The sequence below is a fragment of the Tachysurus vachellii genome, chromosome 6 (assembly GCF_030014155.1).
Source record: "Tachysurus vachellii isolate PV-2020 chromosome 6, HZAU_Pvac_v1, whole genome shotgun sequence".
NCBI classification, from domain to species: Eukaryota; Metazoa; Chordata; class Actinopteri; order Siluriformes; family Bagridae; genus Tachysurus; species Tachysurus vachellii.
Window position 1 is genome coordinate 8,344,406 of NC_083465.1, and position 144,179 is coordinate 8,488,584.

Genomic DNA, 144,179 nt, shown 5'->3' on the forward strand with positions numbered 1-144,179 from the left:
TAAATTGGGTATATAATTGAGTGAAGTATAATTGAGTATAATTGAGTGACTAATTGTCACATAGTTGTTGATACACTTAATTATAAATATTTAATTGTGGCATACTTGTACATGGGCTCTGTAGAGCAGTGTTACTCATTGCGCGGCTCGCCAAGCTTTAATATGCGGCTCGCAAAGCAGTAAATAATACGATGATATGATCATGTGGTTAAAATTTATTTTTCATTTATATAACATTAAAAACAATCAGGGAAGCATAGAAAAACGAATGTGCTCTATTACAAATAATAATATATATTTATATATATTATTTGACTCGTCACTGACTCACTGCGTTCTGCGCAATAGCCAGTTTTTGGCAGCCTGCCAGAAGCTAGTTTGTGTTTCATGCTAGTTAACAACTTGTGTTTACTGTACACACGGACTAAAAACTGGATCGATTTCTTATCAAACAATCCCGCGCACAAAATGAACAGCAACAAAGCAATGTGACAGTGACAAAAGAGGTAACTGATGGGGAGCATGCATCATCCGCAACTCGAGTAATTATTGTATTGCAATATTGTACATTGTATTTAAGCAGATAAGCTATTTAAGACTGAATAACTTGGCATACTTTGCGGTGAAAGTGGCTCTCCTATTGACTTTGTCCTATCAGTGTGGCTCACATGAAAATAATAGTGAAGACCACTGCTGTAGAGTATTTCTGAAATTACAGATCTCTTGGGATTTTCACACAACATTCTCTAGAGTATAATATACAAAACACACCCTGTGTATGGAGGGTCTGCAGGTCATTTGAGGTCAATGGCTGCATTTGAGGTCAATGGCTACAAGAGAAAAATACCACATGAGGTTCTACTTTTATAAGCAAAACAATCTAAGACCATCAAGAGCACAGACTCACCTAAACTGGACAGCTAAAGACTGGAAAAACACCAGGTCATTTTTTTATCTGTAATCTTCAACTTCTAATCTTCTTAAATCTTTTAATCTAGCGGTTATAAAACTCCTATTTCAAAAACCGAACTATAAGCCAATATTAAACCTACCCTTTATATCCAAGTTCCTAGAAGAGGTTGTAGCACAGCAGTTATGCTTGTACCTACATAGGAAGAACATCCATTAATGTATAAGTCAGGATTTAGGCCTCATCATTGCACAGAGACAGCACTGGTTATACTGGTTATACCTAATACTGCCCTTTGATCAGGTTGATGTCTCCCTGCTGGTGTTGCTTGATCTTGATCATACTATTCTAATTGATAGGCTAGAATATGTTGTTTGTTTAAGGGAATAGTCCTCCCTTGGCACAGGTCTTATTTGACTGAATGTTATCTGTTTGCAGAATCTACCTCTTGGGACAATTATTTGTAAACATGGTCCTATTTGACTGAATGTTATCCGTTTGCAGAATCTACCTCTTGGGACAATTATTTGTAAACATGGTATAAGCTTCCACTTTTATGCTGATGACATACAGTTATATATTTCAGCAAAGCCAGATAAGAGGCACCATCTTAATAAGATTAAATGTATAAAGGTGTATAGTGTAAAGAACAGTAGATGCTTACTAACTTCCTCCAGCTTAAATCCAATAAGATAAAAGTGCTTTGTACTTAGCACCTCATGCAGCTAGAAGAAAGATTCCTAATTACACAGTAACTATATACAGTCTTTCTGTTTCATGTGCAGCATGTAATGACCTTGATGTTTTTACTGACTCCAGTTCTACATTTGAAGCTCATGTAGGTGTGAATATATGAACCAGGGGCGTAGCCATCATTTAAAAAGTGGGGGGGACGAAATGTCTAGTGTTATCTGTTTTTTTTAGTTAACCCTTGTGTAAATGACAGGTTTTATTTTTAATCATGTTTTTTTTAATCATGCTTTATATGCGTTATGATTATATATGATTATAAAACAGAAAGAAAGAAAGAAATAGAACAGCTTGCCACTGGGACAGTACCCTTAAAAGGACATCTTTGTACCTTATTTAACCCCAAAAATGTATAGTTGTACATTATGGTACACATTGGTACTCTAAGGTAGTAATGTGTACCCTTTTGAGTATAAAGTACAAAGATGTCCTTATAATGGTACTAAGAGTATATTGTTTACATATTCAAATTGTATTTTGTGTATGCACAGTACATGGCACACAGTAATGGATACTTGCACATTCAAATAATACTTCGTTTTGTTCTCTTCTACAGTCCATATTTCAGGAATAAAACAATAATTCAAAACAAACTATTGAAAGAAAATTTATATTGAACTCAACTGACAAACATGTCAAGACCTGATATCAATTATACAATTAGATGAAAAACATTTAGTGTCACTTCTTTTAAGCTTCCTGGCTAGTTTGTTTAAAAATAGTAGCTTTTTACACAGTGTTACAGCTAACATTTATTTCAATATATAAAGCTACTTAAAACTGCCAAAAGTGTCTCTGCGACGTTCCTTCCCATCTATGAACAGCTGAGCAATCATTTCCCTATTTATATAGTCAATTTTGTCACTGTGAATGTGACGCACAGCAACACTGTTTAGACGGGACTGTGTCATTGTGCTTTGGAGCCAGGTTTTTAATCTTCGAAGACTGCTGAAGCTTCTTTCAGCCTCTGCTGAAGAAACAGGAAAAACAAGGAGCAACCTCACAAGTGTTTCCACTTGGTCAAAGAGTTGGCAGACTTCTGGTAATATATTCTGAAGAATACACTGCTTGACATTTTTATAAAAAAGGAGTGAAGCGTTTTTTGCCGCTTTAGCTCATCGTAACCGAATGCTGGACCGCGGGTGCGACTCGAGCTACAGTACTGGGGGCGCGTGATGATGACGTGACAAGTGAGTGACTGATTGCCGTGAACATCATGTACAGACTATTTTAAACTTTCTTGTCTCTTTGAATTTTAAATCACTCTGCATTTATATACATTGCTCCATTAAAACCTCAACACAACTCTCCACTAAAAAAGTGAGGGGGACGAATTTACTTTTTATCCCCCGCGTAATCTACGCCCCTGATATGAACACCACTTCTATTTTATCCACCCTGCAATGAGTCCCAGTCAAATTTGCATTGATTATACAGTATTGTTCAAAATAATAGCAGTACAATGTGACTAACCAGAATAATCCAGGTTTTTAGTATATTTTTTATTGCTACATGGCAAACAAGTTACCAGAAGGTGCAGTAGATTCTCAGAAAACAAACAAGACCCAGCATTCATGATATGCACGTCTGTGTGAAGCTAATCTATTTTCAAGAATCCCCGCAAAGTCCCTCTGTTAAAAAAAGGCATGTGCAGAAGAGGTTCCAATTTGCCAAAGAACACATCAACTGGCCTAAAGAGAAATGGAGGAACATTTTGCGGACTGATGAGAGTAAAATTGTTCTTTTTGGGTCCAAAGGCCACAGACAGTTTGTGAGATGACCCCAAACTCTGAATTCAAGCCACAGTACGCAGTGAAGACAGTGAAGCATGGTGGTGCAAGCATCATGATATGGGCATGTTTCTCCTACTATGGTGTTGGGCCTATTTATCGCATACCAGGGATCATGGATCAGTTTGCATATGTCAAAATACTTGAAGAGGCCATATTGCCTTATGCTGAAGAGGACATGGCCTTGAAATGGTTGTTTCAAAAAGACAATGACCCCAAACACACTATTAAACGAGCAAAGTCTTGGTTCCAAACCAACAAAATTAATGTTATGGAGTGGCCAGCCCAATCCTTAATCCAATCGAGAACTGAAGCAAATCGAGTTTCTGAAGCAAAACCAAGAAATGTAAATGAATTGTGGAATGTTGTTAAAGAATCATGGAGTGGAATAACAGCTGAGAGGTGCCACAAGTTGGTTGACGCCACGCCACACAGATGTGAAGCAGTTTTAAAAACCATGGTCATACAACTAAATATTAGTTTAGTGATTCACAGGATTGCTACATCCTAGAAACAAAAACGTTTGTACAAAATAGTTTTGAGTTTGTACAGTCAACGGCAGACACAGACGCTATTTTTTTTAACATACCCCTTTCAACTAATTGCCCAATTGCACAACCTTAAGAGCAAGCATATCATGAATGCTGGGTTTTGTTTGTTTTCTGAGAATCTACTGCACCTACTGGTAACTTGTTTTCCACTTAGCAATAAAAAATATACTAAAAACCTTGATTATTCTGGTTAGTCACATTGTACTGCTATTATTTTGAACAATACTGTATAAAGCAATAAATGGACTTACACCGGGGTACACCGGGGTCACCATGCCTGCTTCAATGAAAAGGAACAGACTATTTGGTGGTACTTCAAGCAGTAATTGCTACAGGTGGGGGCACACTTTTCTTTTGTCATCCAATTTCAGGATTCACACATGGTCTCACTGTTTATGTCGAGGCTGAAAACACATTTGTTTAGTTAAGAGATTCATAATTTTTTTTTCTTAGTAAAGGAGCAGATCTGGAGGGTTCATAAACACAGTGTGTGTTTAGAAGTTTGGATGGTGTCATGCCCAATCTCTCTCACATTCACTTAGTTTTGCTGACTGTGGAGTGGCTGGATGCTTTATGTCTCAGGAAGCCCTCATGTTTGTGTCACCTTCTGGCTCTCACCACTTGGAGACTATGGTGCCAGGTTTAAACTGCAGTTATGGAGGTCAGTTTTGCACTTGGGTCTCAATCATTGTACATTTTATGACTTCAGCAGGTAGGAACTGGTGTTAAATCCATATTCATTGAAATGAATTTAAAAACGATGCTCATTTCTAAGTTACAAAAACCCACTTTACTATATACAGCTGTGGAAAGGACATTATTTATAATCACACTTTGGGATGTGTTCCCTTTGGAGTCTGGTTCTTCCTCATATCATCTTAGTGAATTTTTTCCTTGCATTTACATTTATAATTACCACATTTGTATGTATTTTCAAACGGCGGTTGAAGACCTACTTATTCAGGAAACACTTCAAATAGCACTTCTTTCCCTATCTTTGACACTTTTTCATTGTAACTTTGTACAATGTTTTAAACTCACGGTACCTTAACTATGTAACCTAGTGAACCAGCATTAATGTATCCAATGTTAGAGATTTAAGCACTTATGTACGTCGCTCTGGATAAGGGTGTCTGCCAAATGCTGTAAATGTACAAAAGTCTCTATCATTGAATACATTAACTCTGGTTCACTAGGTTACAGACTTAAGATACCATGAGCCTAAAACTCTGTTCAAAGTTTTTTTATTTGTTCAATCCTTGCCACCATTGCCCCAGGCTTTGTAATTTATATTCTTAATTTTTATATTTCTTTAAAGCTGACATAATGGCCATTTTTAATGCGCTAAAAATCTATGTATAGATTTTATTGAATTGTCCAGCTGCAGTGAGCCTGTGCCCATGATGCCCTCAGTTTCTTCTTTTTGGCTGACATGAGTGAATCTAGTCTTCTCCTGTTGTAGCCCATTCACTTCAAGGTTAAATTTTTAGTGAATAACGAGGTGTTTCTCTACTCATCACGGTTGTAAAAGGTGATTTTTTTTTATTTACTAAATTCTTCCTGAAACCAATATCGCCTCTGACTTACTCAATACATCTATTTCTATACGTTTCTGTGGATTTCTGCAGATAACTTCCATTGTCTTCCAAGGTCCATTGTTAAAAGCACTAAACAAGTGAAATTATTGAAAATAATTCAATATCGGCTAAAAAGATAAAGGCTCATGTTATAGTGGAGAAATCATTTTATTTTTCTGAGTAGAGGTTGTGATACTGTATCTACCCATCAAGCTTTGTTTATATGCTTTTATGGTCAACTTCAATTCATTTTAGTAGAGAAAAATAAAATTTATAATAAATTGACCACCACAGTGGCCAGCCATACTGAGAAATATAAAGAGACTGCAGATTAAAATAAATACTTAAAGCTTTTTAAAGATAACACACTACTAGCTTTGTGAAATTCCTGCTGACACTTCATTATCCAAAAGCAGTGATTTTAAGTAATTAGGTAATTAGAATGAACATTTACATTTCTGACATTTAGCAGACACCCTTATCAAAAGTGACTTACATTTAATTTATACAACTAAGCAATTGAGGGTTAAGGGTCTTGCTGAGGCTGCAGTGGCAGCTTGGTAGACCTAGGATTCAAACTCATGACCTTCCGACCAGTAGTCGAACACCTTAACCACTACGCTATCACATATCTCATCCATGAACAGTGCCTCATCCATTGCCCCAAACATTGCCCAGTTGCATTGAACCTTGTACTGAACCTGTGTCATGTTTGGTCCAAATACATAATACAATCATAAATTACAGCCATCCAATTAAACCAGTTCCGATACCTTAACCTTAAAATTGATTGCTGTATGGCAGTCATGTTGTTGACAAATGTCAATATGTTTTTCAGAATTATTGAGCTTCTTACACTGATGAATAGTGACAACTGTGAAGATGGGCCAAAAATCCAAGGACTTGTTCACAAAAGTAGGCTTAGCATTTTATATGCAAATGATCACAAATTTAAATTGGAAGGGCTAAAATGTTTTTAGAGTAGGCTATTTTATAAAGTAATTAAGTCATCAATATTTCACTTACATATTAGAACATTAATGTACTAAATCCAATTTTCACCTGGATCAGATGTTTTTTTTTTTGCGTGACCTTACAGAAAGTTATCCTGTATAAAGACCTTCTTCTATTGTGATGCTTTTCCAGGTTTGTAACAACTTCCTTTAGATGATCAATATTTTGAAATGCTTCTCCATTCACGCTGCTCTTAAAGAGGTGTAATGATTGCTTTACTGCATTATGGTCTTATGATTGCCATGGCCAGTCTAAAGTCTTCCACTTTCTTCTCTCCGATGATGTCCTTTTTGTGTTGGCAGTGTGTTTTGGGTCATTGTCTTGCAGCCTGATGAATTTCCTCACAATTATTCTGGATGCATTTCTCAGTAAATTGGCAGACTGACTTTTAAATTCATTCTGTTGCAACGATCACGAGTCACATCATCAGTAAAGATTAGTGAGCCTGTTCCAGAATCAGCCATGCAAGCCCAGACCATGACACTGCCGCTAATGTGCTTAGCTCTTTCTCTACACTTTTACCTTTCCATTGCTTTGGTAGATATTTAATACTGGTTCCAGAACATTTTTGGCTCATCTCTGTCTTTCTTTGAAAATTAAAATTGACCTTCTGATTCTTACTGCTGATAAGATTTTTGCACCTTATGGTATGGCCTCAATACTCCTGCTCTGAAAGTCTTCTTCAAATGTTGGATTGTGATACATTCCCCCTTTCCTGTAGAAGTTGTAACTGATTTCATTGTTGTTTTGAGGATTTTCTTCACAGCTCACACAATGTTTCGATCATAAAGTGCTTTTGATTTTCTTGGCCAATCTGCTCCGTTGTTTGTTAGTGGTTAGTGTTTTTTATTTGTTTTGAGGACATTCTGAATTGTTATATTGGCCATGCTCAGGCCTTTCCTCTTTTCTCAGCTTTAAAATGACTTGCATTACTGGCCATTAATAATACCTGTTAGAACTGTGAGTTCATCTAATAATTAAATTAGCTACAACACTCATTTCATTCACACATCAATCCAATTTACTTTTTTATTTTTAATATTTTTGAAACCCCATTGAAATCATAGAGAACTGTTTTATACCATCACATCAGATTGAATACTTACATTAAATAATTTTTTGTACGATACCATTTCTTTTCTTTATAATGCAAACCCTCAGTTCCCATGTTAAACAAAGGCACAGTGTTGCAAACATTCATAAATGTTAGCAGTTGTGTGAAAGTAATTTAAAATACATTTTTACACTCATTCAGCCTATTGCAGAAGCAGAAGACATTTGGAAGACTCAAGCACCCAATCCACGCAATATAACCCAGGTGAAAACCATGATATACAAAGCTTTCCAAACACCAGACATAAAACCAATGGTGGGGGGTGGGGGTTTGGGGTGGGGTCAGGAAAACGCCCTTGGATTGATTAAAAAAAAAATATTTCTCTATTCCAGGCAAACTAAAGTGTGCACCAAACTTTTATCTTTAGTGAAAAAATGTAAAGTATTTTCTGTTATTAACAAGTGTTTATTTTTGTTTCCCATAGATGTGAAGTGTTAGGTGGCAAAACAGCATTTGCCATGTGACAGAAATTTGCTGTGTGACAGATATTTAAGAACTGTTTTGAAAGAATTGTCCAAGGCTAATCTTATCACTGCTGTGAGAGGAGAGCATTGCGATTTGCTTTCATCTTTTCCAGTCTCTTCACCAAGTGGTTGTTGGTCATCTCCATTTCCTCAATTTTGTCAAGCGCACCACGTAGCTGCAGAATAAGTTAAAAAACAAATACAAGTTTGTGCAGGTCTCCATTTTGCAATAATACATTTGTAATAAATAATTTTAGCAGTGGACCTTTTTCCAACCACCATTTGAAACTTCAATGAAAGTGGCTTACAAAATTCTGATAGTTTTGAGGTTATTTTGATGTAATTGGTAATTTCACTAATACTTATATACCTGTTTTTAATGTAATAGCACTTTCATTTGAAAAATGTATTGAGCAGAAGAAGTTAGGGACTATATTTGTACGGCCCTCTCACACATTCAAAAATATACTGCTGTCTGCCTGGATTGATCAGATCACCGAAATGTATGTCATTAAAAGTTTAGGTTTACAGTAATATAAGCATGATGTGTTGCATCAGTGCATGTGTCCTTGATAAAAGTTGCATTTCAATATTTATTCAAAGAAATAAAATTGTTGTGCCCATCACGACACTCCAAAAACAGCAGCTGTAAAAACATACACTCACTGTCCACTTTATTAGGAACACCGGCACATGCATGTACAGTAGTTATATATCATTAGTGAATCAGGTGGCCCACTGCAAGGGTTTAAAATCATGCAGATACAGGTCAAAAGCTTCACCTTTGACTTTAAATGTGAAAAATTCATGTTTTGAACATGTTAGAAACTAATGATCTCTAGGAAATTTCACACACAACAGTATAACCAGTTTACACAAAATGGTGTTCAAAACAAAAAACATCACAAGAGCCTGTAGGCTGAAGCAATTTGCAAAAGTGAGATAGCAGACCTTTATTAGTTGAACTATCACCCACAGAACTGTCACTCACTCAATGTTTTTTTTGCACCAATCTGGGTAAACTCTATAGACTGCTATGTGTAAAAATCTCCAGAGATCAGCAGTCTCTGACCAGCCCATCTGATTCCAACAACAATGCCACAACTTCATCTTGTTTCTGCATGACTTTTTGTAATATGCTGCTGCCACAGTATTGACCGATTAGATAACTACATGAATGTGGAAATGAAAATGTGTTTCTTATAAAGTGTGCACATTTTCATTCCACATTTACTTGTATCCTTACCTCCCTCTGAAGTTTTCTTTTCTCTGCCTTTAGTTCATCTTCAATTTTCTCAAAGTTATCAGCTGATGCTTTGTATCTTAACACCTGAGCTTCAAGTCTGTTTATCTATAGGGGAAAAGTGCACATTATTAGAACTGAGTGTTCAATTATTTAAAAGCAATTTAACTACCATTAAGATCAGAAGATGACAGTCTGTGTTTACCCCAAAGGTCTCCATATTATACATACATTTTCAACTTAAAATCTGTCTATGCAAATAGAGACAGTTACTCTACAAGTCAAGCAAATTCAAATAGCATGGATCAGGATGTTACTGATTAGATATTCTTTTATCAATACAAGCTCAAACTCAGTGCATCTACAGTTGTATGCTTTCATAAATTGCTCCTGTGTGTACATATGTATGGATGTATGAAGAGGATAAAATGGAATATATACTACTCATATATTATGAAAAACATTAAATGATTCCATTATTAAGTAAAATATAGTATTATTATTATATTATTACCATCATCCTCATTAGAAGTAGTAGTAAAATTGGTCATTTTGAAACTTACATTTTGTTCCATTGTGCCCATTTCTTGTTCCGCCTTTGAAAGTTTGAATTTATATTCACTAATTTGTCGGTTGACATCTCCTACAAAAGAACACATGGATATAAGTTTGAATTAGAAGAAGAAAAAGTTTTTTTCCCCTTTTCAAATATACAAGCACAGTGAAATTATTTTCTTTACTTTTGGATTTCCCCCCTAATTTCAAACATTCAGAGGAAAGTGCTATCTACCATCTTTTGCATGCAAGAGATCTTAGACATCCATGATTGGCTAGTGCTGCTGTAATTGAAAGAAGAGGAGGGAACTGCCACCACTTCTGCCTGATAGCATGGCCAATGCTCTCTTGTATTCCTGGCCAAGTGTGACCCTGGCATCCTCTGGATTCAACCTCAAGATATGCAGGACAACAGGGTAAATGCTTTTCTGTTGTGCCACTTGGGAGTGTGAAATTCTTTTCTTTGTATATAACAGCTTGTTTGGAGCCTAGGATTAGTGTACAGGTTCAGCCATGATACTGAGCCCTCACTACAGAAAGGAGCATTGCTTATGAGCCCAGCCAAACATACAGCTTTGTGCTAACCATGAATATGCAAACATAAATCAAATCCAAAGAGGTTCTTTACATTCTGTTAGCAAACTTTTAATGGTAATCTATATATATTTATTATTGTTCATTTATGCCAAGTCTAAGTCTACAAAGATCAGTGGATGATCAAACAAGATTAGTACAATATAGCAAATATGGTCCCAATAAAACAAAAGTACCCATTCAGCTCTCTTCAAGGTCTTCCCTTAAATGTATTTATCATGTAATTAATATTTAACATTAATAAAATGTATTCTCATTTTCAATACTAGTATGCATTAGAAGTTTAATATGCTTCACTTCTTTGGCACTTCTGGACAAAATAAAGGTATGCACTGTTAGCAAGCTCTGGAAAGCTCTAAAATAAATGCAGTTGTCAGTATACCGTGTGAAAGGGCATAGTGAGTTCAGGATGAAGAATTTCTTTGCTTTTACTCAATAAAAATGATATACCTTTTTAAAATACTTTTAAGATTGACTGATTTAACTTTATAAACATCCAGTGATAACATTTTAGTTATTTTAAAGGAATTTAATTTTTTCATTAAAATGGAAAAATAAAAAACTAAACAAAAAACATTTCAACTGCTCATAAGTGTGAACTTACTCTGCATTTCAATTAAGTTTAAGTCAGTGCCATTTTCTAGACGTTCTCCCTCTGTGTAAACACTTTCCATCTTAGAATGTTTCTGTCTCTCATCCTGTAGCTGTGTTTTTAGTTTCCTTATCTGTGAGAGATGCAAAATGGAGATGATCAACAAATGTTCTCTTCTGGGAAAATGTATTTTTATGCTGATTAACTTAATAATAATGAATCCTTCAAATAAACAATTTAGATATAATACTTATAATAATAATATTCATACTTGGGATAAAAGTTCGTCCTTTTCTTCAGCAAGCTTTCGTAGTCGAGTATCTGTTGTTAGAAAAAAAGGTGTTTACAACTCAAAGGATGTCAAAAACAATAATTTTTTTTTTTTGGCTCAATCTGTTTTCGTACCCAGAGGTCCATCCCCAGCTGACTCTAGAACCTGAGCAGCTTCCTGAGAGACAAGAGAGATGACTGAGGAGGGGGATTCTCGACTGTCATCCCCATTGGCCGTGCCGTCTGGAATGATAACCAGTCCATGTTTCTGTAGGGTGAACGGTAATGAAGTGAGATTTATGGATGTCCAAACACAGAATATATATGCAGAGCTAAAAAATCATCATGATTTAATAATCATCATGAAAAAAAGACACTGGGGTATTTGTATTATCTTAACTACTTAATAATGATATGAAAAACTTTAGATACCATAATAGATGCTATGGTGACTTCTATACCTGTATCTTGCACATCTGCAGTATATATGCAATAACGCAATAACCGTAGATAAGAATAAATAAACAGAAAACCCATTTAACTTCATGCTTAGTTACAGGACTGTGAGGTCGGGGCTTCCTGAGTTCTATATTTTTGCATATTTGTCACACTTAAATGTTTCAGATCTTCCAACAAATTACATTACAGTATTTAATCTAGATAGGTAAAGTTTGTCATAACAAACCTTCATGTTGGCTTAACAAAGCTAGTCGAGACAGACAGACATAGGTAGACAGGTAGACAGATAGATAGATACAAAATCAAGAAATCCAAATCAGGTTTGATAACTACTCCTGTGGACTGATGGGTCAAAAGTGGAACTATTTTTTAAAAGACATGGGTTGTGTTACATCTGATGTAAAAACTCTTTCACAATCGGAGCATCATACTCCATTCCAAAATAAGAACATGGTGGTACAGAAACACCAAATTGTTGCCGATGATTTGCTGCTTCAGACTGTGTGTGGCTTCAGATGCTTCTGAGACAACCATGAATTCTACCAGAAAAATCTGAAGTACATGTGCAATTCAATTATACTGCAAGATACTAATCTCTACTAATCAAGATCAGAGTGTACATCTGGATGCCTCAATGTATCATGCCTAAAGCTTCAGGGCATATACAATGGAAGCCTAAAAGCAGAAAAAAAATCTTCTACATATTTGTGTAGAACACTACAGTATTTGTACCTGAAATTTGTTTAATTTGGGTTTAATTTGACAATTGTTCTGTAGCGAAATTGTTGTTGCCAATGTAGCCACATGTATCTGATGAAGCATTAATGGCACATAACAGCTGGAATGGTATAAGTAAATTAATTCATTTTACAATCATTCATTCTTACATCCGAATTCCGAAAAAGTTGGGACATTTTTTAAAAATTTGAATAAAATTAAAAATACTACAAGATGAGCAAATCACATGAGCCAGTATTTTATTCACAATAGAACATAGATAACATAAATGTTTAAACGACAAAATTTTACACTTTTATCCACTAAATGAGCTCATTTCAAATTTCTTGATGCCTGCTAAGGTCTCAAAAAAGGAAATTTGGAAAAGATTCAGCTGGGAAAACATCTAGCAACTAAGTAAGTTTAATTGATATCAGGTCTGTAACATGAATGGCTATAAAAGGCAAAGTCTCTCAGAAGTAAAGATGGGCAGAAGCTCTCCAATCTGTGAAAGAGTGTGTAAAAGATTGTGGAATACTTTAAAAACAATGTTCCTCAATGTCAAATTGCCAAGGCTATGCAAATCTCATCATCTACAGTGCATAACATCATTAAAAGATTCAGAGAAACTGAAGAAATCTCTGTGCGTAAAGAATGAAGACCTTTATTGGATGCCCATGGTCTTCGGGCTCCCAGGCGACACTGCATGGCTCATCGGCATGATTGTGTCAATGACATTACTAAACAGGCATAGGAATACTTCCAGAAACCACTGTCGGTAAACACAATCTGCCGTGCCATATGTAGATGCCAACTAAAGCTCCGTATGTGAACATGGTCCAGAAACACCGTCATGTCCTGTGGGCCAAGGCCCATTTAAAATAGACTGTTTCAAAGTGGAAAAGTGTTCTATAATGTGTCTATAAAGTCATGGACAGTCTATAGACTGTGACTAGAGTCTGTCTCAAATTACACTACCTTAATTACATTAACTGGATATGATTTAGAAATGCAGAAACCTCTCCTACAATTTGCAATGCTTGTCAGACCAAAAAAAAAGAAATCCTAGGAACTTTACAGACATCTGTGATCAAATAGACATAGATTTGGGTAGGGGTATAAAGTCAGTTCTATGTCATTGCATGTTTCCAGAAACATGGTGGTCTCCCAATCACAGAAAAATCAAATAAGAGGCACAGCAAAGATTCTTATTAGGACAAAGCAATATCCAAAAAAGGCAACGTTTGTCCAAACTGAGTATCTAAACCTGGAAAGGTCAAGGTCAGCAAGGTAACCAAATAATTACTCTGTTTGAGAAGCCTTCTGCAGAGGCTTCATTCTGAAAAATAGCCACTTCAGAAATAATCTATCAATCAGATCTTAGTGGAAGATGGTAAGCCACTACTGAATTAATGGTATATGGCAACTATGTAGCATTGGGGTGCTTCTCAATGGCAGAGAAGAAATGACTACATTCATCCTTCCCTCAATTCTTACCAGTGTAAAACTATACAGTACACAAACCAAACAGACCCTTATTGTGTACAAATAAAACAAATGACAAGTATACATTTTAAATGATGTAAAAGGAAATCTAAAAGAGTTTTGATTTTTATTTTGCATTAGTTTGCAAACTTTAAAAAAAGTTTTTGCTTTGTCATTATGGGTTAATATGTGCAAATTGAATTGAATTTAATTTACACATTAACTACAATTAAACTGAGAAAATTTCATAATGTACAAAACCCATCATTAAGAAATCTTTTGTACTTTGTTGCATTTCTTGATCTTCAGCACTGACATACCTCTACAGATTTGGATTTCCCCTTGAGTTCGGCCAGCTCATCTTTGAGCTCATCCCTCTCATTCCTAATGCAATCAAAGTACTCTTTCTGCCTCTCTAAGGCCTGGTCAACAGCAGGGCAGGAAAGAGAGAAGAACCATGAGCAGAACAAGTAGAGAAGGACAGGTCACATGCATGCATAACGCATGCATAATGGTCAACATGCACAGACTGCATAGTTAACATGCATAGTCAAGTGGGCAGCAAGCATAAAAGTAGCATGAATAAAATGATATGCAAATAAAATGAGAGCTAAGCTCAGGTTAAAGAGAAATATCTAAATGTTTTTAATCCACTCTGTGCATCTGTATTCATATGTGTGCTGATCTGAGATAACCTATTGGATGATGATGATTTCCTCACACATAGAATGTAACACTTTGATCAAAAACTAGAGGAAAACTGATTCTCTAAAATAATTTATCTGACTCCAATCACCACATTGACCCGAATAGCCCAATCTAGCATGATAAAGGGAATAAAGAAAATACCAAATTAGTCAGACTGAATGATGCAGGGTAAAAGCAGAGTTTATTGATGATAAGCAATGATATAGAGAACATCTGTGTTCTACATACACTCTCATTATCTAAAATATGATCTCAGCTACTTTTTGTGATGATCAAAATATGTTTCCTTTTGGACATATATGGACTTTCCAAACAACATTATTTTCCCATTCTTTTTTGGAAAGTCCATATATGTTTCCTTTTGGACATATATGGACTTTCCAAACAACATTATTTTCCCATTCTTTGGGACCACAACCACATTTGTCAGTTAGTATGAGGTGTTTGTGGTTAGGTACTGTGTTTAATTTTCTCTAAACATGACCAAACATCTCCACCTTGGTTTCATAATCCAAAGGTGTTTGCTCCATAGCTTTTCCTAGCCACATATACATAAGCATTTAATGTGCTTACAGAGGCCTCTTCAGGGACCTCTGTAAGACTTTTTTTTACAAGTTGGACTGAAGTTGAGGAGATTGTGACTACGTCCGTGCCTCCACATATGCCCACCACCTGACTATGGATAGGGAGCAAAGGAGTTAGAGATGTTAGGGGAAAATTAGGGTGGCCCATAACAGAGAATAGCTTTGATCTGAAAAAGCCTGCTGGAATAGCTCTGTCTGCTGCAAAGGATCTGGTGCTCCATTTTTAGTGACAGTCAAAATAATTAGGCAAAAATCTATGATAATAATCTCATTCTTTTTGGTCTTGGAGAGTACATACCAAAAGTGGACTAAAAGAAAGACAACCACTAATCTGCAACAGGGTAATGGGTGCCCAATGCTCACACTCATGTGCATGGGGAGCAAAAGCTAGCCAGTATGATCTGATCCCACAAAGGAGCTACTGCAGCACAAATTGCTAAAAATAGTGTCAGAAACATTGTCAAAACACATTGCCTCTTGCTGTGAACAAAACACATTGCCTCTTGCTGTGTTTGGGGCTGTATAGCCACAGACCTATTCGAGTGTCCATGTTGACCCCTGTCCACCCCTGAAAGTGCCTACAATAACAGACTACACATATACACATACACATCTAAAATATTAAGGGAACACTTAATCATCACAGAATAACACCAACTCAATTAAATTTCATGGAGATCACCTGCTTTGGTGTAAATGAAAGTGACTACATGCACTGGAGAGGCCACAGCAAGACAACCACCAATTTTCTGAGGCTATCATAGGCACAAAAACCAACCACAAAGAACAAATGCCAAGGCACCTTCAAAATGTTATACTGCCTGCAACTACATCTAGAATGACAGCTTTGGTGATGGGTCAGGGATGGTCTGGGGAGGAATATCCTTGGATGTTTGCACAGACCGTAGACCTCCAATTAAAGACCTACATGTGCTAGCCAACGGTACCCTTACTGGTGTTGGGTACCAGGAGATCCTGTCAGACCTTATGCTGGTGCAGTTGGCCCAGGGTTCCTCCTGGTGCATGACAATGCCCAATCTCATGTAGACAGGGTGCATAGTCAGTCAGTTTCTGGATGATGATGGCACTGATGCCATTGACTGGTCCACATGCTCCCCATACCCAAATCCAATTTAGAACCTCTGGAATGTTATGTATCGGAGCATTTGAAGCTGCCAAATCGCATCATAGACTGTCCAGGAGTTCACTGATTCCCTGATCCAGGTCTGGGAGAAAATCCTCCAGGACACTATCTGCCATCAAATCAGGAGCCTGCCCAGATGTTGTCAGGAATGCATGCAGGCATATGGGAGGAATACACACTACTGACTTACATTATTAGTTGCCCTGATGAAATTAATGCAAACTGTATCAGCCTGTAATTTCAATGACTGACCACTGTCACATCATTTTGCTCTGAACAAATTACACAATGTATATGAAAATAGGATTTTCTAGTTGAAAATTCTGTTCAAGATCCAAATTGTGATGCAAGTGTTCTCTTCAATGTTTTTGAGCAGTGTATACACACATCCAATTAATTAGGAAAACCTATAAATGTATGCAGTAATCAAATTATTTAGCAGTAGCACAATGCATATAATGCATACATTTACAGGTCAAAAGCTTTAGTTAATATTTAGGTATACAGGTGTTCCAAATAAAGTGGACAAGAGGTGTGTTAGACTGATAATATATACAGTGAATATTAGAAACAACTAAACACTGTCATATTCATGCTCTTATCTAATTAGCCAATCATGTGGCAGCAGAGCAATGCAAAAAAAACATACAGATACAGGTCAAGAGGCTAAGTAATGGTCAATTCAATTCAATTTTATATACAATGGACACAGTTTTATGGACAATTGATATTGTCCCGAAGCAGATTTACAGAAAAATATAAATTCAGGATATAGATTTTAAATGTATGAATTTATGCCAATTTGCAGGGCTAGCAATGTTCAAAGTGAAAGACATAAAAAGTGTGATATCTTATATATGACTTTCACTGTGGTAAGTACATTGATACCAGATGTGCTGGTTTAAGTATTTCAGACACTGCAGATCTGGGAATTTCACACACAACAGTTTATTCTAGGTATTGACAGAATGGCATAAAAACAAAAACATTTAGCAGTTATGTGTTGCAAATAACATCAAACCTTGAAGTGGATGTGCTACAACTGCAGAAGACTACTGGGTTCCTTCCCTGTTAGCCAAGAACAAGAATCTGAGGCTATCATGGGCACAGGCTCATTGAAACTGGACAGTTGAAGAATAGGAAAAAGAAATTGGTCTTTTTCCTATCTTGAGATGTTCAGTTTGAGTCTGTACCCTTAATAGCCTCAATTTGTTGTTTTTGACACAAAGGAGTGGAACCTGATGAAGCATCTTCCACAAAGCTTCATTTGTTGTGCAAAAAAAAAAGTTTATTTTGTTTTCATGCCATTCTGTGTAAATTCATTGGAGACCATTGCTTATGAAAATACTAGTAGATTGGAAGACTTTGAAATACTCTAACCACCACATCAGGTACCAACAACGATGCCAATGTTGAAGTCACATTTTACCCATTCTGATGTTTGATGTGAACCTTAACTGAAGTTCTTGGCCTGATTATAAGCAGCTTTCTGATGTTCCTGTTCTACTGAGCAGTGAGACAAACAAGCAACCAACCAAATACTGTATTGAAGGTCCATTAAAACATGCATAGTCCTAATGTTCATACCGCAATCTTTTTGTTCTTCCAGTTAACAGTTTCCTGTAGGTCAAACACCTCCCTCGTGAGGGTATCTAACTTGAATTGAATGTTCTGGTTTGCCTAGAAAAATAGTGTTCAAATGGACAGCCATGAAATGGAAGGGGTGAAGCAGAGGACAGAAACAAGACTGGAAACACAAAACAGAAAAGGCCTGCATGTGGACCTTGGATCTGTTACTTGTGGTTTTCTAAAAAAAAAAAAAAACTAAAACATTTATACATTTAAATGTATTCAAATAGCATGAATATGAGTTTAATGTAAATCAAAAAGAATCTTACCTCAATAAGTTCATCTCGTTGACGGATTCCCTCTTTTAGCTCCTCTTGTTTATGCAGCAGGACTGAACATGTATGCTTCTGCCTCTCTATCTCCTAAAGATCATGTTTTTTTTTAATTTTACATGAAATACATTGACATATTTATAATTTCTAAACACCATCAAACTACATTTAAGTCAAAAGTTCTACAGTATGGGTAATGAAGATTTTAGGAGTCCACTAGAGGGTAAACTGTTAATATACATTTAATTATTTTGTTACATGATTTCATAACATTATTATTTTAAACACCCCCCTAGTGCTCATGCTAATGAATAATAGAAAAAAAATTATACTTTTGACTTCTCCTCTGTTTCCCGGCTCAGCTCTGACATCTGCTCTTCCATTTCCTCAATGACATCCTTGAGTGTGTCCACCTGGTAGATGAGGTTTGCCTTGTCGTTGTCAAGTTGTGCATTAGATACCATGGCCTTCTTATACTTCTCTTCTACTTCAGACAGAGATTCCTACAGAGAATATAATATTTCCTTCAAAAATACAACTAAAATATCACTATAAAATATCGCTATAATTGTTAATGTAAGGTGAAGTAGTTGTTCAATTATTAGCTTGTTTTAATGGACTTTTCCTTTCATTGTAGCTTTGCAAAAAGGTATTATTTTATCTAATTAATATACTTGGTTTTCTTTGGAGGAGAGATAGTGAGAATATATGAAGGGAGTGAGTATATATGAACAATGGAAATACAGTAAATCTAAAAAGTCTACATAAGGCCATCCTTAAAAATATTTTGGTTTGCAGTAACAGGTTAAAAAAAAAAAAAAAGGGGGTCGGTAGGTAGGTCTCTGTTTTCTTTTCAAGTTTCAATGTAAAAAAAAAAAAGTACAATTTTGGTGATGGTGATTACGTAGGTAAGAATTTAAACAAATTAGCATATCGTGACGTCACTGACTGGGTCTTCATCCCGTGCCTTCGAGCGCATTATTGCAAACCTCATTTTGATGCTCGGCAGTTTTTCCAGAACTTCGTGCCAAGTTAAAGCGATGTCGTGCTGTTTCAGTGAATTTTTTAGATGTATTATGGTGCCCGAACCCGTATGAATTTGAACGGTGACCACGAACATTTTGTTTACTGCAGCCGCAGCCATCATTACCAAGCGCGGACTGTTGACTCTGACAGTGAATGAGAGTATGAGACGAAGCGAACGCACAGGCCATAGTGTGATATCCGTTAACCAATAGTGTAAACATAGATGTGCCGGGTTTTTATTTAAAACAAAGAACGTAGCTTTCGTTTGTATGTGGGCCTAGGCAATTTATATATTTACAATACTTACTAAAATATAATTAATATTATTTTATTGCTTTTGTATTAGTTGTTTGAAGAGTAAAAAAAAGGTCGGTCTTAACGAAAATTTACAACCGGCAAGTCGGTCGGACTTAAAGCAAAAAAATATATAAAAAATTGAGTCGGTCCTAAATTGACAGGGTCGGTCGGGTTACGGCAAACAAGAATATTTTTAAGGATGGCCTAACCCTGTTATAATGGCTGGCTTTTGTAATGTAAAAAATGAAAATGTTAATCATGCCAGAACATTTTCCAGCTTTATTTTGCAAACGCAACCTTTATATTAAAGTGAAAAACAAAAATAATTATTTCAGAGAAAAATAAAAATTTTACAATAACCATGTGTGTGCACACCTCTAAACTAATACTCAGATGAAGCACCCTTACATGTTATTATTTTAGCATTCTTTTTGGTTAAGAGTCAACCAGTTATGCACATCTTGACTTGAATATTTTGCCATTCTTCCTTGCAAAAACTGTGACAACTGTGTCAAATTGGCTGGCTATTAACTAGGCAATGTGATTTCCTGTTCAGTTGGATTTAGATCTGGACTCTAGAATCCTTAATCTTGTTTTGGTGAAGCCATTCCTTTTTTGATGTGTGCTTGAGGTGGTTGATGCTGAAAAATGAAATTCTTATTCACCTTAAGAAACCTTTTGTGCCAAAATAGACTGGTATTTAAGGCTATTCATTATTCCCTCCAGTTAAAGCTCCAGTTTCATCTGAAATAAGCAGCCCAATGCATGATCCTTCCATGCTTCACTGTGGGAATGGTGTTCTTTTGGTGATATGCTGTTTTTGGCCAAAAAATTTGGTCTAATCAGACCCTAACACATTATTCCACATGGTTTTGGGATGCTGGATTATTATTTTTTTCTTTTCAAACTTTCCCTGGGCTTGTTTTTTTTATGGATGGTCTTGAAAAGGATTCTGTCTTGTGACCCTCTCCTACAGCCTAGGCACACAAAGAATTTGTGACATTGTTGATGTAGAGTGCAACCAGTAAAAGAAATTGCACTCTTGGCAGCCTCCCTGATATCTTAGGGGGATGTTATTTTCACTTTTGTCACATTTTTCCCACTTGTTTAATTTTGTATTTACAGTGTTCCATTGTATAATAAATGTCTTAGAATGTTTTGTAACCCTCTGCTTATTGATAATTTTCTGACTCTTTTTTGTCACTGTGCACCAGCTCCCTCACCATAAAAGCCAATCAGCATCTCTACTTTGTGCAAAGCCTGAGGAAAGCCAATCTCCAACCCTATCCATACCATGTTCTATATTGAGAGCATCCTGAGCAGCTGCATCACTGACTGGTTTGAAAAATTGTACTTTGATGCAGATAGTGAGGACAGCTTCAAAGATCGTTAGAGTCTCTTCATTTTTTTTATAGAACTGAGCAATTAAGGTTTAAGGGCCTTGCACAGAGGCCCAACAGTGGCAACTTGGTGGACCTGGGATCTAACTCACAACCTTCCAATTGGTAGCCCAACACCTTAACCACTAGGCTACCACACGCCCCATAGGCAACGGCATTGTGGATGACACCACACACTCTTCACCCTCCTGCTGTCTGGAAAAAGGTACAGAAGCATTCGGGTCCTTACAACCAGACTATGTAACAGTTTCTTTTCTCAAGACTCCTCAATAGCCACAACTAAATTGAACTGAACTGACATACTTACGCACACAGGAATACACACAAGCACACATGCACGCACACTGGGTGTGTAGACTTTTCATATCCACTGTGATTAAAATCTTTTCAATGATTTCACAGTTGTTCAAGGCTAAATTGTTAAAAACTTCAATTTAACTAATTAACTAACTGAATTTAGTTTAGTCATTAACTAATATTACTTACTTCTTAAAATAACTATATTACTGAGATATTTACATTTACATTTTCAGCATTTGGCAGACGCCCTTATCCAGAGTGATATTTAATAAGTTAATATTCTGTTTCTAATACTATAAAAGCATTATTTTGCTCATCTGTTGTGATATTGCACAGGATTAACAACTGTTAACACTAGTCATGAATATGACAAAAGAATGATTAGAAAACATTTTAAGGCTAAATTTTATTTTACATAATGCATAACAAAACCCATGACAAGTCTCCAAACAATTTCTGAGTTAAACCTTGCTACAGCTAGGTATTAGGTATATACTTCATCATATCTTTGTTCATCAGCATTCATTTCTTAAAGCTCTTACCATAACACAATTTAGCTTATAGGCTAGAATTGTTAAAGAAAGATTCAGTCAGAATTAGACAGCCTCACATGATACTCATGCTTCCACACAAAATAATGGCCAAAAGTGAGGTTTGGGTGTGAGTAAAAGCAAACAGCAAAAGAGAAATAGAAAAGAAAGATATGGCATGCACTGGACACAAGCCCCTCTACCTTCAGCTCTTTAAGACCCTGCATATATCGCCCCTCTACATCCTGAATCTGGTCCTTTAGATCATAGATGTCCTGTTGAGGAGGAAGGACTGAAATAAATATTGGTGGAAAGCAAAAATCTGAAGGAAGACTTCGAGACATGACTACTTTCCCATGAGGTAGTGACAGAATATCCAGTCTTTTAATTAAGCTAAAAGATTTTTTAATTGTATCATAAGATCAATGAGGCAGTCACAAAGCTTGTTAATTTTTCTGATTGAGCAAATAGAGCAAAAAACAACACAAAGAGAATAAAAATAGAGCCATTAAACACCTATTCTGATTCACTAAACCTGATAATAGATACTGACATTGTGACACTACATGCTTTAATGTTATTGCCAGTGTAAACACAAATAAAACTTTACTGGCAATAGAAAATATTTTACACATAATTTGTTTAAGGTAATTGCAAAATTTAGAGTCACAATAATCATAATGGAGTTGGTTCAGAGTACTCAGTCTCAGCTTGTCAGTCAGCTTTCCAAACTGTACTGATTATGTATGTATGTAATGGACTGATGAACAGATAAAACTTGTGTTGCTTAATACCAATGGTCAAATAGAAAGCAGCTTGCATGTGATTTCAAAAACACAAAGAATTAACGCATGTAATAATGTTGACAATATAACATGATTTTGCAATAATGTTAAATAAATAAAAGGTTTATTGGGCTTGTAATTATGAGTATAAAAAAGTTCATGTATTTCTGAATAAACTTGTCAGAAAATAAAATTCCAAAGATGAAACAGATTTTTAAAAAAGGTTCATTGTGAAATGATCCATATAAAGAGCACTTACCCTCAGAGTCATGAATAGAGTTATGGCATTGGTGCAAAATGTTTGGATTATACCAGGTTAACTTCCACAATAGTAAAATTCTCACTCACTCTCACTCATTCTCTACTGCTTATCCAAACTACCTCAGGTCACGGGGAGCCTGTGCCTCAGGCGTCATCGGGCATCAAGGCAGGATACACCCTGGACGGAGTGCCAAACCATCGCAGGGCACATAGACACTCTCATTCACTGACGCAATCACACACTACGGACAATTTTCCAGAGATGCCAATCAACCTACCATGCATGTCTTTGGACCGGGGGAGGAAACCGGAGTACCCGGAGGAAACCCCCGAGGCACGGGGAGAACATGCAAACTCCACGCACACAAGGCGGAGGCGGGAATCGAACCCCCAACCCTGGAGGTGTGAGGCAAACACGCTAAGCCGCTAAGCCACCGTGCCCCCAATAGTAAAATTCTAATATAAAATTGTATTACTTAAATAACATTTGTATGATTAACAGGAAGGAAAAAAATTAAAAGACATTTACTGGTATAAAATTGTTGTGAGTTAGAGCTCTGACAGATCCAATCCATAAAGAAGACGGTCTGAGAACAGCGGTTGTAGATTTACCCAAGGATAATCGTGCATAATAGGACCCACTCATGATGGTTGTCCAACTCTTGATCCAATCCCTCCATTCAAATTAAATATAGTCACATTTCACAGTGTGAAGCTATCACAGATCATTACCACATGTCACTGAATGTGTCTTTGTCATAATATAGTCCTCTCCATCTACAGACAGCTACAATGCCACCCCACTCCTCATCTCTAATCATCACCTAATATCAAGTCAAGTCAAGTCCGTCTCTGAATGTTGCTAAAAAGTAAAAGACATGGTTGTTAACTTTAGAAGAGCACAGAGCGACCACTCTCTGCTGAGCATCGTTGGATCCTCTGTAGAGATTGTCAAAAGCACCAAATTTCTTGGTGTTCATCTAGCGGAGAACCTCACCTGGTCACTCAACATCAGCGCCATCAACAAGAAAGCCCAGCAGAGTCTCTACTTCTTACGAAGGCTGAGGAAACATTGTCTCATTTCACGCATTTATTTCTGTGTGGAGCTACACATACTACTTCTAAGATACCAGTGATTCTCATCACTTGGAGGGTGCTAGTTGTTGAAGATGGCCCCACATGACAGTTTAAAGATACATGAGATAGCTGTGAATAGTGAATTTGAATTTGAAGTCTCCATCAGTAAACAATTGATAAGTTCAACAGCATTTTGCAACTGGAATGAATCTCCTGATCACGCAATTACACCTTTTGACCATACAGTGCAATTATTGAAGAGAAATGTTTTTATAAACATACTATCTTTTTCACCCATTTGAGGACGGGTTCGCTTTGGTCTGGTTCCTCTCAAGGATTCATCCTATCACCTTATATCATGGAGTTTTTCCTTGTCAGCATCGCCCCTTGATTACTCATTAGGGCTATCCATTTCTATTAAGAATTTGTATATATATTCTTTGTGAAAACATCCATTGTTAAAAGCACTATACAAATAAAATGAATTTAAAACTGCATTCATTATACAGTGATGCCTCGAGATACGAGTGCTTTGACATACGAATTTTTTGATACGAGCTGTGATTCAACCAAATTTTTGTCTTGATATACGAGCAAATTTTTGAGATACGATCATCTGAACCACCGCCGCCGAAACAAAGATCCCCAACAACCACGTGCCTCAGCCTTCTCGCGTCTCACTCGGTTAAAGCCGCCTTTCCACTGCACATGACAAACGACGGTCGATAAAACGGAAGTCATTAATTTCCTATGGAGAGTCGCAAAGGCGCTGCGTGAGGTGTCGACCATCTGCGGATCCATAAGCGTTGGATCCGTTAAAAAAATTTTACTTGTGCGACTACACACACATCCGATATGCCGACCGGACAGGTTTTTATTAAAACAACCGGCAAATGTTAGTGAGGAAATAGTGACAAAAAAGGCAAAAACAAGTGAAGAGAAAAGCGATGAAGAAAATTAAGCAAAATTAATGTAAAGAAAACAGAAATTGTAGCAATTAAATTCAGTTAAGAGAATTTCAGTTCTGTCAGGACCACTGTGTCAAAAGAGAATTTATTAGATGATATGCATACAGTTAGTGTTGGCGGTATGGTTCTGTTCTGGACAAAAATCCGCGCGGCCGTCCGAGTGCATGCATGGTCAGAGCGGGGAGAGCAGCGACTAGAAAATAGAATAAACCCCCCGTATAACAGAACCACTAATCATGCATAGTATTAGATATGCTCGCTTACCCGTTTTTGGAAAGTAATAAATGAATGAATGGATAAATAAATAATTAAATAATGAGAGAGAGAGGGAGAGAGAGAGAAAAATATGTGGAGATTTATGACGTAAACTGGTACAAGGAACACAGGTATTGGCATGGTGGAGTCAGGGTTGGAGGAGGGAGTTTAGATCGCGGCAGCAGCGAAGCGCTAGAGCGGCTCTATGAATTGTAATAATTGTCGTGTAATATGGATGTCGTAACCGAATTGGTGCGCAGCTGGTGGACAGCTGATTAAAAGCTGATGCACGCTTGACGACATGGCCTGCCAGAACTAACGCGATGCTTGATTTAAGTTCGTTAATTTTAGTGAAGTTTAGTTAAGTTCCATTTAAGTGTAAAGTAGCATTAAGAGTGTACATTAGCGAGTAAGTGAACGAAAGCGAAAGTGTACGTACGAGACAAAATTCCTCCTGTTTAATCCTCCCTCACCACCTCCGTGCGCATCTTCCGTAAAGTAAAACCAGTTTATTTTTTTTTAACATTCTCTTTTATTACTGTATGTTTTTATACAATATTTGTCATTTATGTACATTTTTCATACATTCAAAACACATAAACAAAACAACTGGAGTGGAATTTTGCGAGCTGGAACGGATTAATGGGGTTTCAATTAATTTAAACGGGGAAAATTGTTTTGAGATATGAGCAATTTGAGATACGAGCAAGGTCACGGAACGAATTAAACTCGTATCTCGAGGCATCATGTAAATCCTTCATATAAAAATATGAAAAGAGGGGGGAAAAAAGAGTATAAAAAAAAGAAAAAAGAATAAGGTAAAAAGATCATCTCTGATCATCACCTAATATCCTTCACCTATTCTGCCTAAACTCAGCTATCAAATTTCTTCAACTCAACAAAACTGTTGCTCCATTTCCCTTTTTTCTGTAGCTTCTTGCACCCTATCATCTCTTCAGGGCCTGATGCCTTTTCCTCCCAAACAAACAGGAAGATCAGCAGTTTGAGAAATATACATAAATATGGCAGATGTCTTCAATCCACTGAAAACAGCTGAATTTGCAAAATCTGAAAAGCTTTGGACTCATTATAAAAGCTTTTAATGACGACTCGCGCATTATTCTGGCTGTATTGTTAGACCCATACTTTAAACCCGAGTTGATGGCAAGAGATGAAAAGGCAAGAAATTCAGTCTACACAAAGACACATTCACAAATCAACAGAAATATTACAATACATTGTTTACTGCCTATAAAATAAAAACTAATGATAAAGTGGTACGATTATCATAATTGTACCACTTATATTGTTATTGTAGGGTCAAGGAAAACATTGAGATCCAGTTGTTAGTTCAACAAAAACAACTTCTCTGCAGTATCAATAAAATAGTAACATCCCCTTCTCCTGTCGCTGACACTGAGGCATGAAGAGCAAACAAGTTCAATGTTCCAGTCCTATGCAACTGTGACACATTCATAAAGGGAGAAGTCTTTATTTTTTAATTTAAATAGTATGCATATATAAATAATAATAAATTTTTTTAATAATAATTGAAAACAATATTGGCCACTTGTAATTTTCCAAGCAACACATATTATTGAAATGGTCAATAAGGAATATATAAAGAAAATATGTCATGCCTTACCCTCAGTTCGCTAAAAGAGGCATCTGGTTCAATGACAATACTGGACATTTCCCCACTGCCTCTTCTGGATGAAGTACCACCAAGAGTGGCCAGTGTGGCAGCAGAGAGGCCTGGAGTGGCACATCGAGAAGATGGCTACAACACACAGCATTAATTGCATTTATAAGTATACAGCAGCAACAAACAAATATAATTGCTTATCATTTAGAATTGTTAGCCTGGCCTAAATTTGTTCTCCCTCTTTACAAATAAGTAGAACTCATGCCACTGGCATTTATACTATTCTCCAAACAGAAAGGAAGTTATTAAAGCGAACATCTTCAATACCATTGACATAACTGTGACCTTGAATCCATTTTTTAACTCCAAAATCTAATCAGTTTCTAGAAATCCTACAAAAATTCACGCACTTGTTCTTGACATGTCATGTTAACTAGGATCTCAGACTGATAGAAGGATGGATGGTAAAAAGCATAAATAGACAGGAAATTGTGTTTGAGTTTGTGAACAGGAAAATGCAAGTAACATCTCTATACCTCTGACCTTGCTGTGATCCTGACCAGGTTTGGGGCAATTCCAAAATCTAATCAGTTCTTCTGCTGGTTACAATCATAATTCCATATAGATCCTACACTAAACCACTAAGAAGAGTCTTAGACAGATGCACAGATGGATGGACACAGCTCAAAAATACTAAGACATAGAATGCTATAACCACTTCAGAATTTTAATATTTTGCTGCTTTGCAGCTTGAAATGAAGGACACAATTTTTCAGTGAAAAATATAACAGCAACTAATCAGAAAAATAATAAATTAAAAATATAAAGTTGGATAAAGGACCATCCTCTTTTGTCACTATTTTGTTGAACCACCTTTTGCTTTAATTACAGCCTTTTTTGTTTGTTTCATGTCTACCAACTTCACACATCTAGACTTTTTAATATTTGCCCACTCTCTTCTTTGCAGAACTGGTCGTTCTAAGAAATTTGATGGTGACTATTGGTAAACTGCAGTCTTCAGGTCAGTACACAGATTATCAATGGGATTTTAATCTGGACTCTGACTAGGCCATGCAAGCACATTTAACATTTTCTCCTATGTGGTCAATTTTGCTGTGTGCTTTGGATCATGTTCAAGTTGGAAGGTGAACTCATTTGACAACTCATTTGACCTACAACTTTCTGGCAAAGGGCATTCAAAGGACTGTCCTTAAGAGTTTAACAGTATTTTGCCCCATCCATGTTCCTTCTTTACTGACAAGTGATCCATTATCCAACTTCTAGTGGGGTAAAGTGGGATTCTTGTGTAAGACAGGAAGGCAATGTTCACTAGGACTAACATTGCCTAGTCCTGGCGAACAAATAACAGAACTAACTGTTCACTATGAGCTTGACTTTATATTGCTCACAAAATCAGTTATCCTATAAATAGAACAGATACACTCATTGAGGTCTTTCCCCCATTTACTCAACTATACAGAGCTTTAAAGAAAAAATAATTACAGCATGTCAGAATGTTACATAAAAGACGATCACACTACTCACATTTAATCAACAAACACAAAAGCAACATACTTTTTCTTTATAACTCATCATCTGAATAATCCAGCAGAATGCAGAAATCAATGTGTTGATTAATGAACACAGTAATATAACGAGTTCATGTCTTACTTTGAAAACAAAGACAGACCTATTTTACAAGGCCTCAGAAGACAGAATAAACATTCAATTTACAGTCTCTCCTTTTGTACCTCCCCAGTTTTGCTTTCATTTTGTGCTGTTATTATGCAAACTCTGCTCATTAAAAGACAATGTTACTCAATTAGCCCGAAACGGCCTTGTACAAGAAGATCTAACTCTTTATCTTGAATGATGATGTTGATATTGTGAACTACTTTCTTCTGGTGGCTTTCTGAAAGCTATCATTACATCTCAAATTCAAAAAGCAGATTTAGATCAAGCTGTTTTGAGTAACAAGCTCAAGAAAAAGTTATCTGCTTTCTAAACAGTGCCCACCTCTGACTCTATAGGTGCACAAAGGGAATTTGTCATTTTTTGGATGAAAAAAAAAAATAATTTAACTTGTTATGGCAGATTCAAACAGGTGTAGTTATTGACTTTTGTTTGTGCCTCAAAAATACCCAAGAAACAAAATGGTTGTAGTTTTCAGTAGTTTTATGGATAATCCCAACCAGGCTGGATGGCTCCATGTGTGGTTTAGCATTATTGCATACAAGGTCGTGGAACTACTGGATGTCCAGATGAACTGCTGGTGCACCAAAAACAATATTTATGTGGGCTGACCTTTTAGAGCAGATGCTATCCATCCAACACTGGAAGGTGCTGAGCTCATTATAACATCCAATCCAAGTCCAGGGAGCATCCAATCGAGGCAACACATTATGAGTTACAGCTGTCTGAGTACATTAGGCTCTAGCTCATAGGAAAAGACTGATTGGTTGCTAAAGCCATACATTTCACAAAAGTTAATGCTTTCACTAATTACTGAAGTTCAGCCTCTCTGATTGAGAGGACACCAATTTTATGAATATATGGCAAGAATTCTATATTTTTATGTTTCACATATTATGCAACTTTGCAAAAAGTGTAAATGGATGAGGCAAAATCACGTTTGAGCCTTTGTCGTTTGGGAGAACCCAAGGAATCTAGCAAAAACTGAAGGTTATTCTGTTTGTTATAGGAGCCAAAATAAAAAATGCTGTGCTTTAGCACCATCTTGCGGAAGATAAAGCTATGCATGATCACCTGAATAGTGGGAGGGAGAATTACCTGCTGACCAAATATCATGTGCTTATGACTTACAGCGTGGAATGTACAATATGTTGAAAATAAGAACAAGAGCAAGTAAAAGAACAAGAATAAACAAAAAACAGAAAAGTTGAATAAGCAGAAAAGGAAAAAAATGTTCCCATAAACTATTGGTACTTGGCCACCTAATAATAACCAGCGAATATATAATGCTGAGCACAAATGTAGGTGGTAGTTTAAAAAATAAGGTGTATTTTACCATATAATTAACTGTTACATTAAAATAGCAAATTCACATTATTAAGGGCAAAACTGAATCTTAATCACATTAGTCTTAACATTATAGTTGGAACAACTGCGTAACTTATACCAGACAGGTTCCATGAGGATCCACTGTGAAGAATGCAAATAAAATGCAGCTTTTGTCCTATTCCTGAATACTAGACACAGGGTCCTTGATGACTATCACATAATTAGTATTAAATGTTTATTATAATTACAGTCACCTCGACCAAACAGCATAACTGTTCACATACTCACCCGACTGAAGGGATCCGAGTACTGCTTGTCACATTTTTCTTCCAACTAGAAGAAAAAAAGTCATCAGAATGTTTCTAATTTAATTTTTTTTAAAATGCTGGTCACTCCTACCTGCAAAAGTGGATCAGGTTTTGTTTACAGATTGTGTAAAAACCACATTAATGTTCCAAAATGTATAGCACACAAAAATACTGTTTAAACCCAACCAAAAAGCAACAAAGAAAAGCTTTACAGATTCTAATAGAGACGGACTCCCTAAACAGCTCATCCCACATGCTATACCTAACAATTCTCAAGAACAAATTATGGAATAACTGTCTAGGCAGTTGGCATGTTATATATTAACTTAATATGTTTATGTGCATTTAAATATCCAAACAAAGAGAATTGTGGTATCCAAACTGTAAATTTTGTGTCACATATTTAAAAAAAAAGAAAGAAAAAAAATGTTTTAGCCCTGAGAGACACTCTTAATGAGACAAACGTTGATGAGTACATGCAGCAGGTCACTGTGCCATAACTTACAATGTCCAGATCTGGGATGCTCAGATCATCTAGGTCAGAAATAATACTACCTCTCCGGTTTGAACGGCTGAAATAGTCAGCAGCAGTCTCACTCATGTCAGAAAGTTCAGATGACTACAAAGTAAAAAATTTACATGAGCTACTCAAATAAAAACAGACATAGTAAGTTTGTTTGGAGTTTAACAAAATGGGACAAGGCTCATAGTCAGCTCACCACACTATCCCTCCTTCCATGTTTGATGTGATCCTGAGATGTAGTGCTGGCAGAATCATCATCAGACGAGGACTTTGAAGATTGAAAAAAAAAAATGAATATAGTACCTTTTGTGATAAGTTAAAACAACCAAAACAAAACAAAACAAAACAAAACATACCGCCATGGGTCACAAACAAAGCTAAAAATGCTTTAACAAATGCAGTCCATTTGAATTGTTCCCAGGTTTGGGTTTAGTGTGTTCAAACACATATTTCTAAACAAACCTTAAGCTTTAATATAACAGCACTGTGTAAAAGCACGGTGTAGAAGCATTCTTAAGCTCCACAAAAGCACATATTCCAAAACTAAAAACAATGAATACTATGACAAAAACACATAAGTCCTTAGTTTCTCTTCAAAAATACTTCCATCATAGCCAATTGATTTAGGTCATGCAAATAATTTTAAGTGTTATGTGTTAATATCAACAAAGTTATGTGAGGACCCCAGATTTTTAGGGAAACCCTGCACTCTTTAGATATGCTGGCTGAGCTAAAGCTGCTTGTCATTTAATGACAAATAAAAAAGCCTATCTACTGCCATGTTAGAGACAGGTACATGCTGCAAAGTGCTTACCACTGGACTACTGCGAGTAGAACTAGCACCAGAAGAGCACCAGCTGCATTCAGACGTCTGTAAATACAAGTATCCCATTCAGACTCCAAATTTGGGCCTTGTTTTAGACGGTTGGGGTATTGTTTTGGGACAGTAACGGATCTACAACAATCATTCATTCATGTAGAAAACTGGCATAAAAATATAAATGTCTTAAATACATAAATTCACAGTTTCTGCTAGAAATTTGTCTCAGTCACAGACAATTATGCAGCTTACCAGACAATTAAGACAATTAATTTTCATTTTTTCATATGTTACTTTCAGACATATTACTACAGCATGAAAAAATAAAAAATAAATTGGCCAAGACTAGAATGACACAATCAAATAGGTCTTTTGCCTATTTTCATTACATATGCTTAAAGAAAATACGCAACAGGCCTGAAAATGTTACAAAAAATAAGAACAAGAAAACTTGAAAAAGGCTACTTTATGACATGGCTGATAGTAACATTTCTCTCTCTCTCTCTTTCTATATATAGACTAGGCAAGAGAAAATTTAAATTTTGGTTTTGGAATAGTGTATATTAGTGGATGACAGGAATTTTTAATCTGTAATAAAATAATGCAATAAAATACCACCCAGAGAATATTTCCCTCAAACAAACCCCCATTTTATTTAGCTAATGTGCACACTTTGCTAGATGTTTCATTTCCTCAGATTAAAAAAATAGATATTAAATATATCTGGGAACCATTTAGCAAACATGAAAGCTATGTATATTTCTGTTTTGTTGCTGTGATTTGACAGAAAAAAGTGATTCCCAGCAGCAGTTTTATGAATAAAATGCTAAAAGAAGGCAGTGATACAACCTCCACTGCTAGCATGTCCTGCTAGCATGTCTCCACTGCTAGCATGTCATAGCTATATTAAATTAAACAAACATGCATTATGAAATAGCAAAGTGTAAATGTTTACTAGTCAAACACTAATATTTACCAGGAACACTCCATGCAACATAAATGTTCTTTATCATTTCACTAGCCAATATTTCACACTGCATTAAAATTGGAATTTGCAACACTTACAGCTCTGGAACCATATGGCCTATAGAGACTAGCATCACTTATTGAGGCCTAAAGACAAAAATAGAGGTCCACTATTCAACAAAAGCATTTTAATAAATTACATGTCTCCTTTATTTAACAGCACATTACCAATTAGATATAATTATACATGCAAAAGCATTTAAGGATAGACTGACCGCGCTGTGGCTGCGCGCAAGTCCTATAGAGGTACTGCTGGAAACCTGCAGGGGGTGGGGGAGTAGTTGTGTATATTAGAGTACAACATAATCCTGTACAAAATGCTTAGGCATTTTTTTACACTATTTTAGCTTATGACTTTATGGCATTATTTGGTCTGTAAAATTGTTTTAGATTTCCAAACATTACTTTCCAACAATAAAATGAAATTGCAGGAAAAAAAAAAAAAAAAAAGACATGAAGAAATAGTTCAATGTCCAGACATTTATGGCACTTGTCAGATGCCCTTATATAAACCATCTTACAGAAGTGCTAATACTTCCAGGTACTTGTTCTGAATGTCATTAACCTAACAAAAATATCAGTCTAAAAACTGTTGAGGTGGTAATATAGTAAGAAAAACAGAAAAAACAAGAATTTGATTTTTTGTGTGCTAATTTTACTATCAGTCCATAAAGAAGGCCTTTTATTCTATGTTGAAAACATTGACAGGGATTACTTACAAAATCAGAAGCAAAATGAGACAATAGCAGATTATCCAAGATAGATGCTTAAAGAAAATTATCAGCCAATTCCTGATGCATTTCAAAAGACAAAGAGCCATCATGCCAAAATGACTTTAGTTTCGGTCTTTATAAAAAAAATTAATGTAGAAAACATTTAATTAAATTTTTGCTTTAAAAATTAAATGTGTATGACTTTACATGTGCATAAGACTTTTGCACAGTTCTACACATACATGCACATGACTGCCTATACACACCTATACTTCGACCTATACTTTTGTAACTTGACCAAAACATAGGGTTAGGGTTAGCATAGAGACAGTGTGTGGACAACAGATAGAAGGAAAGACAAACCCAGGGCTGATGGGTAGCAGCAGTAGAAGAGAGAGGTGGAGGCAGTTTGGAACTTCCTAGACTTCTATATTTTGTTTGGTCATAATACAATCCTGTCTATAGTGAGGACATACATCAAAAAGCATCATTAGGCACTAGGAAAAAAGAGCAAACATAATTCCTCATCATTAATTTCAGATTCCTTGAATATTACAAAATCCTCTTTACAACTTTACAATTATCTTATCTTATATTATCTTATAACCATGTTGACCTTTATTAAATCTAGACATTAAATTTATCATGGACCATTGAAATGAAAACACAAACTATTTGTTTAAATAATCTTTCCTGTCTTTTTCTGCTTACTATGAATTCAGGGTAAGATGCCTATAACCAACCAATAAATGAATGCAACTAGAAAGAAAAGCATGCATTGGTCACATGAATTATTTTATCCGACACATTTTGCAAAAGGTATATATGTCTAAAATAGTTTTACTTATAGAAATTTGTATGTAGTCAGAAGCACTGACCAGAAGGTCAGGTTTTTTCCTGGAGGAAGCAGACTTCCTATGAAGGTCATTATACACTGAGCTCTAAAAAGAAGAGAGCACACGGTTAACTTATGCTAAGTGTTAGGTGAGTCTATGCCATTCAGAAATATAGAAACCATCAGTAGTTTAAATGTAAAGAATGGTCATAATAATGGTCATTGAAGTGATCAGGTCAGCTAAAACTGATATTTATATTCTTATCACATTATGCAATAGACAAATGTAGCATTTTAATACACATTGGACCAACTTATAAATATGTGTATACAACTATACCTGTTGGCACTATACTATATGGTGACATACAAACTAATAGGGTTTGAGTATAACTGAAGTGTAATTAAAATGTGATATGCAATCAATCTTTTAAAACTTTTAAACGCCTCATCAAAAAATCTTTTTTTATACAAAAAAAAACTAATTTGGAACTACTTCAAACTAGTGACATGTGAAACACAGACATGTGGCTGGCAACGTGTGGCTGGCGGTAAGCTAATTTTCGTTGAAACCCGTCAATCAATTTTGAATCCATGCTGTAGCGGTTACTTTAGTGTAGAGTTATGCAACATTCGGGTCCAGTCGGGTTAAAAAAAAATGCCAACGGGTCGGGTCGGACTCGAGTCTAATTTTTCCGTATTTGTCTCGGGTCGGGTCTTTCTTTAAAAAATAAATAGATAATTATGCACGTCGGGTTCGGGTAAAAAGTGATTCGGGTCACTTCGGGTCGGGTACATTTTTTTAGACCTGAGAAGACCTCTACTTCAAACTTTATAATGAAGTGAAATTCAGTTAGGATACAAAGGAATAAATGTCAATGCTGACAGAAAAAAATATTTCTGAGGAGGAAAAATATTCTTAACCTCTTAGAGATTTTGACTATAAACTAGACTTAAAAACTATACTACATGAATTATACATACAGTGGAGTGAGAGCTCTTCAAAGAGGAACTTCTGCCATCAGACTGCAAAGACATCAGTATATTATAATCCACATAAAAAGTTTAATTCATATAAATCACCCATGCCATTGTGCAGTTAAACATGACAGAACATTCAGAGGGTTAGTCAAACCAGAACACTATTGAGTACCAACTAATGTGATATCCAGGAAACACTGTGAGTGATGAACCATTAGTATTGTTGTACTAAATTGCTCTTTCAGAAATGACTTGTGTTTTAAATTAGAAATAAATTCCTAATAATATGCTTTTCTAATACTTATAAAGTCTTTACTTCTATATTCATGCTAATATGGTAGGTTTCAATAGTTATAGTATCCAAGAACATAAAACGTTTCTTTTTTTGAAACATTACTTGTAGGGTTCTACATATTCTACATGCTTATTCCTCCAGGAGGATAAACTGTGAAATCCTTTTCTAACTATGCATCCACAATATAAATGACAAACGAGGAGTCAGCTAGAATTCAGGAAAGGGACATGTTGTCCTCAAAATAGTTTTATAAAGTGCTCATAAAGCTGACTGAAGCATTCATGATTAATGAATATCAGATATTCATGAATATCTGTTAGCTGCTACGAGAACTATGATTTTGTTCTCAGACTAAGAACGTTAGAAATAAACACATATATATATGTCCCCCACACCCATTCTCAAAGGTTAAACAAATTCAATTAAACACCAATAGCAGGAACAAAACAAATTCACAGAGACGCACCACCAAGCTTTTTTTCCTAGAGCTGGCCGTGAGGCTGGAGTAATGCAAGTTGCCTTGCAGCAATGAGGCAGAAGACTTTAAAATAAAGAAGAAATTCAACATATAAGTAAGTCTATTTCATTCTTTAAACAAAGGGTACTGTTTTTCTTTGTCGTTTTGTACTCAATATTAACAGATATTCACTGAGCTCATCTCCTACAGAGATGCTTGTGCATTTCTTTTGTTTAAACTGAGAATATTAAGATGTTATAAAAGTTAATTCTGTCAGGGTATGTTTGGTTTAGCTAACAATAGTAATGCATTAATTTCAGACCAGTTAACTATAACCTGGCTGCAACTAAGAATTTCAGCTGATAAGGGTGAAAATGGCTCTTTCAGTTAACAGAAGTCAGAAAACAAAGACAAAAACTTCAACCCAAAAGATTAAATAGGCCTAAAATGGAGTCTCAAATGTAACCCTTTACAGATAATGTTAAAGTTCATTAAAACAAAACAAAAGAAACACCCAAGAAAAAATTGCTCAACCCTGAGCATCATTTACAGCGAAATCTGTGGCCATGTGATCATTAAACAAACGGCCTTTAAAAGGAATTTTTAGGCTACCATTAAGAGACAGTTGATAATTTATCGTGATATCTGATGGAAAACTGCAATAAGGAGAAAGAAATTATATTGCACACAAATAGTAGATGAATATTAATATACACTATAAAAAGTTGGGAGTTTAAGAGTTTGAAGATTACCCAAAATGCTTCAGATGCATTAAACAACAAACTATAAGATAAACACACTATTACAAACCCTGTAACTTCCACTGCTGTGGACTGACATGGCATCATCTTTGAGGCCCTTCTGAGCAAAAATTAAAAAAAAATAATAAAAAAGAGGAGGGATTCAGGTGGGGGTTAGAAAACAAAGTCAAATAACAGAGAGAAAACAAAGGAACACAGTCGATAACCGAGGGGAAAACAATGGAAATGGAAATGATTATAGAAAAAGAAAGAAAACAGGGTATACAAACTCTGCGACTCTGGCTTTTGGATTGATTGCTGTGGCGGGCCTTTTCTGTGTCAGCCTGAAGTGGGGGTAGAGAACAGATCAGACCAAAGCAAAGGAGTGGGAGAAATAGACTTAAAAAGAGAAAGGGACTTAAATAAGGAACAAAACTTATTATAAATCTCTTAATATCAAAATATCACATGCTGTAACAGAAACAAATACCCACACAATTATGTTAAATATTTTCCATTGTTGTCATGTAAAATATAAAATACGAATGAATGCATATGTATGAATATATTAATTTAAGACAAAAATAACTCAATCTTTCACAAAAACAGTTACAATGGATATATAATGTATTCAGACCCCTGTTAAAATGATTTCCCCAGACGCCCTTGCAAAAATGTTCAAGATTTCTCAAACTGTAAAGATATTCCTGGTCATAGACCTCCTTATATCACCGTGGTGCCCCATTTTCGCTAGACGTGATGATTTATCTTTTACAATGCATGTAATATTTTGGAAGCAAGTGAAATGTCATGCATGCTTTGCAAGCTCTTTACGTCCTATGAGTTCAGCAGGTAAAACCAAGATGTGAAGAAAATGTTACAGAAAAAGCTGGTCTAAAATAATTTTGTTGACTTGCTGTATGATGATTATTAAAAATAAGTTTAGACTTTGGAACATGAGATTGAGTGTGACTGATTCATTGAGATCACAGCAGCATCCCCAATTATGTGCAGAGTGTGTTTCTTTTTTCCCCATAAATGTTTCTGAATGTTGTTCACTTCATTTTTATACATTGTGTGTGGAACATTTCTGACATTATTAATCTTGGTTTCATTTTTCATCGACAAAAAACAACCATTTTAACAGAGGAGTACAGACGTTTTATGTCTACTATAAACTGAGAAATAGGGACACACCTTTTATAATCAACCAGTACAATCAAATGATTTTAACCTCCTGAACCAGATCAAATCTAATCATGAGGTAAACAAAGATTCAGCACCATTCAATTACCACTGAAACCATAACATTAATCAGTCACGGGATCCTGCCTTTTTAACAACAGGAGGCACAAATAAATAAAATTAAATTTGCAAATTAAAAAAGAAAATTACAAATATGTTTTTATGGCAAAAACACATTGGCTAACCAAACATAGCACATCCTCACTCCAACAAATCCCTTTTTATTTTACAATCAAGGCAAGAACAGTACCATATTGTACCGAAGTCATATATAATAAAGACTCTTCAGTATGGCCAATTCAATGAGGAATGATGAAAGGTGAATAATACTAATCATGTAACAGTATCACTAACAACATGCAACGGGAAAAAAAAAGCGATGATCATGAATCCGTGATTAAACACAGCAAAGTGATTTTGCAGTATATTGAGTGTGTATGCATTTATTGTACAACGATGGCAGTGACTTTGTTGCCCTCATATCCTGCATGATAAAAACACAGCACAATCAGTGTGATCTAATTCATCCTAATTTAGCTAATGACAAACAAACAAATCATTCTAAAAGCCTCAAATCTTTTTTAAATACTAGTTTGAAGTGGTCTAATGAATCCTTACTGAATCCCTGAATAAATCAGTGAATTATCAGACCATTGATCTATAATAGTAGTTCATCTGAATTAAGATATTATAAATGAAGTAAGTACTGGGTTGTGTACTGAGAGTCACAAGTCACATATGTGCCCATAAAATAAAGCCATTTTGCTTGTTTCTTTTAGATGTTGTTACAGTAGTAACCTGCTGTGATTCTTTCTGATTGACTTTGTTAATATATATGAGTTGGGTGTAATATGACTTTAATTTAGGCTTGTGGTTGGTCTTCACAGTGTGTGCGTTATCCAACCGGGTTGAGTAGACAGTGGGTGAAGTCCACCTAGTTGTGGATTTGAGTGCAATGCAACACTAGAAACGTTTCAAACTCTACAAATGTAAGCACCAATCTACAAACCTGCAGGAAGTGATCCACAAATGAATGCCTAGCAGAGTTGTGTTTGTGACATAAAAACATATTTGGAACTTTTTTATTTTGTGAAACTCCTTTCATTCTAAGTATTTGTGACTTTATTTCTTTTTTATGAATCTGTTACTAAGATGAAAGTTTCTGTTACAGCCTGATGCACACTATAATCAGCAAACTACATGCAACTATACATACATGCTGTCAAAGTACACTCAAGCTCTTCATTCCATTATTGGCAGTGGATTTGCCTAATCTTATATATACCATGTTAGAGACTCTCATAACGTATCCACTTGGTGAACAAACCCATGCATTCCAAGACTAATACCATCATACCATCCACTGCTGGATTTGTCCCCACTTTTTACTAGAAGATGATTGGTGGGAAGTGAACTATAGCAGAAAAACACAAGATATGACTTGTGATTTTATAAAGTTGAAAAAAGAAATTAATGTTTTTTCAGCATTTATTACACAAAATATGTACTGTAACATACTTTTTGGAAAGATCAATCAATGGCTTTAAAAAAAAAAAGTTTTTTTTATGATACAAGACAAATATGAAAAACACTGATGTTAAAAATATTGTAATCTTACACATTTTAAAGAGGACAGGTAAAGAAAAAATACATTATCCCATAGAAATCATACAAACATCTGGAAATGGCAGACCTATGTGGATATTTCACCATCATTTGCGGAAAATGGTTGAACCTCTGAGTATATTTACATTTACAGCATTTGGCAGACGCCCTTATCCAGAGCGACGTACATAAGTGCTTAAATCTCTAACATTGAATACATTAATGCTGGCTCACTAAGTCACATACTTAAGATACCATGAGTTTAAATTTGAGCATGTCAGAAGAAATGACATGTTGAATGTTCTCATGTTTTGTTTCTACACATGTTGACCTCTTTTGAACCACACCAGTCTAATGGCAGTAAACAAACTAATTACCTCTTTCTGTTGCCGCTCCAGTTCTCTCATTCTGATATCTCGTGCTTCTGCCCTGGCAGCTCGCTTTGCTGCAAGTCTTGCTTCTGCCTAAAGAACAGAACAAACCAAAATAAACATACTTTTGACCTAAATTCAATTAGATTTTATGGACTAAGCACACTGATATTTCTAATAGCTATCTGTGGTTAGAATAACAAGTGAATGATTTCAATTTTACATTTCATCATACTCTGTCTAGATATGTACGGTTAAAAGTTTTGGCATATGTGTATAGTGAAATAAATTTTGTGTTTTGCAGGGTTTGCTGCTTAACTATTTGAAGATTATTTTTTCCACGTGTTTCTATGGTATACTGGAAAACAGTGATAAGCATTTCATGAGTTTTAAAGGCTTTTATTGGCAAAAACATTAAATATATGCAAACAGTCAATATTTACAGTGTTGATTCTTGTTCTTCATAACATTTGCAATTCGCTCTGGCATGCTGGATATTCCTGCTTTATTAATGCTCGGAGTTGATCACATTTTGTGGGATTCTGCTTGTCCACTCGCCTTTGAGGTTTGACCACAGGTTCTCTACGGGATTGAGATCCGGGGAGTTGCCTGGCCACAGATCCAAAATTTCACTGTAATGATCTTTGAACCACTTCATTATCACTCCTGCCTTGTGACATTGTGCTCCATCATGCTGGAAAATACACGAATCATCACCAAATTGCTCCTGGGTTGGTGGGAGAAGTTGCTCTTGCAGGAAGTTTTGATACCATTCTTTATTCATGGCTGTGTTTTGGGGCAGAAATGTGAGTGATCCCAATTCCTTGGTTGAAAAGCAACCTCACACATGGATAGTGTCTGAATGTTTCACTGTTGGCATGACACAGAACTCAACTTTTCTTCTCCGGAAAATCGATTATCCAGACATCTCAAACAAATACTCTGATCTGTCCAGAGAATTTTCAGAATTTTAGTCTGTTCTTGTTTTTCTGGGAGAGAATTGGCTTCTTTGCTGCCTTTCATGACACCAGGTTGTTGTCCTAAAGCCTTCAGTTCACTGTGTGTGCAGATGCACTCACATCCATCTGCTGCCATTAGTGGGCAAGCTGTGCACTGGTGGTGACACAATTCCGTAGCTGACTCCTCAGGAGAAGTCGATCCCGGCACTTGCTCTGCACTCTGTCCGGACGCCTTCAACCTCTCTCCTTTTTGATGATCTGATGAATGCTTCTTTCAGTGCAATATTCTTTTTAGCAATTTCCTTGCATGTGAGTCCATTTTGATGCAAAATAATGATAGTTGCATGTCTTTCTTTGGAGGTAACCAACAATGATAGGAAGCACTTCTTCCCTCCTTTTATTGTAATCAGTCTGCTCTTAAAATCCAAGGGTTAGGGTTAGGGTTAGTATGATTACACCTGACTAGTACTTAATGACAATTTCAAATGTGCTGATGCTATGATTAGAGAAGTGGTGTTAGCTGGTTATTTTATGCCAGGGCCAAAGCAGTGAATTTTGGTTTCTAAGAAAAGTTAATTTTTTGGCCAATAAAACTTTTTGCAATTATTTAAAATGCATCTGATCACTCTGCACAATAATCTATAAACAATTTGAATGACCACCACAACAGCTTAAGCAGTGAATTTTGCAAAACACAAAATGTATGTCTCTGACAATACTCATGGCCATGACAGTACATGATCATAATATCGTATTACATTTCCTCTGATTACATTACACATGCTGTGTAGGAATTTAAAAAAGCGTACTTGTCCTCCAGAGTACAAACAGGAAATGTTTCAAACGAACTCTGACACTAAATGACATCACTAGGAATGCCGAAACATGTCAGGTCAAAAAGGCTAAAAGGCCTAAACAATTTACAAACCTGATAAAGAAAAGAGGGAAATGACACCAAAATAATAATAAGAATATTTAGAACAGTATGATGTCTATTTCAAATCCCCAAAATAAATAAATACACTTAATAATAACAAAAATAAGAATAACAACAATTATTATTATTAAGCTTAACAAGTGTTTAATATTTGTTTATAAAATGCCTGTGGAAGGCCATATTTTACAGTAATGATTAAAAATGTAGTTACAGATTAGTATATTGATGCAACACACAATTTCAGCTCAGTCAGACATTCAGCTCCTTGGAAAGTTATATAAACTCCCAAGTTCTGTTAGACTGCATATATTTCCCTGTAAATTGGAAGACAGAAGGTTTCTGTAGACATGAAATCCTTCTGCCGCTACCAGGATGAGTTACATCATTTGTGGAATCTGTGGTTCTTTGAACATTCTAATCTGTCCTTCCCAAATTTACAGCCGATAAGAGGCTTGCATATTGTCTTGCATATTGCATAATTAATGCATTGCCTAGCCCAAAAAGAGTCACACACACTAATATTTCGCTGCACCACCATTTGCTTTGGTAACAACACTATTATACATTATACATTATTCTCCATTTTTTATTCTCGTTTTGATAATCTTAATAATTCTTGTAAATTAAAATCTTAAATCTTAAAATCTAAATCTTCAAAAATCTTTCAAATCTTGACTTAAATCCAGTTTGAGTCAAGAATACAATCCAGGATCCAATTGCAAATGGAGGGAGTAAACTCCAGCAGTTTGAGTTTTGTTAACAAATTCTGTTTGATTATTGTACTGAAAGATGAAGTAAGATGAGATGATGTAAATAAAAAACCTTCTTCATCATATGTATCCTTCTTATAAAGTTGGGACAGGGCTAGATGTGTGGGATGTATTGTAGTCAGAGGACTAGTTTGATAAATATGCAAACTGACATGGTCAAATCACTTGGAAGTGAGGCTTTGATATGTCCCATTTTCTCAATGCACTTTATGATGACTAGAGTGCTGCTGGTTTCAAGCACATCATATTAGACCTCTTTAATACGAACATGATGGTTGTTGATTTTAAGCAACTGGGCATTAACCTTAACCTTGCCTCAGAGAAATGTTGAAGGATATTACCTGGCTGTGCTTTGGGTCAGTGTCCTGTTTTACACTCTAAATGCAAATGTTTGTCTGATGGTAACAGGTTTTCCACAACAGTCTGCTTATCTGTGGCTCTATCTGTGTTATCTCTATGGCAGCAAGCTTATTAGTTTCATTATTAGTTTCATACTTCATATTTTTGATAATGTATCACACTTGATGTCAGATGTGTCATACTGCTCATGTGTCCCCTGTAAGATTTATAACCTTAACCATTAATAGCTTTGAATTTCTACTCTTGGTTTGAGCCCTTAAAAAGAATGAACAAAAAGACCATTGAGCAGTCTGTGGAAGAAAATCAAGCTATTTTGCAGCTATGAGGGAAATTCAGTCAAACATTCCACCTGGATATACCTTTGTAATTGAATATAATTACTGCATTGATTAATGTCTCAGCTGGAAAAAAAACGTATTTAACCCTAAATGATGCAGTGAGTACCTTCTCATTTCTTAAACAACCATGTCAGAAGACATATCCTGAGGACAAGATTTTTGTGGACAAGATTTTACATTTCTAAACGGTCAAATTATTGAGCTGCATTATGCAAAGGAGATTGCTGAAACGACATAAACTGGGTTTAGAACTGTCCAATGCATTCAAAAAACCTGAAGAGTTAGTTAACAATCATCTTCTAGGAAGAAGTGTGGTTTGAATGATTGTGATCAGAGATCACTTAAACATTTGTTGAAATCAAATTGTAAAAAGACATCAGCATAACTCACAGCTATGTATGATAGTGAACATTAGAGTATTTTCCACACAAACAATACAAAGAAAACTTAATGAGTGTGGAACTAAAGAGCTGTGTAGCCTCAAGGAAACCACTTAGCAGTGAGTCTAATCGGGGAAAAAAGCTTGTTTGCTAGGGAAGATTGGACTCTGGAGCAAGGGAAAATGGTCATGCGATCTGATAAATCAAGATCTATGAATTCAGAGTAATGGGCACACAGAGGTACAGTAAGAAGAGAGGCAGGTTAATGTTGTCTCAGTTAGTCAGGTCTCAGTTCAGCAATATTATGTATCCAAAACTAAGATCAGCTGTCTACCTGAATTGACCAGTTTTTTTTTCACTGATGGACTGATTTCTTGTTTCAGTAATCACACACTAATCAGGTGCTGACCTGCATACCCCAGGGGTGTGTACTCAGTCCCTTATGACCAAGTTTGTCTGGACATATATCACAAATGCTGTAATGTGGCTGCCACTTAACATCCCTCCAAGAAACTCTGTCACTCTGCCATCTTTCAGAAGATCAACCCTAAAAATGCTGCTTCCTTAAAATGAACTATTGGTATATTGACAGAATGACAGTCTCTTATGTAATTACATATCTTATGTACTTTTACAACACATACAATACAGTAGCACTGTATCAGAATAACAACTTACCTCTCGTGCTATGCTACTTAAGGCCTCATCCTCAGCGGAGAATCGGTCCTTGATCTGTGCACGTTTTCGGCCTGAACTTGGTGTACTCATGTTGGTTCCTGTGTTGCTAGTTCCTGTGTTTGTAGTTTCTGAAAGATAGAAATATTGCCTTGGTCAGAGTCCAAGAAAAAAAACATATATGATTTTTTTCATTATTAGCTTCTACTGGTCATTCTGACTGAAAACTGCATAAACTTGAAAATGAAAGTATATTTTATTATCCTATAGCGTCACTGTTCTATTTATTAGCCAATCAGTTAGAATAAACATATGGGAAATGCAATATAGGCAACCGTGGCCAATTAATATCGATTTTCTACTTAAACAGATTCTATTCTACTATCAACAATGGTGGCTGTTGCTTTACTGTTAATGCTCATGGCTTTGTGAACCTACATTGGCATGCAAACGCGGCGAATCCAGCGTGTACGTGCAGCTCCGTGTAATTTGTATAAACGGAGGTTGTAATCGAGAAAGTACATAATGTTATTTTATCATTAACACAGAAAAAAGTTAGCTACCTACTATCATGTGTGCTGATAACTGATCATATTGCGGTAAAGTAAAAGTGTATTAAACATTGGTATACTTAAGGTACATTATCAAATGCGCTAACAGTAGCCCCGCCCACAGCCCCTGATGAGTGTCAAGCGGTTCTTAAGTCTAGACCAGAAACGTTTTGGTGCTACTTAAGAACCACTTTTCCTGGTTCAGAGCCGGTGCTTTAGCTGTCGAAAAAGAACTGGTTCTAAATTAGGCTCTGGCTCTGAACCAGCACTCAAACTGCCTCGGTGGAAAAGGGGCATAGATGATGCAGACTGGGACATGTTCCAGCTCAGCTCTGATGACATCAACATGTTTGTGGAAGCGGTCATAGGATTTATCTGGAAACTAGCGGATGATACATTTCACAAAACCATTATCAGGAAGTTTCCTAACCAGAAGCCGTGGTTGAATAAATCCAACTCTCTGAGATCCTGCTCCGTTGCCTACAACATGGGGCTTACCACTGGGAACATGGACTACTACAAAGCTGCATCCTACAATGTGCACAGAGAGGAGCTTCTTCCCACAGGTCATCAGAGCCCTCAACCAACAGAACACCTAGAACCAGCTTCTCTATAGACTAATTACTCACACATGAAACTACTACCTCATGCGGACCTTTTTGCACACCATATATTGCACACTGCACACCTCACTTTGGAACTCTTCTCACACTGGTCACTTTAGATTACTTTACTTTTATTATTTTTTTTTATTTCTCATAGGACTCAAGTTCATTTGTAAGACATAACAGAATGGCACAATCATCAAACCAAACATAACAAAAAAGAAAATAAGGACATAATCCCTGTTCAAAAGTTTGCATGCTTTTAGTTCTTAATATTGTGAATTGCCCCCTTTTGCATCAATGATGGCATGCAATATTTTGTAATAAGCTGTCAGTTCTTCTTGGCAAAATGTCTCCAGTTCCTATAAATGTTCTTGGTTGTCTTGCACAAACTGCACATTTGGGATCTCCATAAAGTGGCTATATTATATTGAGGTCAGGAAAGTGCGATGGCCATTCCAGAACCTTCACCTTTTTCTGCTGTAGCCATTGGAGAGTTAACCTTGCCTTGTGCTTTGGATCACTGTCATGTTGGAACATCCAAAGGCCTCCCATGTGCAGCTTTCTTGCTGTAGAATGCAAATTGTCTGTCAGTATTTTCTGATAACATGCTGCATTCATCTTGCCATCATTTTTTCCCTGTGCCATTAAAGCTCACACATACCCAAAACATAAGAGAACAAGCAGCATGTTTTGCAGTGGGGATGGTGTACTTTTCACTGTAGGCCTTGTTGTCTCTTCTCCAAACATAGCATATATGGTTGTGACTATAAAGTTTAGTTCTGGTCTCATCACTCCAGATGACTGCTCCAGAAGTTGTGAGGGTTGTCTAGGTGCTATCTACTGAAGACGGGTCTTTTTGTGGGATGGGCGCAATAACGGCTTTCTCCTGGCAACTCGACCGTGCAGGCCATTTGTGTTCAAGTACCTACTTATTGTGCTCTTTGAAACAACACCACCACTTTTTTCCAGAGCAGCCTGTATTTCTCCCAAAGTTGTTTTTTTTTCACCAAGGTGAGATCCAAAGAGATTGTTAATGCTTATGATTCTGGTAAGGGATATACAAAGATCTTAATAGAATTTGTAATCAGCCATTCCACTGTCCGAAAATCATTTGCAAGTGGAAAACATTTAAAACAACTGCCAACATGGCCAGGTCAGGCCATCCAAGCAAATTCACCCAAGAGCAGACTACAAGGACCTATCATTACAGGACCTACAGCAAGCTCTTGCTTCAGTTGATATAAAAATGCATGAATCTACAATCAGAAAGAGACTGTACAACTTTAATGATCATGGGAGATGTGAAAGGAGGAATCCTTTGCTGTCTAAGAAAAACTAAGAAGTTTTTTGAAACATGGAGGTGGAAGTGTTATGGTTTGGGTCTGTCAAAGAATTGCTGGATGCAACATGACAAAATCATACCAGTAAATCCACCAAATACTGGCTGAAAATTAAAAAAATGGATATTTCTGGAATGACTAAGTCAAAGCCCAGATTTAAATAAGCCCCTATTGAGATCCTGTGTAGAGATTTGAAAAGAACTGTGCATGCAAGAAACCCCTCAAACATCACACAGAAGTCTGCATCACTGAGTGGGGTAAACTGGTAGATGGATACAAGAAACGTCTCATTGAGCTTATTTTCAGGCAAAGGGGGAAACACTAGCTATTAGGACGTAGGGTGTCCTAACTTTTTCCTCAGTTGAAATACTCATTTTTTGAAGTGAAAAAGTAATTTTTTGTTGTTCAGATGAAATGAAATCACTTTCATCTACATGTACAAATTAAAAGAAGATCAGAAATTGACATGTTGACATTTCTTAATAAAGAGCTGAATATTTAATGGGGTGTCTTAATTTTTTTCACATGACTGTATATTTTGCCACTAGAGCATTTAGAGAAATGCAAACACTGCAGAAACAGAGCTGAAATACCATTGATGAAATACCTACTGTGCATGCCGTTATGATAATCAATCAATAAATGATCAATTTATTTCTTCAGGATCACACATTTTTTCTTCTAACAGACTCCAGTAATTAATATAGGTGATGTGAAACATATGTCAATGAAAAAAATTCCATGCTCCCCAGCACTTTTCAAAAACAATTTAGTTAAATTCGAAACTAAATTAGTAGTAGAAAAATAGCAATTGTATGAAAGTTTTTTTGCCATAGAAGCAGTTTTAACCAGTAAGTGGTGTTGTCAAAGTTGCGTAGCTTCGGGGCTGTCCTGAATATGCCAACATTAAGGATTTCATTCATTTTCTACCGCTTATCCGAACTACCTCGGGTCACGGGGAGCCTGTGCCTATCTCAGGCGTCATCGGGCATCAAGGCAGGATACACCCTGGACGGAGTGCCAACCCATCGCAGGGAACATTAAGGACTTGTGTCAGGTAATTTCAGAGATACATACCTCACTTCGTGTTCAGTGGCAGTGCAGATAGAACTTTTACATGCATTATAAATAAACCATTTTAAATATCAACATTATTTTATGTATGCAAGTTCAGCATACTCCAGGGGATTATAGGAAAACATTCAGGGTACATTTAGGTCATGGTCCCGAGGGTAAGTATGTTTTGAGATGATGTGTTGATGCATCACATCCTGTATTTTAGTGTTAATTTCGTCAGACGAGATGAGACGAAATATGTTCGTCAACAACCTTTTTTTCATGACTAAGACGAGACGATGACAAGACTGCACCACTGTCCAAAAATGCTGACTAAGACTAAATTAACATGCATTATTGTTGACGATAAAAGCCGAGTCGAAAATGTTTTGTATAAAATAAAAACTAAGATAAAATCTCTCTTCATTTTCGTCTACAATTGTCTCTGCTTTTTCATCAGCTGTTATGCCTTTAAAATATTCAGAACGAGTTTCCGGCTTTGCACCGTTGCTCAAGTTATAGGTCCGCGAAGCGGATCCCGCTTATTATATTGCTACCTACCAAATAAATCGATAATTTGACTCAAAATGATGATTTAAAAAGGAGTTTATTGATTTAAAAACAATTGTATTGTTTCCGCAAAAGAAAATAGTGCGCTCCGTCTCCACGGTTAGAATCCTGTGTGTCCATGGCAATGCTCTGTTTTTCATGGCAACGGTGAAATAAAATAGTGTGTGCATAGAAAGAATTCGTCCACACGCCGCTCAAAAAAAAAATTATTAAAATAAAAAAAAACTCCTGAGCTCAAGTCCACTGTCTAGGCAGGCTTTTGTGTTCAATTATATTTCCTGTCGCTGCGCAGGCTCTTTTATTGTACATGACAGCTTATGTCCCGATGACCGGTCTTTGCATTACGATTAAAAGCAGTATGAATAAAGTAAAAAATGTGATGTGCAGTCAAGTTCGAGTGTATGCACTGTTTAAACGAGTGTTCTCAACTTCTCACTGATACTTTTGAGATTCGCGGAGTTTTGACAAGTTTTATAGCCTTGATATTGTTTCTTATTCAAAAGTGGTGACAGAAAAAACTCCCAAAAAAGCACCCCCAACCTGAAACCTCTTCCCTGTCACAATCACATGATAATCAAAATTAATAATTAGGCTTAAATGAAAATGTATATGTAAGGGAATCAAATTTAACAATTACATGTAATATTGCTCCAAATATCATCAATAATGGTGTGTGCAATACCTTGTATAACTTGCAGTAAGTCGGTTTTATATATATATATATATATATATATATATATATATATATATATATATATATATATATATATGTATATATATATATATATATATATATATATATATATATATATATATATATATATATATATATATATATATACACATATATATATATATATATATGTATATATATACACACTCACACACATACACCTACAGTTTCGATCTTAGGCTTTTCATTAAGTTATTTATTTCCACTATAACACTTGTGTTCCTGATATTATTGCATTTAATGAGGCCTCGTTGTATTTATTCTTACAATAGATTCCAGATGTGGTCAAGCTACAATTTTTTGACTAAAACTAGACTAAAATGACGAGACTTTTAGTCGACTAAAACTAAGACTAACAAAAAAGATATGTGAATGACTAAATATGACTAAAACTAACAAGGACATTTGGCACAAGACTAAGACTAAGACTAAATTAAAAATAGGTGACGAAATTAACACTACTGTATTTTGAACCTGTCAGTATGTTACAGAAAAGGTAAAACTTATAATAAATGTATTTAACTTATAATGTATAATATGGGCCAAAAGTCTATATTTATATGGTATAATATGGGCCAAAAGTCCCCACAGAAACCAATACCTTTTGGTTCATCAGGTTAGTTAAACCTGACTGAGTAGTATGAGGAAGTACTTTAGTTCCTAAACAGCTATTTGAACTTAATTTCAAAGCCTATTAATATGAATAGTGACTCCAGTGGTCAATTTGAGATATGCATCGGCTACTAGTGTTCAAATGTCATTACAAAAGCTTATTGGAAACCTTGTCAAATTGATTGCTAAAACCTGATTGGCCAATGACAATCATGTTTTGCCTAATGTTTCAGTAATTATTTATCATGATATACAGGGCACCTTACTCTGTCCTACCAAAGTCCAGCTTGATTGACCTCAATGTTCTTAAAAAATAGTATTTAAACTTAAACTTTGCCCCTGTGTGTGTCCACACCCCAACTTGTGCAAACATCAGCAGAACCTTGCACTAAATATGTATTTATGGTTTGGTTCAGGAAATCAATTAATAAAACTAAAACTCATTAGTCTTCATTCAGTCTGGAGCTTAAGCTAGAGATGACTGCCTATAGTACTGGGAAGCACATTAACAATCCCAAGCCAGTTAATACATTTAAATATAAATATCAAGAAATAAAAGCTAAAATTCTCATATTTATCTTTTCATTTCAAACCCAAATGTCTTCGTTGTGCAGCAAAAACAAATGCCCCAGCCATGACTTTAAATGGAAGTAAGATATAAATATACAGTCACACACAAACATACTTGAGTTCCTCACAAACTTCTGATCAGCACTAAAGAAGAAACAATTGCTAATGATTATTTTGCGCAATATAAAATTTTACATGCCTCTCAAAATTATTCAGTATTTCCTTATTAGTAACAAATGGTTTCCTTTATACAGTTAGTTGAAATAAAATGCTTGCATAAATAAAATGAAAATAACTATTCATTAAATTAAATAAATTAATCGATTTTAATGCTATGATTATTTAGCTAAATTAAGTGAATAAAAATGATTGGGCCAATACATTTACTTACACAACAAAATAAAATAAAAGATAAAAAAAAAACTTTTAATAACCTAGTTGCATAAGTGTGAATAACCTGAAACTAATACACTGTTGAAGCACCTTTTGATTTCGTTAAAAAACATTAATTCTTGACTTGTGATGACATCTTGAATTAGCAATATTTTCTATTATGTTTTTCCAAAGAAAGAATAGAAAATATTGCTAATTCAAGATGTCATCACAAGTCAAGAATTAATGTCCTACCAAAGCTTTGTTCTGCTTTGTTCACCCCACAGATTTTTAGTTGGATTCTGGGTTCTGCCTAGGTTATCTATAAATCTGTTGTCGGTCAAGCCATTTCTTTGTTGAATCGGATTTATGCTTTTGGTCATAGTCATGCAGAAAATGTGAAATTCCTTTTATTTTCATCTGAAACCGACTAATGTCAAAACCGTAAATGTCAATTTGTGCACTAAAACTCTCATTGGCCATTAACACATTTTGACACGTGATTTGGGATTTGAAGAAGACAGTTTGAAGAAATTTTTTTGAGAATTTTTTTGTGAGAAAGGACATCTGTCTAGCCATCCTAGCTATAGCCCAGACATGAAGTATATGGGAGACAAGCAGAGTGTAATCAGTACTTGTTGGATATTCCAGAAGGTCCTTTAATTTTGCCATTGTTTTCTTGGTAGCCTCCCTATTAAGTTTTTGTTTTGTCCTTTAATAGATTTTGAAGTTAAATCCTATTATGTCCCTGTGATGTACCATTTTCTTAATTTGTTGATGAAAGCATTTACAATGTGCCATGGTACATCTTATGTTTTGTAAATTCTTTTAGAACCATCTCCTTTCAAAAAGTGAGACACCAAGCATGCCTTGTAAGTTATTTGCAAACCATGGTTTCAGCAATTGTATGAATTTAAAAAAAAAAAAAAAACAGCTACAGATATGATGATTAATTTTAAACATGAAACTGAATGTCATTGGTTCATTCTGAACCTCTGTTCATACAAAACAGCATTAATTATGTGCATATATGAATATGGTGCAAAAATACATTCACACACCTACATCAATGAATGTGAGAAAAGTTACAGGCAAATTTTGCACATCTGCAAATCAGTATGTTAATTCATGCAATGAGATATATTCAACTGTAGAATATTTTCTAAAAAAAAATTTCTTGCAAAGTCAGTAACTAACTTAGTAATTGCTTGTATCTGTCGATATGATTCTCAAATGCACATACAAGTTTCTGTTAGATAGGTTCCTGTTATTACGTTCATTACAGAATCTATAAACAGTAGCTGCCACAACAAACCCCTCCTTTTTGTAAGAAAACTTAGAAAATGCTGTTATCTGAGGTTTTATTCACAGATGTTAAATGCCACTTTTGACAAAGCTTCAGAATTTAACATCTTTTATTAAATATTTAAATATTTTATTATTAACCCTGTGATTATGTGGACTCTTGATTCAATCCCTGTGAATGAGTTACTATAGAAGATATATAGGCTATAGAAAATAACATTAGAATGTGCACGTGTATATAAACCTTGTGAGTGCACTGCTGCGACAGCAAATTATAACATTTACTAACCAATCACATATGAAAATTCAACAAGATTGTGGCATAAAATCCTCTGTAAATTTCTCAGCAAAACATTCATTGTGAAAGACTAATATTCATTTTGGTAAGTCAGTAGTGTTTTGCTGAAGCTGAAGAAAAGCATCCCTAAAGCCCTTGGTTATGTGAATTTTTTACACTAAAACTTCAGAAGGGGTTCATCAGAACATAATAGAACCCTCTCATAAACTCATTCTAACATTCAAATTAAATATCGAGAACAATCACATTTCCACAGTCTAAAGCTAATACACCAATATCTTGTCTCCTTTAATAAGTGTCTTAGACTTCATATATACATGGACAAATTGTTGGTACCCTTCAATTAAAGAAAGGAAAACCCACAATAATCACTGAAATAACTTGAAACTGATCAAAATAAAAATAATCAAATATTAACTGTAAATGTTTTGAATCGTGATTTAAAAGAAGCATTTAAAAAACAAACTAATGAAACTGGCCTAGACAAAAATTACGCTACCCCTAACTTACTCATTTGTTGCAAAACCTTTTGAAGCAATCAAGCAATTTCTGTAATTCCCAATGAGACTCCTGCACCTGTTGACAAGTATTTTGGCCCACTCCTCGTAAACAAACTGCTCCAGCTGTCTCAGATTTGAAGGATGCCTTCTCCAGATTGCATGTTTCAGCTCTTTCCTCAGATGTTCAGTGGGATTTAGTGTGTTTTTAACTGTTTGTTTTGATCTTCGATTAATCTTGAGATTTCATTGTACCCTGCACATATAGGAGATATTATGTGACAACCAGATATTCCTGAGACAACTCTCTCCTTAGCTTTCTGTGTTCCATGTTCAATGTAGTGCACACCATCATACCAAACAGCACAGTACTTTTCACCATTTAAATAAGCAGACACATGTGATATACATGTGGACATACTTTAGTTTAACAGGTGCCTATGGTCAAATTATTTTAAATCTTTTCTAGGGGTACCATAATTTTTGTCCAGGCCAGTTTCAGTAGTTTATTTTTTTTAATGCTTCTGTTGAACCACACATCAAAAGCAATGTCTGATTGTCAATCAATTTTCAGTAATTTTTTATTTACTGTTACTTTTGTCAGTTTCAAGTTATATATTAGTGACCACTGTGGGTTTTTTTTGTTTTTTAAAGGAAGGGTACCAGCAATTCTTTCCATGTGTGTATATGCCCTTTGCCACATTACCATGTTAAATGTTTATTTACATCTGCTACCATCTGACCCCACAGAACTTGATCAGGGTGCTAATTACTTAGAGTTAAGGTTTCACTACACATTAGATAAAGTAGCTCCACTTAAAAGAAGAAAAAGCACCCTGGTATAATGATCACACATGCACCCTACAACAGACCACTACGAAATCAGCACACAAATGGTACTACCTACTAAATTGGTAGTATTTCAATACCATGGAAGGAAATCCTCCTGAGATACAGAAAGAAATCTCTGTTAGATCAGCGCTTCTGACCACCTCAAAGATAAGAAAAACTTTTCATTTAATACAGGGAATAAAACCACTGTTAGAAAATGCACACCACCTATATGCAGCAGCAATAACTCCATGAGAATATCAGAAAAAAAAAATTCAGAATATAAACTTAACGCCAGACAATTTGATAGCTAATCCTGTAATAAAATTACTATATCTAACCAATGTTTCAATCTCCTTAGACACATTTGATATCATACAGTGCACCCGGAAAGTATTCATAAGATCTTCACTTTTTCCACATTTTATGTTACAGCCTTATTCAAAAATGGAATAAATTCATTAATTTCCTCGGAATTCAACAAACAATACCCCATAATGACAACATGAAAGACGTTTGCTTGGAATCTTTGCAAATTTATTAAAAATAAATGAATAATCACATGTACATAAGTATTTACAGCCTTTGCCATGACACTCAAAATTCAGCTCAGGCAGATCCTGTTTCCACTGATCATCATTGACATGTTTCTATAACTTGACTGGAGTCCACCTTTAGTAAATTCAGTTGACTGGACATGATTTGAAAAGGCACACACCTGTCTATATAAAGTCCCACACTTAACAGTGCATGTCAGAGCACAAACCACGCATGTTCAAGGAATTGTCTGTAGACTTCAGAGACAAGACTGTGTCAAGGTACAGAAAAAATTCTGCTGCATAAGGTCCCAATGAGCACAGTGGCCAACATCATTAATAAATGGAAGAAATACTGAACCACCAGAACTCTTCCTAAAGTGGGCCGCCCGGCCAAACTGAGTGATCAGGTGAGAAGGGCCTTAGTCAGGTAGGTGACCAAGAACCTGATGGTCACTCTGAAGCCAATCTTCAGGAAAAGGCACATGATGGCCCACCTGGAGTTGGTCAAACAGCACCTAAAGGACTATCAGTCAATGAGAAAGTCTCTGGCATTTTGAATAAAAAATTTAACTCTTTTTTCCTGAATAGCAAGCGTCATGTCTGACGGAAACCAGGCACTGTGCATCACCTGTACAATACCATCCCTACGGTGAAATATGGTGGTAAGATTTCAAACAAACTTCTATAACATTGTCATTATGGGGTATTGTTATATAGAATTAATTAAGAATTAAGAATTAATAGAATTGTGAGGAAAATAATAAATTGAATCCATTTTCCTGTTATGTTCCTGTGGCTGTAACATAAATTGTGGAAAAAGTGAAGTACTGTGAATACATTCCAGGTGCACTGTAAATAATACAGTAATTCTACTTGATAAACTAGAAAATGTTGTTGGAGTTAAGGGAATATCCCTCTCCAGTCTTTATCTGACTGATTGTTATCAGTTTTTAGATATAAATGGTGACTATTGCAAGCATTAATTTCGATGATCCACAAGGTTGTATTATTGCCATTGCTTTTCTGCTTATACATGCTACCTTTTGGAACAATTATTCATAAACATGTTATCAGCTTCCAATATTAGGCAGATGACACACTGTCACTGATGACACTGATGTTTTTATCAAGGAACGTTTAGACTTTATGTGCCTGACCGAGACCTGGCAGCGCGAGTCGGATTACGTCCATCTGAATGAACTCCGTCCTCCGGGCTGTTCTGTGTTTGGTACAGCCCGCAAAATAGGTCGTGGAGGTGGACTTGCCATTGTGCACCGTGACTGTTTCTCTTGTAGGCAACTGAGTCAGGATTCCTTCAGCTCGTTTGAACACCAAATGACTAAGGTTGGCACTACAAAGTCTTTTCATTGTGTTTTAATTTATAGACCTCCTGGCCCTGCGCGTCTGTTTTTAGATGAGTTTGCTGAGTTTCTATCTAATATTATTAAATTGGAGTCTGTGTTAATAGTCGGTGATTTTAACATTCACATAGATGACGATTCCTGTAACACGGCATTAGAACTATTATCTTTGACCGAGTCTTTTAACTTTACACAGCATGTTTCTGGTCCCACACACACAAAGGGCCATACATTGGACTTGGTTTTTAGTTTGGGCCTGTGTGTGGATCAAATATCTATTAATGATATTCTAGTGAGTGATCACAGTTGTATTTTCTTTAATCTGTCTTTTTATTTGGAGTCTAATCCATCTAAGGTGTGCACTCAACGACGTATTATAAATCAAGTTGCTGTTGATAAGTTTTGTTTTTTATTTGATCCTAGTTCTTTTAATGAGTGTACTGATGCTGAGTCATTAGTTCAGTCATTTAATAATCATTGTGTGTCCGTTTTAAATAATGTGGCACCGCTTAAACGCAGTCTTATTTCCCCACAAAAACATTGTCCTTGGCTGAATGAAAGCATCTTTAGTCTCAGGAGAAATTGTCGTAAAGTGGAGCGTTTATGGAAAACCTCTAATCTTGAAGTACACAGGTTACATTTTAAGGAGCTGATCATAGCTCTCAATGTTATGATTAAACAGGCCAGATCTGATTATTTCACAAATCTTATTGTTGCAAATAAGAAAAATCCTAAAGTCCTGTTTGACACAATTAAAAATATTGTTTCGCCCCCAGCTCCTCAAGTATCAGTTTATTCATCAGCTGACTGTAATAGATTTTTACATTTCTTTGTCAGTAAAGTGCAGGGCATTAGGGACAGTATTTCTCCTTCATCGCACACCTATAATAGAGGTTCTCCTCTCCACTCTTGGGACCGTTTTTCTCCTGTCAGTCTACAGGGCATTAAGGATTTATTAAAAAAGATGAAACCTTCTTCTAGCCCCGTTGACATTGTCCCAACGACTCTACTGTTAAATGCTACTGATACGCTTGCTCCCTGTCTGGTAAATATGATAAACTTGTCTCTTTCTACTGGCACGGTTCCCTCCTGTTTTAAACAAGCTGTAGTGAACCCCATTCTAAAAAAGCCAAACCTGGATCCTTCTGACCCTATAAACTACCGGCCCATATCTAAACTGCCGTTCATCTCCAAAATTTTAGAAAAAGTGGTAGCTAATCAACTGTCCACTTATCTGCAATACCATCAAATCTTGGATAAGTTTCAATCAGGTTTCCGCAAAGTGCATTCAACTGAGACAGCTCTTCTTAAAGTGTCAAGTGACATTTTGATGGCAGCAGATTCAGGCCAGTACACAGTGTTGGTTTTACTGGATCTAACCTCAGCGTTTGATACAGTTGACCATAAAATTTTGCTAAAGTGTTTGCAAAATGTTATTGGTTTATCTGGGTCTGTACTCCAGTGGTTTTCTTCTTATCTTACTGATAGAACTTTTTCGGTTGTGATAAATCAGATCATGTCTGACACTGTGTCTCTATCATGTGGAGTACCACAGGGATCAGTTTTAGGTCCTTTGCTGTTTTTACTGTATATGACACCTCTTGCTCAGAAAATTCAGTGTTTTAAGCATGTGTCCTATCACCTATATGCTGATGATATTCAGTTATATTGTTCTTTCAGGGAGTCTGAGTTTCACTTGCTGTCTAGCTTGTTGGAGTGTCTGTCTTGTATTAAGGAGTGGTTGGGCAGTAACTACCTTCAACTAAATCCGAAAAAGACAGAAACCTTGATCATTGCCCCAGATAAGAAAATTCCACAGATCAGGCAACATCTTGGTTCTTTGGGCTCTTCTATTCAGTCAAGCCTCAGGAACCTCGGTGTTGTATTTGATCAATCCATGTCTTTAGATCAACATTCAGGACAGATGGTTAAAAGCTGTTTTTATCACTTGCGGAATGTTTCTAAAATGAGGAAAATGTTGTCTAATGTAGATTTAGAGATGATTATACATGCTTTTATCTCTTCGCGTTTGGACTATTGTAACTCACTCCTTACTTGTCTTAACAAACGTGCTTTAAATCGTCTTCAGATTGTTCAGAATTCAGCAGCGAGGCTTTTAACTGGAACCAGCAGAAGATCTCACATCACACCGGTTTTATACTCTCTTCACTGGTTACCAATCAAATATAGAATTGATTTTAAAATTTTGGTCCTCACTTATAGAGCCCTTCATGGGAATGCTCCTGAGTACATTTCTGACCTGTTGACCCCTTATGGCTCTTCGAGAGCATTGAGGTCATCAGGTCAAAATCTGCTTGTGGTCCCTAAAACCCATTTTAAAACTCGGGGGGATCTTTCTTTTCAGTCTGTGGCCCCCAGACTGTGGAACGCGTTGCCCCTGTCTCTGCGTGTGGCTGATTCTGCTGAGTCTTTTAAAAAGCAACTGAAGACACTCTTATTTAGACAAGCTTTTAGCTGACTGGGCTTTTATGGTTTCATCCCTGTTGTAGTGTGTTTTATTATTTTAGAGTTGAAGTTTTGCTGTCTTTAATAATTTCTCTTTTTTACTTTGCAAGAATGTTTTATTGTCCATTTAAGTTTTATTGTTATATTTTGTAAAGCACTTTGTGATTTTATCTGTGAAAGGTGCTATATAAATAAACTTTACTTACTTACTTACTTACTGTTATGTTTCAGAAAAGTCAGACAAGAGATAACAGCTTAATTGGATTGAAGAATATATAAAGGACATTAGACAGTGAATGCTGATTAACTTCTACTTCCTGCTTAATTTTGACAAGACAGAAGTGCTTGTCCTAGGACCACATGCTGCCGGAAGAAAGCTTTCCGATTACATAGTTTCATCATGTACAGCAGTAAAACTCCTTGGTGTGAATACTAACTAGTCTTTCATTTGAAGTTGATGTACAGTCATGGTTAAAAGTTTTGGCAGAGTGATCATATTCATTTTAAATAATTGCAAAAAGATTTTTTCTTTAAAAATACAATTATTACTATGTTTACATGCAAACATTTCTACCAATTATCCTTCTATTTATAGATAATTACAAGTGATATTGGCCTCATTTGGTTTATTCTATTGAGTATACATGTACAATTTTTATTTCAATTGTGCATAAAAAAACGTTCTTTAGTAGTTTCTAATTCTAAAAAGTAACTGTATAAACTGGCCATCTTACTAGCAGCTACATGGGTGAGGAAAAGCATTTGCAAGCAGGCATTAAAGTTAGGGTTTCCGTTGTTTGAGAAATGCTTCATAAAACTGAGTTGGGCCGACAAAATAAACAAATACAAAACTAACGTGTAGCCAATGAGCAGAAAGGGGCTTTTTTCCTTCTCGATAGGTGAGTAACGTCTTGTTTTGTTTTGTTTCACAAAGCTATGATAAAGACACATTTCTTTCCATTAGTTGCCTCGGTTGCGCATGTATGAGCAGAGCTATCAATACAGGGGTGGGACCCATTTGGGTTAGGGGCGTGTTTGTTTTGGTGATTTCAAATGTCAGCATTGGCTTTCAAACAACAGAGACCCCACCTTTAACTTAACCTAACTCAATTTGTTTAATTCTGTCTGGGTCACCAGGCATGGAACTGTATTATAATGACATTAATTACACATAACTAGATATTTTGTATTAAATACTGTGGGAATTTCTGTGGTGGTTAGCATTTTATTCAGCAGAAGACCCTGTAAATCCTCTTTCAAATAATTTTCCAAGACCTGCAGTTTGATATGCTGGATGTGCACTCAAATAGTATTATAATGTAAAGTCATGTTTTCCAAACAAACGGAGATGCATGCACAACCTAACCAAAACCACCTTGTGTTAGCTTGTAAATGTGTCCAATTAAATAGTACATGATCAATAAAATCACGATCAAAGGTATTTTTATTATCTTTTTTTAAATAAACATTTTTTAATGTTTATTGTACATTTTACAAATTTTAAGTTTAAAAACGCCGTAATAATTGTGTTATAACTCTTATTTACTGAATGTATGAATCATCTACTCTCTGATACAGAATCTTTTCCTGAATTTATCTTTTGGTCACAAGAGGGGATAAAGAGTAGAATTATAGCTATGCTTATTTCATAATAATTTTCCAAAAAAATTAACAATGACAAAAAAAAGAAATACAATACAACAGAAAAAAATATTGAGATACATTTAATAAAAGACTATTGAGTAACATGTTCTTCAGGCATAATTTTAAATGAGCGACCAGTAATAAGTCTAAAGCCTGCTATATTACTAACACTGATTTTAATGTTTAATCTGCTAGTTGTAGATGTAGGTACCTCATGACAGCGTATTGTAACTTCTTTAACTGTCATATCAATATCTTATCCAAATCACCCAACGCCAGCATATCAAACAAGGCAGTATAATAAGTTTAGCTGTCATGCAGTCCAGCAGGAGCCAAAAAATATTAAACACTCAAAGCTTTTCCACCAATACAAATGTTCATGAGTGCCCTAAGTTGGAGGTTTACACTATCACATAGGGTTTAAACCTATATGTATTACTTACAGCTGTAGATTTACACAACAGAGTAAGAGATATTTTCTTCTCTTTTCAAACTAGACGACTCGATATATTACACACAAGCCGATCTGCCCTAATATAGCAGGGTAGGTTTTTATGAACCTGGGGTGGACTAGTTGGGACACTCCTCTAGGGAAGTTTATTTCACAACAAACTAAATGAATTGTCCACATTCCCTGACTATGTTGACTTGTTCTTGTCCTTATCGGCCATTGGTGTCTACAGCTATTATTAGCGCGCTACCTACCCAGTTTAGTTATACGGGATAAGTTATATATAGCAATAGCTAGTCTAGAAAAACATGAAGTACTTTAATATTAGACCAGCTAGCTAACGAGCTTTCTCTCCAACTCTACTATAAACACATTGTAAAACCATTTTTTAGATATTTAGTGAAACAATTTTACCTTTTTCCTGGCGTTGAATTACACGTTTATTCCCATCCAGTGTTGGTTTGTACAGTGAAATGTCGCCTCAGTCCCCTAAAAGAGGCTAGCAATGGTTAGCTGACTGGCTAACGTTAGCTCCAACTGGCCTAAATGATCCAGAGCTCCGTGTGTGTGTGTGTGTGTGTGTGTGTGTGAGAGAGAGAGAGAGAAGAAACTGCCCGTCACGCCACACTTCTGAAGTCTCCCAAACTTCCAAACATTTCAAAGTGTCCTATCTGTCCTTTAGAGAAGGACAATCACCCAGACATTCATGTGGTTTTATAACATGCCTATACCAACAAACTGCTCTTCCTTCCTTCTTTCCTAACACTCGCCTTATTCCAGGGAGTGATACACTGTACCGGAAGTAAGATGAAGCTCAGGGAGAGTTTCTTTTGCGCGCATGCGCGCGTTTATGAGCCTCCACTGTTTGGCATGTTTGGTGGTAAGTGGACAGAGAGCTGTGGCTAATTATAGATAGGACTGAGTTGCTTTATGTTTATATTGCATTGTAATCATATTAGTATGATGTTTATTTTGATGTCTAAGCTTGTTGTATTAATATTATAACTTGATGCCATAAGCCAAGTCAGCTAAAACTAGATAAATTAAAAATCAACATTTCGAACACTATTGTGAATCTATAGAAATTTTTAGTTCAGTTTGGTTTATGCAAACATTAATCACAACTTTACTAAAAGATTGATACATGCAAAGCCTTGAGCATATAAATAGCATAAAATGTATCATAAATGATCATTGATTACACAAACTAATTGTTTGTTATCCAGGTATATCATGTGTTTCAAATTCATTCCTTTAAATTATAGTTCAACTATTACAGTATTTCCGTCTTAATTAAAATATTTATTTGAAACTGCACTGTGTTCATCTCTAAAAGTTAAATAATATATTTCATGTGAAATTATATATAAGCTTCATTAAGTACTTATTGTAAGTTTTAAAATACCAAATAAAAGAAACTGCTCAAATAGCTCACATTAAGTAATAAACAAGCTTCTTACACAATAACACAATAACTTCTTACACAATAACACAATAACTTCTTAGACAATAACAGCAGTTGTTTTTTCTTCTCCAACACTGCTTGCTAAAACCAGAGAAGAATAACACCACATTAAACTGGCAGGTTATTGTGTTGCAAAAAAAAAAAAAATGAATAAAAAAAATGATACCAAGATGTCATATGCAACTCAATGTGAAATTAGGAGAAATTAAAAACGATAAAAAGAAATAAAATATTTTGGAGGAAAAGGGAAAATAAAAACCACGAAAGCAACAAGATCCTCTAATAGAGTTGACTTTTATTTGGGTAAAATGAAGAATACTTTCTAATTTCTTTACTTGTATAAGTGAAGAATACTTTCATTAATGACAACTTAATACTTAATACTGATAATTACTTTTGAACACAAGACTGAATGTGATTGGTTTAACCAAGTAAAGTTAATATATACATTTTATACCTAGTCAACGGAATTACATAGAACCTTTATTTTGAAATATGGATAAATAGAGCCGGAAGTAATTCTACTGGACTGGCTGGTTCACGTTGTTGAAGGTGAGGTACTGAACGCATCCGAGTGTATTTAGTTTGTTTATATTTGCTCAGAACCAGTTGGTGGACTTTCAGTTTTAAACAAAAAAGGTTCGTACTACATCCTAAATACAGTGTCGCAGTATGTAATATAGTAGCGGTAGAAAATAGTGTAGGAGTTTAGAGTCGTTTTCAGCTTCGGGAGATCCCACATTGACAAATATGGTATTGAAATCAATGTGCTGTTAGATTAATTATATCTTACTGTAGTGTGCTGTTTTTATAATTACAGCTTTAGTAGGCAGAGTGAGATTTTAAATAGCTTCACCTTTTTCCATCCACTTGCCAAAATGTATCTGAATGTATACAGCCACATCTGAATTTCATCATAGATAGTTAGTAAGTTATAGGAGCCATAATTAAGATGCAGCATGATTTATGCATGTTTGTTTGTTTTGTCTGTCATCAACGACAAAAAGTTTATACCCAACAATCACATTTGAGAAATTTCCAATTCTTATATATTGTATAATGAGTACAAAACCTTTGTACCTCCCTGTTAAAATTTGCAGGTTTTTGTGTCATAAAAATTAAACAAAGACACTTCATGAAATTTTTGAACTAGACACTTTCTCCCCTGTTTGTTGTAGGTGTGTATTTAAAAAAACATAGAACAGTGTTTTAGGCTCATGGTATCTTAAATCTGTAACCTAATGAACCAGAGTTAATGTATTCAATGATAGAGACTTAAAGCACTTTTGTACATCGCACTTGATAAGAGTGGCTGCCAAATGCTGTAAATGAAATGATCAGATTTTCTCCATGGTTTCCCACAACATCGACCAACACCGTGTTCTAACAAAATATCAGTCTTAATTTGGCAATTAATTTTCAGCTCTTCTTCTGGCCCAGACCTATCAAATTGTGAGGTTTTTCCTGTGCCCAGCAGTCTTTCACAATCATTTTACAAGTTTCAGATAGGATATTGATCAGGGCTCTGACTGGGCTGCTCCAAAAATTTGATAACCTCTTCTGTTGATAATCATCATCTTAAGCCATTCCTGTAATGGATTTGTGTTTTGAGCCATTTTCATGCTGGATGTTGAAATTTCAATTCAACTTCAGCTGTCTAACAGAGGCCATTAGGTTTTCTGCCAAAATGAATGGGTTTTTAGAGCTACCCATGGTTATTTGATTCTATATTGAATAGAGCTCAAGTCTCTTAGCTGAAGGGATGCACCCCCAAGTATGCTGCTTTCACTACCATGCTTAACTGTAGGTATGATGTCTTTTGGTTATAAGCTGTTTTACACTAAACATATCTTTTAGGATGATTAGATAAAAAGGTAAGATAAAACGGTTTTATCTTATCATTGGTCTCATCACACCAGAAAACATTATAACATAGTTTCTAAGGTTTTCGCCACTTCTTCATAATGAACTTCATGGGTTTGTTGGTTGCTATGGCAGCTGCTACAAATGAACAGAACATTAAGAAAAAAAAATCATATATAAACACTGATATGGTAAACTTTTCACCAGTGATATCGAAAGAGTCTTCTGTGTCAGCTCTTTGTAACAGTCAAATGTAAAGCTTTATAAAACTGGAATATCTTCTGTCAGAGAGGTTTGCAAGATGTGGGTCTTATTAACTTAAAGAAAGAGTGAGGAACGGATGCTGGTGAGGAAACAATTGTTTATGGTTGGTAGAAAATTATTCACACAACATGACATTAATTTAATAAATAATATGTACTTTATGTATGTTGAACAGTTATTTTAGTTATTTTTATAGTTATTTTCCTATAAAACGATGCCTTATTTTGTTTCATTCCTATAATTGATTCTATTGTCACCTATGAGTAGTGCATCAAGTTTAATTTGTCTGTGCTTTCAGAGGCGTGTAAATGACGTCAAATGGCACACCTGTAGTAAGGAAAAAATAGTTTTTGTGTAGTCCACAAATAAGAACTATTTGTGTAGTCCACAAATAAGAACTACATTAGATTAGGGATAAGTTCATTTATTAACAAAAAGTCTAAAATAAAGTAATGTAATGCCTGTGTTTTGACATGCTTCTTATAACAGATCACTATGGCCTTCTCATCAATGGTGCTTCCAAAGATGTTATTGACACCACACTACAGGTCTTTCAGGTAACATATATATATTCATTTTGAATATATATATATGTATATATATATATATATATATATATATATATATATATATATATATATATATATATATATATATACACACACACACATATATATATATATATATATATATATATATATATATAGATATATATATACATATATACATATATATATATATATATATATATATATATATATATATATATATATATGTGTGTGTGTGTGTGTGTGTGTATATATATATATATATATATACACACACACACACACATATATATATATATATATATATATATACACACACACACACACACATATATATATATATATATATATATATATATATATATATATATATATATATGTGTGTGTGTGTGTGTGTGTGTGTGTGTGTGTGTGTGTGTGTGTGTATATATGAATAAACATGAAACTTAATTTTTTTATTTATATATTTTTTTACAGCTGCCAGAAGGCAGTTCAGGGCATAGACCCTGTCCAAACAAATGCAGAACTTTTTTGGAAACATTCTCCCCCTTCATTTGGAATCCCATACACATGAAAATTGTATTTTTGAAACCACCCTCCAAGGTGGAGAAATTTTAAAAGATCATTTTCACTGTTTATGATAGATGCATAATTTTTGTGCCTAACCCTAACCTGATAGGTATTTTAAAATATGTTGTTCCTGTGCAGTTTTCAAAGAAGGGTAGAAACTTTTTCTAGAAAAGTTTTCAAAAATGTCCATATATGTATAAATTGCTCCTTATTGGGCTTTAGGTTACTTTTTCATTTGTGATGGTTGTTATGTAAAACATAGTTTCCCAATACTGTCATACTATTTGCTTCAGTGTTTCAACAGTTGCGGCAGCTCTTCAGAAGCTGACAAGAGTACGAGTAGTAGACAACAGCAGTCTTGGAAACGGCCCCTATCACCGTTCTCCTAGAGTCATTCATGTGTACACCAAGAATGGTGTGGGCAAAGTGGGTGACACCGTCCTGTTGGCCATTAAAGGACAGAAAAAGAAAGCACTGATTGTGGGTCACAAGATGCCTGGACCAAGGATGTCACCTAGATTTGATTCAAACAATGTTGTTTTGATCGAAGAAAATGGGAACCCAACAGGGACGAGGATAAAAGCTCCCATACCTACACATTTACGCAAACTGGATGGTGATTACTCCAAATTATTAGCTATTGCACAACGCTTTGTGTAGGTAATGTTACTGAGCTGTAGCTGCTATTCGTGATTGGTACAGTGTTGAACAATAAAAATAAAAATGTCAATTTTTTCAATAAATCTTAATAAAGTAATATATTTATAAAGCTTGTTTTTATTCAGTAGTAAATTGTGTGCGGTTTATAAATTCTCTTTCCAATTGGCTTTGAATCTGTTATTTGTCTGTAAAAATTAAATCCACAAACAATTACAATGGTTGGACAATTAAACTGAAACACTTGGATTTAGACTACAATAATTTATTAGTTTAATATACATATGCTATAGGGCTTCCTTATGCAGCCGATTCAGCATCAGTTTGTCTTGGTAATAACAGCTAAAAGTCCTGCACAGTGGCCAGAGGTATTTTGAACCATAAATGATGCTCATCCAAAACACCCCAAAGTGGCTTGGTAACCTGATCTGGTAGACTGTGCAGGCTATGGGAGGCCTGGCCTTCAGAGTACATGCAACAGTTGGAGTGGTAAGATTCTTTGGGGCTTTTCCACACCAGAATTCTCCAATTTGTGTTAAAGACAGTAAAGGTGAACTTATCAGGCAAATTATTTCACATTGTCCACAACCTAAGATTTCTGCTGCTGGCACAATTAAAATGTTTGGCTAATGCAGCCCAACAGCTCCCAATGAACAATTTTAGTGGAAACAGGAGTGTGAAGGTATGCATTTAATTCTGCAGTGAATTGGGCAGCTGTGTTTTTTTTAGATACAGTCCAGGGTAGTACGCCTTTCAGTAGCATTCCTCTTGCATTGACCATTTGTATGACAACATAAACATCAAATTGTTCAGCTCCCACTCTTCAGTTCATTCTTCATTTACCACAGCAAATTGCTAGCATAATTAAAAGGTGTTTTCCTATCTTTGTGTTAAAAAGACTGCACACATCACTAGTTAGCAGTTATATCATGGCAACATATTGCAGATTTATGTACATTAATATCTGGCATTTTACTGAAAATAGATGAAAACATAAATCTTGGAACAAGGACATTGCAAATGGTCACTGTTGTGATTGGCTTATAGGTAGGTTTTGTTTTAAGTAGAATTGTAGCTATCTTCTGTTAATATTGTAATGAAAGTTTGTGGACCTTTGCAATTTTCTATATTTCAGCATAAATATGAAACAAAACAATCAGATTTTCACACACGTCCTAAAATTAGACAAAGTGAACCCAGTGAAACCAATCACACAAAACATTTTTTGAGGAAAGATAATCTAGATCTGCGAGTGGCAAAAGTATTTGAACATTTGTTTTGACGCCTGAGATATATCCGAGGTAGTTCGGTAGAAAATGAGTGAGTGAGAGAGAGTGTTTTCTGTCTCTGGTTTGCCCCACTTGTGCAGCAACAACTGCAATTAATTTTCCATGTTGCTGTTGATCAGTCCTGCATAACAGCTAGGAGGATTTTTAACCCATTCTTTAGTCTTGCTGAATGACCCATTTTCTCTTGAGATTTAGTTCACTGACAGGTCACTTAGGACATGTAAATCTGATGTTTTAGGTCACAAACTTTCAAGCAACACTGTAGTTTACAGTGTAGTCTGACAATTCACTATAAATAGTGGTGGATATAACCCACTATCTTATGTTGAAACATCCAATAACTGAATGGTTTTACTCTTTCAACTGTAAATTGTTTTTGAGTCACTATTAAATTTAAGAAATTACAATGCAATCATCAGTATTCCTCATCCGTCTCTTGATACATGGTGAATATATGTTATTTAGAAAAAAAACATTTTTGTGTTGTAATTTAGTGAGGTTTTGTTAGAAATGTTTACTTTTTTAGGTGCTTGTAGCAGAGTTGGGGTTCCCGAGTCATATGACTTGACTCGAGTCAGACTTAAGTCGCAAATTTGAGACTTGAGACTTGCTTGACAAATATTAAAAAAAGACTCGACTTGACATTCATGACTTGAGACTTACTTGTGACATGCACATGTGTGACTTACTCCCACCACTGGTTTGTAGTAATTTGTAAACAATATGTAATGGGGTAGTGGGGGGCACGGTGGCTTAGTGGTTAGCACGTTCGCCTCACACCTCCAGGGCCAGGGTTTGATTCCCGCCTCCACCTTGTGTGTGTGGAGTTTGCATGTTCTCCCCGTAACCCTCCCCTCAGGGGTTTCCTCCGGGTACTCCGGTTTCCTCCCCCGGTCCAAAGACATGCATGGTAGGTTGATTGGCATCTCTGGAAAATTGTCCGGAGTGAGTGCATGAGTGAATGAGAGTGTGTGTGCGATGGGTTGGCACTCCGTCCAGGGTGTATCCTGCCTTGACGCCCGATGACGCCTGAGATAGGCACAGGCTCCCTGTGACCCAAGGTAGTCTGGATAAGCGGTAGAAGATGAATGAATGAATGTAATGGGGTAGAAGGTGTAGGACTACAAATTGGGTGGACTACAAATCCCAGGAGCCAAGAGAGTATAAAAGGAAGTCAAACTTGTGACTTCCTCTTTGACTTCCTCTTTGTGTACCATGTGCTAAGAAAAGCTGTTTGGTGTTTTTCAAAGCAGATGAAAAGACCAATTGATTAATGAACAGTATAGCAGCCTAGAACTGAATTGTAAAGTGTCCTCATGGTAGTTGTGTTGAGTGGTGTCTCTGAGAATTAAACCGATATATTTAAGAGTACAGGTACTTGGAACAATTTGTTGTGGTTTGAGGTTATGATTTACTCTTGCTGTGGAGTGCGGATTGAACGAGTTTTTGTTGGTTTGGTTTGTAATTTGAGTGCACTTATTTGCAGAGCAGAAACTACCATTAGATAAGATTGGGAACCCTGTTGTCTGTAATGGTTACAAGATAATTCTTTTTTTCTTTTGTTTTTGTTTGTTTTGATTTTTTTGCCATTTTTGATTCTTTGTGATGCTAATTGTTGTTGTTGTAAAATAAACCTTGTCATATTTGCAAAGAAACACATTGTAGTGGTTACCCTTAATTTTAAGGTTCTTCTCATCCCATTGTGGGATGATGGGGTTACAAATATTTTCAACCAGCCTGCAAAATTAGTTTTCTAAAACCATGGACTATCAGAATGTATCCAACAAATATTTCATGGGCTGTGTATATTTCATGGGATAATGTTGACAAAACCGCTGCTTGGAATTCACATTCCAGTGCAGTATAAAACTAAATATTTTGTCTGTCACCGAAGGCATGTATTTTTATTCATCTTTGTAAAACTTTTTCATTTCCCTTTCTCCCAATATTGTTGCTCATATAATGAACCCTGATTAAAAACCCAACCAATATCAAACCTCCCATTATATTCAATGTCCTAGAAAATGTTGTAGCACAGCAGTTATGCCAACACCTACAATACATAGGAATAACAGTCATGAATTATATCAGTTAGGATTCAGGCCTCCTCATAGCATAGATTTAGCACTGGTTAAAGTGGTAAATAACCTGTTACTGGCTCTGATAATGGTTGTTTCTCCTTGCTGGTATTGCTTGATCTTTATGCAGCTTTTACCACCAGTGATCATACTATACTACTTGATGGGCTAGAACATGTTGGTGTTAAGGGAACAGCTGGCTCTCCTTGCTGTTTAGATGTTCAAATGTGAATAAATTGAAAACTAAAAGCTGTTCACATCACATAAGCCAATATTTTATTCACAGTAGAACATAGATGACACAACAAATGCTATAAAAGGGATGTCTTAGAGAGGCGGAGAAGTCTCTCAGACGTAAAGATGGGCAGAGGCTGTCCAATCTGCGAAAGAGTGTTTTTAAAGTATTCCACAATCTTTTCATGCAATGTTACTCCATGTCAAATTGCAAAGGCTTTGCAAATCTCATCATCTGCAGTGCATAACATCAAACGATTCGGAGAAACTGGAGAAATCTGTGTGTAAGGGACAAGGCCGAAGACCTTTATGGATGCCCTTGGTATTCGGGCTCTCAGATGACACTGCATCACTCATGGCATGATTGTGTCAATGACATAACTAAATGGGCCCAGTAATACTTCCAGAAACCACTGTCAGTAAACACAATCCGCCGTGCCATCTGCAGATGCCAACTAAGGCTCTATCATGCAAAGCGGAAGCCATACTGTATGTGAACATGGTCCAGAAGCACCATTGTGTCCTGTGGGCCAAGGCTCAATTAAAATGGACTGTTTCAAAGTGGAAAAGTGTTCTATGGTCAGTTGATTCCAAATTAAACATTCTTGTTGGAAATCACAGCGTGTTATCAGCGTTCAGTTCAAAAGCCAGGATCTCTGATGGCTTGGCGGTGCGTAAGTGCATACAGTATGGGCAGTTTTGGAAGGCACTATGAATGCTGAAAGATGTATAAAGGTTTTAGCAACAAACTCTTTGGAAGCTGGAAGCTGGAAACCTATATCAGGCCAAATTCCAAATTCCAACACCAAAACTCCAGAATTTAATAACCTCGGTGCCCAGATGTCTTCAAACTGTTTTGAAAAGAAGAGGAGACGCTACACCATGGTAAACATGCCCCGTCCCGACCTGTAGCAGGAAACAAATTTGAAATGAGCTCATTTAGTGGATAAAAGTGTACAATCTCTTGTTATTTTATCTATGTTCTACTGTGAATAAAATATTGGCTAATGTGATTTGAAAGTCTTTTAGTTTTCATTTTATTCCAATTTTAAAAACGTACAAACATTTCTGGAATTCGTGTCGTATTTGACTGATAATTGTCAGTTTGTAGACGTAAATGGTGATTGCATTAGCTGTTATGCTGATGACACTCAAACTGAACAAAGATATAAGACATGTTACAACAAAGCCAGATGAGAAGCACCAGCTTAATAAGATTGAATAATGTATCAATAATGTAAAGGACATTAGACAGTGGACGCTTACTAACGTCACCCTGCTTAATTCTTACATGAGAGAAGTGTTTGTACAATTACCACATGCTGAATTCTCACCAGATCTATTGCTTGCATTGCCTTGTACCAAGCAGGGACACTGATAAACTTTCCTCCATTACTATATAACTACTATATAAACATAGTTCTATGATATATGTTTTTTTTATGTATCTGGGGTTTCTTATTTTTAGTTTGCATTTTCCCATGGGTTTTGGAGTGCTCTTATTATGCATTACCAGGGACTGTTTAGTATTTTCCATCACTGTGTCAGTGTTTAACAGTTGAATGGGTGATTGTATCAGATTATGGTTTGGCTTCTATAAGGGCAGTGTGACTATATTTTTTGTGCCCCTTTAAGTAATGTGTGCATGTTCCAAATACTGTAATACATGCAAATAGACTCTGATTCTACCTCTCTTGATTTTTATTTTTTCTTATTTTATACAAGTGTATTGTTGACTAACGTTTCCCACTTTGGTTTTCCTTATGCACGAAAGAATAACTCCGTATTGAGGGACAGGTTTGTGAGTTTCCTTGAGCTATCGATTTTCCTCACAAAGATGTGTTTCACAATGTTGCAACACAATTGGAATTGTTTTACTTGTTTGTCCTCTTTATTTTGTAAACCAAGGCTTATGAGTTCTTGGAACTAGATCCTCTTCCATTTTAGCTAAACTAATTTTAGTAAGCATTTTGACTTTATTTTTGCTTGTGGACCACCCTCTGGGTTTCTGCCTGTGAGCTGAAATGTCAGTGTCACTTCACCCGCTCATTGTTAGTGCAGGAGGACATAGCTGCAAGGCACAAGCTCCAATCCAATAGCTAACATGACATCACACTACTTACTCTGCACTAACCTCTATCCCACTAAAAACTTAAATAAAAGATCACTTACTTTACCCCCACCTCCTGTGTGCTGTGTTCAGCCTGTTGCAGCCTCAAGTTGCTATAGCATGTACACATTTTTGAACAAGTGATTTAAATATGAATGCATTCTGGCAATCTGTGCTTAAGTAGTTTTTCTTGGTGTGACTGTAACAATAGGTTCTCAAAATTGTTTATCAAGATAGGTTGTCTTCTTCTTGAGAATAAGTTCTCAAAATTAAATAGCTTTTAATTAAGTTTGATGCTATGTTTTATACCAGTGAGAAGCTGAGTGCTTTGTTCTATATGCAAATGGACGTGTCTGATGCTTTATAAACTCTTGTAACCTGATCCATCGTTAGATGGGGAAATACATTCTAGTTATGGGTGGTCTCTTCTGCTCTTGGTATTAATTTTAATAAAAAAAAATATCTTGCAAGAGCAAGTCCATGTAGTGTCTATTTGAGGAAGATTACAATGAAGGCACTCAACACTTGTCAACACTTGATGTTCAACAACATCATCTGTATATGTTCCCTAAGCTAAACTAAAATGCAAAAAAACTAAAAAGGTTCGCTTTCTTAAATGAACATAGTTACCAGTCATTAACTTAGACCATACTTAATACACAGCCAGCAACTTTGATCTGAAATTGGTGTTTTTAAATATTTGTCATGCTTCTAAACCACTTATTATAAATAAAGCTATACTTAACAGAAACTTGAATTAGAACAAATAGATGTAGCACTACATTAATCTAGTCCAACCACCCCCAACCCATATAGTCCTAAATTTACCACTCATTTAACTAGAATGGGCATTATAACACTAGAAATAGATGTTGCACAAAAACATGTATATGAATTCAACTTATTTGAACAAGTTTTTTTACTAATATATGTTGTCACAATAAATACATCTAATCACTTCTTTCCAAAACTTTACTATTTACAGTCTAGATCTAGAATAGTAGGGGTTAATCAGAACATAATAGAACCCTTTCTGCAGACTTATGAACATGCTATTCATTTTGAGAAGGCTTAACATTCGTTAAAATACATATTTTACTATCTGCTGTACAGTATGTAGATTGAATGTAGATTAGAGTATTTCCTGATTCCTAAGGGTCTGTCTCAAGGGTATTAGTGAGGTCAAATCGCAAAAGAAATGAAGGGAAAATGCAGAAATTTCTAGCTGTCATTCTCTAGAAAAACAGAACAATCATGGAAATGCAGTAAGAAAGACTGTGTTTGGATAAGACATGGGGTAGGACTGCTAACAATGACAACATGGGAACAGAAGTTTAAGTATCAATATGCAGAGTATTATTATACAATCGAAGCATAAAATCCAAGACAATAGGCAAAGAGAAATAAACCATAGTTAGGCAGAGATGAAAAGAAAATGCTGAGTTGCGGTGAAATGGAATAAATTTCAGTCATACTACATAATGTGGATATAATTCATAGGCTGATGGTGCTGCTGAAAGAATTGTTGCCATCACAAAGCCGGTGCTCAGATAACCAGATTCACAATCAGCTCTGATGGTGCTACTAAAAGAAGTGATCATATCGCAAAGCTGGTGCTCGGGCAATCAGATCCACAATTAGTTCTAAACCTTCAAAACCTGTCCATTGTGGTCAGTACAAGTCATATTGATTATGTAAGACTCAGAATCAAAGATAAACAGACCGAACAGGCATAAAAGTACTAACAATCATCATTCAGCAAACAGCTTACATAACTTAAATCAAGGACAGAGTGTGAAATTCAATTTAAATGGAGACAAAGGGTTGATAGAAAAGTTCATGGACCCAGTTCATATATTGTGGAAACAAAGTAAGGCATAATCTCTTGCCTATTTCTAATCTAACAATGTAAATGGGTCCAATCCCTCTCTCTCTCCCTCTCTCTCTTACACACACACACTATATATATATATATATATATATATATATATATATATATATATATATATATATATATATAATCTTAAGTGGCAATAAGACTCACTGCGGAACCTTTCTACATACGCACCGGTTTTAGAGAGCACAGTTAACGGTCACACACAAAGTCATTGTGGGAAATGGTGTGTAAAAGAAGAAAGTTTTTTCTTTAGTCGGACCGGATTTAAGTAGCATGAATGAAATTTAACGGGCTCAAAAAGCTGGAGTTGGTATATGAGACGTGTATGTGGACGTAACATTCGATTTAAAGTAGCAGAAACAATGCGGATTTCCAGGCTGTGGCTGCAGTCGTGTTGTGTGAGCGCTGTGCTGTCTGGACGCTTCTCCGTCTCCTCGTGCTCACGCATGTTTTCGTCCTTCCCTGGTTTACGCTCGCGCAAAAAGAGCAGTCACTACGGCAACGTGGACTCTGATCATTATTCATCACTGGTGAAGTCAGTCGTGTCTACGAGAATCAGCTCTCAGACTCCACAAAGTATTGAAAAAGAAGACCAATTGCTTTACGGATCTATAGTAAAATCCAAGGCACAGGTGTGCAGACCGCTTAAAAACCCACAGCCTCTGTTTATCGACGCAAAACGTGTTCTAGACGCAGAGAACATGGAGGGAATCATGACCCGGATAAAACTGCACAGAGATTCAGATCACGCCTCTATACCAAGTGTAACACAAATACTCAAAAAGACAATGTCAGTGCAGCAAATGTTTTATTTGGAGAGATGGAAGAAAAAGATGATCGCTGAGCTTGGTGTAGAAGGCTTCAACGAATACATCAACAGTAGGCCCCAGTTTCCCCCGTGGTGTCCATTAACATTTCAGTTTGTCTTCAAGAAAACCTGTTAAAGCAGAAATGATTGTTTAAAGGCGCTCTTTTAGTAACACTGTGGCACTGACGGTTATATCCCTACAGTATGTACTGTGTGCTGCAGTCAGTCTAACAAGTGGCGTCACACCTTGTGAATGTGGATGTTGTTTTTTTTCCCTGCATGTGAATTGTAAAAATCCTAAAAAAAAATTTTTTTACACCACGACATAATACATGGTTTATTTGCACTAAACAATCGTAAAGTAATTATATAAATTAAAAAATATATAAATTTAAAAAATAAAAAGGAAAGATTGGATTGGAATTGAATTTTGAACAAAAATTGCAACTATGTTGACTACCTGTGCCACATTTGATTGAAATTTAAAATTGAATTGTATGATTGTAACTAATGGTAAAACAGCTTTCTTTTCTCGAAACCTGTTTCTTGCCCAAACTTCCATATGGAAAGTGATTCACCTGATCTTTTGTGTTTCATTTTAGATCTTTTCACACAGGGAAAACTGTTTCATGCAGCTGTTGAAGGAATTTTAACTGGAGAAAATAACTTAAATGAAGATGGCGAGTGTGTGGAAAAGGTTTCTGGGTATTTACAAAGTATCAGTCACGTGTTGGAAGACGTTACAGGAGTGAAAGCCATCGAGAGTGTTGTACTGCATGAGCCTCTGCAGTACCTGGGCATTGTAGATTGTGTTGCTGTATACAAGTGAGAATCAGTTGTTTCTGTCCAGCATTTTTAAAGCTTAACAAATGTCACTGCTTAACAGATGATCTATTGATCAAAAGACAGGACTAGTTTGGGCCACTTTGTACAATATATTATTTCTGAATCATTTTTATTGCCATGCAAATATGTTTTATAGAACAAACTTCAATAATTCTACTATGAAAGAAAAGTAGTTGGTAACATTAATACAGGAAATTTGTATTGTGTAACTGTTTGTATCAAACTTAAAAAGCACTTTTGATGTTTTAGCTAGAAAAAACTAATATTCTTCTTTAATATACAGGAATTCACTGTGTGTCATAGAGTGGAAGACATCAGAGAGGCCAAAACCTTTCCTTCACAACACATATGACAATCCCTTGCAGGTGGTTGCATATATTGGAGCCTTAAACAGTGACAGAAACTACAACTACCAGGTATATTGATTAATTTTTGTTGTTTGCTCCTGATTTACAGGAGCCAGTATATTCTCTGAATGTTTGTCTCCATCTGCAGGTGGACAGTGGATTGATTGTTGTTGCCTACAAAGACGGTTCACCAGCCCACACTCACTTCCTGAAATCAGACCAGGTTGTGCAATATTGGGATAAATGGCTCTACCGACTGGAGGAATACAATGGACAATGATTAACCATCCAGTTTTTACTGACAGTTTAAAAAACCAAAAGTACATATAATTATGTGCTGTATGTATAGTTTCGTATTTTTGCAGTGCCCTGCTTTTGTTAACTTGGACCTCCATTGATATAAAGTTATCTCTTGGACATTGAATTTGACTGCTGTGGTTGCAAGTAAATTTATACAGTGTTGCTTGAAAGTTTTGTGAAACTAAGAAATTTCTAGATTTCAATGTCAAATTAGAGTCCACCTGGTTTCAGTCAGTGATATGACAATCAGTTCTCCATGAGTGTCCTATTTTATTAAAAGAACAGAGATCTATCAAAGTCTGCCACATTCTGAATCAGAAGTGATCAACCAACAAAGATCGCTCCAAAAGCAAGACGTGTAATAGTCTGTTTGGTCAAAAAAGGAACCCAGAATAATTTTTTTAAAAATTTGTGAAGGAATAAAACTTTTTGTTTTAAAATGAGAAGCATTATTTTTGGAGAAAGGAAAATACTGAATTCCAGCACAAGAACCTTATACCTTCTGTGAAACATGGTGGTCGTAGAATCATGCTTTGGGCCTGTATTGCTAAATCAGGGTCAGGACAACTTGGCATAATTGAACAATGAATCCGGAATTTATGTCATAAAAATCTAGTCTATGTCCTGAGTTTTATCCAAAAGATAAATTGTGGAAGGACATGAAGCAAGCAATTCATGAGGACTCCCACTAAAATCTGAGTGCTGAAGCTCTTCAGTACTGAGGAATGGAATAAAATTCTTCTAAGCTGTTGTGCAGGACTGATCAAAAATGACCAGGAACTTAACTTGCAGTTATTGCCACACCAGGGCTTACAACAGATACTGAAATCAAAGGTTCACATAGTTTTACAAGTCACAGATAAGTAATGCTGGATTATTTTTCTCAATAATTAAATGAAGTATAATATTGTTGGCTCATTTGTTTGTGTTCACTTTGTTTACTTTTAGGACTTCTGATGTTTTATGCAGAAATATATTTATGCAGAAATATAGAACTTTCAAAGGACACTGTACACACACAGTGAATATAAAAAAATATAAAGTCTGCACAACCCTGTTAAGGCATGTTTTAGTGATGGTAAAAAAAATTAAACCAAGATAAATCCTGTCAAAACCATTTCCACCTTTATTGTATAATTGCAAGCTATATAATAAAAACAATAATCATTTTATGCAGAAAAAGATAAATTAGAAAATATACAATAAACAGCTTGCATAAGTGTGCACACCCCTAAACAAATACTTAGCTGAAGCATCTTTAGATTTTTATCACAGCATTAAATTCTTTTTGGGGTAAAGGTTGATCGTTTTAGCACATCTTGACATCAATGTTTTGCCATTTTTCCTTCCAAGGAAGGAAGGATGTTCTTGTTAGCTCTGTCACATTGTGATGGTGCAGCTACCTTTGTGCGTCAAAGTGGGGATGGTGTTCTTTTACTGATGTGCTATGTTTTTATAGACAAAACGTTCAACTTTGGTTTTATTAGACCAATACATTATTCTACATGGTTTTGGGAGATTGGATGTTTTTTTTTTTTCTTCAAAATTCATCTAGGCTTGGGTGGGTTTGGGTTAAAAAAAGCTTAATAAGACATAAGAAGAAATCAGGAGATTATTGTCACATGTAGGGAGCGACTGGTACCTGTGTTCTATACTGACTCCTTGCCAGATTTCTCCTGGCCTTCTTATCAATTTTAGGGGAATGTCCTTCTTATGTTCTTAGTAATATGACTGTTGCACCATATTATCGTCACATTTGTCTTTACAGAGCTCCATGGTATATTCAAGGGCTTGTATGTTTTTAACCCTCTCCTTATTTATATTTTTCAACAGAGATTCCATACTGCTTTGTAAGCTCTTTGTATAAGATGTTATAAAGAAGATACTATAGAAACAGCTCTACTTTGTTTAATCAGTCACTTTATTTGATGGAAGGTATATACTAATTAGTATTTAACACGAGTTTGAATGTGATTGCGTGATTATGAACAATGCCACATTCCTAATTATAAAAGGGTGTGCACAACTATGCAACCAGTTTATTGTACATTTTGTATTTTTTCCCTGAAAATGGCCAAGTCCAAGTCCTAATAATTCTAAAGCATGGTCTCATTTAACTAGCAAAGTGAAAGACACTTAAAATCTGCGCAAAGAATATTTTTGAAACACAATAATAAGCTGTCACCTGCATGTGTGAAAACAAAGCTTTGGATATTAACACGGTTAAGTAATAACAAATCAAGCTCCCTTACTGTGCTTCGCTGTCAAATGTTTTGTTTTTTAATACAAGCTCCAAAGCCTCAGTTTCAAAACATTACATCACTCTGTAAAGGTCTCATGTTAAATTAATGCACAAATGCATTACAACAATACAGTATTAAAACAAAGTCTACAGTATTATAACTTCATAAAAGTGATATTACCTATTAAAAAAAATAAAATATGCACTCAGATTATTAGGAACAATTACACCTTTTGTTGAGAGAGGTCACCTGAGAATGGCTACACAGGTTCAATCTGACACACAGGCTACAACTGCTCTGTGCAATTCTGGTGAGCTAAAAGCATCTCAGAATGAAGAAAACTCATGAGTCAGTTGGGCTACAACAGCAGAAAACTACTTGAATGGCTTATCCTTTTGTAGCATTTGTAAACTCACTGAAAAGCATTTTTAATGGCGTTTATTAATTTGGTACACACTTTTAGTTTAGGTCTTCTTTTTCATCCTCAATGATACATCCAACCTTATTCTACTGCTTCTTAAGATCTTTCATTCAGAGTGGTTGTTATGTATTTAATAGTATAGAGATTATATAAAGCGTCTGACAACAATTAGTCTATTTAGTCACAAATCAAATACAAAAACCAAATGTAAACATTTCCCCCTTTTTACCTACATAAAATATTTTGTAAAATAAAAAATTCTGTACATAGTTTAAACTTAGTTTGCTTTTAGTTTCCTATAGCAACCTACAAAACCTCCAACAGCTCTGTGTTTGGTCAATTATTGGTCTTGTAAGAATTAACAATATGTATGAAAAGAAGCAGATAAGGTTGGCTGTTGGGCAAGTTTTATTTGTCTGACACAGATGAAATGAGTGAAAACCTATACTCAGGTTTTCACTCATTTCAAATTAAACATTTGGATAAAAAAAAAAAAAAAAACTAAATTCCCACTCCAATCATGTATCTAAAATTAATGCAAGAAACTTTGTGAACTGTATTAAGCTATAAAATTTGTGAAGCTGTATCTACACCTGCACACACAGTAACACATTAAGAATAAACATGGCCTTAAAGTAAAAACATTAAATTTACATAATATGCAACATATGCAGCGGAACGTCCACATTCCAAATATTTCAATGATGAGACTGATTAAGTTCCCTCGATAAGAGCAATCAGTACATCTACATGTAAACATTTACCATTTTACATTAAACCATTTAAGCTTTAAACCATTTAAACCATTAAACCATTTTAAGTGTGCTACAATCAGAAAAAGTAAACAAGCAAAACAGAGAAAGCAGAGCCTGCTGCCAGCCCTGCTGTCAGAAAGAATGACATGATCACACCTGCTGGTTCTGCGAGGTCGCGTGGCACCACCTTGGGCCCATATATCATGGTCAGAGTACCCAGATATCCATTGGAAAGCCCTAGCAGGCAAACAAATATAACAGGGAAGAGGTCATAAGCAAAAAATACCCGTTGCAGGTGATACCGAGGCTGGTAGTTACAGAACATAAAGAGCGGAACTAATGCAGTTCTGCAAGCCACAAGGATAGGTAACACAGGGCTGGTTGGGCCAGGAACCTGGAGCCAAATGGTCATTTGCCTACCACTGAAGTCTGCCACGTTATATAGCAGGAAGCTAGTGAGTGGCACAAAGTAGGTGCCGCTCCAGGGGCTGCCCGAGTCTTTATCCACTGACTGAATGCCTGAGGAGATGGCTGGGAAGATGGTGATGGAGATGAAGAAGATCCAAAAGACATATATACACAGCTTCCACATCTTTCCCATGATGGGTCTGAGGGGGGGCACAGAAATGCCTGATGGATTGCTGCTGGATGTGGAAGTGGACAGAGAGCTATCAGATGTGGTGGCAGTGCCAGTGCAGGAAGCCCCCAAGTAGTACCTGTATCAGACACAAAGGAAAGAGATATTGCAGGACAGTTGGTTCCTTATGTATTTGGACAGTGACACTTTTTTTATTCTGTACTCCATCCCAATACATATTAAATGAAGCAATGAAGGTTTAATGGATTTAACAAACATTATTGCATGCATAAAGGTAATTGGACAAACTAACAACTGTAAATTAGAGCTTTGCGATTAATCGTAATTATCGATTAATTCAAATGTGTGGTTCATGTCAATGTTAAAAAACAAAAATCGTTTCCCCCAAAACACCCCCACCCCGGGATTCACACATGGGAAATACGAAATAAAACATGGCAACGTGCTCTGACAAAACCAAAGCACTTATGTCCAAGAGAGGTGCGGTAACATCAGTCGTACGAAAATGGCTCGGGTTCGCAACTTCAGACGTTGAACAAGCCAAAGCCCGCTGTAAAATTTGTCTGAAGGTTTTGGCATGTAAAGTAAGCAGCACGACTAATTTATTCCAGCACCTTAAACAGAGTCACATTGTTGAATGGGAGGTGTGTGTGGTGCTGCAAGCTAAAAAAGACAGCGGCAGCCCCAAAACACCGGCTAAAAAGCAGGTAACCATAGTGGACACATTATCCCACTGTATTCCATATGATGAGCAGGGGCTTTGAAGACATTCTGCCCATATGTTCAAAATAATCAACCCCAGATATGAGCTTCCAAGCGGAAAGTATTTTTCAGAATTTGCTCAAAAAAATTCACGCTATAGTATCTGGTGTTTTATTAAATTTTTTTAAAAATAATCGTTTTAAAATCGAAAATCAAATTTTGTCTCAAAAAATCGGGGATTCAAATTATAGGACGTATCGCCCAGCTCTACTGTAAATAGAAGGATTATTTTTAATACTTTGATGCAAATCCTTTGTAGTGGCAGAAGTCTGAAACATATGGACATCAATGTCCTTCAGTTGCTAATTGTTTGCAGGTCTTTTTTCTGTTTCAGTTTGTCTTCAGTAAAATATGCTCCATTGGGTTGAGGTTAGATGACCGACCTACCAGCCAAAGAACATCATCAGTCATTTATTTGCCTTAAAAAGCTCTTGAGTTGCTTTTATGTTTTGGGTCCTTATCCAGCTGAACACTGAAGCACTGTCAGTTTTGCAGCATTCGAATGAATCTGAGAGAGTTTAGGTGACAGCTCTATACATATCCAAATTCACCCTGCTACGTCTATTTGCAGTCACACCATCAACAAAGCATGCAACAATACATTGGTAGCTATACTGCCCACAAATAATTACACAAATTCCTTAAATAGATTTATAGTCAAGTGAAATTGTGCAGCCAAGAGCCCCTGAGGAACTAATAAGTGAGCTTAGTTTTTGAATTTCAGCTGGCCAAACACCCCTTAAATGTTCTTAAAAATGGAGGAACTATGAAGAAAAAAAATTGTAATTCCTAAATGGTTAATTTAGCTGTTACATAATCAAACTACTCAAGTTCTCCAGGAACTGGGCCAAGTCCACCTGATTTGGACAGGTGGTCAGCACCAGAGTGTGACTGTTGAAGTTTCAAGCTATATTTCAGCAAAATTTAGCTGAATACACACATACACACTCCCTGTTTCTCTCCACTATGTATTTAACTGTTATTCATTTATGAAATTTGTCTAATGACCTGTATAATCTATTGTCATGTTTCCACATATTTTGCTTATCACTTAAAAGTAAAAACTTTGCAGTAAAAAAAAGAAGTGTTTGATTGCACTTTTGAAAGCAACATTGACGTCATGAAACTGAGCCTTTTTGCCGATGACACATGGTTGAAACTACTCATGCTTCCTTATTCCACTCTCGCTTTAGCAGTCTCACTCCCTCTCTCTCTTTCTATAGCAACCATAATTTTGAATGGAGAACTGTGAATTACATAATGACAATCTAAGGAGCTAGCAGTTTAAATTGTTTTTAGTTTGTACATGTTATTTTGAAAAGAGCAACATAACTTCATGCCCTCGGTATCTTGGTAATGGAGGTTTACACACCTGGAGTAGGTCACTTTGGGCAGCAGCAGGTACAAGATGATGCAGAAGATAATAAAGATGTCAGCGGTAAGGAAGTAAGCCAGCGCACTGCTGGTCTCATCACTTGCTGCAGCCAGATCCACTATAGATGCTACTGCACTCAAAGTGCCACCCATGGCTTGACCTGCACTCATACACACGAACACACAGGTCTTGCTATACTTGTGAGGACATTTCACATAATTATTACTTAACATTACTTATTAAATGTAATGCTGTATTCAATCTGTAATGCTGTATTCAGTCAAATGTTGGCATAAGTTTAAATACATCACATTCATATTATGTGGGGAAACTCGTATCCACTAAGAGATAAAAACATGCTCACACACAGGAGATCCATCTATTCATCCATGACTGACAAATGATATTCTTATAATATTTTGCTTAGTTTTGGTGTAAGGGTTTTTGTAAGTCGTTCATATTGTTAAAATTAGCCAGTTACGAAAATGTTATCTGACAGACATTTAGTCCAAGTAGCTTGCAGGCCCGCTGTCATTAATTCATTCTTTCGTAACCATTTTATCATAATCAGAATTCCAGGCCTGGCACCCCGGTCCATCACAGTGCAGCACGCACACACTTTCTTGCACACACCCATGCATGCACACACATGATACTAAAAGTAGATACCTGATATGAGAGCTTGTGATATCCTCATGGGGAAATATGCACTGATGCCAAACATGCTGCCACTGAAAATGTTGGAGGCTCCACTGACCAGTGCAACACTGGCCAGAGTACCAGCCAGGAACATCTTTCTACAGCCAGATACATCCATCTTCACCAGCACTGTTGTGATCATGAACACAAGCAGGATCACAGCCAGAGACAAAAGGATCCGAACATTAGAGGACAGCCTGGTCACACAAATACATCCAGACATTCAGCCACAGGGAATAAAAATGCACAGTTGTGTTGAGCCCTATATTCTTCAGCCAACTCTGCTCTTGCAATGTATTTTGTGGATACTGAACTACAACAGTAAAATCCTTTCCTGCTGCTTGGTATATTGTCCATTAGAAGTTAGACTTCACGCTTAATAATAAACTGAACATTTACAAAATTAAACTGAATGATTCAGTAAGTACAGGGACCATAGACTATTTTCTTTTATGACTTACAGGAGAATGCACATCAACTGAGGCAAAGTGAATTCTGGGTTTGTTTAAATTGTTGGATCTAGATGTGATTAACCTCTGCATTGAACATTTGAACAAATAATGTGTTCTATATAAAGCATTGTGTCATTTCAGATGTTACAGTCATTTCTGGAATTTTAGGTAACAAAGTTGGACAGGGACTCAACGAGTGGACTACCTGTTAACTAGGAGGTAGTTGAGGACTAGGCATAACACTGAAGGAACAGTGGATGCAATGGCAAGGTAGCTCTCAAAGTAATCCTGCAGAGAAGAGAAAGAGATTGTGAGTGAATATCAAATAAAATAAGCATAGCATACAAAGATTCTAACAGATAGCTAAGGAAATAGCTGTGAAATAACCCTAAATTAGTAAATATCACCCTATTACCAGCAATAAAACCATACTGAATAAAAACTGAGTATTTCCTCTGCACGCAAGTCACTGTATGGGTGCACATGACTTGTGCACATGACTAAATGGTGAATATACGGTTTGTTCACTCACTCACTAACACCCCTGCCACACACACACACAACTTTACTACTTGTTTTTGATGCTCACACTGCTCATGTGAATGAAAGTGGAAGTGAAAGTGTGTGGCAGAACTAATAGATACGCCGTTAAGACAGCAGAAACTCCCAAAACATTGGCTTCTTGAAACTGGATTGTACAATGGAATTTAAGTTAAATTTCAGTCGCATCTGAAAGTGGAATAACAAGACCAATTATTTTGTTTTTGCTCTACACTGAAGATGTTTGAGTTTGAATTCAAAAGCTGAAGATGAGATGATATCAGGAAATGAAAGCATCTAGCATATACTTTACATCTAGGGGTGTCAAACAACTTGGAACATGCCAGATTTGATGAGCAAACGTACTGAAACAGAACTAACATATTTGGTTCTATATCCCTTGCTGCCAATAATTGCATTAAGTCAATGACCTACTGGCATTACCAAACTGTTTCATTCTATTTTTGTGATAATCTTATCCCATTGTTAACATTAAAGCTCTTTTTCAGGAGGTAAAAATACATGTTAAATAGGATTAAGGTCAGGTGGTTAACTTGGTCATTGTAAAACCTTCTACTTTTTTTTTGTCCTGATGAAATCCTTTGTTGCATTGGCAGTGTGTTTTGGCTCATTGTCCTGCTGCATCATGAGCTCCTCCCACTTAGATGGGATATATCTTTCTGTAAATTGGTAGACAGATGCTGCTACCACCTTTAATAAAGATTAGTGATCCCATACCAGAAGTAGCCATGCAAGCCTAATGACTCTTCCTCCACCTTACTTAACTGATAAGCTTTGAATAAGTATCAGATCCTTTTGTTTTTTGGCCTTCTGTCTTTCCTTCACTTTGTTAGATATTAATCTTGGTTCCAGAACCTTCATGGCTCATCTATGCATTGCTTTGTGAATTTCAAACTGGTCTTCCGATTCTTACTGCTGCAGCATGCAGTCTTTAAACAGTGAATTGTGATACCTCTGCCCTGCCCTGTATAGGTTTTTGGTAATCTTCCTGACTTGTTTTTGAATTCTTAACAGCTGTGACAATGTTTCTGTCATCAACGGCCTTGACTTTTTTTTAGCTGACCTATATACGTCTTGCTGTCTCTCTGACTGTGGTTTCATTCCTTTTCAGGACATTCCAAATTCTTTAGTGACTATACCCAGTGCTTCTGGAATGGCACTAAACAATTTTCCCACTTTTCTCAGCTTTAAAAATGATTTGCCTTTCTACCATGGACAGTTCTCTACACTTCACGTTGGCTTATTCTTTTTAATAAGTAAAGTCTTCACAGGCAAAATCTAGGGCTCAAATAAAGAGAAATTCAGAGTTATGAACTGTTTAAACAATCAGTGTAACAGGGCAATTTTTTGACTACAACAAACTTGAATGATAACTGAATTTAAAATAGGACCATGGCCATGGATTTGAACTGCTGTTGATTCAGTCAGTTTTGCACTTGGGTCTTCATTACTGACTTAATTGGCTTTGTCAAGAAGGAATGCATGTTAAAATGCTCATACTTATAAGTTGCTTAAAAGCTCTTGTTTACACAATTCTACTTGAATATATACAGCTGTAGATAGTAAATTATTTATAATCACACTGTCCAACCTATATCAAATAGGTTAATACAAAAAATTATATAATGAATATATAATGACAACATAATGAAAGAAAAAAATTTTATTTCTGTAACTTAAACCATGGCATCAATGTTAGGAAGGGCTCAATAAACTGCTGATCTGAGGGAATCTTTCTCTCTCTCTCTCCATGGCTCACTCTCTCTGTAATGCACCTACAGCACCTACTTCAAGCTGACAGGAAGGATATAATAACGATCACTATTTTATTAAACTCTGCTATTTTATTAAATTTACAACCGTGACAAAGAGGAACATGCATCTCAACATGCACAAAACATCACACCTTCAGTTATTTCAGTCTGTAAAGCATCTGCCAAGAAGTTGTTTTTTTTTTTGCCCTATTAAACTCGATTGACTGCTGTGGGTGACAATTTCTGAAATGCACAAACTAGCCCTTCAGGCATCTTCAAAGAGTTAAAATCATCAATATTCAATTCAATATTGAAATATCTTCCTCATTCTGATGTTTGCGGCTGACATTAACTGAAGCTCTTGCCCTTTATATGAATGATTTTATACACTGTGTTACTCCCAAATGATTGGCTGTTAAGATAACGAGCAGGATATATGGGTATTTAATAATACAGTGAATGGTCAATATATATACTATCAAGAATGATGAAATCATGTTGTATGAATAAAAATTACAAACATCCCTTATAATTACAAACTTGTGATCACCTCCTGGAAACATATAAAGATTAAAACAAGTCAGATGGGGATGTTGTAATTGTATTTCATAACAGCAAGCTCCTCTTTAACAAGAGCAATGTGCCAACATTTAATTGAAAAATGAAACATACATTTTAAGTGTACATACGTACAAAATTAAGCGCATAGTCACATATTTATATAGTGGGATATCCATGTTATTTCCAGTTATTACTTATGTTTCATCAGCAATAATCGCTGATGGCTAGTCATCATCTACAATCACTTTTTCTCTCTAAGTTACACAAAAAAACTGTGCACACACACTCACGCTGAGATCAGTGTGGAGTTCTTTGTTGCTGGCCAGGCTGGACCCGTTGTTTAGTTTGTAAAGCCAGTAGTGCTTGGCTGTGATGAAGAAATTCCATGGCAGCAGTGAGCCAATGCCCAGCATGAAAAATATGCCATAGACAAGGCAGTAGGAGTCGTGTGGCCGCTGGCGAGCAATCAGGGGTGTCATGCCCTCATCTTCCTCCTCAGGATTGACCCCTGACCTCTCATCAGACATGATGGTGTGAAGTGTGGGACTGTATAAAGAGTTCATAAAGAGAGGGCTGTACAAAGAGAGAGAGAGAGAGAGAAAATAAATTTAATGAAAGATAACATACAACCACAACAATAGAAAACTAATAGTAAAAGTTAAATCAAAAGGTTATTCATTTCGTATTCTACATGATATTCTATTTCAGTCTATAATTTCTCACACAATGTTAACATTAACTTTTTCCCCAAAACATCTGGGGAAGAAAGTCTACCAAAAATGGCATATTCTGAAAATGAAAAGGGGTGTGTTTAGGTGGGGAGTCCATAATTCTTTCAAATCTAACCTTAATTAATGGTAGAGGGATGCAATATCGCTTTTGTTTCACCAGATAACATTTGTGACAACAGCAAATGTTGTACTGAAAAACAGGACAACAGAAAACAGTTCAATGTCTTATTCTGACTTAAATGTCCATTCATAGGATGATAAGCCTTCTAGAACATTGCATGAATGTTTTTGAGACTAATAACTGGGCCTTTTGAGTGTCCTGCATCACTAATATAACATCACTAATATATATATATAATATATATAATATATATATAGCATCACTAATATAACTTTACTAACCGTGAATAGGAGAGTGAAAACTTGGGATGATGTCAGTGACTATCAATTACTTTCACTTGGTCAAACATCAAATCAATCAAATCAAATGTATTTGTCAAATACACATACATACAGAGTACAACATGCAGTGAAATGCTTTTTGCGTCTTACGTTTTAAGATGGAATTAATGATAAAAATAAAACCAAAAGTATAAAATATATGAAAATATATGTGAAAGGATATTTTTTGAATTGATAAATTTTGTAATTGTCCTTAAAGTGTCCATGTGCAGTATGGCGTGTCTAAAGTGTCCATGTGCAGTATGGCGTGTCTAAAGTGTCCATGTGCAGTATGGCGTGTCTAAAGTGTCCATGTGCACTATGGCGTGTCTAAAGTGTCCATGTGCACTATGGCGTGTCTAAAGTGTCCATGTGCACTATGGCGTGTCTAAAGTGTCCATGTGCACTATGGCGTGTCTAAAGTGTCCATGTGCACTATGGCGTGTCTAAAGTGTCCATGTGCACTATGGCGTGTCTAAAGTGTCCATGTGCACTATGGCGTGTCTAAAGTGTCCATGTGCACTATGGCGTGTCTAAAGTGTCCATGTGCACTATGGCGTGTCTAAAGTGTCCATGTGCACTATGGCGTGTCTAAAGTGTCCATGTGCACTATGGCGTGTCTAAAGTGTCCATGTGCACTATGGCGTGTCTAAAGTGTCCATGTGCACTATGGCGTGTCTAAAGTGTCCATGTGCACTATGGCGTGTCTAAAGTGTCCATGTGCACTATGGCGTGTCTAAAGTGTCCATGTGCACTATGGCGTGTCTAAAGTGTCCATGTGCACTATGGCGTGTCTAAAGTGTCCATGTGCACTATGGCGTGTCTAAAGTGTCCATGTGCACTATGGCGTGTCTAAAGTGTCCATGTGCACTATGGCGTGTCTAAAGTGTCCATGTGCACTATGGCGTGTCTAAAGTGTCCATGTGCACTATGGCGTGTCTAAAGTGTCCATGTGCACTATGGCGTGTCTAAAGTGTCCATGTGCACTATGGCGTGTCTAAAGTGTCCATGTGCACTATGGCGTGTCTAAAGTGTCCATGTGCACTATGGCGTGTCTAAAGTGTCCATGTGCACTATGGCGTGTCTAAAGTGTCCATGTGCACTATGGCGTGTCTAAAGTGTCCATGTGCACTATGGCGTGTCTAAAGTGTCCATGTGCACTATGGCGTGTCTAAAGTGTCCATGTGCACTATGGCGTGTCTAAAGTGGCACTGTGTTGTGCAAGTCCAGAGTTAAAGTCATAGTGCAAAAAAGAAGGTTGTCCTAAACTAGGTCCTGGGTGTTTCCTGGTTTAAACTCCGAATGGCCTGTGGGAAGAAGCTTCTCCTCATTCTCTCTGTGTTTGCTTTCAAGGAGCGGAAGCGTTTTTCCTGAACGCAACATGCCTGGGGGTTTGCTCCAAGGGCAAATCACCAAAAGGATCTAGTAGATTAAGTGCTTCAGCATTTCTAGACTGAGCAAATCTCTGACTCTGTGCTCCTTCTTCAGCTTGGTGATACTGAGACCCTCAATTGGGTGGTTACAGAAATGAAACACGTCCCACTGGTAAAGGGTGTTTGCCAAGCGCAATAAACGTAGATATATGCTAAATTAATTAAAACTGGGTTATTAAAAAAAAAGTATTTAACAGCACCGCCAGTTTCTCAGCTTTTCTTTACAGACTGCGGTCACTAACACGAGCACAAGAGTCAGCTGTATTGTGTTAATCATCAACACCACCGTCATATGTCCCTACAACAAGCCCGGCTGGAAACGCTTCAAAGACAAAAAGGGAAACCTCGCCATATTAATTAAGCCCAAGACATAAATAAAATAAGTGAAGTAAAAGTCTAACTCATCCGAAGGGTTCAGTCACTTCAGCTGGTTAGTAAATAAAACCTAATTACTCACAGAAACCTTTACTTAGAGACTCTTGTTGCTGTTTCATCCTCGCAAGTGATTCACAATATTTAAAACAGAGAAGTATTTCTGTTGGACGGTCTATAAATATAGCATAATATTGCTGCTGCTTCCAAGTAAAAAAAACTAACACTGACTCAATCTCAGTAAACAGTTCTTCTTTCTTCCTTTACCACTTTTTCTCTTGTTTGTAACGGAGGTTGACCGCACATTCAGTGCATTACTGCCACCTACGGACGTGGAGTTTGGTCAATCTTCATGAACGCCGAACTCATGTGTTAGTGGTGTTTCTTTAAATAAATAAATAAACAAACAAACAAATAAACAAATAAATAAATACAAACAAAATCCACATACTAATGCATTGGTGAAACTTGGACAATGAAAGAATCCGTAAACCATTTTTGTTTGACTTTAAGTTTAGTTCTTAACCTTGTAAGTTAGGCTATGTCATGGTAAAATATATACATATATAAATATGTAAATATAATGGTATGCCTCTGCCATTAGCAGGGTTGTTATGGTGCACCATGCCATTAATTTGCTTAGTATCATACTGATACTAGTTATTAGTTATGGACTCACGCTCTTGTGTTATCATAAACTGGTATTGTGTGTTCTTGCAATATGAAAAGTTTTTAAAGAGCAGGAGTGTTTTAACTTTAAGGGAAAAAAAAATTGTTTAACTGAAAAGGTATAGTAATGGTTACAAGAATGATTACATAGGGCCAAGGTAGACTGTACATGTAAAAAAGATAACGGTGAGACTAAACATAGTGGAAATGAAATTGAAAAAAGGTAGTAAATGAATTGAAAAAATATATCTAAAACAAACAAACAAACAAACAAACAAAGATATTCATTAACTGAGAAAGAAGTTCTTTTTCATTTCATTTCAAGAAGTTCTTTTTTATTTGCAGAAATGCACTCGGAGATTTGGTCAGGATTAATAATGTCCCCAATACCAACATTCACAGAAGATCTGTGGTGAATTCTCCAAGATGTTTGGAACAACCTACTTGCAGAGTTCCTAGAAAAACTGAGTGCAAGTGTACCTAGAAGAATTGTTGCTGTTTTGCAGGCAAGGAGTGGTCACACCAAACACCTTTTGTTTGGATTACACTTCTGTTTGTTTACTTTCCATTTTAATATTAATTTTTATATTAATTAATAAAAATAATCTATAAACACTTTTTTTAAGCACACTTACTATAGAAATCAAACATTCAAACATGCCTGTGTTGGTAACAGTAGAAGACATAAAAGGCAAACTAAATGACAAGATTAACACTTGAGTCTTATTTTTCCAGATAAAGGATGAATTATTCCTTGGTGGATTACTTAGGAACTGGGGGAAACGGAGATGGACAAAATGACTCAATGCAGCAGGGACACAAGTTTTTATCACTACAACTACCAAGAATAATATGAGTGTGCCATCAATCTCCCACATGTACACAATCAAGCAAAATGAAATCACTTAAAGCGGTTGTATTATGAACATACAAAACTTTATTGCACGCATGCTACAGTTGTAAATGTATGCATCACACAGACCAATTTTTTAGTAACATATATGTCGCACTGTACAGCCCTGCTATGTATTCCAAGATATAGAGATAATCTAAATCAAGGTGATTTCTGTTTGATCTGTAAGGCTAAATTATACATTGGGAAGCATTTGCTTTAAGATTATTTAATTTACAACCTGAAAAATGTTCCAAACTGATCCAGCAGTGATATAATTGTGGGACAGCTAGTTATGGGACCACTGACATAAAGAAAAAGGTCATCAGCATACAAAGAAAATGTTCTGGGAGTGGGTTGAAAGTGTAGGTCTAGCACTACGGGTGCAGTGTGGATGAATTGTGCAATTTTGGCCATGATTTGTTCGTCTGAGTTAAATTTTAAAAATCCTTAAAGATTTCTAGAATCCTATGGTAAAATCTGTGCTATCTGATTGCTTGTTTGACATGGTCACCGACAGCCGATTAATGGTCGCTGCGATCAAGTTTTTCCTTCGATGAAGGCAGCAAAGTCATCAATGGCTGCATCAAATGTAAAATTTCGAGAAACATCATTATTGATGCAGATGACAGCAAGTCCACTGAGATGCTATTGGGTCTCTATAGACCTCGAGTAGGTTTTAATCAGCTTGAGCTTTAAAAAGCTCCTCTCTGCAGCGTGTGCCATGCATAATTAATGCATTATGGTGATGTATTATAATCACGTCATGATACAGAAAATGTTTCAGAACTTATGATTTTTTATTGATGTAAATATCCTTTTTTTTAGAGTCGCACTTCCGACAAAACAAAACAAAACAAAACAAAACAAAACAAAAGCCCCAGGCATTTTGCACAACTGATAGCATTGAGGGCGTCTTCAATGTCAAACAGTGAAATAATTAAAAGAGGACGAAAGCCAAACCCGCCGACACATATTAACGTCATACTTTAAACCGGAAGACTCATCTTTACCATTTCTTTTTACCAACTCTGATTATCCTACTTCTAGCAGCTAAAGGGTTGGTATGCGGGACTACAGCTAGATGTCGCTACACCACGGAGACGCGCTACTGTTTCCCCGCCCAACGTGGGCAGGACCACACTCTCTGTGTATTGGTTATGATTTGACCAATGGGAACTGATACTAAACGGCGGCAAAAGATTTAAATTCAAACAGCTTTGAACATAATTTGGGTGTAGTTTGGTGCTTTAGTACGTGTTCATGGCTCGTTGGTAAGTGTGATATTTTCTGTCGTTATTGGTGCCGAAAAGATTTTTTTTATCAGCAGCTTGAGGAAAATGGAGCTGTGTAGTTAAGATTAATTTTACAGACCTCTAAATGATTTCTAGAAATTATGGAGGCGATGCTGCCCAAAATCATCTAACATCAAACTTGTCTGGTAGCTTCAGTCAGTAATAAATTAGTCACTTGATTAGTAGCTAGTTATTAGAAGTATCTGAATTATACACTAACATTTAATATTAACGGCTTTTAAGCGCTTATTATGATCACGTTGTTTGTTTAAAAAACAACAAAAAAAACAGCTGATCTGATGTCACCGTTTTAACTAGAATTCTTGTCACTATCTAGATTTTTACTTTTCGATTTTCTTCTTTTTTGGTTTACGGGTTTTAACTCTGTTTTTTGCTTAATTTGTTCATATAAGCGCGATCTGACAAGGATGAGCAAAGAGGTGAGTGTCAATTCTGGTTGTCTTCTTAGCTAATTTGCTATTTTTCCACCCGCTATGTTTTTTGTATCCTAGGCAACTATATTTCTGACGTCTCTGCGATTGTCTGTTCCAACACGCACACGTAAACGCGCATTGTAATGTCTTTAATCAGCAAGCATGTATCTTAACTGTCAAACTGTTTTAAGCAGTCAGATTAATCAAGGTTGTTCATCTGCCAGAATACATCATCCCGGTTACCAGTCATGTCGAAGAGGCCTCTTTCCAGCACAACTGATGGAGAGCATCAACAGCCTGCACCGGTGTGGTTTTAACCTAGAAACATTGTTTTAGCTAGTTACTTTATGTAAACATGGTGGTTTATTAATATTCATTTAAATCTCTTCTTATATTTAATGTCCAGAAAAAGATACGGAAAGTTGAGATGAGCCTTCAGAAGTTCAAACCTTCTACTATTGTGGTCCCTCCAAAGCGTCCTAGGCCAGCCACTGCAACCAGTAAGTTGGTCAACAGTTTTACTTGCACTATATATTCAAATGTAGAATCTTTGTCTTAATCATCATTATTTTTATTTTTTTTCTTCTTAGATAAGCTTCCTCTATCCAGAGCAGCGACTGTGGTGGCAGCTCCCTCAAGAAGTAAGGTTTATTTATTTTTTGTGTTTACAGTAACTTAAACAGGGTTTGGGAAGTAGGCAATGCTTGTGTTGTGATTGTCATTAGCTTGTTTGACTGGTTGCTTGAATTGAAGTGTGAATAAATAACTAAAACCTTTAAGCTTATAAAAGGTCAATGGGGGGAGGAGAGGGGATGATCTAAATGTATGCTTGTAATGCTCCAAATGATTGTTCACTCAAACATAATGTGACTGTTCATAAAAACAGGTCTTTGCTGATGGGGATCAATTGTTTATTTATTATTAAATAATGTCCAGTATAACTATGCTCTTTTAAGAAGCATTTGTCTTTAAAGAGGATATCACTATTGGTACTCCTCCTTTAGAATATAGCTCTGCCATTCTAAACAGTGTAAGTATCTTGTAATGCCTGTAGACTGTGTGATACATATTAGTATAAAAATGACCAGTTAATTTTATTTGTAGGTGATGCAAAAAAGCCATCAGCACATGCAGCAGCTGCTAAAGGTAGGAAGGAAAACTATATATATATATATATATAAAAAATATAGCATTCTAGGAAAAACCATATAAATATTGTCTTTATATATATATATATAAAAAAAAAAAGTCTGGCTAAACCTTTGTTTACCTGAGATACATAAATACCACCATTTGTTACACTTGTGGCCTTTGATTGCTTCCATGCAACATGCATGTTTAGGAGCATCCAAGAGACCTGGTTGGGACTTGAAGGGCAAAGTCACTGACTTGGAGAACAAAATTCAAAATTATCAGAGCCGTTTGAAGTCTTTTAACCAAGAAAATGAAGACCTTAAAGTGTCAAAGGCAGAAATGCAAAAAAACAAGACACAGGCCCAAGAGGAGAACAAGCATTTAAAACAGCATATTGGGTAAGCTACATACAATTAGACTTGAAATATAATGCTTTTGTTTGTATGATGAGGTTTTGCTTTATACGTTTCATTTGTAGGGATCTTGAAGATAAACTAGCTAATCTGGTATCTGTGAAAGAAGAGCTAGAGATAACTACTAAAGAAAAAGATGGCCTGCAGAAAGATCTAAAGAAGCTAACTGATGAAAATGGGATCTTGGTCAAGTTAAGAGATGACATGACTACTGAAATCTGCAATATACAGGCATGTCTGTACTCTCTGTATATCTTAAAAGAAGATGCTCAGACATATAAAATTTTGGCTTTACGATCAACGTAACTTAACATTTTTAATGTTTCTGATCACTTTGCTCCCCCCCTTTCTATTATCAGAGCCAGCTTTCTGTTCAGACGTCTGCTCTGGCCCACTGTCAGGATGAGCTCAGAATGTGTCAGGATATGGTAAAAAGCTTACAGGAATTGGTGGCCAGGCAGCAGGATGAGCTCCACTGTGGAGAAATGGAACGCAGGAAACTCCATAACACGATTCAGGAGTTGAAGGTGAGCTGAATGGCAGTATAATTCTAGAAATGCACAATTGTGTAGCGTGTCTATGCTGTAGCATGATTTCTTTCACTGGAATTAAAGTTCCAAACAGACATGCTGGTTTAAATAGAAATAGTCCAGTAATGGTTGATTACATGTTTTTGGGCAGTGCTGGTCTATTTTTTGACTTCTTTCACTTTGGTATGAAGTACACTTTGAAACATTTTAATTCTTTTCAGGGTAACATTAGGGTTTTCTGCAGGGTACGTCCTTGCCTTCACAACAGGGAGGCAACCATCCCACACATTCAACTCCCTGCCAATGACAACAAGGCTATAACCCTTGCAAAAACGGAAGAGGTAAGCAAATACATTTTGGCAAGTAAGTAGTGAAGTCTGAAATATTTTTTTTATTTAAATTTTTGCTTGCAAAGTCTAACCATAAAAAAAATAGGACTTGATTCACTGTCAGATTCTGTGTAAAAGGCCACTTTAATATAGGACACAGACTCCAAACTCTAATGTACAGGATAGGTTCGCAATTAGTGTTTACCAGAGCTTTTTGAGATGAAGTAGGTTTACTAGTGCAGGGATTAGCTGATTATTTAAAATGGGTGTGTTTTGAGCAGGACTTGGGACACTTCATGACCAGCATTTGGAATCTGTGACTTAGGTGTGTGTGTGTGTCTCTCTCTCTCTCTCTCTCTTACCCAGTCGCATGTGGGACGTGCTGCAGAAACTCAGAAAAATTACATCTTTCACTTTGATCGTGTGTTTGGGCCACACAGCACCCAGAGTGAGGTGTTTGAGGAGATCTCTCTCCTGGTGCAGTCAGCTCTGGATGGCTATAACGTCTGCTGCTTTGCATATGGCCAGACTGGGAGTGGGAAAACCTTTACAATGGAAGGTGATGATATGGAGGACATGAGGGGGGTCATTCCACGAGCTGTTAAGCAGCTCTTCGAGTCTGCCCACATGCTTCATGAGCAAGGCTGGCAGGTAATGGCTCAACTATTCAGGGAAAGTTAGTGTTATTATAGATGGATAGAATCTATTTACATGTAAATCTATAAATATACTGTATGTTAAGGTGCTGTTGAGGCCAGTAATGTAAAATTGTATTGCCTTTTTGTTTGCAGTACATCTTCACAGCAAGCTTTGTTGAAATTTACAACGAAACCCTACGGGACTTGCTTTATAAGGGCAAACCTAACAAGAGGCCAGAGTATGAAATCAAAAAGACCACAAATAATGACTTTACAGTCACCAATTTGAATTTCCAGAGGGTCACTACTGAGGAAGAGGTATTTCATGTAATATTTCTAAATGTATTTATATGTAATGCAAGTTGTAAGTACCTCCTACTGAATATGGTAACTACATATGTCAGTAATTGACCAAAGACAAAGTTAAGTAAACCTGAATATTCAGAATTCATCCTGCTACTTCTATCAGCAGTCACATCAATAAACACTGGCTCTACCATATTTGATAGATGCTGTGGAGAAGAAAAGGAAGGGCTCACAATCCTTTTTTTTTTTTTTTTTTGGGGGGGGTCCACTAGCCTTTGCTTTCTTGGACACATTTGGAGAGTTCCCAAGAAATAATTACCAATTTAAATACAGCAGTTAATATAAGTCATGGCACTTTTCTAAGTGCTAGCGCTCAAGACTTCCTTTGTTAAATAGTTTCCTAAGAACTTTACTACATGAGAAGTACATGTTCAGTGGCACATCCAGACTTATTTTAATCTATGACCATAAATTATGCATTAGTTAAACATTTGGGTTTTTTTTTTTTTTTTTTTAAAATTGTCTATTTTAGGTTTACAAGTTGATCATCTTGGCAAACCAAAACCGGTCCACTGCCCGAACAAACATGAATGATTACTCCTCACGTTCCCATTCCATTTTCCGACTGGACATTGAGGGAGAAAATATTGGGAGAGATACAAAGTGCAAATGTAAGTGTTTACCCATGCATAACAACCCCACCCTAGTGTAGTAGTATTATTATTAATCTCATTTCTCAGATGGCCATAAAGAACATAAGGTAATTTTGCCAAAGGTTCTCAAAATCTCAATTCAACTGATGGTCTTATTTGACCACTAATATATTTACCACTTGAGTACAAAAACATGGCATGCTTGAGTCTCTGAAAAGGAGGAATGCATAAGCCTCTGTGCCCCATATGTAATTCCATGTCATTTGTTTGGTGCCTCTTGCCATACATCAAGACTTTTTACTGCACAAGTAAATGAATTTTTTTTTTTTTTTAATGGTTTAAATAATATTTTTGGTTTTCTTGCCATAAAATTATAATCAAACTTTAGGTTTATAGTGATAAAGTTGTATTTAATCACATGAAGCATGGTATTTTGACTTCTCGTCCATTTTCAGCTTTTCCCATTAGGGGTTGCAACAAAATCATGTTGTTCTGTTTTGTTTTAAACTATTCTTGTTTCTGCTATTGATCACATCAACAGATAATATGCAACAACCCCCCATGTTTCCCTGTCAGATGTGATTCTTCACACACTATTTTCTATTTTCCTCCCCAGCCTCCCTTTGTTTGGTGGATTTGGCTGGCAGTGAAAGGATCCAGAAAAGTCAATCTCAAGGAGAACGGTTTAAGGAAATGACTGCCATAAACTCTTCCCTCACCAATTTGGGAATTGTTATCACTGCTTTAGCAAACAAGGTGTGCTCTAAAATCAACTAGAGGTCATTTATAATCGTAAGTTCCAAAATCTAACCAGCACAAAGGCACAATGTATGAACTCCTTTTTCATCCTCTGCTCTGTTTAGGAAAGCTTTGTGCCATATCGCAACTCCAAGCTTACCTACCTACTTCAGGGGTGCCTGGGTGGCAACAGCAAAACGTAAGTTGAGAATTTTACCCATGTAAAATGGTAGACTGATAATTGCCAATTAAATTGTTAGAACAGTGCAGGAAAAATTTCTGAATAATTCTTCTATGGAGGAATCTGCTGTTCTCAGATGGTATTCATAAAAATACAGATCATTTGGAAATAAAACCCTTATATCCTACAGTGACTTGTACTGTGTGCAAAAGGTCAAGAATTTCTGTGGTCCATGCAAATTTACAAAGTTTTTTCGGCTGTTAAACGCAATGGAGCAGTAGTATGAATGCAGTCAGGAAATTCAGCCTCAAAGCTTTCAAAATCTGATAATTGAGACACATTCTGTGTGGAAGTTGGGCCCCCACAAGATCCAAAGATTAACAATCAGATCATGTTTGTGACCGTGAAATAAGCGTTTTTTTTTTTTTTTTTTAATATACACTTGTTCTTTTATGGAGCCCACACCTTCCACCCTCTTTCTCTCTGATTACTAGAAGACCAAATACCCAAAGTCTATCAACAGAAGCTTCAGTAGTTTTGGGAATACAAGTGAAATCTCAATGTGTTAAAGCCTTGTTAAATACTAGATGAGGTTAAACGTGAGGCCATCCTTAAATATTTTGGTTTGCCGTAACAGTAAAAAAAAAAAAAGGTCGGTAGGTAGGGTCTCTACCTGTGAACAATAGAATTTGTTAGTTGTTTGAAGACTAAAAAAAAAAAAATCGGTCGGTCTTAACGCAAATTTACAACTGGCAAGTCGGTCAGACTTAACGAAAAAAAAAATTGAGTCGGTCTTAAATTTACAGGGTCGGTCAGGTCACGGCAAACAAGAATTTTTTTTTTTAAGGATGGCCTGAGCCGCCTTCTGATCTTAATCCGTGTCCTTTGCAACATAAATCGCCTGGCATGTGCAAATACCACATGCTGAAAGGTGGCTTGCTTAACCTTCTTTAATCTCTGAAACTGAATGAGCACAAATGAATTAAACCAATTTGAAGCTCATTTGACTGGGGAGCTGTAGTACTAAATTTCTTAAATTGAGTGTTTATTCGGTGTGCACAAACTGAAATGGTTGTACATTTTCTGATCGTGTGTGTGGTAACCTTACTTAATTTTTTATTTATTTATTTTTTTTTAATGAATGTTACTACTAAAGAGAAAATTAAGCGCCTTCTCAGGCTAATGAAATAAATAATTATGAAATTAACAGTGAATGATGTGGTAAGTGAAAATGAACAAGGGAGGTTAAGAACATCTCTGATGGGAGCATGTTTCTTGGTAGTTCAATTGAACTACAGACTTCTTTTTTTGAGAGCTTTAATCTATATCATTTGAAATTTAATGCGGTGAATGCTGTCTGTCTTGTTTCTTTTGATGTCTAGTTTGATGTTTGTAAACATTTCACCCGAAGAAGAGAGTTTTGGTGAATCCCTTAATTCTCTGCGCTTTGCCAGCAAGGTTGGTATTTATCTTCCAATGGCTTATGTTGAGTGTTCTAATTCCTTTGTTGACCATTTTTGCATTGAACTGTTGCAGGTGAATGACTGCGTGATTGGAACGGCCACAGCCAATAAGAAGTAGCCTTTTTCTCCCCGCTTTGGTCATCTGAAGGCATCGTTATTTGCCTTGTATACTCCTGCTTGTCTTGCAATTTTAGTACATTAGTTTCAGTTTATTGGCTTTTTTTTTAAACTTACGAATGAATCCTTGATCAATGCATTTATTTTAAAACTTTTTGTTTGTACATTTCACTGTTTCAATTCTTTTAAGAATAATTAAATGCATGGTACATGTACATAAAATATGCTTGTTTTATCTGGTAATTTTTGTCTTTATTATGGGGAAGGGTGGTTATTGGCTGTTTTCTCAGTTATTAGTGAGCACTGTTACAAAACAAGCCAAGATGTCTGAGCTATTGTGTCTTTTATATATAAAATCTTAGTCAGGAAAACTGTACCACACAGACCAAGAGACTGGGGGGAAAATGAATGATGTGAATGTTCATAAAATTAATTATAAATTAAATTGCTTGGAGAATGCTGGTGATGTAATGAAGGAGACTCTAGCAACATGGTTATCAAATGATCAAGGATCTCCACCCCAAAACAAATGTGATGTGATCTCTGAGCATTGAGTTTTGAAATCATGTCTTGCCTTCATTTGAATTTATTTGTATAAAGCTTTGAACTATGGACATTTTCTCAAAGCAACTTTTATAGAAATAAATTTATTTATTTTTATTTATATAGATGTATATAGAGAGAGTACATAGTACAATGTTTGGGCAAAGGGAAAATCCCTGAATCAATATGAGGAAGGCTTAAGAGGACCCACAAGTGAACCCATCCTCATTTTGTTGACAGTCATGGGTAGCTCAAAAGAGAAAATTAGGTATGTTTGTAATCATGTTAAGGACAATGTTTATGTGCAAAGGACAGGCAGGAACTCTAGCGAGGCAAGATATTACAGCCTAGCTAAAAGTGAGAGTCAGAAGATGACCGGCATGAGCGCTTACTGCAAAATTGTCCAACCACTCCAGTCAGCAATCCTGAGTGAACATGCAGGAGTGGTAAGGGGACATCATCCAAGTTCAACAAAACACTATGCCCATGAACCCTCCAGATGTGCTACTTTTACTTAAGGAAAAAGCTAATAAGAAAAATCTTGCCTAAATAAATGTGTTTTCAGCATGGACATAGACTGTGTATCTGGGTCAATAAGATTTATTTGTATAGTGCTTTTAACAAGTCATTGTCTAAAAACAGCTTTACAGAAGTATAGAAACAATAAAAATACATTTAAATTATATATTAATAAAATAAAAATGTATATTAAATACTATATCTCTAACATTTATCATTTATATGTGCAAGCATAACGCCATTCCATAACTGCAGGAATTCTTAGGAAAAAGCACTGCCCCCTGGTGGATAAGTGTGCACAGGTACTGTGGTGTAAGACCATTTAATTTTTATTTTTCTTAAATCTTTTTAAACAAATGTCAGTAGTATTTTATAATCAATGCTAAATTTGACTAGGAGCCAATGCAGCACGGTAAGGATGGGTAAACTTTTCAGCTGTCAGATTTCTTACATTCAACATCACAAGCTGTGAAGAAGGAAGCACTGCTGTCTTCTGTTTGGAGTATAATGGAGAAAAGAAAATGGCAAAAAAACAAACGAATAAACTATAAAATCACTAGGGCTTGTACGCGAGGCACTAACAGTCCCTTGTTAGTGCCTCGCGTACAAGCCCTAATGATTCAGAAAGACAGTCAATAAATATTGGGGTGTTGTCAAGGATTTGCAGATGTTTTCGGTTAGCAATTGTCACCATGTGGAAATGCTCCATCTGCATTACAAATTACCCTCTCTATGACATTACTTTCAATTCAAGTTTTTCAATTCAAGTTTATTTGTATAGCGCTTTTTACAATGGACATTGTCTCAAAGCAGCTTTACAGAGACATAGAGCAGAAGGTAAACATAAGGAGAAGTGTAAAGAATTAATATAATAAAAATTCAAGATATATATAGTTCACAGTATGTATGCATGTATGTATATGTATTTATCCCCAATGAGCAAGTCTGAGGTGACTCAGGCAGCAGTGGCAAGGAAAAACTCCCTTAAATTGGTAAGGAAGAAACCTTGAGAGGAACCAGACTCAAAGGGGAGCCCATCCTCATATGGGTGACACTAGAGGGTGTGATTACAAATATACAGTCAAACAAATGCTGTATTGGTGTAAGGATCACATGGAGTTCAGATCTCCTCTTAGTATCACAGAGTCCAACTGGAGCTGGTAGATCTGTAGATGTCTCATGATTCTCACAGAGAAAGAGAGAAGCAGTGGAGAGGGATTACCATATCTGCTGTTCATAAAAATGTGCAGGTCTAATGTAATAGTGCACAAGATTACTTCTATGACACACTAGGCAAAAATATTTATAATGAACTATTTACTGTTTACTGTTTAATATAATTAACTATTTACTGTTTAGCATGTACTAAACACCTAAGAATGTAATTCCAAGAAACCCTGGGCCATCAGAAGCAAACTGATGAGGTAAAAATGAGGTATGTTTTAAACTGTGAGCTATGTGTTGATGCACCCCTTTTCATAGTTGGGATGCAGAAAACAATTCTACAGGTTACATGTTTTGATTATGGGTGTGAATGTATTTTGCACCATATTCACTGCAGCAATGGAAGTAAGTCCAACATGTATATTCAAAGAACAAGTACGGCATGCTGTACTTAAGCTTCTTTTGTTTGGGTGTAATGCAATCAAGTCCACTTGAAAACGTTATTTATTATTATGAAGAAATATAAATAAATACTCATACCTCACTGTTATGAAAATATATTAGCTTTAATATTTTTCAAAATAATATTGACGGGAAAAAACAATCAGAGAATTTAATTTTGCCTAGGCCATTTTTCACAGCCAACTGTAGCTAGAATTCACATAGAATAATATCACGAATACACTCTCATTCAATATACATCCATGTCCACAGCACTACCCATATAAAACTGTTTACATGCTGTTTTGCACACTGTTTTTGCTATCTTTGAACATGCTGTCTTGCATGCTGTTTTGCACACCACATTTTTTAATACCTTTAATACCTCATCAAACTGTTGCTCTTACATTAGGTATACATATGTTTAAATAGAACACTTGTTCAGATTCCTACTGTATATATATGCACAACATTCTTTATAATACTGTATATGCACACTGGTCTGTGCTGGGTTTTTTTTTTTTGCATTGTCTTGTAGTGTTTTTTATTGTTTGTTTCACTGTCTTTTGTCTTGTACTTTGCATTAGGTTGTACAGATGCACTTTATGTATCTAGGACACCTTTTAATCTTTAGCTCTGTGTCATTCTACTGTACGTATCTATGTTTTTTCTATGTAGCACCATGTTCCTGAAACCTTGTCTCATTTCATTACATACTGCATCAGCTATACAGTATATGGCTGAAATTACAATAAAAGCTTCTTCACTTGACTTGAATTGTTAAGACATGCACTTTGCCATCAACTGAAGCAAGAGCTTGCTGTAGGTACCGTGATGATATTTTAGGGTTTTTGGAGATTGCAAATGATTTTTGGACAGTAGAATGGCTGATTACAAATTCTTTTGAGATCTTTTTATAACCCTTACCAGAATCATAAGCACCAACAATCTTCTTTCTAAAGGCCTCAGAGATCTCTTTGGATCTCACCATGATGATACCTCTCATTTCAACAATTGATACCTCAACAAGAGCAAAACAAGCTAAATGTTTGAGGTTTAAATAAGGCAAGGCTTCTTCAAAATGCTCTGTAACAATGTTCTAATAATTTGATGTTGTGGTGTCCTTACTTTTTACAGATAATTAAAAAAAAAACTTTATTTTTTTTATTTGTTTAGTTATATAACTTGAAACTTACCATATTGTTAAAATGAATATAAAATGCCCATATGTTTTTACTATTAAAAAAAACAGGCTTTCATGGGGTGTCCTAATTTTTTATATTTTTATATTATATATACATTATTCATGAGAGAATTGAATGAAAAGTCGGAATATATTGAATAAAAAGTCGGAATATATTGAATGGAAAGTCTGAATATATTGAATGGATTCTGACGTCATCAAGACGCACCCGATATCACTTGAGTAAAATTGGCCGTATATTCACAGATTCGAGTTTCCCGAGTCAATACCTCCTGAGCTAAACGCTCTTATTACACAAATAACACCTCTTTTTTTTATAGTAGTAATGTAGAGAGGCAGCTACAACCCAATTTTCCTCAAAATCAGCTTTCCTCCGCGTTGGACAAAATACACAAGTCTCTATGTGCGAACACCTGAGACAGATTCCAAGGGACCGTCTGCAAAGTGCAAAACCCGAAAAGCGGGTGATTCATATAAGAAAATCATCAGTGACGTGTGAGCTGGTGACAGTACAGTGTATTATAGTGAAGTTATTGACTGTTTTTGTATTCGCTTTTCGGGTTTTGCACTTTGTAGACGGTCCCTTGGAATCTGTCTCAGGTGTTCGCACATAGAGACTTGTGTATTTTAGGAAAGCTGATTTTGAGGAAAATTGGGTTGTAGCTGCCTCTCTACATTACTACTATAAAAAAAGAGGTGTTATTTGTGTAGTAACATCCTTTAGTTCAGGACTTATTGACTCGGGAAACTCGAATCTAATATTAAACTCGAATCTAACTAATCCATAGGCATTTAGGAGTTTACTCCTGCTGTTTAGTGACTGCTTGTCCCAAAATGTTTGACATTTTCTCTCTTTTTTTCAGATGCCCCAGTATGAAGTACTGTAGCTTTCTGGTGTGTGACAGTTGTGATAGTTTCACATTTTTCCTTTCACCTTATGTTTGTATAAAGAAAATAAAGAGGTATTTAGAGCTCTAAAGTCTTTTTTTTTTTTTTTTTTTAAATAAAATTGTTTTATTGGGGCTGATATTTGAACAACTTTGCTTAGTTTCAGCTGAAATCTTAGCTGAAATAACTAGACAGAGAGAGGGGTGGGTTATTATTAGGTATGATTGTAATCATTTGTTGGACAGTGTAAGTTGTGTGCAAAGTGCAGACAGGGACCCTGGCAAGACTAGCTATGACAGCATAACTAAAAGGGAGATCCAGAAGGTGAAACAGACATAAGGGGTTAGATGACAGCATTCGGACATCCTAGTTCACAAAACACTCTATGCCCATGAACCCTCCAGATCTGTTCTGTTACCTAAGACAAGCTATTCATAAAATGCTAGACTAAACAAATGTGTTTTCAGATTGGACTTAAACACTGAGACTGTATCCCAAACACTAATTGGAAAGCTGTTCCATAGATGTAAGGCTCTTTGTAAGTTTGACGCCATTTACAGTCTAATTTCCAGTCTCTTCAATACAGCCGAGATGTATTGTTGTATTTTGTGGCAACAAGCAGAGTGTTAAAATACCATGTGCTCAACATGACCCCGCTTCCACAGATCTTCTTTCCCGAAAGAAGTAAAGACCTGATTATTTAGATTGTGGTCCTGAATATCAAAAAACTTTTAAAAAGTTGAAGCAAGCACTGAGTGATGCCTAAGCATGGACCATTCCTGGTAGGACATAATCAATTATTTTACAGACTGCAGCAACAGAGGAAGCTCTATCAGTAGTGTAACAGCACAGACTGCTCATCACTCATCCTCAAGCCAGAGAGGGCCATTGCCATCTCTGACAGACTATTTACATATGTATCAGAAACAAGGTTTTGCCAGTGCTGATAGCCAACACCTATTACACTGCGGTCCTATAAAAGCCTTACACAACCTTATGATCTGTGGAGAAAGCAAATGAAAAGAAATGCATGCATAAGCATGGTAATTATAAATTACTAGATGAGAGGTTACTGTTTCACATTGTTCACCTTGCTGACTAGAGGGTTAGGGGTTTTGTCCTCTCCCTGTTTTTGCACCTTGCATTTTAATTTTATGTCCTGGAGTGTGGGCTTGTTCTAATAAACTCCTCACATAGAGCCTCTTTAGCATTAGTTCTAAGGGGCCCAGATGGTCTTGAAAATAAAGATTTTTGTTTTTATAGCTTTGTGCCTGCATAGTTATAATTTTATTTTACTATACTGTACTTGGTTACTTGCATTTTTCCCACATTTATGACATTGTTTTGTTGTTTTTGGCACAAGTTTAAAAATGATTTGTTTGCTACTAATATAGTTGTTTGTTTCACTGTCACAATGACAATGACCTGTCTCTTAATATCTGAAAAACAGAGCATGAGACTGTACTACGTGAAATTTGTCAATGTGAGGCACTGGGTATGCATATAATTTAAAAGGTCCACACAAATCCAGACAAATTGTTTGCTTTGGGAACTTGGGCTTGGCTAGTCACTATGTTACTCCTCAATTACTTTCAGATAAAGCATGGCCTTTAGCTCATATCAAACCACCTGTTTTTATGCTAGGGTACATAGGTGGGGGTAGTGGTATGCAGCTATCCCCAACTATCTACCTAAGCATAAAAACAGGTGGTTTGGGATGAACTCAAGGCCATTTCTATGTGGTGCTATATACTGATATATAGACTGTGTAGAGACTAGAACATGTGGGAAAAACTTAACTTGGCAACTGTGATTGGGATGGGCAAAGGTGGTCACAACAAAGGATGGGGGTAAGTGGGGTAAATTGAGGCACAACTTTTTAGGTTTATCTCTGGTCATAGCTCCTCCACTGTCTTTATACTGTTAGAAGGTCTCTCCCAAATGATCAAGAAGACATGGAAAGGTTATTGTCCATACAATAATTTGAAAGGCGAAGGCCCAGTGGAGGCGCAGTTTGATAATTTTCTCCTGTGTTTGAGTTTTCCATGCCACTACATATCTCCTGTACTTAATAATGCAATTCAACCAACTGAAGGGAAGTGGAAAGAGAGAGAGGATTTTGGAAAAAATGGCCCCTGTTTCAGTGGTGCAGGGATAGGAGAGAAGGAATGAAGGGGGAGGACAAAAGAAATAAAAAGAAAAAGTACCGTTTGAGATTGTGACCAACCGGCAATCAGCGGTTTTAGGTTCGGCTACTCCATGTTGCCGACTGTTAAATAATGGGCCGTACGTTGGGCTAGTCAGGAGCTAAAATTCGTGGGTTGTCCACTGTGGCTTGCTGAGGCTGTGGCTTGAATACCTGCCTGCTGGACCAAGCAATAAACCTGCCACCTGAGCATCAAGAAGATTCTGGATGCACTGCACTTGGTCTTTGCTAAGCTGGAGGCGTGCCTGGTGCTGCATCTCATGGAAGCATAAATGATCTAGGCCAGTGGTGAGGACACCCTGATTGCACCCTGATGTCTATGGTTGGGCAGGGAATCAGAAAACAATTTATTTTATTTATTTAATTTATTTTTTACTTAGATTTTATTTAAGCACACACAAACACACTCTTCAAGTGTGTTTCAAGTCAAGAAGTTTTTAGTGTCTTTCATCTACATATACAGTAGTGTGAAAAAGTGTTTGCCCCTTTCTGATTTTTTTGTTTGGTTTCAGATCATCAAACAGATGTAAATATTAGTTAACACAAGTAAACACAACATGCAGTTTTAAATGTCAGTTTTTATTATTAAGGAAAAACAAAATCCAAACATGCATGGCCCTGTGTGAAAAAGTGCTTGCTCCTAAACCTAATAACTGGTTGGGTCACCCTTAGCAGCAAGAACTGCAATCAAGCATTGGCAATAACTTGCAATGAATCTGTAACAGCGCTGTGGAGGACTTTTGGTTGAACACTGACCTTAACTGAGGCAATTGAGGTCTGTAGTTCTTTAGATGTTGCTGTGCGGTCTTTTGTGACATCTTGGATGAGTCGTCGCTGTGCTCTTGGGGTAATTTTGGTCGGCCGGCCACTCCTGGGAAGGTTCACCACTGTTCCAAGTTTTCAGAGTCCCAAAGCTTTTGAAATGGTTCAGTCAGGTCGTATTTAAGTGATTTCTTATAAAATAAGATATAACAACATATGAAAAGTGACATTATATAAGTTTCAGTGGCATAATGGCACTCCAATCTCTATTAAATTTAATTCAATTTAGTTGGAATTGTTGTTAGTTGTCTCAAAGCAGCTTTACAGAAGTATGGAAACAGAAGAGAGTGAGATGAATGAATAAATAAATGAATAAATAAATAAATAAATAAATAAATAAATAAATAAATAAATATAAAAATTATATTTTATTAATTTTAAAAATGGGGGCACGGTGGCTTAGTGGTTAGCACGTTCGCCTCACACCTCCAGGGTTGGGGGTTCGATTCCCGCCGCCACCTTGTGTGTGGGGAGTTTGCATGTTCTCCCCGTGCCTCTGGGGTTTCCTCCGGGTACTCTGGTTTCCTCCCCCGGTCCAAAGACATGCATTGTAGGTTGATTGGCATCTCTGGAAAATTGTCCCTAGTGTGTGATTGCGTGAGTGAATGAGAGTGTGTGTGTGTCCTGCGATGGGTTGGCATTCCGTCCAGGGTGTATCCTGCCTTGATGCCCGATGACGCCTGAGATAGGCACAGGCTCCCCGTGACCCGAGGTAGTTCGGATAAGCGGTAGAAGATGAATGAATGAATGAATAATTTTAAAAATGTTAACTTAAAATTTAAAATACTATATATCTATCCCTATCCCTAATGAGCAAGCCAGAGGCAACGGTGGCAAGAAGAATGTCCCTGATATTATATGAGGCAGAAACCTTGAAAGGAACCAGGCTCAGAAGGAAACCCATCCTCACACTGGACAGTAAACAATGTAAACGTAAATAATGTCATTTCTGCAACAGTTTATAAAAGTGCAACCCGAGAGCTCCTAAGGAACTAATGGGTCAGCGCAAACTCTAAACCTGATTGCTGATAAAGACCAGACCATACAGCTGACTGACACAACATTGGTTCATGTCTGCAGAACATAAGGGACAGAAAAGTGAATTTAAGAGTGGGACTCCACACAAAACCACTTTAGCTTAAGCAAAAAGCACACTTGCTTGGCTCTATCCAGTGGACCAGATCTGGTGCTCCCTTTTTAGTGAGGTCTGTCAACAATCCAGTTACAGGAAATACTCAGGCAATCAATAAAATAAGAGGGTGTACTTTCTCATTCCTATCACTGCATATATGAAAATGATAAAATACATTTATAGTACATACTACTGTTATTGTATGATAACTGTATAAAATGATATTGTATAAAAACTGATTTGTGTATAATTAATTAAATTACCAGTAGTATTATTTAAACTTTTAGCACAGTGGTAAAGTCAGTAGCCCTGCTGCCTCACAGCTACTGTCTCTGGTTCAATCCTAAATCCATATGTTTTCCCTGTGTAAAGACTTGAGACTGGGGCGAAGATTCACCTTCCAGCAAAACAATGACCCTAAACATACAGCCAGAGCAACAATGGAGTGGTTTAGATCAAAGCATATTCATGTGTTAGAATGGCCCAGACAAAGCCCAAAGCCTAAATCCAATTGAGAATCTGTGGCGAGACTGTTCTCGCTGTTCACAGACGCTCGCCATCCAATCTGACTGAGCTTGAGCTATTTTGCAAAGAAGAATGGGCAAACATTTCACTCTCTAGATGTGCAAAGCTGGTAGAGACATACCCCCAAAGACTTGCAATTGCAGCGAAAGGTGGTTCTGCAAAGTTTTGACTCAGTGGGGCTGAATATAAATGCGCGGCACACTTTTCTGATATTTATTTGTAAAAAAAATTTGGACACCATTTATCATTTTTCTTCCACTTCACAATTATGTGCCACTTTGTGTTGGTCTATCACATAAAATCCTAATAAAATACATTTTTGTTTGTAACGTGTCAAAATGTGAAAAAGTTCAGTGGGTATGAATACTTTTGCAAGGCACTGTATTTTTAAGAGGGGATAGGTATCTGAAGAACCCAAATGAATCTCACATACACATGGGAAGAACAAGCAAACTATGCAAAGATAGAACCTCAAGCTCAGGATCAAACTGAGGACCCTGGAACTGTGAAGCAGCAAAGCTACCTACTGCAGCACAATAGCCAAAATTAAATGTGGTCATTTAACAGCACAAACAGCACAAATTTATCACAATGTTCTTTCTTTCTTTTTTTTTAAGACAGGTTTCCTATCTTTTCTTTAGAACCAGGTTGGCAAAAAAAATACATGGGCCATAGAGTCTGTAATAAAATAATACTGCATAGTTTATGCAAAATGCAGTTAAAAGGAATCAGTGATATGTGCGGGACTGAACAATTGCCTTCTTAAAAGTCTTCTTACGGAGTTTTAAAGCATTCTGCAACAGTAACTGAAGTTATTTTGGTTGTCAGTCAGCTCTTGTTCAGCATCAATAGAGAAATGATTTTGCAAAAAATCTGTTTTTGTTGATCTGACAGGCTGCCAGTAGTTTGGCGTTCTTGTTCAGCACTAGTGTGTGTCTTCATATTCTATCATATATCAGTATTTGTTTTCCTTATAAACACCAATCATATATGTTTAACACAGCTATACAATGAAGTCCATGTTACTGTATTAGTGAGAGGAAGGGAGCTGCATAAAGGATCAAATAAATCTGTTTTGTCCCTTTAACGTTGTTCTCTTAAATCAGTTTAACAGTGTAATATTTTAATACACCGTTTGTTAAAAGAGTAGGTCATTCTGAAGTGATCTGAGTTGTGTTGAACATACTAACAATTTGAAATGTACATTTTATTATGTATTAAAAGTGTCTCTTGGCACAATTATTTTGACAGATGCAGTGACCTTCAAAAGCAATTATTAAAAAATTTCCACAGTAAAAGTGCTTGATCATTATAGTGACCATAGAATAGGCCATTAAAAATTATCTGACTTGGTTTGATAAACTAACAATTTAAACCGACAATTTAAAATTTGGAAATTATTTAAAATTTCAATTATATTGAAAAATAGACAGTGAGTTTGAAGAGCTATTACTTCAGAATCCCACAGTAAAATAGAGGAAACAGAAAACAGTAGAGAAGGGGATTCTTAAGTGATCTGATTTGATTGAATGACTGATTTGATTGATGACACTAACTTTTTGAAATGTTGATTTGATAATGGATTAAAAATTGCTTTGATCTTTATAGTGATATCAAATGAGCTCATTCTATGTAATTTTAGTTGGTTTGATCAACTAGAATTTTATTTATTTATTTATTTATTTATTTTAAATAATGGATTATAATGTGCTTTTTGGCTTAATTATATTGACGGATATAGTGAGCTGGAATGAGATTTATTGTATAGTAAAACTGCTTGATTTTTATTCTGACTATTGAGTAGCTCACACAAGTGAATTTAGCTAGTATATTCAAAATATATATATCATTGTGACATTTCCATTTTTATAATAGATTAAAAAGTGCTTCTAGTCACAACTTTATTGACAGATATGGTGACTTTGTAGAGGAATTATTAAAATATTCCAAAGTAAAGTTAGTATTCTATATTTCTTTTTTCTCTCTCTTCTGTTTCCATACTTCTGTAAAGCTGCTTTGAAACAATGTTAAATGTTAAAAGCGCTATACATTCATTCATTCATTCATTCATTCATTCATTCATTCATTTTCTACCGCTTATCCGAACTACCTCGGGTCACGGGGAGCCTGTGCCTATCTCAGGCGTCATCGGGCATCAAGGCAGGATACACCCTGGACGGAGTGCCAACCCATCGCAGAGCGCTATACAAATAAATTGAATTTGAGTTTGAATTTAAAATCGCTTTATCTTTGTTTTTTAGCCTAGTTCAAGCTGAAGTGATGTGAGATGCTTTTCTTAACGAACATGTAAAAAAAAAAATCCATTTTATAATGGATTAAAATATATCTCTAGGTGCAAAAATTTAAGCTCAGTAATCAAAAAAAGAAAGAAAAGAAAACAGGGATTATCTATAAATTTGAACGAGTTTGTAATTTATTTCAATTTTTCAACAATCATTCGTTTTTTTCTGTTTGCTCACGTTCCTAATTCTCGAACCCTTTATTTTGAAATGTGTTATGACGTCAAAGGGAACTTCCTGTTTAGCGTGTTTTCTTTTGTAGACGCGTTTCATTGCGAGGTGAGATGGATTCAAATATGTAGTCAAAAGTCGAATTATATAAGCTTTTTTTAACCCGATAGAGACTTTCCTTAAGCCGTGCTATGTTCAAACCACATCAAACTTTTATTTAAAATTGACTAAAAAACATTTCCTATAAACATGTGGTAAATAAGGTTTTAATTATTCTTTTTTCCTTCTCAGCTATACTTACTATTATAGATATGACTCACGAAGGCTCTCTGGAGGAATTCCCCACCGAAATCGCTGAATACATGACTGGTTTCCTGACTTCTGTAAACTCGGTCCAAAATGTTATCCAGACCCTCATGTCTCTGTCGAAACCCGAACAACTAAAGGTTGGCTGTATATAAATGTTGCAACAGCACACAAATAGTATTAAGTGCAGACACAGGACAAGTGTGGTTACAGGACACCCATTTTAATAAATGTTTTAATTGTTTTGTTCCAGCTTGGCCCCCTTGAGCAAGCCAAAGTCGACTTACTGTCAGCATACGCACTCAATTCCCTATTCTGGAGTGCGTATTTCAGCAGTTCTTACAGCACAGTAAATACACATATTTTATGGCAATAAAAACTAATCGCCTTCTTTCTTTTTTATTAGTGTACTTGGTAACACAAGGAGTGAATCCAAAAGATCATGGAATCAAACAGGAACTGGTAAGAATCCCCATACTGTAGCATTTTGTAAACCAGATAATAAAAGTAACATGGGACTTTATGAAAATGTATGTTTTAAAATGATCGCTATAAATAGGAAACAAGTTTTTGCACGACAGGTTTTTTTTTTTAGTCAAAACATACTTAGTGTGGGAGACATTGGACCTCATTTATCAGGCTGAATACTAACACGTTTTTGATAATTTTGTTATTATTGTAATTTGCTCATATAATTGTACATTAGAATTGTGGTATTAATAAAAAAATACTGTAAATTCAGAAAGGTTTTTGCATTTAAATTGATGTCCCGAATGTGAATATACTTATAGATATAAAAAAAGTAATGTAGTGCTCTACTTTATCAACATCAGTTCATATAACGTAATTTGCATAGGTTATCTTACTGGCTTTTACTGCGGCATTTTGCCCTCTTAAGATTCACTGAATATTTGCAATAGTTGTGTATGCGTCCCTCATTTCTTCAGTGTGTAAGATGAATCCCAACATCATCTTGCCACTGTTTGAAAGGGGTCAAATATACAGAAATTGTTTGAAAAACAAAGATTTTCCAAAAATTTTCTTAGGAATGGTGGGAAGTTTAACTGCTCAAAAAAAAACTGCTATCACAAAACATAAAAACAGTAAATGATCATTCAGGTAACCATAAACAGTTATACGAGTATCACATATGTAAAATATTAAAATGACTGATTTGTTTAAATTCAGTTATTTTGTCATCTAGACTATATGTAAACATCTGATATGAAATACCTTATTCAGGGCAGTACTAAATAATAATAAAAAACAAGCTTATTTTATTTTAGTTGTTGACATTGTTCAGATTCTGGCCTATGTGAACTTATGAGACCAACTGTATAATGATCTTTTTTTGGTGCCTTGCTATTGCAAGCAGTGTTAGCAACAGGTTATCCAGCTTATAATAATATGAAAGTAATAACTCTAATGTTGTTGATTATCTTTTCAACAATTTGTATGAATAGTGTTATAAATTTAATCAAGTACTATGTGTGATATAAAGCCAAAACTCCTAGAAACCAAAAGTAGTGTTACTTTACACTCTACAAATTGGGCACTGCTAGTTAAAAAGGCTACCCCAAAATGATGTGTTCAAATTTCAGTTTAGGGGATGTTTCTTTCACTTTTACTGGGCTACTATGATGTAGTCATTTAAGAGTGCACCATGCTGTCTGATTAGGAAATTTCTCCCCATTGAGCAAATTGAAACTCTTGAACGCTTCTGTATTTCTTCTAAATCTTGGCACTTTTTATTAGGCTACCTTAAATCTTTATGGTCATCATTTAGGGTGGGAGGTGCTAATTTAACTAGTCCTACTCTATTAAAGATGAATCCTGCTCCACCATGGCAGAATAAACAGAGCCGAATGCCCAGCAACAGGGACACTATTTTATTTGCATTAAAAAGCGCTGACAATACATAGGGTTGTTATTGTTATTGGGTTGTTTGCATGTAATGCATTCACAAATTTTCTTTATCATACAAAAAAACGGTTTTATTTTATCCAGTTGAGAAGCAGTTTAAAAACAACAAACAGATGACAAAGTGACAAAGCTAAAAATTGACTTTTTTTTATTTTTGTTTTCCACTTGATGCCCAATTCAGTACCATTGAATTTTTTAAATGTCCATGGGAACTTGGCATTTAAAATAACTTAATATGAAAATAACTAATGTAGTATAATAATGAAATAATAGTGTTTGAATTGCAGTAGAAGTACAAAGTAAATAGTAAAAGTGCAGTTTCTCTTGCATGAATGCCATATTCAAAGATCCATTATAAAAAGAAAACTAATTTTTTTTTTCATACTTTCTACAATACACTGTATTATTTTAATATGAAATTGTCAGACTTTTATTACACTTTGAGAATGATAAGTTAATAGTGTGGGAAATGGGGAAATCCACAAAATCCAGAAGCACAAACAAACACTACAACATCTCTGCAGTGTAGAGGCAGTTTGATTTTTATTAATTATGATGTTACACAGCACAACATTAAGTTTACTAGAAAGTGTGGATAGATTTGTATTTCTAAACATAAACCTGTTGTAGCAATTCATTCAAGCATTGGTTTATTCAGACAGCACAAATTCAGTAAGACGACAAAGTTGAAGAATATAAAAAAGCTTGTTTTTTTCTTCAACTATCTTGTGCCAATGTAGCCAAAAGTTGCTATTCTTGGCTTACAGGAGAAGAACCCAAATGTGGTTTTCTGCTGTTGTAACCCATCCAACTTTAGTTTTAATGTTTTGCCATGCCATAGAAGGTTACTGAGATCTCCATTCTGATGTTTAATGTGAAATTTACCTGAAGCTCTTAACCTCTGTCTGTATGATTATACATTGTGCTGGTCCCATACCATTAGATAATTGCATGAATGAGTAGGTTTAGAGGTGTTCCTAATAAAGAGCTTAGTGCATGAAGCAGCTTTCAATGTTGCATTGGGCTAAAACTCAGATGGTTAAATCAAGAACCAAGATCAAATCACAGATCTTTCCCTTGGTGGCTTGGACCCTGTTGGTGGTTAATTTCCAGACTATCCTTGTTGATTTGAATTTAATATAACGCAATCACAAAATTTTGTGAAAATGCTGGCACACTTAATGATGGACTTTTAAGGCTGGATATGGTTACAGTTTATTACTGTGTAATACAGTTTTACTTTTCTTAAACATGTCCTCATTTCTTTTATTTTTAATATTTGCTAGATCATATTATCTTCAGTCAGTTTTGAATAACTATTTGCATCTGAACTATTGATTGTTTTGTCATCGTCCTATGGGGTGTCCTGAAAGTTTTCATACATAGGGAAGTATGTATACCAATATCATGGTAATTGTGCCTTTTTCAGTGGATCAGAATCAGGTTTGTTGACACACACAAGGAATTTGGTTCCAGCTGTTTGTGACTCTCAAAAGTACGGACATAAACAACACTATACTATACGAGACAAGATAATACAGATTATACAAGACAATGCAGATGTGATACAATGTAGGCATGATCAGTTATTTACATAAAGTGTGAGAAGTGCATGGTAGTGCAAATAATATTGTGCAATATTATGCTTTTGTGCAATATGCAGCAGCAGCAGTAGTGTGTGTAACATATACGGATGATGACTGACAGTTCTGATAATGCAGTACTTCTAGCTATGAAGCAGGGAATATAATTATGGTGAGTTGTTAATCAGGGTGATTGCCTGGGGAAAGAAACTGTTCCTGTGTCTGCCAGTTTTAGTAAGCATGGTTGTGGATGTCCATTTCTCAGTTGGTCTGCAACAGTTCCAGTCTTTTTAAATTCCAGTCTTTGGAAGTTTGGCACAAGTATGAAAAATTTTGTATGACATTTTACTAAAATAGTATTCAATCCACCTATTAGACGCCGTGTATTATGCCATAATTGTCTATTGTATGTCCACTAGATGGCACTGTGTTTCTTGATTTTGATTTGTTATTTGGAGTCACATGATAAGGGGTAGAGGTCAGGGCTTTGGGCATCACTGTGAGTAGAATTGTGTGTTATATTTTGCTCACAAAGAAAATTTATTGAGTTATTTTTCTTAACTTTGTAAAATTAGTAGTATGGGGTGTTTTCTGAAATCTGTGTGGATATTGCTTTATACATCAATTGTCTGCATGAAAAGAAACTGATATGCTTAATAATTACTAGGAATCTGTTGTTTGCAGTTTCACAAGATTATTGGAATCTGGATTAAGTAAACACTAAAGTCACACCACCACAGTAATACAACAATAAAACTATCTAAAAATCTTAAAATTATGCATTGTTAGGGCTTTGTGTCAGGGTGCATTTTTCTGCTGGCAGTAGCTATTAGAAGATCATGTGATCATAAAGAGATGCACATATTCATCAGCATTACTGAAATAGGTTATGGCCATTAATCATCAATAGAATGTTATTAACAGACACAAAGTTTGCCAGGTCAACAATAACCCGCTTCCCACAATTGTACAGAGTGGTTATCTGAATAGCTGTAGCCTTTCTCTCAGCTCAAACCAGGTTTGCCATTCTCCTCTGACCTCTCTCAACAAGGCATTTCCATCTGCTGCTTACAGGATGTTTTTTCTATATTGCACCAATCTGTGTAAATGGTATGGGATAGGTGATCCTAATAAATTGCTGAATGTTATGATTACCAATGAAGATTAAAAACAATAAATTGTGATAAAACCAGGTATTTTTTTGCACTGACAAGCAGGAACTTGACAATGGATTTTTACAAAACATAACGTGAAATTCTAGCTTTATGTACCTTTAAAAGCTTGTAATGTCCATTAAGATGCTTATTTTTTATTGAAAAATCAAATCACACCTAATTTTACACTCCACAGGAGAGAATCCGGACTTACATGAACAGGATAAAGGAGATCACAGACAAGAAAAAAGCAGCATGTCTGGACAAAGACGCAGCATCTCGGTTTATCAGGAACGCACTGTGGGTTGGAGAGGTCACCAGAGACAAAGAAAGCTTGTTATAGCACAGCAAGCCAATTGAGGAGTTAAGGACCCAAAATTCTGAGTCTGAACTATACACAGGTGCAGGATGTGTCTTTTATCATTTATGTGATTTCTCTCATCATTGTGGCATTTCTTCTTTTCCACCTCATTTTTGCCTGCCAGCAGATTTGTCTGAATATAATTTTGTTGAATGATCTGTTTTCATGATAAGATTTCAGTGGGAAGTAGGTATTTACATATAACCTGCATCAAGTTGTAAAGTCATGCAAGGTTCCTGTATACAAATAAAAGTTCAGATATGCATAAGCTGGATCTTGAGATGTTTCAAATTCAATTTGTGTATAGTGCTTTTAACAATTCCCATTATCTCAAATACAGCTTTACAGAAGTATAGAAACAGAGAAGAGGGAAGAAAAAAAAGAATATATATAAATAAAAGAAGAAAAAATAAAAAATAAATGAATATATATACAATTAAAGATTAAAATTAATTTTAAAATATTAATAAAAAAATAAAATATATCTATCACTGTCACTAATGTTGTATGTGGATGTACAAATACAAAGTATAATCATGCTATCCTTCTGCAGTAAGTGCTTTAAGTGCTGTTGAGGGTAACAGTAGATCAGGAGGGTGGGAACACTCACTGGATGGCACATGACATCGTATAGCACTCTCCTAACAGCAAGTTTTTGGGAAGTAGGAGGAAACAGATGAACGTGGAAGGAGCCTATACCATGGACCTGAAAAGTAGGGTGCGACACAGACCAACTTATATATTAAAATGAAAAACCATGAAGAATCATTTTAGAAAACAAAGAAAAGGAATAATGATATCAAGAATAATGGAGTTGTGTAAGCACACCCCTAAATTAATACTTTAGATTTGATCACACCATTCATTCTTAATTGGGAAATTGTTGTTACATGAATGGAGCAACCAGTACTTGCAGAAATTGCTTCAATTCTTCTCATCAATTTTAGGGTGATGTTCTGTTCTTAGAAATGTCACTCTTGTGCCATATTTTCTTCATTTGTTTATTGTCTTTATAGAGTTACATGTTATATTCAATGTCTTGCCATTTTTTTGTAACCCTTTCCTAATTCATATTTTTTAACAATGAAATCCTGTACATGATTTGTAAGCTTTTGCAGCCCATGCTTTTCCAGTTTGATATCTTCAAGAAGAGTTACTTTATTTGGTTCTAATCAGTCTTTTTAATTGATGACAGGTATTGACTGATTCTGAACACTGCCACAATTCCTATTATAAAGTATGGGCACACTTATGCAACCAGTTTATTGTACATGTTTTATCTTTCTTTTTTCCCCCTAAAATGATTCTTATTGTTTTTCATTTTAATATATAAGTTGTAATTTCACAACAAAGGTGTATGTTTCCACATGTTTCATGGTGAATACTCTAAACAAACTAAGGTACTGTTTGGTGTTCCATAAGGTTCTATTTTAGGCCCAATGCTTTTCTCCCTATCTAAGCTACCCCTTGGTGCAATTATTTGTAAACATGGTATTAGCTTCCACTTTTATGCTGATAACACGCAGCTGTATGTTTTAGCTATGTCAGATGTGAGTCACCAGCTTAATAAGATTGAAGATCGTGTGAAGGACATCAGACAGTGGATGCTTACTAGCTTCCTTTTGCTTAACTCTTGACAAGACAGAAGTGCTTTTACTAGGACCACAGGCAGCCAGAAGTAAGCTTTCTGATTACAGAGTAAGACTGTATGGAATTTCTTTTTCATGATGTGCAGCAGTAAAAGACCTTGGTGTGATTATTGACATTGGCCTCTTATTTGAAGCTCACATAAATTATATCACAATGGTAGCCTTCTTTCATCTCAGAAATATTGCTAAAATAAGAAATTTAATGTCATTACCTCTAGGATGGATTATTGTAATGATTTACTGTCTGAATGTTCCAGTAGGAGCATAAACAAGCTCCAGTTAGTCCAGAATGCAGCAGCTAGACGCATAACTAGAACATTGACTCCAAGTCAAATTTCGCATTGATTATAAAATACTATTACTAACTTTTAAAGCACTTAATGGTCGTGCGCCACAGTACATGAGTGATCTTTTGTTTTTTATGATCCGTCACACCTACTTTGATCAAAAGGTGCAAGGTATTTGGTAGTACCTCAAGTACAAAAGACTACATCAGGGGGCAGAACTTGTTCTTACACAGCCCCACAGTTATGGAACAGCCTTCCACTTAAAGTTCGGGATTCAGACACAATCCTAGTGTTTAAGTCCAGGCTAAAAACACATTTGTTTAGTCTAGCTTTTTATAAATAGCCTTTCATAGGTAAAGGAGCAGATCTGGATGGTTCATGGGCATAGAATGTTTGGTGAGAGATGTTTGGTGTTTCTCTCTCTCCCCCTCTCTCTCCCTCTCCCCCTCTCTCTCTCTCTCCCTCTCTCTCTCTCTCTCTCTCTCTCTCTCTCTCTCTCTCTCTCTCTCTCTCTCTCTCTCTCTCGCTATATATGCCACTCCTGAGCTCGTAGTGTTCCAAGTCCCTAGTCTGATCGTCTTACGGTCCTACTTCGTCAATCCTGATGTTCTACCCTGGTTGGAGTCATGTCGCCTGGTGGTCACCCTGCTGGGGATTGATCTGCATGGTCAGCCATTGACTCATCAGATTGTTGTCGATGGGTCAAAAGGTGTATGCATTCACAATGCATGAAGCTTCTTGTCAATAATTCCACAATGAATTTTTTTGACTTGTATGAATAATCTTATAATTAAATAAACAATACAAATAGTATTTTTTGTCTTATCACAATAACTGATAAGATTATTTTTTACTTTAAGATTTTATTCATTGTATCTGACAAAGTTTTAGCTTTTTAACTATTTTTAACCTTTTTTCTCAATGTGCTTACATGTAAGAAATGAGCAAACTTGCCAATTTCTTTATTTTCAACAAGTATTTCACAAGCAACTATATGGTAGTATGGCAGTTGGTATAATCTGTTTTGGCAGATTATACTGGGTAATTGGTGCAGGCTCTGTACATATTTTTACATATTGCATATTTTGTATTTTCAAACATTTTCAAAAGTATTTTTTTGGTCTTGTTTGACATTTAATTTTTTGGAAAGGCAATGAAGATGTGGAAGGTGGTTGGAAAATGATTCTATGTGAGACTAATTAAAACGTGGAGGAGAGCTTCATAATGGCTTTTGTTGGCATTGCCTAAGGGTTTAATTAAGCAGACTCCTGTCTTATGATATGATTTGGCATATTGCATTTGGTTTAAAGCCCTTTAGCAAGGCTGAACAAAAGAAATTCAAAACATGAACAAGAAGGTCAGTCAGCATGTTTTGTGATGAGGAGATGTTCATCCTTCTTAGAGGAATGACTACACATGAGATGGGATAGTTTGGCAGCTTTATTGTAACAAAGCAATCACATTGTTTTTTTGTCAATCCACACAAAAACTAGAAACCCTTTGCTCTAGGACTTTGTCTTAGTACATGTTTTGTGCACACTTCTGACATTTATGGGTTCCTTATGCAGTATCTAATGCACTTTTTCAAATTAAAAATGTTAGAGGATTTCCTTACATTTGCTGATATGTTTTTGGTCCCTTAAAAGTCAATACAAATCAATAGCTTCTTACTGGTTACCTTTTTGCTAGGATTAAATATTTTTATTCTGATTGGGGTGGTCCCCAATTACAGGGCATGAATGGTTCACTGAACAAAAGTGACACATTCATGCCCTGTAATTGGGGACCACTCCAATAGTCTGGCAAGTCTGGCATCCCATAAGGCATTGCACCAGATAAAAAGCAAACTGAGCTGTTATTGTCATTGGGGTGTTTATAGAAATCTAACTACTGTCAGGACATATTTTTCCTCAGGAATGTTCCTGTCTCTAAATTGAAGCCCATGAAGGGTGAGCTCTCATAAATGAGAAATCATGACTTTAAAGTGTATCTGTGCATACACCCAGGTGGAAGAACTTATGTTGTGTTTAGGAATTGGCTAAGTGGAATCAAATCTGCTCTGCTGGTTGCACAGTAGCACAAGACTGCTGACATGGGGCAAGCAGCTGACCAGCTTGTATCCCCATTATTCCCAAACAGTTGCTTATCACCATGAACATTATATTTGTAACTGAAATACTTTTAGTGTAGCCTCTTTAGATTCTTTCAGGACATTCTATGACATTTAGAACATTTGCCTTTTGAGTCTGGTTCATCTCATGGTTATTCAGTACTATTTCAGTTTTTTCATTTGTTCAACATATTATTATTATTATTGTTTAAATTTTGTATGTATAGTGCTTTTAACAATTTTCATTGTCTCAAAGCAGCTTTAAAGAAGCATAGAAACAATAAATATTTTAAAGTTTAAAATTATGTTGTTATTTATCTCTAACATCTATCCATAATGAGCAAGCCTGAGCTTATTGTGGAAAGGAAAAATATGATATGGGGAAGAAATCTTGAGAGGAACCAGGAGGGAACCTATCCTCATTTGGGTGACAGTGGACAGTAAATAATGTTTTTTTTTTACCACAGTTTTGTAGTCAAGAGTAATTGTGCAACCAAGAGCTCATGAGGAATTAATATAGGTCAGCATAATTTCTGAGTTCATTATAGACTTAACACTAATTCCTTCCTGCTGAAGTCTTCAAATGTTCACTGATGAAGACCTGAGCACAAAGCTGACTGATGTAATGTCATTTCATAGTTGGTGTAATGGTCTCCAAGTGGTTTGATGATCAGCAGTCTAATGGGTCACAGGCACATCTATCCCCATCAGAGTGCACCACCAACTAAACTCCAAGCAGGGATAGGGAATTAGCATGGATCAGGTAGGTCCAGAAATAAGAAGTGTTCACACTGGGAACTCAGACCACTAGGAGAATTGGAATTGGGAATGGCATATATAGCTCAACAAAGACAGATAGATAGAGAGAGAAAATTATTAGGTATGCTTGTAATCATGTTAAAGATAAAAGTACATTATGTGCAAAGTACAGGCAGGGACTCCGGCAGAACTAGCTATGACAGCATAACTGAGTTTTAATGTACAAATCTGGAATAGGATATTACAAATCAGTCCTTTGAAGTCACTGATACATGCAGTGAAACATATTTCCTGACTGGGCTGGGTCAAAGAGAAAATTAGAATGCATGTAAAGGGAGCAGAGGGAGGAGTGATGTCCTGAGCGGAGTTCTGGAGCAGCTCGTTGCGAGACAGCTGCTGTCTAGACTATCAGTTTGACATCATTGCTGGGCCTGAGGGCTAGATTTGAAGAGGAATACTTGACAAGAGGCCCCACTGATGATTTCAGCCTTTAAGCAGAACTCCAACTCTTGAAGGCTTTTCTGTCTGTGTCTGTATCTGCTTCAGGGGTGAAAGCAACATCTAGCCAAGCAGCTCATGTGCTGCCCATGTGAATATCACTAGATTAAAAAGTAACAGCCACATTCAACACTGCATCATTCCTGGGCTATACAGTAGTTTTTAAATAGTGCCTAACATTAATGGTTGTTGATTAATAACCAAAACTGGTATATAAGCAGAAACATTGACTCATGAACATGAGTCAAGAACAAGAAGTGCCTTAAATGCAAGAACTAATTGGACAACAATGTGATGTAGGTGCTTGTGGACATGTGTGGACATGTTGCATACTGTTATGTAATGTACAGTACCTGTATTTGGTAGTTCAGTCACAGTGGCTCCTGCGCCTAGCCTGGGAACTATTTTGGTATTTTAGGGATGCCAATCCACCTACCATTATGATTTGTGTAGGAGGAAGGAAACTATGATGCTTTGAGGCATCAATGCTACCCCAACCACTGTGCCTCCCTTGAATATATAAAGATACATAAATAATGATAAGTATAGTTAAGTATTAAAGAGGACTGTTTAGAACAAGGTTAGTACATTACATTCAAGTGGCTGAATTGTTTCTTTAAACATTAAATATCTTTAAACATTTTTCTACATAATGTCTTTCAATTGCATCTATGGTTATCAGAAATATGCTGTCATTCTACAGAAGTGGAAGTTCATAAAACTGCAAAAACAGTTTATAGACAGCTGTGCTTAGTGTTGAACAAGTATTTTTCGTTTTTGGTGATCGAAATTTGTGTAATTTGATGAAACTTTAATCAATTTAATTGTATTTGTATAGAGCTTTTAAAAATGTACATTTTCAAAAAGCAGCTTTGCAGAAGTATATTAATTCAGGATAGAAATTATACAGTTATTCCTAATGAGCAAGTCACAGTTGAGGGTGGCATGGAAACACTCCCTGATTTGATATTTGGAATAAACCTTGAAAGGATCAAGACCCATTCTCATCTGGGAAACACTGGATCAAGTCAAGTCAAGAAGCTTTCATTGTCATTTCAACCATATATAGCATATATACAGTGAAATTAAACAGCATTTCTCCATGACCATAGTGCACTGGAGTCTGAACTGTGAGCAATTTTTTCTCCTTTGGGATTGTGTTGTGAACTAAGATTATTTTTCTTATTTATTTTTTTTTGGTCTGTCCTTTTGGTTTGCGGCCAAGTTGCTTTCTAATGCCTAATAGCTTCTCAGAACATTCTGTCTTTGAATATCTCTCTTATAGCCAACTGTGATGTACATGTATACTGTTTATCCTGCTTTCTTTTATAGGCAATTGATTATTGTTAATTCTTATGATTTTTTTATGTTCCCTGATTATTCACTGTATTAACTTTGTATGGTGCTTATCACATAAGCCTCTAGTGTTTTTGTTTCTGGTGATACATTTGTTTATTTTTATTCTGTTCATCTTTGCTTGTCTTAGTTTCATCTGTTTAGTTGTTTTCCTTCCCCATTAGCTACTAGCATAGTAATTTGGCTCTGTGTTACTTCCCTAGGTTTTTACCTCCTGCTATTGCTATTAAACCTCACCTTTTCTATATCTGCATCTCTGCAATTTAGTCTGTCCCACCAGTCTCTGACAGTATGTATGTATCTTTATTGTCCAGGAGGGTGAGGGCCAGAGGGAGGGTCATGGCAATGGCATCATCCGTGGAGGGATTTGGATGATACCGAAACTGCAGGGGGTCCAGTGAAGGTGGAAGCTGAGTCTTGATGTGCCTCTAATAACAAGCCTCTCGAAGCACTTCATCATGATGGGTGTGAGTGCAACGGGATGATAGTCATTGAAGTAGGACACTGTAGACTTCTCTGGCACGGGGATGAAGGTAGTTGTCTTGGAGCATGTAGGAACATCCGCACTACTCAGGGAAATGATCTGAACATTTCCTGAGCACTCTACCAGGAATGTTGTCTGGTAAAGCAGAAATTTTCTAGCTATTCAGAAATTACAACAAAATTTTCTAGTTGTTCAAGAAGAATAGTATAATCAATGGCGTGTCAATAGTAGGTCATTAATAGTAGGTCATTAATTAGTTCAAATGGAAGTGGTAAATGATGATCTGATAGAGTAGTCCACAGTGTTAGCAATCAAATTGTCTGGTTTTAAATTTATAGTATGAATTTTGTGCCTGTTATTAAACCTTTTGCCAATGAAATAATTCATTTCTGCATATAGATGGTGTGCATGCTTATGTAGTGGTCTTATTCTTAGTTTATATTGGTAAATAAGCATTAAATAAAAAACTAGGATTATTTTTGTTATCTTCTGTTAGGTTGGTGAGATATTCTAATCCATCAGCACTATGATATACAGTATTCTGTAGAAAGCTCTCCTTCCATGGTGTTTGAGACTTTCATTTTAGTTTGATGCTAATTAAGCTGTGCTAGTACAGAAAATAATAAGAGAGAAAAAAACTGAGATTATCTCATTGCACGCATATGTGCACAAAGTCAACCACTACTAAAAACCAGAGTGAGTTTATTTTTTGGTGTTTGGGTGCACATACATTTTGTGTCCTCTAGCTTAGAGAGGCCAGCAACCAATTCTGGAGTGGTACTAATGATTGTGTTTTCTGGCATTTGAATGATTTTATGTGCTACCTGAAATAAAGTGTTTTATAATTACAATCCGGTCTGATACTTGACTCAGCTGTTACCAAATCTGTGTTTCCTTGGAACTTAAGGAGTAGGATGAGTACCTGGTAGTGCGTCCGAGGTAAGGTTCGCCATTTTCACCGAACTGCCCAGAAGCCCCATTGGTCAGCCACGAAGGTATCTCTGTGGGTAGGTCTCCTTCAGAATGAGTAATAAATATCACCTCTTCAACAAAGTTTGCTTAGGAAGCCTCCCCAGTGAGAGTTAATCGGTTGTGACATAGGCCCATTGCTGGTGGTTGACCCCACCTCCTCAGGACCCACTAACTTGTTTGGTGTGGTCCCACATTGAACTGGATGAGTAGGGGTGGGCTAGAATTCCAACTTACACAATTTATCATGATCTGTAGGGAGAGGGGGTTACCTTTCCTAGGTTGGGGTCTAATGCTTTTATGGCATTGTTTAGGTCTTGGGATTAAGATGAAGTACCTCCTTCTTGGCCAAGTGGGGTGGTGGATTGTAGCACTATTATCTTTTTTGTAGAAGTGATTAGGGCAGGGTGATGGGGGAATTGACATCATAGGGAGCACCCCTACCTAGCATTGCCTCATATCCTGGGCACCATATGTATGTCCAAAAGGTAAGAGCTTTTTGCTGTGTTTGTGTGATGGGTTAATTGGTTACACAAGATTTATTAAGTCTGCTTTATTTCTAGTGTGGACTGAGGAACTTAGGAGCTTTTTTTTAGCAATGGCCATTCAAGTATGTTGCATGCAATCGAACTCTTGGACAAGCTTTATTTGCTAGCTAACAGTGTGTGAAATTGCAGAAGGTTTTGGGCTTTGGGTTTTACACGACTGACTGTTTGTTTCATCTGTATGACAGTTAAACTTGATTCAGTTTGTGTTATTTTGTCTGATATTTTGATTTGATTTGTCAGTTATTAATTTAGGCTGTAAGCCTGCTGTTATCCATTTTTCAGTTTTCACATGCATGTGTGCTGCCACATGAAAGATGTACATGTGTACATATGTCAACTTTTTTCATTAACCACTTAGCAGCACCCTAGCAACCAGCTTACCAACCACCTCGTAACAACTTAGCAACCAAATGGTATTCCTAGAAACCACGTAGCAATACCTAGCTGAATCTAACAGCACTAACCATGCTTACAACTATCTCTGACCATCATTTAAATTGCGTTTTGGACACGATATTTGCAATATGCCATGTCACCGTGTTAAATGTACATTTACATCTACTACTGCAGGGAGATTTACCAACAATCTCCCAGAATTATCATCCATGATTGGATCGCCATCTGACCTGACAGAACTTGATCAGATGACTAACTATTTAGAGGCAGTGTTTCGCCACACACTTGATATTGTAGCTCCACTTCAAAGGAAAGTAATTAGAGAGAACAAACTCGCACCCTGGCACAATGACAACACACAAACTTTAAAACAATCTGCTAGGAAATTAGAACGTAAATGGCATCAAAGTAAATTATCAGTATTTCCATTAGCATGGAAGAAAAGCCTTCATAGCTACAAAAAATCTCAGTGCTGCTAGATCAGTGTATTTCTCTAGCCTTATCAAAGATAACAAAACTAATCCTAAATTTTTATTTAATACTGTAGCAAAATGAACAATTAATTAAAACACTGGTGAAAAGCACACACCATCTATTTGTAGCAGTAATGAATTCATGGATTATTTCAATGGAAAAATTGAGAACATCAGGCATAAAATTCAGACCATTATACCAAACAAATTGATAGATAATGCTGTAGATAATATTTCTGTATTTGATCAGTTTTTAGACAGTTTTAATCCCCTTCAAGAGTCTGACTTATTTTCACTGATTTCTTCTTCAAAATGATCAACCTGCATACTGGATCCCTTACCCACATGTTTCCTTAAACAGATACTACCAGTAGCTATCCAACCCATTCTAAAGATAAGAAATTCTTCCCTTAGCACTGGCTATGTGCCGAAATCTTTAAAGCTGGCAGTTATCAAACCTTTGATTAAAAAACCTGACCTCGACCCAACCCAGCTGTCCAACTATAGGTCAATATCAAACCTCCCCTTTATCTCCAAGATCCTAGAAAAGGTTGTAGCTCAGCAGTTATGCTCATACCTACATACCTTCATATTCATGAAATGTATCAGTCAGGATTTAGGCCTCATCATAGCACAGAGACAGCACTGGTTAAAATTGTAAATGACCTGCTACTGGCTTCTGATTCTATTTGACAGATCGATATCAGTTCATAGACCTAAATGGTGACCACTCAACAAACAAACTAATGTTCGGTGTTCCGCAAGGTTCTGTTTTAGGCTCTTTGCTTTTCTCCTTATATATGCTACCCCTTGGCGCAATTATTCGTAATCATGGTATTGGCTTCCACTTTTATGCTGATAACATGCAGATATATGTTTCAGCTAAGTCAGATGTAAGTCATCAGCTTAATAAGATTGAAGATTGTGTGAAGGACGTTAGACAGTGGATGCTTACTAACGTCCTCTAGTAGGAGCATAAACAAGCTCCTGTTAGTCCTAACTAGAACCAGAAGATATGAACACATCACACCTATCTTAACCTCATTGCATTGGCTTCCAGTCAAGTTTCGCATTGATTATAAAATACTAACCTATAAAGCACTTAATGGTCTCGCGCCACAGTACCTGAGATATCCTTTGGTTTTTTTATCATCCGTCACGCCTACTTCGATCAAAAGGTGCAGGCTATTTGGTAGTACCTCAAGTACAAAAGGCTACAGCAGGGGGCAGAGCTTTTTCTCACAGAGCCCCACAGTTATGGAACAAACTTCCAATTAGTGTTCGGGATTCAGACACAGACAAAGTCCAGGCTAAAAACACATTTGTTTAGTTTTTATGAATAGCTTTTCCCAGGTAAAGGAATAGATCTGGAGGGTTCATGGGTAGAGTGTTTGTTGAACTGGGATGTCTGGATGCTGTTGGCTTACCACCCTTGCAAGTTCAGGTTTGCAGACTGTGGAGTGGTGGGAAGCTTTACATCCCTCATGTCTGTCACGCGTTCTGGCTATAGCCTTTTAGTTATGCTGTCATAGCTAGTCTTGCCGGAGTCCCTGTCTGCACTCTGCACATAATTTACATTGTCCATAACCTGATCACAGCCATTCCTAACAATTTTTCTCTCTCTCTGACGAGCTATATATGCCACTCCGGAGCTCCCAGTGTTCCGAGTTCTTGGCCCGATCGTCTCTTCTTACGGAGTGACTTCCTCAATACTGATGTTCTACTGCTGTTCTACTACTTCCTCAATACTGATGTTCTTGTCGCCCGGTTGTCACTTTGCGAGTGATTGATCTGCCAGTGTCTCATGGGATTGTTGTGGACAAAGCCACCGGAGACTGTCATGCCTTCTTTTGAACCAATGTTGTGTCAGGCAGCTATATGGTCTGGTCTTTATCAGCAATGAGGTCTGTGCTGAGTTCGGCGTTTGCAATGACCCATTAGTTCCTCAGGAGCTCTCGGTTGCACTATTGTAAAAGACATTATTTACATTTATACTACCCACTGTCCAGTGTCACCCATATGAGGATGGGTTCCCTTATGAACCTGGTTGCTCTCAAGGTTTCTTGTTTATTAGGGATAGTGTTAGATATATAGTATTTTCAATTTAAAATTAATATTTTTAAATTAATTTTTAACTTTAAATGTATGTATTCATTTATATATTCTTCTTCTTCTTCTTCTTCTTCTTCTTCTTCTCATTATATATATATATATATATATATATATATATATATATATATATATATATATATATATATACATATATATATATATATATATATGTATATATATATATATATATATATATATATATATATATATAATGAGAAGAAGAAGCACTCTCAAAGCAGCTTTACAGAAGTATAGAAACAGAAGAGAAATATATATATATATATATATATATATATATATATATATATATATATATATATATATATACGTATATATATATATATATATATATATATATATATATATATATATATATATATATATATATATACATGTATATATATATATATATATATATATATATATATATATATATATATATACATATATATATATATATATATATATATCTCTTCTGTTTCTATACTTCTGTAAAGCTGCTTTGAGAGTATTCCACTAGCCTGGTAATCTATTTTAAAGATTATTCCTTCATCTAGACTAGATTGCAGTTGCTCATTTTCAGCCTTTAATGCATCTAGAGTCGTTCTAGTGACTTTGTATGAGGCAAGAACTGCTTGCAGTGCATTGCCAATTTTTTGTCTTGGTTTTTGTCCTGGATCATTTTCAAACTTAGAAGTAGCCCATTCTTAAGGCTTCATCAGCTTCATTATCAGTGTTCTCTATTTTGTCAAACATTCCCTGAGAGCCATGCTTATGTATTTTAGACTGCAATGTATTTAAGAATCAGCTGTTCCATTTTTACAATCTTAAAACTCACAGAGTCAGTGACTACAGGCTATCTACTTACTTTAAGATACCCGTCTTAAGATACTTTAAGATTCTTAAATTACAATCCCCCTGGCCTCAAGTTCAACTACAGTAACATTCACAACTCACAGACAGTACAACTTACAAACAATAACACTTACAACTCACAATTTGTTGGTGTCTTGATCTCATGGTGGACCAAGTAGGTAAGGCTGGGGTGGAGGAGAAGACGTCAGCATATTGGTCCACCAACTCTGTCAGGTCTTGGCTCTGGGACGGAGTGAGATCAGCCCCTCCAGTGCCAATACGTGTATGTGGGCCCCACATTGATTTTACTTGGGCTACATGGGTACCAAGTGGGCATGGTCCCAATATGGGCATCTTATATTGGTCTCACTAGGATGAGCTAAGTAGGTCCCACATGGGTGAAAAAATGTGGGCTGCCTATATTTGTCCTAGTTGGGACATGGGTCTTAATGGGAAATGAGTACCTGGTCTAAAAATGGGAAACACATATGGGACCCTCTTGGGCAACCAATATGGGTCTTACATGGGCTAACACAATCATTCTCATATAAGCTCCCTACATGGACCCAAGGTGGGACCAACATAGGTAATCTGTATATGGGTTCTAAATGAGGAAACACATTTATGCCATATTGGAGCCCCATATAGGCTCTTTAAATGGGCCCATGGTTGGACCCACATCGATCATCTTTATATGAGTTTTATTTAAAAAACAGGGATCTATCAAAATCTGATAACATGTTTGTAGAAATACATCATGGCACAGTCAAAAGAGATTTCTCTTTGATATTCATCTTACATCTTTTTTGTAAGATATCCATCTTACAAAAAAGTTGTTGAACATCAAGCTGGAAAAGTTTATATAACAATCTCTGAAGACTTCAGAGTACACAAATCCACAGTCAGTAAGACTGTGTACAAATGGAGTCAGCTGAGTTGGCTCGGGCATCTGTTCCGGATGCCTCCTGGACGCCTCCCTGGGGAGGTGTTCCGGGCATGTCCAACCGGGAGGAGGCCCCGGGGAAGACCTAGGACACGCTGGAGGGACTGTGTCTCTCAGCTGGCCTGGGAACGCCTCGGTATTCCCCCGGAAGTGTCTGGGGAGAGGGAAGTCTGGGCTTCCCTGCTTAGACTGCTACCCCCGCGACCCGACCCCGGATAAGCAGTAGAAGATGGACGGATGGATATATAATTTCACTCTGATTTTAAGGATAAGATATGGGTATAGAATTAAATTTAGGTGATAAGAAAAGGCCTATATTTGCATATTGTATATTATGCCTATATTTTCAGACTTACTTGGCAAAACCATGGTGAAAAGCAAGACGTGAATAGCTTGTGAAGTCACAAAGGACTGCAGGGTAACTACTAAGCAACTAAAGGTGGTGGCGTCACTTTACCAGAAGCCAAGGAATGGTTGAAATTTCAATGCAGTACAAAATGTAGCATGTTTTTTTAATAGTTTTTTTGCGAATCGGTTTAAATGATTTGTTCAGTTTACAGCACGATCTAAATGCGGTTTCTTTCTTGTAACAGGAAACTTAAGAACATGCAGATAAAGAGTGTTGGATGAATTGGATATGAGCTATCCATCTGTAACCAAAACGGAAAATGCGTTCTGAGAAGAACGCATTCTATGCACAAAACCTGTTCATCAGACAGAGTTAAATGCGCACGACCTGTAAGACATGACACACATCCAGAAATATACAGTGCACTTAAACCAGAGAAGGAAATAAATTTATCAATGATTGGCATCTGATTCGCTGTATAAAGTACTGTATGGTCAGACGTAAGTGCACAGAAAATGTGACACGTGTTTCACAACATCACTGACATCTATTACAAGTTTAAATGTTATATTGGATTTAGGGAAGCCATTACGTCTGAGGTGAAGCATTATAAAACATACTGTATACTGCACTGGAATACTTGTTGCACCACTGCCCTTTACTTCAAATTGTTAACTTTTCTGAATATAGACTTTACATATAGACTTCAACTTTAACTGTATTTGCCAGTACAAAAACTCATATATTTTTGTCCTTTTTCTGCATTTTTTGAAGAAGTCTGAATAGCTGTTTTTTGATACCATTTAAGTAATTTGAATTTAACATTTTGCTAAAATTTTCCTACTGCTATTAAAATAAGACAGGCCATGATCCATCCTATCTCATTAGAAATGTAGTTGCAAGTGTCTCAGGTGTCAAGTGTGCCAGGCACTTTTTAAAAAAAATGTATTGTATTTTTACCAAACTGTTTTATTGGCTATGCTCAGTGTTTGTACAAATCCCCAATTTTGTTTTTTTTCTCTTTTCTAATAGTTAGAATTGCTTAACTTTTCCCCCTTGCACAGCAGTTTGATCTTTATGCTGGATTATGCTTTTTAACATCAAATGTATTATTTACAACTGAAAGAGATGGCTAAACCTGTTCAGAGCTATTTATTGTTTACACAATAAATTTCACTGGACTAACCCTAACCCTAACCCTAGGCAATCTTAAAGTCTGAATGAACATTTTGCTGTAAAGTGGCTTGTATAATTCAAGAATGATTTCTTTAGTTTTACTTATATGAATATAAATTATGGATTCACCGATAACCCCTCTTTTTTTTATTACTTATCCGATTCCGATACCAGAATTCTGAGTATCAGCAATACAGATCCCAATCCGAGACTACTGTATTTTTCTTAAACAATTTAATATCACACACATGTACACACAAAATCAAGAAAAGTTCAAAAGTGTAGAGTGCATACTGCTGCATCTGGTATAATGCTAAATAAACAGTTGGTTGTTCACATAACCAAAACACGTTCTTACTAAAAAATAGTGGACTATTTTAACGTTTGTGGGAATGTCAGCAACTTTCAAGGAACATTCTTAGAACTTACAGTTGTGCTCAATATTTTTCATACCCTTGGTGTTTTTAAAATTCTCTTCTTTGATGAATGAGTTTTATAATACTTTCATAAATTAATATGTGACAAACAACTGAGAAAATAACTCAGTTGATATTTAAGAAATATGACATTTCATGGGTTTTTATTGACAAATATTCAAAAATCCTCATGTTCAGAATTATTCATACCCTTTATATTACAATGTTTCACTAATCATTAGAAAATCCTTTGTTCTTAATAATTGCTTGCAAATGCTTCTTATTGGTCTCCACAAGATTTCAGCATGTCTGCTGCCGAATGTTTCCCCACTAATCCTTTTCAAAAGCCTCCAGTTGTTGGAGATTGGAAGACTATTTAGCCCTGACCCGGATCTTCAACTCTCTCCACAAATTTTCAATTGAGTTCAGGTCAGGGCTCTGACTTGGCCACTCCAGAACATTTATGTTGTTGTCCCTGGACCATTGCTTGACCACTCGTGCCATATGCTTCGGGTCATTATCTTGCTGGTAGGTCAAATTTTATGGCAGATTTTCTTGTGTGCTGACATCACCAGGTTTTCATCAAGAATTTTGAGATAGTCCTCCTTTTTCATGATACCATCTATCTTAACAAAGTTACCTGTATCACTGGCAGAGAAGTCTTAGGACAAAGAGCTCCAAGTTAGTCTCACCTGACCAGGTATGGATGAATGTATGGATGAACAGAAGTTCGGTTCTTTAGCTAGGTAATCCCTTGCAAAGGCCAGGCATGCCTCTGGGTAAGGAGTGGTGTCTTTCTTGGGCAATATTCATGGAGACCACCTCGATGCAGAATTTTCTGAACAGTGGATCTTGATACCGTCTCCCCTGCTCAGTTGAGGGTGTTTATTAGAGCTTTGACAGTGTTGAGCATCTTGAACTTCTTGATGATACTCTGTATGGTTGATACAGGGACATCCAGTTCTTTCAAAATGTAGCCTTTGCTTCCCTATGGTGACAGTGACTGAGAATAATTAAAGCTTTGCCCCTTAATTATATGTTACAGAGCAGGTGTTTTCATTTAATATAATTAGGCATTAATTAATTAGACCTAAATTGATGAAATTGATTATAGTCACTGGAGTGTGAAACTATGTGTACTTTCACAAAATTTTTTCTGAGATTGAGAATAGGGTATGATTCATTTTGAACAGGCTCAAAAGAGAATCTCTGGCCAAATCTACTGGTATAAAAAAGTTTAGCTAACACATACAGGTGCATCTCAATAAATTTGAATGTCGTGGAAAAGTTCATTTATTTCAGTAATTCAACTCAAATAGTGAAACTAATTATTATATTAATTGAGTACACACAGACCTTATTAAGTCTTCGGTTCTTTTACAGTCGTATGCAAAGGTTTAGGAACCCCTGACAATTTCCATGATTTTCATTTATAAATATTTGGGTGTTTGGATCAGCAATTTCATTTAGATCTATCAAATAACTGAAGGACACAGTAATATTTCAATAGTGAAATGAGGTTTACTGGATTAACAGAAAATGTGCAATATGCATCAAAATGAAATTAGACAGGTGCATAAATTTGGGCACCCTTGCTATTTTGTTGATTTGAATACCTAGACTACTTAGCACTGATTAATTGGAACACACAATCGGTTTGGTGAGCTCATTAAGCCTTGAACTTCATAGACATGAGCATCCAATCATCAGAAAAGGTATTTAAGGTGGCCAGTTGCAAGTTGCAACATGGAGGCCTCAAAACAATTGTTCAACATTATAGTTTAGGGGAAGGCTACAAAAAGTTATCGCAGAGATATAAGCTGTCAGTGTCCACTGTGAGGAAATGGAAGACCACAGGCACAGTTCTTGTTAAGGCCAGAAGTGGCAGGCCATGTAAAAAATTGGAGAGGCAAAGGTGAAGAATGGTGAGAACGGTCAAAAACAGCCCACAGACCACCTCCAAAGACCTACAACATCAACTTGCTGCAGATGGTGTCACTGTGCATTGTTCAACAATTCAGCGCACTTTGCACAAGGTGAAGCTGTACGGGAGAATGATGCAAAAGCCTCTTCTGCACACATGCCACAAACGGAGTCGCTTGAGGTCTGTAAATGCACATTTGGACAAGCCAGCTTCATTTTGGAATAAGGTGCTGTGGAGTGATGAAACAAAGATTGAGTTATTTGGTCATAACAAGGGGCTTTATGCATGGCGGCAAAAGAACACAGCATTCCAAGAAAAACACTTGCTACCCACAGTAAAATTTGGTGGAGGTTCCATCATGCTGTCGGGCTGTGTGGCCTGTGCCAGTACTGGGAATCTCATTAAAGTTGAGGGTTGCATGGATTCCACTCAATATCAGCAGATTCTTGAGAATAATGTTGAGGAATCAGTCACAAAGTTATGCCAGGGCTGGATACTTCAACAAGACAACGACCCAAAACACTGCTCAAAAGTACAATGTTCTGGAATGGCCATCCCAGTCCCCAGACCTGAATATCATTGAACATCTGTGGGGTGATTTGAAGCAGGCTGTCCATGCTCTGCAACCATCAAACCTAACTGAACTGGAGATGTTTTGTAAGGAGGAATAGAACAAAATACATTAATCCAGAATCCAGACACTCATTACAGGCTATAGGAAGTGTCTAGAGGCTGCTCGACTGGTTCCACCATCTCTCAGGGTAAGAGGCAAGTATACTACAAGACTCTTCTCTGTACTGGCACCAAGGTGGTGGAATGAACTTCCCCTAGAGGTCCGGACAGCTGAGTCACTGGCTATTTTCAAGCGGCGGTTGAAGACCTACTTTTTCAGGAAACACTTTAACTAGCACTTCTTTCCTTATCTTTTGCATTTAAAAAAAAAAAACAAAAAAAAACTGACACTTTTTCATTGTAACTTTGAACAAATGTTTTAAACTCATGGTATCTTAAGTATGTAACTTAGTGAGCCAGCATTAATGTATTCAATGCTAGAGATTTAAGCACTTATGTACGTCGCTCTGGATAAGGGCGCTCTGCCAAATGCTGTAAATGTAAATGTTATTTTTGCTAAAGGAGGCTATACTAAATATTGATGTGATTTTTCTGTTGGGGTGCCCAAATTTATGTCTAATTTGGTTTTGAAGCATATTGCTCATTTTCTTTTAATCCAATAAACCTCATTTCACTACTGAATTATTACTGTGTCCTTCAGTTATTTGATAGATCAAAATGAAATTGCTGATCCAAACACCCAAATATTTATCAATGAAAATCATGGAAATTGCATACAACTGTATGTATGTATGTATACTGTATGTGTGTATATATATTCCCCACATTTATTTGTACTTAAATTTAATAAAATTACCTACAGGTGTATCACATCAAGTGCAAATTATTCAGAATATTGATCCTTTTGATCCCTTTGAATATTGATCCTAAACCTCGGCTATTTAGTTTGATCTTAATTGTTGAAGCGAGAGGTATCACCAAATTCACCCATTCACCCTTAAAGAAGTCTCCTAAAACCCTAAAATATCATTACAAAACCTAGAGCAAGGTCTTGCTACAGTTGATGTCAAAATGTATGAATCTACAATCAGAAAAACATTGCACAACTTTAATTATCATGGGAAGAAACATTTGATGTTTAAGAAAATTATGAGGGCAAAATTGGTGAAGACGTCTGGAATAATGAACTTTGGACAGATGAGTCTAAAATTTAACATAACATAGGGCATGTACGGCATAAACCAAATACAGTATTTTATCAAATTCAAATTTCAAATTTTATTTGTCACATACACATACATACAGAGTATAATATGCAGTGAAATGCTTTTTGCATCTGTCTGGTATTCAAACATAATGAATGCAATTTGGGATAAAAGATATAACCAAAAGGAGGTAGATAAATAAAAAAGTATAAACTATATAAAAAGAAACTATATAAAATATGAAAATATAAGTGAAAGATAATGTATATACATATACATAAATATACATAAATGCATATGGTTTTTAATTATTGTCCTTAAAGTGTCCATGTGCAGTATGGTGCGTATAAAGTGTATAAAGTGGTACTGTGCAAGTCCAGAGTTAAAGTGACAGTCCAGAGTTAAAGTGTCAGTGCAAAAAAGGTGTGCAGAAAAACAGTGAAGGGGAGAGGTCCAGTACTAGATACAGATCTAGATCCAGATCCTGGGTGTTTCCTGGTTTAAATTCCAAATGGACTGTGGGAATAAGCTTCTCCTCATTCTCTCTGTGTTTGCTTTCAAGGAGCGGAACGTTTCCCTGAACGCAACAAAGAAAAGTGTCCATTGTTGGGATGGCTGAGATCCTTTACAATCTTCCTGGCCCTGGTCCGGCACCGCGTGCTGTAGATATCCTGCAGGTCAGGGAGATCAGTGTGGATGGTACGTTCAGCTGACCTCACCACCCACTGGAGGGCTCATCTGTCCTGCATGGTGCTGTTCCTGAAACCAGGAAGTGATGCTACCCGTCAGGACGTTCTCAATGGTGCAGGTGTAGAAAGTCTTTAGCACCTGAGAGGGTAGTTTGAAGTCCCTTAAGCGTCTCAGATGGTACAGATGCTGCCGGGCCTTCTTCAACAGGGTGTTGATGTGACAGGACCAAAACAGGTCCTTGATTAGAACCAACAAGCAGACTTTGAATGTGGACAAAACAAATAATATGGTTGTAAACTTTATTGATTGACCATTCTGAACATTAACAGATACGACATTGAGGTTGTCAAGGACACCACGCTTGTTGTTTACCTGACTGAGAACCTTCATTTTTCCCACAATATAAGCTCCATCACAGGAAAAGCCTAGCATCATCTTTACTTTTTGCAAAGGATTAGGAAATCCCCCATCCTTTAGCATGTTCTACAGAGGGATTACTGAGAGCATCCTGAGAATCTGCAGCACTATCTAGTTTGGGAATTGCAATCTCTTGGACCATAAGGCCCTGCAGCAAAGACTGAGGATTGCTTGTTTCTCTACATAACAGACATTTACACTACTAACTGTTTCTGTAAAGCCATCAGCATTGTGGATGACCCCACACACCCCTCACACACACTCTTCAACCTCCTACCTTCTGAAACAAGACTTCATATGGTTCTTAATTCTCAATCAGGGTAGCTCCTAACATAGAAAGCTTTGAAAAGGAGTAGAACGACATCACCACTGGGGGGCTTTATGAGTTGGTGCTTTTCAGTGGTGCATGCAGAATGTCCTACAGGCCATTAGAGACAAGTTCAAAATGTTCTGTTCAAAAAAGTTCTGTTCAAAATGTTCAGAAAGCTTGTTTAAAACTTCTTCACAGAATTTTCTTCACAGAATCAGAAATGTTCTTCACAGAATTTGTAAGCATGGTAGCAAAGTACCAAAAAGCAAAAATGTTTTAAGCAGCATCTCTGATAACTTGGTCAAATGGTTTCAGCAGAAAGTGTTTAGGTTCACCCACAGGATTTCGAGGCTGTGAGCAGCTGGAAAACAGAAGCAAAAAACTGTTAGAACTCTGTTAGTGTTTTACGTTAGTATACACTGTAAAAAGTGATTTTTTTTTAACTTGTAAATAAAGATAGCATCATTTAAGTAAATTTTACAAACAAATACAATTTTGTCTTTTTACTTCAAAATGTCACGTTTAATTCAATAAGCTACTTGAGGTTTCATTTTCATTTATTGTGCTTAAATACTTAGGTAAATTCAAATGGAACTGCCTAAGTAATATGTACTTAGTGTTTTGTTATCTAATGAATTAATGCAAAAAATGACAAAACCAAGTAAAACTTACTCAAAGAAGCCAGGCAATCTATGCGCATGCGTTCTTGGTTGCGATGTGGCGTGCAGAGGCAGAGGAATGCAACGGAAATTCGTCTCGAAGACTGATGTGATTATTACACGGTAAGTTAATTAAACATTGTTTATTGGTCAATTTAGCTACGTTTGCAGAAAATTATAGAGCTATTAAGCTGTCTGCAGTCTGGTGGCTAAAGAGTTAAGGCGTCAACTGTTAATAGTTGACAGAGTTAAATTTGCTAAAGAACTGATTTGCACAAACATCCATTATTAGCAAAATGCATCTGTGTCGAAAACAATTGTCTTGTATTTTACATGTAATCTACGCATATGTTTAATGAACAGTGAACTTTCGACAAATGGCAGTTGAACCCACGGGCGTGTGTTTGTCCAAATGCAAATGCCTGCCTTTTGCTCATGGGCCTCATTTACTTCCTGAACTTAAGCTATCCTTCAAAGCTGAGAAACACATTTGAAGTGTTTCAGAAAATCTTTCTTGGACTGGATGCTTTGAAATTTTCTCCAAAACGTAGTTCTTTGCAGAGAAAGCTACTAATGTAAGTCTGCTAGCTGGCCATTTTGTTTGGAACTCAAACTTTTTGTATTTGCTCATTGTTTTGCAAGTGAGAATGTCCTCAAAAGATTTGTTAAGGTAAATATGAGCAAAGTTTGTACTGTACTGTTTCACATGGACTCTTTGTCCATTTGTTTTATCATTTCTTCTGTTTAATTGTTTTCCAGGAGTTTAATAAAAGTACTAAAGGAAATAAAAGTACTCAAGGAAAATGTCTGTCAGTGTTTTTTTATTGAAGACATCAGTTGTAATAAATCACAAATTATGTTAGGTAATGTTTAAAGAATATTTAAAGTAAAGGTTACTCAGGATAACTAAAAAAGATAACTAGTGTAAAAAAATGCAATAAATCATAATATATTTATAAGCATTACTTAAGTAATATTTACAAACAAAGAGTCAATAAAATTAATTAAGGGAATTCCCAAGTAAACTTAACTTAAAAATGTCTAATTAAACCTACTAATAATTATGTTTAGGTTTTTACTTGGCAAATGTTTGTAAATTTACTAGCCTTTTCTGAGTGAAAAAACTTTCCAAGCTTTTTTCAAGTAAATCCCACTCCAAATTTTTTACAGTGTAGATCCTTCATAGAGGATATATCTTGGGTAGCAAAGCTACTGTTAAAACAGCAGAAAATATAAGTCAAGATAAGTGGAAACACTAATGCATCCAATAAGGCAGAGGTCACTAACAGGCGGACCGCGGTCTGGGTCCGGACCCAGAAGCTGTCCAATCCGGACCCGGACCTACGGCCAAAACAAAAGGTTATGATTTAAAACTTGACGAAGCGCTTCTATTTTACAGGGCGCAGCTTTTGGAATCTTTACGGTAGTGGTAGTGGAAACACACAGACCAATTGCATGCGAGTTAAGCCATCCCACGTGATACCACTCAGCCAATCAGGTCTGTGCATTCCTGAATTAAACACTGCGACTCAACAGTGCAAGACAGATGAGAGAGAATTAGAGTAAAGTTACACAGGAAAGATAGATAGCGATACATGTAGAAAACAGAGAGAAACAGACGAGTGAGACGGAGAAAGGGAGAGAAACAGATGAGTGATACGGAGAAAGGGAGAGAAACAGACGAGTGAGACGGAGAAAGGGAGAGAAACAGACGAGAGAGATGGAGAAAGGGAGAATAAAGAACAAATGCCGCTCTCCAAAAAAAGAAAAGTTGACAGTGAAAACAGCATTTACTCCAGAATGGACAGACTGATTTCTGTTCACACTTACCACTTCCCACTAAACCAGTGTGTCTCATATTAAAAGTGACAATGTGAAACACTATTATGAGACAAAACATAAAGGTTTTGAACAAACATATCCACTCAAATCTGAAGACAGCATCCCTGAGACAGCTTTCACAGGTCTGAGTGAAGTAGCCCTATACATCCTGACCATGTATGGCTCTACATACAACTGAGAGGCAGCTTTCTCTACAATGAACATAATCAAAACTAAATATTCCAGGGTCACTACTGAGCACCTCCACATGTGTATGAGAGCGGCCCTGACTCCATTCAAGCCCAGGTTTAACATCCTGCCAAACTAGAGCTCAGTTCTCTCACTGAGATATAAAAGGGAAAGTTAAGCACGTTATTTATTTATTTATTTATTTATTTATTTATTTATTTATTTATTTATTATTTTCTCTTATTTTGAAATGTAGCCCTACTTTTATTTATTTAATGAGAGAATGTTATACATATCTACAATCATACATATGTTCAGTACTGAATGTATTTGATTTGACAGTCAGGTATTGATTACTTACAGTTGTTGATACAACTACTAGGCTACTTAAATATATATCAGACTAACTAGTTAGACATTATGATCTTCCGGACCTTCGCTTCATGAAATTTTCTCTTACTGGACCTCTTTAAATTTTAGTTGAATACCTCTGCAATAAGGGAACAGGTGCTGTATTTTTACCAATGAAAGGCAGGTCAACTTTGGTGCAGTAAAGGTGACGTGGACCCAAAAATGCAGAACATAGTAAACTACAATGAAAAGAGTCTTTAATGAAGGCAAGCCAATTCTGGTGCAGAAAAAAAACTGGGAGTCTCAGTTACAGGGCAAACTAAACCAACAGGCAAAACAGAAATTAAACCAAATTTAAAGTCAAAGGGCAGACTAATTCAATTGGAAAAACAAAAAAATAATGCAACAAGTTAAACTCCAGAACACAGGGCAGATTTTCCAGGAGAAATAATCAGTAAATAATTTACTCCAGCAGAGCAAAAATACCACCTACATTCAGTCTTTCTAGCTCTCAAGTGGGTGATCTGTTACAAATTCAGAGGTTACCTGTACTTTTACTGTTTTACCTGTACTTTTACACTAACATTTACTGTGTACATAGACAACAATCCATTGGTATAAGTCTTGAGCATCACAAGACTGAATACCGTGGGTCATTGTTGGGTTAATGAGTTGTCATACTTCCACTGTGAAATTAACTACAGGCCAGACAAATGGTATGCATATACAGACACTCTTTACTGATATCCTGGTAACCGCAAAATACTACAGGAGTGAATACAGTGAAACCATGTCATCTGATGTTATGTAAGCCATGTGGCATGAAAACAAACAAAGAGGCTCAAGGAAAGCAACTGGATAAAAAGACAAAAACTCATGATTAGAGGAGCCAGGCATCTGGTACAGGGGAATGCTCTCATGACACTCTGGTCATCAGAACCGGCTAGTTCTACCTGAAAAGCTGAAAATATTGGTACTGAGTAACCTGCATAACAATGTCTGTTATATTGACATTGACAATTAGCAAGTGAATGCATGACTACCCTGAACTATTACAAAAAAGGTCTGAAAAGAGCCTGAGTCTGAAGAGAGACTTCAAAAGAGAGTTATTGAATAAGAGTTATATTCTGCCATAAACTCAGAGCCAGTACATGTACAATAAGACTGGACAGAAGCTGATGACCATGCTCTAGAGGAAATTGTTCAAAAATGTTACCTGTATAATAACCAGCCTCACTCTGCTGAGGATGTTGCTTTGACTTCACAGAGGATGTCACTCTGTTTTATTGCTCTGCTGAGTATGTCACTTGGCTTCCTTTTTCCATTGGTCTGCAAACCTGCTCCATTGAGGATGTCGCTCTTCCTCCCTGATCCACTAAAGGTATTCCCTGCTCCTTTGCACTGCAGATGATGCTATTGCAGATCTTAGCTGTCCTGGACCCCTCCCTCAAACTTGTTTGCCCATTAGGAGCTGCACATTAAAGGGTGGGTTTAGTCATGGTTGTGCTGAAATAGTCTATTGACTACATTACACATCAGCCCCTGAATGTCACATGTCTCACTGAGCGCACACACTTGTTCTGTGTACTAAAAAGTTGACCATGCCACAGCAGCCGCCAAGCTTATGTAACCAATCCCATATGATGGACCGTTGACTCTGCATTTTATGCGTAGGAATGGAAACCAGACTTTTTTGGGAAATCTGCAGCTGACTCATTTATTTTCTGGACCAACGGAGAATTATTAATCCAGAAACAATAACTTCAGTCACCAATATGTTGATGGACAGCAGCACATTGGCCACACAAGCACACGTAAACTTCAACAAAAATGTCACATCAGTGTAAGTCTACATTGAAAACCACGATAAAACACACCAAAGAACAGTTTCATATGGATCAACAAACAACTTGAAATATTAATACCCTTGGTTCTGTGAGCCCCAAGACATCCTCATCTCAGCTTGGCTTAGCGTGAACTGAGGAAGTAGATCTCAAACAAATATGTACATATTAAAACAATAACAGACATATACAATGAAATCAAGTTCTCAGTACATTTTAGATAAAGGAATCAGATTTTTAAAACAACAGGACGTTAAGTGAAAATAACAATACTAATTTATACTCGGTACACTCGGTACACAAAAAATAACACTGTAAAATTGGGAACAGGAAACAGGCAATTGTCTGAAGATCAGCAAATAACATTTATGAGTCAACATAAGAATCAAAACCAAAATAACATCACAGCAATGTAGAAATGCTTGGTATTGTCAGGTATTTGAACACTGAGAGTATACTTTATAATGCATGTGCTAATTGAGAGTCCTTAAGTAGTGTGGTTGTGTAATTGAGGTTTGGTGATTATTAATCAGGTGAACACAAACATGAAATATCTGTGACAACTATTTGTTGTAGTTTCCAATTCCAACTTTGTTATGGCACTGTAATTTTTTCATTATTATTATTATTATTATTATTATTATTATTATTATTATTATTATTATTATTATTACTAGCATTATAACATTGTTATTGTTGATAATTTGAAGTCTTGGATTTTGCGGGACTTGACTTAAACTGTAAAGGTTTACCAATTTACTAATATTATTGTAGGTGTAGCTGTCAAATCAATTAAATTCAATTACATATAACAATATAGCACTTCCATACAGTTCTAAGCTTTCTTTGTAATTTCTCCTTACTCTGTGGAGGTCAGCTGATTTAACTATTAACATTAATAGCTCTGGTGTGTGTTAAACTGAGCTCAGCATGACTCTTTTGGAGTCATTTAACCCACCACTGGCTTTTGGTGTAACAAGCAGCATTTTTGTTACTTTTTTGCTATTAGGAATTTGCTACAATTTGCTATGCCCTCTCCTACAAATTTTCACACACACACACACACACACACACACACACACACACACACACACACACACACACACACACAAATCACTATCTCTCTACTTTAATGATTTTACAGGCAATATATATACAGGCATCCTTGCACAAGGTTAGAGGAAAAAGGGAGAAAAGAAAATTAAAAGGTAAAACTAAGGTGCATGAGTCATTACAATATGCAACCCCCACCTGTTTATCTCTGCCATTCTCATAACGCTAAACCAGCAAAAATAGCACATATAATAGCAGGCACTGAAAACGTCTTTGAAGGTAACAATATGGACAAATTATAAAATAATGAGAGGACTATTTATTCTAACGTTGTTATCTTTTGTCCTAAACAAAGTTTAGGCCTTGAATTCTGTATATGCAGTCATCATATAAAGAATCATCATGTTTAGTAAGTTGTATATAAGCAGGGTTAATTAAATAAAGATTTTGAAGGCAAGGTCCAAAAAAGCATATCAGATGTAAAGCAACATGTCTAAGAATTGAATAGAAACTCTTACAGTTAAGATTTGCAGGGGTTGAAATAATATACCATATTTATATCAAATTAAATGTATTTGACAGGGGGGCACGGTGGCTTAGTGGTTAGCACGTTTGCCTCACACCTCCAGGGTTGGGGGTTCGATTCCCGCCAAACAAACTAGAAGAAAAGATAGTTGTTAATGGGTTTAATGGGATTTGTAATCATATGACTGAATTGAAGGTGTTCTTTGTTTTGTGCTCCTCTGAGTTGAAGATTATGACAATTGTACCTGTTGATATTATTTTATAATAAGGGTAAAATTAGTTATTTACGAAAAATTTATTTCTCTGTTTAAAATGAAGTAAAGAGAGAAAAAAATCTTCATAAATAACAAATTTTATCCTTCTTAAACTATTTACATCAAAAAGCAGGAAGGTCATCTGTCTCATGTATTTCCACTGTTCAAATAGCATCTTCATAGAAAAAATAGCACGTTTAATATTCAAAATTATTTATATTGCCTAATGATCTATAAACTGACATTTCCTTGACTTCATAGCCACACAGCATGTGTCATGGCCATTGTTGCTCGCTCTCGCTTCCTCGTGTATATATATATATATATATATATATATATATATATACACACGTGTGTGTGTGTGTGTGTATATATATATATACACCCCATGAAAGCCTGTGTTTTTTTTAATAGTAAAAACATATGGGCATTTTATCATCATTTTAACAATATGGTAAGTTTATATAAGTTATATAACTAAAATAAAAAAAAAAAAGGAAAGTTTTTTTTTAATTATCTGTAAAAAGTAAGGACACCAGGGGGCACGGAGGCTTAGTGGTTAGCACATTCGCCTCACACCTCCAGGGTTGTTGGTACGATTCCCGCCTCCGCCTTGTGTGTGTGGAGTTTGCATGTTCTCCCCGTGCCTCGGGGGTTTCCTCCGGGTACTCAGGTTTCCTCCCCCGGTCCAAAGACATGCATGGTAGGTTGATTGGCATCTCTGGAAAATTGTCCGTAGTGTGTGAGTGCGTGAGTGAATGAGAGTGTGTGTGTGTGTGCCCTGCGATGGGTTGGCACTCCGTCCAGGGTGTATCCTGCCTTGATGCCCAATGACACCTGAGATAGGCACATGCTCCCCGTGACCCGAGGTAGTTCTTAAAAAACACTTCAAAATGAGTGTGAGAGTGAGTGAGTGAGTGTGAGTGCGTGAGTGAATGAGAGTGTGTGTGTGCCCTGTGATGGGTTGACACTCTGGGTTGGCATTCAAACATTCAATCAAACATTCGCTGATGAAAACCTGGCCACAAGGCCGGCCATCACAACAGTAGCTCAAAGAGGGTGTGACAGTCTCCAGGCAGCCCCATCCACAGCGATTCCACAGGCTATCCATGCATTTACATGCATGCATGTATTCTGTACTGAATATATGCATTTGTTTGACAAGTCTGCCACACATAGGTCTTTATTCACTTTTTTCCAGCTCCTCATTGCTCCCCCTGGGGACGCCTTCTGTTGTGGAGACTGCAGAAGGTGCATGTTTTATTCTGCTAGCATGGATTCACTGTAGGGTACCAGCTCTGAGTTACATTGAGTAACTGCTAAAACGTCTATGTATGGGCCAGAGGTTGGTTCTCGAGGTGTACAGACACACAAAAAAAAGAATATA

General features: G+C 36.2%; 6 protein-coding genes across 31 annotated transcripts; 4 read left to right on the forward strand and 2 right to left on the reverse strand.

Moving 5' to 3' along the window:
* Window positions 1–7,607: 7,607 nt before the first annotated feature.
* On the reverse strand, window positions 7,608–60,955 carry lrrfip2 (leucine rich repeat (in FLII) interacting protein 2). 22 transcript variants are annotated; one of them, XM_060872007.1, is made up of 28 exons: window positions 60,544–60,955; window positions 44,329–44,456; window positions 39,913–39,999; window positions 39,288–39,344; window positions 36,976–37,029; window positions 36,756–36,803; window positions 35,955–36,029; window positions 35,197–35,238; window positions 34,256–34,318; window positions 33,741–33,836; window positions 32,880–32,924; window positions 32,704–32,751; window positions 31,633–31,689; window positions 31,015–31,086; window positions 30,801–30,914; window positions 30,276–30,320; window positions 26,967–27,101; window positions 22,179–22,250; window positions 18,755–18,925; window positions 18,420–18,512; window positions 18,109–18,201; window positions 14,406–14,507; window positions 11,560–11,692; window positions 11,426–11,475; window positions 11,167–11,287; window positions 9,977–10,056; window positions 9,417–9,521; window positions 7,608–8,346 (listed from the first exon to the last, which is right to left on the reverse strand). In XM_060872007.1, exons 2-28 carry the CDS (start codon window positions 44,416–44,418, stop codon window positions 8,236–8,238), a joined length of 2,259 nt encoding a protein of 752 aa, XP_060727990.1. In that variant the 5' UTR covers window positions 44,419–44,456; window positions 60,544–60,955; the 3' UTR covers window positions 7,608–8,235. The 22 variants fall into 22 exon arrangements, with proteins under 22 accessions (XP_060727990.1, XP_060727989.1, XP_060727993.1 ...); XM_060872006.1 differs by having other exon boundaries at window positions 36,756–36,806; XM_060872010.1 differs by lacking the exon at window positions 36,976–37,029 and having other exon boundaries at window positions 60,544–60,954.
* mrpl14 (mitochondrial ribosomal protein L14) lies at window positions 60,932–65,596 on the forward strand. 3 transcript variants are annotated; one of them, XM_060872029.1, is made up of 3 exons: window positions 60,932–61,009; window positions 64,211–64,278; window positions 65,133–65,596. In XM_060872029.1, exons 1-3 carry the CDS (start codon window positions 60,968–60,970, stop codon window positions 65,497–65,499), a joined length of 477 nt encoding a protein of 158 aa, XP_060728012.1. In that variant the 5' UTR covers window positions 60,932–60,967; the 3' UTR covers window positions 65,500–65,596. The 3 variants fall into 3 exon arrangements, with proteins under 3 accessions (XP_060728012.1, XP_060728013.1, XP_060728014.1); XM_060872030.1 differs by lacking the exon at window positions 60,932–61,009 and adding an exon at window positions 62,085–62,146; XM_060872031.1 differs by lacking the exon at window positions 60,932–61,009 and adding an exon at window positions 62,128–62,233.
* Window positions 65,597–73,296: 7,700 nt separating this feature from the next.
* On the forward strand, window positions 73,297–75,845 carry mgme1 (mitochondrial genome maintenance exonuclease 1). The gene is made up of 4 exons (XM_060872036.1): window positions 73,297–73,983; window positions 74,515–74,737; window positions 75,042–75,174; window positions 75,254–75,845. The coding sequence occupies exons 1-4, from the start codon at window positions 73,419–73,421 to the stop codon at window positions 75,383–75,385; spliced, it is 1,053 nt and encodes a 350-aa protein (XP_060728019.1). The 5' UTR covers window positions 73,297–73,418; the 3' UTR covers window positions 75,386–75,845.
* A 1,463-nt stretch (window positions 75,846–77,308) lies between these two features.
* Window positions 77,309–88,830, reverse strand: slc29a3 (solute carrier family 29 member 3). 3 transcript variants are annotated; one of them, XM_060872035.1, is made up of 7 exons: window positions 88,649–88,830; window positions 86,433–86,507; window positions 85,877–86,159; window positions 82,916–82,998; window positions 82,229–82,455; window positions 81,557–81,719; window positions 77,309–79,540 (listed from the first exon to the last, which is right to left on the reverse strand). In XM_060872035.1, the coding sequence occupies exons 3-7, from the start codon at window positions 86,147–86,149 to the stop codon at window positions 78,901–78,903; spliced, it is 1,386 nt and encodes a 461-aa protein (XP_060728018.1). In that variant the 5' UTR covers window positions 86,150–86,159; window positions 86,433–86,507; window positions 88,649–88,830; the 3' UTR covers window positions 77,309–78,900. The 3 variants fall into 3 exon arrangements, with proteins under 3 accessions (XP_060728018.1, XP_060728015.1, XP_060728017.1); XM_060872032.1 differs by lacking the exon at window positions 86,433–86,507 and having other exon boundaries at window positions 88,655–88,830; XM_060872034.1 differs by lacking the exon at window positions 86,433–86,507.
* A 2,471-nt stretch (window positions 88,831–91,301) lies between these two features.
* Window positions 91,302–98,590, forward strand: kifc1 (kinesin family member C1). The gene is made up of 17 exons (XM_060872037.1): window positions 91,302–91,398; window positions 91,833–91,859; window positions 92,078–92,158; window positions 92,260–92,353; window positions 92,444–92,494; window positions 92,958–92,999; window positions 93,196–93,385; window positions 93,466–93,631; window positions 93,760–93,927; window positions 94,152–94,271; window positions 94,626–94,910; window positions 95,051–95,215; window positions 95,736–95,874; window positions 96,473–96,612; window positions 96,720–96,793; window positions 98,158–98,233; window positions 98,312–98,590. Exons 2-17 carry the CDS (start codon window positions 91,848–91,850, stop codon window positions 98,354–98,356), a joined length of 1,848 nt encoding a protein of 615 aa, XP_060728020.1. The 5' UTR covers window positions 91,302–91,398; window positions 91,833–91,847; the 3' UTR covers window positions 98,357–98,590.
* Window positions 98,591–110,321: 11,731 nt separating this feature from the next.
* Window positions 110,322–115,865, forward strand: c1d (C1D nuclear receptor corepressor). The gene is made up of 5 exons (XM_060872038.1): window positions 110,322–110,378; window positions 110,562–110,716; window positions 110,830–110,896; window positions 110,983–111,038; window positions 115,433–115,865. Exons 2-5 carry the CDS (start codon window positions 110,582–110,584, stop codon window positions 115,577–115,579), a joined length of 405 nt encoding a protein of 134 aa, XP_060728021.1. The 5' UTR covers window positions 110,322–110,378; window positions 110,562–110,581; the 3' UTR covers window positions 115,580–115,865.
* Window positions 115,866–144,179: the final 28,314 nt, after the last annotated feature.

Excerpts from the sequence above, each read along its gene's own strand:
- c1d (XM_060872038.1), top strand. The coding sequence starts at position 110,582 with ATGACTCACGAAGGCTCTCTGGAGGAATTCCCCACCGAAATCGCTGAA. Across the intron at positions 110,717-110,829 it reads CGAAACCCGAACAACTAAAG|CTTGGCCCCCTTGAGCAAGC; the intron begins GTTGGCTGTATA and ends GTTTTGTTCCAG. Across the intron at positions 111,039-115,432 it reads ATGGAATCAAACAGGAACTG|GAGAGAATCCGGACTTACAT; the intron begins GTAAGAATCCCC and ends TACACTCCACAG.
- mgme1 (XM_060872036.1), top strand. The coding sequence starts at position 73,419 with ATGAGACGTGTATGTGGACGTAACATTCGATTTAAAGTAGCAGAAACA. Across the intron at positions 73,984-74,514 it reads CTTCAACGAATACATCAACA|ATCTTTTCACACAGGGAAAA; the intron begins GTAGGCCCCAGT and ends GTTTCATTTTAG. Across the intron at positions 75,175-75,253 it reads ACAGAAACTACAACTACCAG|GTGGACAGTGGATTGATTGT; the intron begins GTATATTGATTA and ends CTCCATCTGCAG.
- slc29a3 (XM_060872032.1), bottom strand. The coding sequence starts at position 86,149 with ATGAACTCTTTATACAGTCCCACACTTCACACCATCATGTCTGATGAG. Across the intron at positions 82,456-82,915 it reads AACTACCTCCTAGTTAACAG|GCTGTCCTCTAATGTTCGGA; the intron begins GTAGTCCACTCG and ends TTGTGTGACCAG. Across the intron at positions 79,541-81,556 it reads CCCAAAGTGACCTACTCCAG|GTACTACTTGGGGGCTTCCT; the intron begins GTGTGTAAACCT and ends TGTCTGATACAG.
- kifc1 (XM_060872037.1), top strand. Across the intron at positions 93,000-93,195 it reads ACATGCAGCAGCTGCTAAAG|GAGCATCCAAGAGACCTGGT; the intron begins GTAGGAAGGAAA and ends ATGCATGTTTAG. Across the intron at positions 98,234-98,311 it reads CTCTGCGCTTTGCCAGCAAG|GTGAATGACTGCGTGATTGG; the intron begins GTTGGTATTTAT and ends GAACTGTTGCAG.
- mrpl14 (XM_060872029.1), top strand. The coding sequence starts at position 60,968 with ATGCGCGCGTTTATGAGCCTCCACTGTTTGGCATGTTTGGTG. Across the intron at positions 61,010-64,210 it reads ACTGTTTGGCATGTTTGGTG|ATCACTATGGCCTTCTCATC; the intron begins GTAAGTGGACAG and ends TTCTTATAACAG. Across the intron at positions 64,279-65,132 it reads CCACACTACAGGTCTTTCAG|TGTTTCAACAGTTGCGGCAG; the intron begins GTAACATATATA and ends TATTTGCTTCAG.
- lrrfip2 (XM_060872006.1), bottom strand. The coding sequence starts at position 44,418 with ATGAGTACACCAAGTTCAGGCCGAAAACGTGCACAGATCAAGGACCGA. Across the intron at positions 40,000-44,328 it reads TAAGTAGCATAGCACGAGAG|GCAGAAGCAAGACTTGCAGC; the intron begins GTAAGTTGTTAT and ends TCTGTTCTTTAG. Across the intron at positions 34,319-35,196 it reads TGAAGAGCTCTCACTCCACT|AGCTCAGTGTATAATGACCT; the intron begins GTATGTATAATT and ends TCTTCTTTTTAG.